Genomic DNA, 121,896 nt, shown 5'->3' with positions numbered 1-121,896 from the left:
ATTTTTCTTAACGTTAAACGTATTCTTGGTGTTAAAATGTCCTTTCTTTTACAAAATAACCATAATAAGGTTTGTTAAAGTCTTTATTTGGCAAAACACTGACCCCTTTATGTAAATCACCATTTTCATGTGTGTGTGCGTGTGTGTGTGTGTGTGTGTGTGCGCGCACGCGCACGTGCATTGGTGATGAGCATTATTGTAAAAAATAAACAAAGCCAGATACTAGTTAAAGCAGTGAAAACATATTTTATTCGGTAACTACTGACCAGAGAGGAAAGAACTGAGCTCCATTTCGACTTGTGCAGAAGTGATTGGGCACGTTAAAGGAAGAATGTAGGATGAAGAAACATATATTGTATAATTCAATTTAGATCGAATGTTTAGAAAAAGCAAATCTATAGATAGAAAGTAGAGTAGTGTCTGCGTCGGGGTAGGGGTGGCAAGACAGGACATAGGCACTTGGGTTGATGGAATGTTCTAAAACGGAATGCTCGAAATGGCTGCACAACTTGGTAAATTTACTGAAAGTCGCTTAATTGTACATTTAAGAATGGGTGGATTTTATAGCATATACTTTACCCATAAAGCTGTTTTTTTTTTTTTTTAAACACAAAACTAAGTGGCAGCGGCAGGGGCAAGGCAAACGTGCAAAATTACAAAGGGTTCAGTTCAGTTCAGTCGCTCAGTCGTGTCTGACTCTTTGAGACCCCATGGACTGCAGCACGCCAGGCCTCCCTGTCCATCACCAACTCCCAGAGTCCACTCAAACCCATGTCCATCGAGTCGATGATGCCATCCAACCATCTCATCCTCTGTCGTCCCCTTCTCCTCCTGCCCTCAATCTTTCCCAGCATCAGGGGCTTTTCAAATAAGTCAGTTCTTTGTATCAGGTGGCCAAAGTTTTGGAGTTTCAGCTTTAGCATCAGTCCTTCCAATGAGCACCCAGGACTGATCTCCTTTAGGACGGACTGGTTGGACCTCTTTGCAGTCCAAGAGACTGTCAAGAGTCTTCTCCAACACCACAGTTCAAAAGCATCAATTCTTCGGCACTCAGCTTTCTTTATAGTCCAACTCTCACATCCATACATGACCATTGGAAAAACCATAGCCTTGACTAGACGGACCTTTGTTGGCAAAGTAATGTCTCTGCTTTTTAATATGCTGTCTAGGTTGGTCATAACTTTCCTTCCAAGGAGTAAGCGTGTTTTAATTTCATGGCTGCAGTCATCATCTGCAGTGATTGGGTTGGGCAATTCTTTTCATTAATTCTTTTAATTGTAAATTCTTTTAACCCAGCTGGATCTGCCTGCTGGCCATGACGGAAGTTAGACCCCTCTTCCTACAGAGACTCAGCAGCAGAGGCTTATTTTTCTGATGATTACATTTCAAATGAATGGCTTTTAGGTCCCTGAGAAAGACACTCTGGTATTGTGGGAGAACCAAAGGAACACGGGTCAGAAAGAAGCTCCCACTCACCAAAACTAGAGAAAAGCCTGTGCAGCAATGAAGACCCAGCACAGCCATAAATAATTAAAAAAAAAAAAAAAAAGAAAGAAAGAAAGCTGGGTTTGGTTTAGTCTTCACCTTAAATGTTTTATCTGACATCTCTGAGCATGTCTAGATTCCAAACACATAGCTTAAAGGAGCATGCCTCCTGCCCTGCCTACCACCCACATGGTCACTCCCATTAGCTACAGTAAGATCTAAGATGGTAAAGAACTCACCTGCAATGCAGGAGACCTGGGTTCCATCCCTGGGTCAGGAAGATCCCCTGGAGGAGGGCATGGCAACCCACTCCAGTATTCTTGCTTGGAGGATTCCATGGACAGAGGAGCCTGGTGGGCTACAGTCCATGGGGTCACAAAAGAGTCAGACAGGACTGAGGGACTGAGCATTCAAATTCTAATGTAACTCCAAAATGCTAATTATTGTTACTCCAGACAAAATGTATCTGCTTTTGAAAGATTTCTAGAAATGTATCACATCCAAAAGTGGGGCATGCCTGCAGAATAATCCACCAGTGTACAACTCCTGTCCATGGCTTCATTCAACTTAGAAAAAAAGAAATGTGATTTATTTTTCAATATGTATATCCACATTTCAAATTTTAAAATCTAATTGCAATTGCTTCTAAATGCACTGTTGTAGCCATGAGTTCCGGGAAACAAACTCATTCAGGACAATGCAGATAGTGGAGTGCAGTTTATTACACCAGCGGGCCCAAGGCAGAGTCTACTCTTAGCCAAGGACCCTGACCAGTTTTTATGAAAACCTTATATACCCTAAGTGTACGTGGCCAAACCCACCTCCCCAAATTCCCTGAAACTAGTCTGAACAAAGGAAGACAAAGATATTTTCAAAGTTAACCCGTGATTCATATGTCTTAAGCCTAGGTAGTTAACCGTGGACAATTATCAATAGGCCTGTGGTCATACCCCAATCAGCATAACAGAATTTATGATTCTATTTGGTTACACAGATAATTAGGGTATTCTTTTAGACAATGGAGAGTCTAGGTGTGAGCCCTGGGGTTCTTCCATTCACGAGGCCTGGTTTTCTAGTTGGTATGTTGTTTCCATAGATACTGGGCATATAGCTCAAAGTCCACAGTCCGGCCCAAGATGGAGTCCTGCTTTCAAGATGGAGCCTGTTCTGTTTCCTCCTACAACACTACAAAACACATTTAACCCACAGGAAGTCAGATATCTGAGAGGACCAATCAATCCATCATGGTAGTGAAAAAAACAAGGACATTTCTTCAAAACTAAGTAGCACACTAGGCCAAAATGGTCATTTAAAAATTTCTTTTCTAAAGACGGGGGCTTCCCTGATGGCTTAGTTGGTAAAGAATCCGCCTACAATTCAGAAGACTCCAGTTGGATTTCTGGGTCGGGAAGATTCCCTGGAGAAGGGAAAGGCTGAGCACTCCAGTATTCTGGCCTAGAGAATTTCATGAACTCTCCGTCCAGAAGTATAAAGAAATATGATAGCTGTTTTATTTATAAACTATTCATATGTGTTTTGCATATAGAATAGTGATTGTTTTGATTCTTTTAGCGAGTGTTCTGTCATTATTAACCAGAGAGGTAAATTTAGGATTAAATATCAGAAAAGGCTACATGCCAAGCTATTTTTCTCAAAAAATGATTATTATTTTTTTTTAAATGTCGTCTTTCCTTTTGATTCTGCATGTTAAACGTTGTTGTGTTTTGTGTTGTGGTTGGTCGCACAGTAGTGTCAGACTCTTTTCCCGCCAGGCTCCTCTGCCCATGGGGTTCTCCAGGCAAGAACACTGGAGTGGCTGCCATGCCCTTCTCCAGGGGATCTTCCCGACCCAGGAATCGTTGTTGTACAAGAAGAGATATTCATTACAACCTTGAAGGAGAAAGTACATTTTTCCATTACTTAAGCAACGAAGGTTTTTTCTTTTTTTAAATGACGACTCGGCAGCCGCGTGCGGATAATGGCTTTATGGGGCCCGTTCGGTAGGGCACGTCTGTAACTCCCTATCTTCTGGAGGCGAAGTCTCGCAGAGAAAACCGCGAATCGCCGCGGACCGGGCCGGGAGGCGCGGAAGGACAGCGGATCCCCCGGGACGCCTCCCCCACGCTGACTACTCCAGGCGCCGCCCGGCCCCGCCATAAGAGACTGCCTCCTCCGCCACTTCGCAGGGGAAGCGGGAGAGTTCGCTCTCGAAGGTGATTGACGGGCCGCGTCCTCCAATGGCCGGCGCGCTCGGCCCCGGCGGGCTGGGCAAGGGCCGCGGCACGCGGAGGAATCTCTCCTGCCCTTTAGTCCCGGGCTAGGTGTTGCGGCAGGCGCCATTTTATCGAGCCGCCTGTCTCGGGTGCCGCCATGTTGGTGAGGAGAAATCACCGTTACGGCCACTGTCCAAATCCCCGCGTCGCTGCGCGCCGCCCGCCCGCTCCCAAGCCTCAGCCACCGGCGGCGAATAGAGACTAAAGCGGCAGCGCCGGCAGCGCGGGGCCGTGGCCCAGTGTTTGCAGTTAGAGCCCCACCTCTCTGGCGTGGTTGTTAATAGACTGGAAAGTCTGTGTCTGTGTCGCTCACTAGTAACCGTGAGTTTTTACCACTTCGTCACCTCCCGGCGGCGGCCGGGAACAGGTACCCGCAGGCGGCGCAGGGATTCTCCCCGCGCCCCGCCGCCGCCGGCCTCGCAGACCTGCCCTCCAGCCCCGCCCCGTTCTTGACCAAACATGACAGACTCTGAACATGCAGGGCACGACAGGTCGGGAACCCTTCTTGTCTGTCTTTCTGTCGGCGGAGAGGAGGGGTCTGGGGCGGCGGGAGCGGGCCGGGGCCGCGCGCCTCCTGCATGACTTAGACGTCTCTGTGTGGCTCCATCCGTTCCCGTGACGTGCGCCCGGACGGAAAGCCCGGGCCCGCGGCCGCGGGGAGGCCAGCCCGGCCGCGCCCGCCTTCCCGCGCGGGGGCCTTCCCGGCCGGCCCCGCCCCCGGTCGCACGTGCGAGCCCCCCGCCCCCGGGCGGGCTCGGCGGCGGCGCCGGGCGGCTGCTGCGCGCGGCTCGGGGCTGAGGTCCAGCCCGCGCTCGGAGGAGGCGGCACCCGGTGCGGGCTCCGGCCTCCCTGCACAACGAGGACCCGCCAAGAATTGTCAGTAACTGGTGATTTCTTTTGACTTCGACCCTAGCTCCTGAAAATAAACATGCGTGTTTTTTTTTTTTTTTTTTTTGATCTCTTTTTAGGAAAAAATTTAAGCAATCCCAAAAGCCGTGTATCTGTTACAGGCTTACCTCTCGCAATTGGAAATGGCAAGTTTCAGATGTTGAATACAAAATAGTTAAGATTTTGCAAGCCTGCTCAGTGTAGCACAGTTTTCTCCTACTGTGCGGACTCCATGGATCGTCCAGTCTAGCCCGATTTTCTAAATACTATGTATCATTTAAACATTTATCTAAGATTTGGGGGGTTTTTTTAGTTTTTACTGTGACTTAAGAGGCCCATTCTTGGTTCCAAGGAACGGTTTGGGGGTGTTTACATATTTTAAATAGTGCACTTAACTTTTGGTTAGTTTTTTAATTTCTGTTGCTATCCAACTTAATAAAAAAGAAAGGGTGTGCTTTCATTCATTAAAACTGCTGGAACAAAATCCATTGCATCTGATTCTTGTTTAGAATATTTAAAAGATCCAGAACCTCGCAAATTACTCCTTTGCAAATGAATTAATCAAAAGTGTACATTGTACTCTAGGTTGTATACAGATTGCTGAAATTTTACTTGTGGAGTAATGTGACCTGCTTTTGGTAAAGTATACCAAACACTTTTAAATCTAAAAGCAGAAATCACAAACATTCCAGGAATTTGAAATATCAAAACATCTGACAACCTTGAGAGGAATAAAAATGTTATTTTAACAGTTTTGGTACTGTAATAATCAATGTAGGTCACCAGAAAGCAAGTCAAGTAAACATGTAATTTTTAGAAAGTCAAAATGCTCTTAGAAAAATTACGGGCAGGTAAGCTTGCACTTGACACATTTTTCATAATTATTTTCCATTATCCTGTTACTAAAATGAGAAAATTCTTGAAAGGGGTTAATCAATACTTTGACAAGTTTCGCACTCTGAGGATCTGTGGACAAACCAATGATGGAAGTTTTGCTAATGCAGCCTAAAATTCATTTGTGTGGAAGAAGGAACTCTGTTAGTTCACAGAGCAACTTCAGTATGAAGAATTATGTATTCTACATAAGGAAGAAGCCATGTTGCCAAATTTACAGATCTTGATTTAATTTGCTAGTAAGGACCAGTGATGCCAGACTTCAAAAATAATTTGTTTTAAAATACGAATCAAAAAAAAATTACTGAGTCAGAAGTTAAAAATTAAATTTTAAACAGTTCTTTGTAAGATATATATAACCAGATTAGTAGTAGGAACTAAAGATTAAGCAGTACTGTATTTAGTATTTTTTTTTTATTGTTTTGTATTAGGATTAAGAAAACTTTTCTGGTGATTTCTGAAGCAGTAAGATTAGCTCAGTTTTAATTTATCCATTTGTTAAATGACAGTATTTTTCTGAGGCAAGAATATAGATTTTTCTTTTTCACACCTGTTTTGGTCAACCTGTACGAAAAATAACTATTTAAAAACAAAGTGAACTAGGAGTTGGGAGAAATGGTTCTAACTCCCAACTTTGCCATCTTCAGCTTTGTGAACTTGAGCAAGCTTAGTTTCTTAATGTGCAGAGGAGGTTCTCATCCTTCTCTGCGGACCTTTTTAAAAAGTATTGAAGTCATTTCCATTGGTCTGAGCTGAAGATTTCTTAAAGCTCCTCAGGAAGGTCTGAAAGGTGAAAAGTGAAGTTACTCAGTTGTGTCCGACTCTTTGCGACCCCATGGACTGTAGCCTACCAGGCTCCTCCGTCCATGGAATTTTCCAGGCAAGAGTACTGGAGTGGGTTACCGTTTCCTTCTCCAGGGGATCTTCCCGACCCAGGGATGGAACCCCGGTCTCCTACCTTGCAGGCAGACACTTTACCATCTGAGCCACCAGGCTCCCCCGTCCCTGGAATTCTCCAGGCAAGAACATTGGAGTGGGTTGCCATTTCCTTCTCCAATGCATGAAAGTGAAAAGTGAAAGTCAAGTCGCTCAGTAGGTCTAGTATGTACCAAATTGAAAACCATTCTATGAGATCAATATTAATCTTAGCTAACCATCAGAATCACTTTGAGGAATAAAGATTTTTGTCCTGCCCAGAGCAACTGAATCAGAATCTCTAGGGAAGGATTGTAATCTGTAGTTTTTATAAGGTCCCTTGGTAGTACTTAAGAAATTTGTGGGAAAAAATGGACTAATCTGTGGAATCCCCAAATATTCTGTTTCCATGTTATAGTTACTTTATACTGTAGTAAAAATTTCCGTGAATTAGGTGGGAAAGATATATGACTTCTGGTATTTGGAGCTTGGCATTTGTCTCAATTCTGATATTTTGAAAATTAAGGTATATTGTGTGAGTGCAGGAAAAAAGTTAAATCTGATTTTTATTTTCAATTGCTATAATCATACAAATTAAAATATTACTATGATAGTTTACATGAAATTCTACGTGTAAGTGGAAATTCACAGAATGCACAATTTTTTTCTTTTAAAAAATTGTTTTATATGGTGAACATTTTGCATAAAATTTGTTTGCCCAAAGAGTAAACTTATTAAAAAATGCCCATTTGTACTTTCCTTTAAATAGTTTCATTCCTGGAGTGAAAACATTGTATTTTTATAAAGTGTTATGAATATAAAAATACCTATAAATAAACTTGTGGCTCTGTAGACTTTTAGTAGAGGACTTCTGCTTAGAATTAAATCATTGAAGGGAGAAGGAGTTGGGCAAGACAAAGGGAGATAAAGTTCTTGTCTCTCTTTGCATTCAGGTCTTCCCTTTCATCCAGTTCTTTTAAGCACAACTCCAGGTGCCTACCTTTATATTTCAGCTGAAATGTTGACCTAATAAAAACAACTCAGAAATAACTCTTAAAGGCTTGATACTGTGAGTCCCTGCTGAACACATCTGCAGTTGAGAAGGAAAGATAAAATATACACCCAAGTAACTGTTACATAATTTTTAGAAATATGCTAAAGGTAAAAAGTTTTATAGGCCCTACACTAGGAAAAAAGATAATTTTAACATGAATTGTATGAAAGTTTGTGAGTCTCAGAGTCTAGTTGATAGGAGGTGTGGTTAGTACTTTGCTTTGTGCTCGTCCTGGGTTGTGTCTGACTCTGCGACCCCATGAACTGTAGGCCGGCAGGCTCCTCTGTCCACGGGTTCTCCAGGCAAGAAGCCTGGAGTGGGTTGCCATTTCCTACTCCAGGGGATCTTCCTGACTCAGGGATCCAACCTGTGTCTCCTGCATTGCAGGCAGATTTCTTCACTGCTGAGCCACCAGGGATTCCCAGTACCTTCCTTTGGAAGGAGGGTATTCTTTGCCCATTAGGAACAACCTTCCCACCTTCCCATTCTCTCCCTGCTTTCCTTTCTTCCTCATGTAAACCCAGAATAGCAAAACTCCAGCTAGTCAGAACTGTACTAGTTTATATGAACTGTTCCTTTCCCTCCCTCACATAGTGATTGAAACCTGACACCAGAGTGTGAAGGGATGAGGATGAAGATGGTTACACTTTTCTTTTGTAACTGGGCTTTCCTTTGATTCTCACATTAATCCCATGAGGTAATACAGTATTGCAATGCTCAGTGATTTGTCTGAGGTCCCACAAATAGAGCCCTGGTGAGAATTCAGGAGTACAAACTCCTACCTAAAATGTTATTTTTAACTCTTCATTAGTTAAGCATGGGGAATTAATTCAATAAATTCTAGCCTTTAGTTCTTGAATTGTTTGGGATTGTAATGTGGTATATTTAAGACAGCCCTGTATTCTGAATAAAACCTTGGTTCTGATCCTAGTTTTTCCTCTAGGTTGGTTAATGCTCTTTTCTTTTCCATGACTATTTTTCTTGTTTGTGAAATAAGGTGGTTGAACTGAATTACTTCCAAACTCTTCTACTTTAAGAAGTCAGTAATTTTAATTAAAAAAAAATTGCAGATGGCTTTTCTTACATTGGAATTCACTTTGATGCCCTACACATCATCTGGTTTGCAAATATGTTTACTGGAGTAAGTGTCTCCCCTCACTAGGCAATTAATTAATTTATATATTCTTCCAGTTTTATTGAGTGTGATTGACATACAACACTATAAGGTTAAGCAGTACAGCATAATGATTTGATTGTATATACATGATGAAATTATTATGGCAGTAAGTTCAGTGACCATCCATCATATAAATACAAAATTAAAGAAATAGAAAACAATATTCTTTTCCTTCTGATGAGAACTCTTAGAGTTTACTCTTACCTTTCATATATAACATCCACCAGTGTTAATTACATTTATCTTATTGTACATTACATCTCTGTGCGTGTTCATGGATGCTCAGTCATTCAGTCGTATCTGACTCTATGACCCCATGGACTGTGCTCCTCTGGGGTTTCCCAGGCAGGAATACTGTAGTGAGTTGCCATTTCCTACATAACAGCCTTAGTACTTATTTATCTTATACCTGCCTTCATCCGATTCCTCCTCCTGCTTCTGTTTATTTTTAATAAACCCATTTTTAAGTGTACTGTTCAGTAGTGTTAAGTATATTCACATTGTGGTGCAGCCAATCTCCAGAACTCATCTTGCAAAACGGAAACACTATTATTATTTTTGATTCCTGAATCTACTAATTTACTATCAAAACTGTCAAAATGAGTTTTTCTTTAGCAAATGTAAAGCACTCAAGGTATACCTCATGTTCAGGTTTGATGTGGAAAGCACTTTGACTTTTATGAAGACGTTTTTCTTCTAGCCCCTCATGAATTGTTTAATTCACTTTTAAATTTTGTTCATTAAATTTTCATTGAAAAGACTTCTATGCCAAATATAGTGTTAAGCATTGGTGGAAAAAAATCTGAATATAATATCACTGATCTTGCTCTCCAGGATCTTATGATCTAGTAGGAGAAACAGATTGATAAATACATAGTTATTTTTAACACCAGAATGGAGGTAGAGACTTCGAGCAGTGGTGGCATAAATGGGGCCTCAGGGAGGTATGAAATAACTGGGTCTGGAGGATGAGTAAAATTTGGCTAAGCGGAGGCAGAAATATAAGAGAAGCTTGAAGAAATGAAATGGCATGGTAGGGTCGGGGATGATAAAAGTGTTAGTATGTGAAATGTGTACAACAGACTTTGGGGAATGAGGAAAAGGATGAAATGAATTAGGAGTCAGATCAAGGATGTAAAGATCTCATCAAAGCTTTGTAAGCAGGAAAATGATCAGATGATACGATACCTGGGGGAAAGAAGAAAGTATGGAAGGGGAGATCAGTAAAAGAAGTTAGGTAGCTTTCAGTCATTCTTATTAAATATCAAGCACCCTGTATTTAATATGTATTATTCTGGACAGCAGCAGTAAAGAAAAAATTCTTTACCTAGTGGAGCTTACATTTTCTTTGGAGACAGAGAAAGACACTAAACATTAAAAACAAATGTGTTAGATAAGCAGAAAGGGAGATGGGGCGTCCTTTGCATTTAGGAAGGATGTTTCTATTTTAAATAGAGTTATTTAGGGAAGCACTTAATGAAAAAGAAGCATTTGAGCCAAGCCCTCAAATGAAAGCAATCCAAGTGTAGTACATCTGGGGGAAGAACACTCCAGATAAAGGGAACAGAGACTGGAGCCAGGAATGAGCTTCATGTAATTAAGAAAAAATCAAGGGAGCAGTGTGGCTACGGAGAAGGCAAGGGCACCCCGCTCCAGTACTCCTGCCTGGAAAAAACTATGGACGGAGGAGCCTGGTAGGCTGCAGTCCATGGGGTCTCTAAAAGTTGGATACGACTGAGCGACTTCACTTTCACTTTTCACTTTCATGCGTTGGAGAAGGAAATGGCAACCCACTCCAGTGTTCTTGCCTGGAGAATCCCAGGAACGGGGGAGCCTGGTGGGCTGCCATCTATGCGGTCGCACAGAGTCGGACACGACTGAAGTGACTTAGCAGCAGTGTGGCTAGAGAAATTTTGAGCAAGGGTTGTCGTGCATGCGTGCTGAATTGGTCGTGTCAGCTCTTTGCAACCGCTGGGACTGTAGCCTACCAGGCTCCTCTGTCCATGGGATTCTCCAGGCAAGAATACTGGAGTGAGTTGCCATGCCCTCCTCCGGGGGATCTTCCTGACCCAGGGATCGAACCTGGGTCTCCTGCCTTGCAGGCAGATTCTTTACCACTGAGCCACTAGGGAAGTCCTTGAACATGCTAATAAGAGACAAAGCTAGATGGGCAAAAGGGCAGTTGTGTGGGGCCTTGTAAGCCATTGTAAGAAACTTAGACGTCCCTCTAAATAGTTTGGGGACCACTAGAGGATTTGAGGAGCCTGGTAGGCTGCAGTCCATGGGGTCACTAAGAGTTGGACAGGACTGAGCGACTTCACGTTCACTTTTCACTTTCATGCATTGGAGAAGGAAATGGCAACCCACTCCAGTGTTCTTGCCTGGAGAATCCCAGGGACGGGGGAGCCTGGTGGGCTGCCGTCTGTGGGGTTGCATAAGTTGGACACGACTGAAGCGACTTAGCAGCAGCAGCAGCAGAGGATTTGAGCAGAGAGGGGCAATAGTGTGGTAAAGAGTGGTTAAAAAAAAAAAAAGGTGCTGCAGTGACGCCAGGGAGGTGAAAATGGTTGGATTTTGGTATGGTTTGGAGGTAGAACCAATAGGATTTGCTGATGGATGGATGTGTAGCATGAAAGAAGAAAGAAGGCAAAGCTACTGTGAAAATGTGGAAATGCAGAAATTGGGCAATGAAGACCTGATCAAAATAATTGGCAATGAGAAAGCAGACAAAAGGCAACATTCATGAGATTATTTCTTAGAGTTGACAGGACTGGAGATAAATTCCACTAGGCTTGACTCTTGTTCTCCACCCTGCATAGTCCTGTCACTCATACTTGGCACACGAGGTCTGCTTTCCTCATTAGGTAAGCTGCCTGGCCACTTAAGAGATTTGAGTTTGCGACCTCTTGTTATGCAGCGAAGTGTTCACCAGAAAAGACTGGCAATCTAACTACCACAAAACTTAAGAGGTGGGTGCCTTTGAATTTGCCAGGTCAGTCCTTCAGTCTGGGGCTGCCAGAATATTCTTTTGTGCATAGATGCCCCTGGAGGTGTATAACACCGTGGCCCAGGTTTAGGTTTTCAGATTCAGAAATTGATCAGTCTCAGAGCAGATTAGACATGGGGATGTTAATTCATGCTCAAAAATATTAACAGTGGCTAGCATTTATTTTGGAGAAGGCAATGGCACCCCACTCCAGTACTCTTGCCTGGAAAATCCCATGGATGGAGGAGCCTGGAAGGCTGCAGTCCATGGGGTCGCTGAGGGTCGGACACGACTGAGCGACTTCACTTCCACTTTTCACTTTCATGCATTGGAGAAGGAAATGGCAACCCGCTCCAGTGTTCTTGCCTGGAGAATCCCAGGGACGGGGGAGCCTGGTGGGCTGCCGTCTCTGGGGTCACACAGAGTCGGACACGACTGAAGCGACTTAGCAGCAGCAGCATTTATTTGGTGCTTACTGTGTGACAGGTTCTGTTCTCTGTGCTTTTCATGAATTTAATCTTCACAACAACCTTGGGGAGTAGTCCCTCTTTTTACAAATGAGGAAACAGATAATAAGAGATTAGTAAATATCCAAAATAAGCAGAGTAGATCACTGGGAGTGCAAATAATCTGACTCCAGAGTCTACACTTTTTGTGGTTGAGTAGACATCTTCATCACAAGAAAACATGTATATATATAGAAGAATTCCAGTTAGCTATTAGATAAAAGGAGTCCCAAGTTAATCATTAAAATTACAAAACTACATAAAAATAACAATCTGTTTATGAAAGTGTTACAAAAGTAAAAAGCCTAGATTTAGGACTCATGATACTCAATATTATATATATATTGCTGTTCATAATGAACTCTCATTTGGACCGTATAGACAGAACAGATATTAATGTCTTCATTTTATAATTTAGGAGACAGATTTAGAGGATACAGAACTTGGCCATGGTGACTGAGCAGCTGCATGAGAAACACAGCCTGTGTCTCATAGCTTTCAGTTCACTACTCTGTGTTGCCTCCATTTTCTTATAAAGTTAGGAAATCTGGTATCAGATGCTGGGTTGGGTTTGGGACAACTAAAAGGGTTTTGTTTTGAAGTATTACTTGATCATGGATAATTTTCATCTGAGTTCATTATAAATTTATCTTACATGACTAAGGGTTTTTCTATGTTTTAAAAATGAAATTTATAAAGAATACTGTTTTTTCACATTATTTTTAAAGAGATTATGAAATGAGTTAAATGAACTAACTTAAATCTACACATTTTTAACTATAGAAAACACAAGTTTCAAACTGTTACGGGCATTCATTGAAGATTCGGGAATTAATTGAAGATTCATAAGAGGTCAGAAGAACCAACACCTCTTTGCTTGAATACTGGCAGCTGACAGTAAAATGTTAGATTGCTGGTGCTTGTGTCTGGGGTTAAGTTCTTTATAACCTCTGTGCCCTATAAAGGAGGTTGCGGGTTGATTTCTGTACTCTTGGAGTACTTGGGAATCTGTTTTAAAATTATGTTTTGTGCAAGCAAATGAAAAGTAAAATAATGCATGTAAGTTAGAAATACCTACATATTTGACAGTATAAATGCAGATACACACATTTTTTTTTTTCTGTTGCTAAATGTCCAAGTGTGAAAACCAGTATTTGACTAAAGCTAGGGCTGAAGCCATAGATTAAACTTTTGGAATATGTGGATAAATCTGAAATATTGTCCCTTAAATTATTATAATTTGTTATTAGACATTTTGCTGATCTCTCTTTTAAAATAGGACATGGGAGTACAGTAACAATCATTTTAAGCACTGCCTGTTGTTAGGTTGCTCCTGTGACTGCTATTGTAATGCACACGATAGTGAATAGAGGATCATTTTCCACTGAGATTAGTGTAATACAATATAGTTGAGGGAACTTTTTTTTCCTCTAACATTTTCATATATATATATATATATATATATATATATATATTTAATTATCTGGGGCAAACATGATTGATTATGCTGAATATAACTGGAGTTTTTTCTCCTCATGAAATTCAGTTCAGTTCAGTCACTCAGCTGTGTCCAACTCTTTGCGAGCCCATGAATCACAGCACACCAGGCCTCCCTGTCCATCACCAACTCCCAGAGTTCACTCAAACTCATGTCCATCGAGTTGGTGATGCCATCCAGCCATCTCATCCTCTGTTGTCCCCTTCACCTCCCGCCTTCAATTTTTCCCAGCATCAGGGTCTTTTCAAATGAGTCACTTCTTCACATCAGGTGGCCATTGGAGTTTCAGCTTCAGCATCAGTCCTTCCAATGAATATTCAGGACTGATTTCCTTTAGGATGGACTGCTTGGATCTCCTTGCAGTCCAAGGGACTCTCCAGTCTTCTCCAATACCACAGTTTAAAAACATCAATTCTTTGGCATTCAGCTTTCTTTATAGTCCAACTCTCACATCCATACATGATTACTGGAAAAACCACAGCTTTGACTAGATGGAAATTTGTTGGCAAAGTAATGCCTTTGCTTTTTAATAAGCTGTCTAGGTTGGTCATAACTTTTCTTTCAAGGAGCAAGCATCTTTTAATTTCATGGCTGCAGTCACTCACCATCTGCAGTGATTTTGGAGCCCCAAAACATAAAGTCTGTCACTATTACCATTGTTTTCCCACCTGTTTGCCACGAAGTGATGGGACCAGATGCCATGATCTTAGTTTTCTGAATATTGAGTTTTAGCCAACATTTTACTCTCCTCTTTCACTTTCATCAAGAGGCTCTTTAGTTCTTCTTTGCTTTCTGCCATAAGGGTGGTGTCATCTGCATATTTGAGGTTACTGATATTTCTCCCAGCCATCTTGATTCCAGCTTGTGCTTCATCCAGCCCAGCATTTCTCATAATGTACTCTGCATATAAGTTAAATAAGCAGGGTGACAATATACAGCCTTGATGTACTCCTTTCCCAATTTGGAACCTGTCTGTTCCATGTCCAGTTCTAACTGTTGCTTCTTGACCTGCATGCAGATTTCTCAGAAGGCGGGTCAGGTGGTCTGGTATTCCCATCTCTTTAAGAATTTTCCACAGTTTGTTGTGATCCACATAGTCAAAGGCTTTGGTGTAGTCAATAAAGCAGAAGTAAATGTTTTTCTGGAACTCTAGCTTTTTCGATGATCCAGCGAATGTTGGCAATTTGATCTCTGGTTCCTTTGCCTTTTCTAAATCTAGCTTAAACGTTTGGAAGTTCACAGTTCACGTACTGCTGAAGCCTGGCTTGGACAATTTTGAGCATTACTTTGCTAGCGTATGAGATGAGTGCAATTGTGTGGTAGTTTGAGCATTCTTTGGCATTGCCTTTCTTTGGGATTGGAATGAAAACTGACCTTTCCAGTCCTGTGGCCACTGCTGAGTTTTCCAAATGTGCTGGCATATTGAGTGCAGCACTTTCACAGCATTATCTTTTAGGATTTGAAAAAGCTCAATTGGAATTCCATCACCTCCACTAGCTTTGTTCATTGTGATGCTTCTTAAGGCCCATTTGATTTCACACTCCAGGATGTCTGGCTCTAGGTGAGTGATCACACAATTGTGATTATCTGGGTCATGAAGATTTTTTTTTTTTGTATAATTCTTCTCTGTATTCTTGCCACCTCTTCTTAATATCTTCTGTTAGGTCTGTACAATTTGTGTCCTTTATTGTGCCCATCTTTGCATGAAAAGTTTCCTTGGTATCTGATTTTCTTGAAGAGATCTCTAGTCTTTCCCATTCTATTGTTTTCCTCTATTTCTTTGCATTGATCACTGAGGAAGGCTTTCCTCATTGAGCACTGGAAAAGATCTATACAGTCAGCAAAAACAAGACTGGGAGCGGACTGTGGCTCAGATTATGAACTCCTTATTGCCAAATTCAGACTTAAATTGAAGAAAGTAGGGAAAACCACTACACCATTCAGGTGTGACCTAAATCAAATCCCTTATGATTATACAGTGGAAGTGACAAATAGATTCAAGGGATTAGATCTGACAGACAGAGTGGCTGAAGAACTATGGATTGAGGTTCGTGACACTGTACAGGAGGCAGGGATCAAGACCATCCCCAAGAAAAAGAAATGCAAAAAGGCAAAATGGTTGTCTGAGGAGGCCTTACAAACAGCTATGAAAAGAAGAGAAGCGAAAAGCAAAGGAGAAAAAGAAAGATATACCCATATGAATGCAGAGTTCCAAAGAATAGCAAGGAGAGATAAGGAAAATTTCGTCAGGCAAAGCCTAATTTTGGATCTAAGAAAAGTCTGATCCTACCACACTCACCAAATCCCAGAGCCCTGGTACCTCATACTGTAGTTAATCTGGTTATCAATCAATTTGGGATATTGGACAATTACATAGCAGATATCCTTTTTGGATATTATTGGGTCATAGGCAGTTTTACCTGGCTCATCTTACAGATTCATCCAAAAAGATTTCTTCAATTTTTTGTTTTGACATGATGCTGAGAAAATTGTTTTCTGGCTTTCAGATTCTAAGAGTATTTTATTTGCTGAGATTTGTTTCTGTTGAATCTCTAGCTTCTCCGATCTACATCAGAGAAAGGATAAACTGAAAGGGAATGAAAGTAAGTGAATTTTAGCTTAGTGAAGTAGCTGAGATAGGAAATGACATATAAAAAAATTTTAGGGAGAGGCCTAGTGGTTAGGATTCTAGGTTTTCTAGGTTAGGAACCCAGGCCACGGGCCTGGGTTCAATCCCTGGTTGGGGAACTGAGATACTGGAAGTTGCGAGACAGAGCCAAAAAAACAAACAAACAAAAAAAAGGGAATTTAAAAAGTGCAGTCTCAAAAAGAAATATGGCAAGCTAATTCAGTTTTAATGATGTAATAGTCTCTGCTCATGGCATAAAGGATGTTTGAGGAGTGGTGTGTTTTTCTCTCAGGATATTAGGTAAACAAGTTTAAGGATGGATTAAAAATCCTAATTTCATAAGTTAATACACTGCAGTACCTCTTCTGGCGGGCCTTGGATGTGAGCAGGGAATTAAGGGTTGAGAAAGATTTTATAGAAAACCAAATTTGTGAATTTTTTTGAAGGAACCTTTTTTTTTTTTTTTTTTTGACGAAACTCTTAAAAAAATGCATGGCATGCCTTCCTGTCTTACTCGATAGACTGTTACTGATTTAACCTTTTTTTGGTTGCTTAACATGAACATGTGTTGTTGTCATTATCTCTTGAAATACTAGGTATTCTACTCCATCTTGTATCTTGCTGAATTCAGGAGACTTTGGAAATTCGGAAGCTTTCACACAGACTGTTGTTGCTGCCTGTTGCTTAATGATAGGATAAGTATTATAGAAATACCCTCAGGAACAGACTTCAAACTTGGTCTAGCTTAGATTCCTTTCCCCTTTTACTTGTTTTGGATAGTGTTTCATTGTTATTCTCTGAAGGAAAATAAAAGAAATTTCCCCTTAGAATCCATGCTCCAGGGATTTATAAGCCTTCCCAATTTGTGTGGAAGTGCCTCTAGTCTTGTTGTAGCCACGCGTTCCGGGAAACGAACTCACTCAGAAGGACAGTGCAGATAGTGGAGTGCAGTTTATTACACCGGCGGGCCCAAGGCGGTCTCCTCTTAGCCAAGGACCCCGACCAGTTTCTGTGAAAACCTTATATACCCTAAGTGTACATGCCGAAACCCACCTCCCCAAATTCCCTGAAACTAGTCTGAACAAAGGAAGAGAAAGATACAATCAAAGTCAACCGGTGATTCTTATGCCTTAAACCTGGGTAGTTAACAGTGGACAATTATCAATAGGTTTGTGGTCCTTCCCCAATAAGCATTATAGACCCAATAAGCATAATAGAAAGTATGATTCTATTCGGTCACACAGATAATTAGGGTATTCTTTTAGGTGATGGAGAGCCCTGGGGCTCTTCCTTGCAGGGGCCTGGTTTTCCAGTTGGTATGTCGTTTCCATAGATAGTGGACATACAGCGCAAAGTCCACAGATTGCCCCAAGATGGAGTCCTGCTTTCAACATAGAGCCTATTCTGTTTCCTCCTTCAGTCTAGCATACCCATTTTATTCACATGCCAGTATTTCAGGTAGATCACAGAAGAAATGGAACTTTTGTTGAGGGCTGTCTAGTAGGTACAATGCTAAGTTATCCAGTTCAGTTCAGTCGCTCAGTTGTGTCTGACTCCTTGCGATCCCATGAGTCGCAGCACTCCAGGCCCCCCTGCCCATCACCATCTCCCGGAGTCTACTCAAACCCATGTCCATCGAGTCGGTGATGCCATCCAGCCATCTCATCCTCTATCGTCCCCTTCTCCTCCTGCCCCCAATCCCTTCCAGCATCAGGGTCTTTTCCAATGAGTCAACTCTTCGCATGAGGTGGCCAAAGTACTGGAGTTTCAGCTTTAGCATCAGTCCTTCCAATGAACACCCAGGGCTGATCTCCTTTAGGATGGATTGGTTGGACCTCCTTGCAGTCCAAGGGACTCTCAAGAGTCTTCTCCAACACCACAGTTCAAAAGCATCAATTCTTTGGCCCTCAGCTTTCTTCACAGTCCAGCTCTCACATCCATACATGACCACTGGAAAAACCACAGCCTTGACTAGACAGACCTTTGTTGGCAAAGTAATGTCTCTGCTTTTGGATATGCTATCTAGGCTGGTCATAACTTTCCTTGCAAGGAGTAAGCATCTTTTAATTTCATGGCTGCAATCACCATCTGCAGTGATTTTGGAGCCCCCCAAAATAAAGCCTGACACTGTTTCCACTGTTTCCCCATCTATTTGCCATGAAGTGATGGCACCAGATGCCATGATCTTCGTTTTCTGAATGTTGAGCTTTAAGCCAACTTTTTCACTCTCCTCTTTCACTTTCATCAAGAGGCTCTTTAGTTCTTCTTTGCTTTCTGCCATAAGGGTGGTGTCATCTGCATATCTGAGGTTATTGATATTTCTCCTGGCAATCTTGATTCCAGCTAGTGCTTCTTCCAGCCCAGCGCTTCTCATGATGTACTCTGCATATAAGTTAAATAAGCAGGGTGACAGTATACAGCCTTGACGTACTCTTTTTCCTATTTGGAACCAGTCCATTGCTCCATGTCCAGTTCTAGCTGTTGCTTCCTGACCTGCATATAGGTTTCTCAAGAGGCAGGTCGGGAGGTCTGGTATTCCCATCTCTTTCACAATTTCCACAGTTTATTGTGATCCACACAGTCAAAGGCTTTGGCATAGTCAATAAGGCAGAAATAGATGTTATTCTGGAACTTTTGCTTTTTCGATGGTCCAGCGGATGTTGGCAATTTGATCTCTGGTTCCTCTGCCTTTTCTAAAACCAGCTTGAACATCTGGAAGTTCACAGTTCACATACTGCTGAAGTCTGGCTTGGAGAATTTTGAGCATTACTTTACTAGCGTGTGAGATGAGTGCAGTTGTGCCGTAGTTTGAGCATTCTTTGGCATTGCCTTTCTTTGGGATTGGAATGAAAACTGACCTTTTCCAGTCCTGTGGCCACTGCTGAATTTTCCAAATTTGCTGGCATATTGAGGGCAGCACTTTCACAACATCATCTTTCAGGATTTGAAATAGCTCAACTGGAATTCCATCACCTCCACTAGCTAACTTTATTTCACTTAATCCGTAACTCTGGTGGTAAATTGATTAACCCCTTTTTGTAGATGATGTTCAAGTCACTCAGTGGTGTCTAATTCTTTGTGACCCCATGGATTGCAGCATGCTAGGCTTCCCTGTCCTTCACTATCTCTCGGAGTTTGCTCAAACTCAGGTCCTTTGAGTCAATGATGAGGAAATGAATATTAGGGGTTGAGATAATTTGTTCAAATTCATATACCTAGTGTATAACTGAGAAGCAGAACTTGAACCCACATCCTTCTGGCTCTAGAGCTTTTCTTCTACACTACTATGATTTTTTGTTTGTTTGTTTAAGTATTTGGTTGTAAAATGCCACAAATTTAAAGCATTAAATTGTCCTTTTAAGAAGTCTGTTGTTGGTTATTTTTCTTGTTTAACACTCCTAATTTAATTTCCAGGTTCAGGTGATCTCACTTTGCCAGAGTCCTGGGTTCTCGTTAAATAAGAAAGGTTTTTGTTTGTTTGATTTTGGTTTGGGTCAAAGCCAACTACCTTAAGTATTTCATGTTCATTTCTGGATGTTTGTGTTGGGCCCCTTCTTGTTTTAATTGAATGTGGAACCTTGGTAATAACATAGCAATTTTCATTTTTTCCAGCATTCCTCTCTTTTCTTCCCCTCTTCTGACTTTGATGTAGAGAATTTCACTTAGTAGGCTGTTACCTGAACTGCACCACTTTTAACAACTTGCTGAGGACCCTGAAATGAAATAGGGAGACCATTTTCCAGTGCTCATGATTTGATCAAGTCTTTTTACCTCTTTTTAAAAATCTTTTCAATAAATTTGCTTTTTTACTCTTACCTTTAGAGCACTTGAAAACATAGTATTCAATAAAAAGAAAACCCTATAGCATTTCATAACTCCAAGCTCTGTTCTGTTACTCCAACTGGTATAACATGGTGGCTCTGTTTCCTGACAAATGTTAAAATAATGCCTGTGGAATTGAAGTAACTCATGTTTACTGGTTTTTTAGTTAATTTTTATTGGAATATAACACATTTACTTTTACATGTCAGAAATGCAACTTCTGGACCTCAGTAGTTTCTCTGTATCATATCTTAAAACACCACCTAAATCATGAAGTTTCTTTTTCCTAAAATTTAGTATGAAAAATTTCAAACTTACAAATATGTTGAAAGAATTTTACAGTAAACACCTTCATATGCTATGTACCATTTGTAGCTATTAGAGCAACAAAGTTAAGAAAGATATTAACTGGGGTATTATCTGGGAATCAGATGGCTTAGACTGGATTCTAGCTGTGTCATCTGTTGGGCTGGCCAAAAAGCTCCTTCAGTTTTTAAGTAAAATAAAAGACACATTTTTCATTTTCACCAAGAACTTTATTGTACAACGTATTCACCGTTTTGTTCCACTGTGCCGTGCAGTGCTTAGTCACTCAGTCATGTCCAACTCTTTGCAACCTGGTGGACCATAGCCCACGGCTCTTCTGTCCATGGGATTTTCCAGGTAAGAATACTGACGTGGGTTGTCACTTGCACCTCCAGAGAATCTTCCCAACCCAGGGATCAAACCAACGCCTCTTGCATCTTGTGGGTTGGCAGGCATATTCTTTACACTGTGCCACTTGGGAGTCCTTGTCATTTTCCAGGCGACTTCATAATTGCATCTTCCCAAAAGTTTTTAATTTTTTGAGCAAAGAACTGTTCCAGGTGCCTTTTATAGTCAGGGTATTGAAATTTTTTCCATTAAGAGAATTTTGTAAAGACAAATGGAAATTTGAAGGTGCAAAGTCTGGTAAATGTGGCTGATGAATCAGAACTTCCCAGCCAAGCTGTAACAGTTTTTGCCTGGTCATCAAAGAAACATGGTCTTGCGGTATCCTGATGGAAGATTATGCATTTTCTGTTGACTAGTTCTGGATACTTCATGCCGAATGCTGCTTTCAGTTGGTCAAATTGGAAGCAGTACTTTTTGGAATGAATCATTTGTTTTCCGGAAGGAGCTCATAATAGAGGGCTCCCAATCCTACCATATATACACTATCATCGTCTTTGAATGAAGGCTGGCCTTTGATGTGGTTGGTAGTAGTTTATTTTGCTTGCCCCATGATCTCTTGTGTTCCATATTGTTGTACAGTATCCACTTGTCATTGCCCATCACAATTTGTTTTAAAAATGGAATGTTTTCATTATGTTTAAGTAGAGAATCACAAATAGAAATACAGTCAAAAAGGTGTTGTTTGTTTAACTTATGTGAAACTCAGATATCAAAGTGATTAGCATAACTTAGCTGATACAAATGATTTTCGATACTTGATTTGGATATTTTCAGTATGTAAATTTATCTTCTGCGTGGTATAACGTTGGTTGTTCTCGATTAATATCTTGATTTGATCACCATCAACTTCAACTGGTCTACTTGACCATGAAACATTGTCCAGCAAGAAATCTCTAGCACGAAACTTAGTAAACCACTTTTGGATGTGTTCACTCAGTCACAGCACCTTCTCCATCCACTGCACAAATCTTTTTTTGTGTGTTTCACTTGCATTTTTACTTTTCTTAGAATAATAAAGCATAGTATGCCAAAAATGCTGCTTTTTTTCTTCCGTATTGAAATGGCTACACAAAAATTCACCGGTGTTGATTTTTTTTTTTTTTTTAGTGCATGCTGATATGTCACCTGTCACAATGCAGTCTAGGGGAATTGTTTCTAATGAAGTTAATGACAACTCAGCATTACTAGAGCCATCATACCGAAAAAACCGAGCAAACCTTTTGGTCAACTTAATACTAACAGAGTTAGTTAAGCTCTTTGTCTCCCTTCTTCACTAGTTATATGGGGATAATAATAGTTATATTTGGACCTTGAACAAACCTGGTTTGAACTGTGTGGGTACATTTTTACTTTTTTTTTTTTCAATAATAAAGACTACGTACTATGCAAACTTAGGTTGGTTGAATCTGCAGTTATGAACCTTGAGGTTTCAAAGAACCTCTGATATAGAGGGCCAACTGTAAATTATGTGCAGAGGGGTCACATCACACATTGTTAAGGGTCCACTTTATTTCATAGAGTTAACATGAAGGTGAAGTGAACTGATCCAGCATGCCTGGCAGCCTTGTAAGTGCTCAGTAATCGTTAAATATCATATTATATATGATGATATAAATTTTTTATTTTTTCCTACAAATTTGGATTAAGATATTACTTTACTTCAGAATTAATACTAGTTTGTTATGAACACAGCTGGAATTGAAGATAGGCAAATAGTGAAATAATTAGATGATAGAAAGTATAGATTAAAAATTGCTGAGAGATATTTTTATCTGTTAAAGTCATGTATCCATAATACTCTGATAGCCCCAAGCTTTTTAAAGGTTCTGGTTCAAAGCAATATTTTGGCCTTTATGGGGAAACAGAGTTAACTTATTACAGCTAAAATGGAATCATTTACATTTTCTGTTTGTTCATATCTAAATTTGAATGATTGCAGGACTAAAACCAACTGGTACTGTAGTAATGCTTCTTTAAAAGGTAGCCTTTTAAAGAAGGCTTTATTTGTATTTTCTATTGTTTTTGTTCTCTATTTTGATTTCTGTCCTCACATTTATTATTTTCACTCTTCTTATTATTTTCAGTTTTCCCCTTTTTTAGTTCTTTAGTTGAATGTAGAGTCCATTTGTTTTTGATCTTTATTATTTCCTGAAAACGTATTTAAATAAAAGCATAAGTCTCCCTCTGCTGCTGCTGTTGTCATTGGCTTCTCCGAAGTCTCCCTCTAAGGACTCTTTTTCTTTGCTCAGGTTTTTTAATTTAATGACTTGGTGGTATGCTCTGTAAAATGGTAGTATGCACAGTATAAATTTATACTGGGAAGTTCACTGGTATGTTACATTGTTTGAATTTAGATGTTTCTTTATTATGTTACTGATATATTAATTACTGCATCAGATAATTATGTCTTCTTTGAATACTTTAAGGCTTAACTGATCGGGATTATGTGCTGCTGTGATAGAGAAGATTAGCATATTATTTATTCATATCCTTTACTATATTTAAGGGAAATCTTGATCCTGTTCAAAGGAATGGGCTCAGCAATAATGAGATGACATTTTAAAGGTATAATTCATGGGAATGTTTGTAGTATTCACAGAGGGTTGCCTGAAGGATAATCTATTCATTTCTCTATATGAGTAGTTTTCAGCATTTTTGTTTGTTTGTTTGTTTTGTTTTGTTTTTGTTTTTTGCCTCAAGACTGTTGGAGAAAAAACATTTCCATTAGTAATAGTGTGTATACTCGAGTGTAGTGCTCTAGTGTCAGAATTCCCATATATGTTCCATTCTTCTTTTGGACTCATGCTGGATTGTCACAGTGGCATCCTGCTTTTCCTGCACCTGTTTTGTCTCTCCTCTAGATCTGTTTTTCACTCTCAATTAAATGTATATTTCAGAATAGAAATCTAGTTGTGAAGTTGCTCAGTTGTGTCCGACTCTTTGCGACCCCATGGACTGTAGGCTTCTCTGTCCATGGGATTTTCTCAGCAAGTGTACTGGAGTGGATTGCCATTTCCTTCTCCAGAAATCTAGTTACATAGCCTCCTTTCCTAGAAATACTTCCAAATGTGTTTTCATTTCTCTAGGATACCCTCCAAACATGGTAAAAGTAGTGCATGACCTAGTGCTACCCCATCACTCCAGTGTGATGAGCCAGCTTCTGCCCTTTTCTCTGTGACCCAGGGACACTGGCCTTGTCTCCCTTCCTATCTCAGTTCTACAAGGAAATGTTGTTTATCCTGTTTTCTTTGTCTGCCAGAGACCCTCCCCTACCCCTTACCTCCTAGGCTGACTCTTCCTCTCAATTCATTCATGGCTCCCTCAGGGAAAGCCTTCCAGACTTCCCTGACAGATGATTTCCTCCTATTGTGTCTACTGGTAGCACTTTTATCTCCTTCATGTTAATATATGGCTATTATATTTATTTGTATGATTCTTTGATTGATGTTTGGCTCCCCCATCACTAGATTGAAAACTTCATGAGAGAAGAAAAGCGTATCTTTTTTGTTTACCATTGTATCCCCAATTAGCAGTGAATAAATATGTTGAATGAATGAATGGCGCTTTTTTTTTTTTTTTTTTTTGCTAGGAGGACAAAAGATTCTTATATAGTTTTTGAGAATTGTTGCTCTAGCTAGATGTTGTGGTTCTCATCCCTGGCTTAAATCAAAACATCAGATGGTTGTGGTTGAACACTTGGACACTATTACTTTATTTCCTCATATAATTGCTTTTTCTCAGTTGAAGTTTGGCAGTATGACCTTGGTTCAAATTGGGGTATACTGTAAATGATAAAAGGTTGTATTGGTTGTATGGACACTATTGAGGATACTGTCCATTACATCAAGTACTGCCTATTGTATCCAATGTTATTGTCTTTATAAGGGCTCAGAGGAGAATTTCTCTTTTTTCCCCCAAGTGTTTAAAATTCTTTTTTTATTTTTTAAAATTTATATTTTAATTAGAACTTTATTAAAAAAGAAAAATTAATCTGTTAATCTGCTTGCTGGGTAGGAAACAATTTCAGTGTGTCTCCATGCTGAAAGTGGAAGGGATAAAGAGGGATATAAAATGTTTATTACATGTTGGGAGGAATTCTGGGTATTAAGTTCTAATTGGTTAATTTGGGAAATGGAAGTTCTTTTGATTTTTTTTCTGCTTATGTCACAAAGCACAGGCATTACTTTATGAGGCTGTCTTAGGAGGGTTATGAAAGTATCTGTTAGGCTCAGGGGCATACAGTTTAGCTCTTCTGTATATACATGCTGGGAGCTTGGCAAAGTTTTAACAAAACTCTCCCCTTGCTCCTACTCAGGTAAACCGCACGTCACATGTTCACTGCTGTGTAGCTTGTGGTCTGTGTGGGAACTCTGCCTTGGTTTACCTGAATTCCTTTGTCTTCTGCCATAAAAATTGATTTTTGTATCATCTGATGAAATAACAGCGGTGCAGTGGCACATCTGTCTTTGGAGACAAGGCACTGAAGGAAAAGTAAGAGTAGCCATGACTGTTAGAAGGAGAAACTGAAAGGCACTTTAGAATGATGACCAGAGACGCCTTTCCTGGCCAGCGGGTCAGATGATAAAACTCCCTTCTGAGTTCACTTTTGACAGCCAAGTTGTCTTTGAGTTTGAGTATAGATTGATCAGCTTCCACTACGGAATTATTCCATGAGAAGCAGGAAGTGCTAGCTATATATTATATATTTTTCTTGGCTTGCCAGGAAGAAATCCAGGGCTATGCAGTTATCTACAACCACTTGGATCAGTGACTTTAGTTTGTTGTTCTTTTAGGACTTTACGATATTATCTTCTCAGTCAATGTAAATAACACACTTTTTATTAATTTTTCTAATTATATGACCCCCTTAGTTGAAGACAGAGCCCTAATGATTCCGACTATAAGGGAGTAACTTTTTTTTTCCCTGTAGGGTGGTTAGTACCCCTTCAGATCAATGTCCATTCGTCCCAGAGAAGAATGGTCTCCTGAAGGAGATGGGAAGAAAATATCTAATGATTTCATTGCTATATATATATATATATATTACCTATATATGCAAGTTAGGTTACTTCTTCCTTTCTCTTTTTTTGGCCCCTCTGGCATGCAAGATCTTGGTTCCCCAGCCAGGAATCTATCCAGTGCTCCCTGCAGGAAGTGCAGTCGAACCACTGGACCACCAGGGAAGTCCTGCAAGTGAGGTTTTGATGAAGTAAATATGATAAAGAGTGTTGTTGATACAGGAAATAAAGATTAGAAGGACCACATATAGTTTTAAAAACAAAAGAACAGTTACTTATAACAAAAGTAGGGAAGGAATTCTGTTATCTCTGGAGTACAGATAACATATATAGAACTAAACAAAATTTGCAAAGGTTGTCATATGACTATGAATGATATTAGGCTAATTAAATATGTAATTTTGCCCATATTTTTGTATAAAGTCCCATTCCTGAAAGAATTTGTATTTTGTTAGAGACAGACTAAGTGCTGAGACTGACTTGGAGAAAAAAACAAGCCAAGTGAAAATTGTCATGGCTGTAGATAGTCTTTTAAAGGAATAAGCTAGTTTCTGTAAGCCAAATACATTCTAGAGGGTGTAAGAATGTATTGGGTGAAGGATAAGCATAGAAGTGATCTGAAGGCTTGTAGATATACAGATTTTACCACTGGTAATTTGTAAGGAGAAACCTTTTTCTGGAACACATAAGATAAACCATCTAGTTTTTTAAGTGTTTAAAACATTTTTTAAATGTTCAAGGTCCAGTTTGGGACCTTAACCGTTTCTAAACAAACAAACAAACAAAAAATCACAAAAACTCAGGTCAGGGAGCTCTTCCATGACACCAGTATAGCCAACCAGTATTTTCTTTAAGGGAAAATACCTAGTTTTGGAGGTTAAGGTAGGGATTTAGGTTAAAGCTTAATCATTAGAGGATCATACGTAAGCCATACAGGTTGAAGGAAACAGAGTAGGCACAGGCAAATGCCAAACTCAAGCAAGCTTTTTGTGACACCTGCTACAGCTTCAGCAAGTAAGATTCAGACAGCTTATTTCATACGCAGATGACACATGCCCAATCAGCATGGGGTCAGCTCCTCACCTCCCTTGTCTGACAGGTAACACTGAGACCAAAGAGGACAGAGAGGCGTGGGCAAGGTGGGTGACAGGGCACTGTGTCACTGAGGAGCAGTTTCTGTAGTGCAACTTTGCAGTTTCTTAGTTTACAGCTATATGGTAAGAGGTGGGCAAAGTGGAAAATCTAAGGCCTCACTGAAACCAGGGAAGGTGGATGAGAAATTGCCTTACAGCAGCCTCCCTCCACATAAGGAGGCAGGTGAGAAATAGCCTTGCAGCAGCACTTTCCTTTTCATAATTGGGAGGATCACAGGGCGTCTGCTCAGGCTTACATCAGCCTGTGATTAAGCCTTGCCTGTGTGGCCTGTGTGGAGACATGTATGGTGGTCAGGGGGCTGCTGGCGCAGAGCAGTTTCCCAGCATTATCATCTATGCTGAGGGAGGAAGTGACAGAATGAATTAGAACAAAGCAGGAAAAGTGCTACAGGCAATAGTTTTCAAGTATCTAGAATTTGTGTTCTCTGGGTTTTAGGATAAGCAGTCTACTTCTGTCAAGTTGTCTACTCTGAAAAATGTCTTTTTTTTTGTTGTGAACAGCTTATCCCAAAGAGCTGTGTTCATGAGTTGCTGCTGCTGCTGCTAAGTCGCTTCAGTCGTGTCCGACTCTGTGCGACCCCAGAGACGGCAGCCCACCAGGCTCCCCCGTCCCTGGGATTCTCCAGGCAAGAACACTGGATTGGGTTGCCATTTCCTTCTCCAATGCATGAAAATGAAAAGTGAAAGTGAAGTCGCTCAGTCGTGCCCGACTCTTAGCAACCTCATGGACTGCAGCCTACCAGGTCCTCTGTCCATGGGATTTTCCAGGCAAGAGTACTGGAGTGGGGTGCCATTGCCTTCTCCGTGTCCATGAGTAATATCTTTGTAATATCATCCCTCCAGAGTACTTGTATACTCTTTTATTGAGGTTTTGTGTTTCTTCCAGAAGACTCAGCAGGATCCTTTGTGTCTGTCTGCTTAGTCGCAGGAGCCTTTCAGTTCAGTTCAGTTCAGTTCAGTTGCTCAGGTGTGTCAGGACTCTTCCCAACCCCATCGACTGCAGCACACCAGGCCTCCCTGTCCATCACCGGCTCCCGGAGATTACTCAAACTCATGTCCATTGAGTCGGTGATGCCATCCAACCATCTCATCCTCTGTCATCCCCTTCTCCTCCTGCCTTCAATCTTTCCCAAGCATCAGGGTCTTTTCAAATGAGTCACTTGTTCACATGCCAAAATATTGGAGTTTCAGCTTCAACATCAGTCCTTCCAATGAATATTCAGGATTGATTTCCTTTAGGATGGACTGATCTCCTTGCTATCCAAGGGACTTTCAAGAGTCTTCTCTGACACCAGAGTTCAAAAGCATCAATTCTCCGGTGCTCAGCTTTCTTTATAGTCCAACTCTCACATCCATACATGACTACTGGAAAAACTACAGCTTTGACTAAATGGATCTTTGTTGGCAAAGTAATGCCTTTGCTTTTTAATATGCTGTCTAGGTTGGTCATAACTTTTCTTCTAAGGAGCAAGCATCTTTTAATTTCATGGCTGCAGTCACCATCTGCAGTGATTTTGGAGCCCCCCCAAATAAAGTCTGTCACTGTTTGCACTGTTTCCCCATCTATTTGCCATGAAGTGATGGGACCAGATGCCATGATCTTAGTTTTCTGAACGTTGAGTTTTAAGCCAACTTTTTCACTCTCCTCCTTCACTTTCATCAAGAGGCTCTTTAATTCTTTTTCACTTTCTGCAATAAGGGTGGTGTCATCTGCATATGTGAGGTTACTGATAATTTCTCCCAGCAATCTTGATTCCAGCTTGTGCTTCATCCAGTCCAGCATTTCTCATGATGTACTCTGCATATAAGTTAAATAAGCAGAGTGACAATATATAGCCTTGACATACTCCTTTCCCAATTTGGAACCAGTCTGTTCCATGTCCAGTTCTAACTGTTGCTTCCTGACCTGCATACAGGTTTCTCAGGAGGCGGGTCAGGTGGTCTGGTATTCCCATCTCTTTAAGAATTTTCCACAGTTTGTTGTGATCCACACAGCCAAAGGCTTTGGCATAGTCAATAAAGCAGAAGTAGATGTTTTTCTGGAACTCTAGCTTTTTTGATAATCCAACGGATGTTGGCAATTTGATCTCTGGTGCCTTTGCGTTTTCTAAATCCAGCTTGAACATCTGGAAGTTCATGGTTCATGTACTGTTGAAGCCTGGCTTGGACAGAAATTTTGAGCATTTCTTTGCTAGCGTATAAGATGAGTGTAATTGTGTGGAGGTCTGAACATTTTTGGCATTGCCCTTCTTTGGGATTGGAATGAAAACTGACCTTTCCAGTCCTGTGGCCACTGCTGAGTTTTCCAAATTCGCTGGCATATTGAGGGCAGCACTTTCACAGCATCATCTCTTAGGATTTGAAATAGTTCAACTGGGATTCCATCACCTCCACTAGCTTTGTTCATAGTGATGCTTCCTAAGGCCTACTTAACTTCGCACTCCAGGATGTCTGGTCTAGGTGAGTGATCACACTATCATGGTTATCTGGGTCATGAAGATCTTTTTTGTATAGTTCTGTGTATTCTTGCCATCTCTTCATCGTATCTTATGCTTTGTTAGGTCCATACCGTTTCTCACCTTTATTATGCTCATCTTTGCATGAAATGTTCCCTTGGTATCTCTAATTTTCTTGAAGAGATCTCTAGTCTTTCCCATTCTATTATTTTCCTCTATTTCTTTGCATTGATCACTGAGGAAGGCCTTACCACTCCTTGCTATTCTTTGGAACTCTGCATTCAGATGGGTATATCTCTCCTTTTCTCCTTTGCCTTTAGCTTCTCTTCTTTTCTCAGGTATTTGTGAGACCTCCTCAGACAACCATTTTGCCTTTTTGCATTTCTTTTTCTTGGGAATGGTCTTGATCACTGCCTCCTGTACAATGCCACTAACCTCTGTCCATAGTTCTTCAGGCACTCTATCAGATCTAAGTCCTTGAAGCTAGTGTTCACTTCCACTGTATAATCATAAGGGATTTGATTTAGGTCATACCTGAATGGTCTAGTGGTTTTCCCTACTTTCTTCCCTGCTTTCTTTAATATTTTCAGTATCTCTAGTCAGAATTCTAAATATGAATGAGTGGTTTTAAGATATAAAAGGTCTTAACACTTTTAGGAGCTTAAGCTGGTCGAGACTGGTGGTAAAAGAAAGGATGCACACCTCTAGGTTTTATTATTTGCATTTAGAATTTTACATACAGACAGTAAAATACACACTTCTTAATTGAATTTTTCAGACTTGATGAATTTTTACATGTGTGTATGTAGTAATCACCATTCCCATCTATAGAGAATATTTTAATGTACTATACAGGCTCCTTAGTAGTCTTTTTTTGTTAGTTATAAACCTCCAAGAGGTAATTACTATTCTAACTTACGTCACCATCGATTAGTTTCTTGAAGTGCATATAAATGGAATCACACAGTAGTCTCTTATGTCTAGCTTCTTTTGCTTATGTCTGCAGATTCATCATATTGTGTTTAGTGGTACAATATTTAATTTTTTCTTTGCTTTATGGATTCCATTATATAAATAAAGCACTGTTTATCCATTCACTTGTTGATGGATATTTGGGTTTAAAATTTTCTACCATTATGACTAAAAGTGTTAAAAACTTTCTTATGCTTGTCCTTCGGTGAATATATGCACTCATTTGTCTTAAGCTGTAAGATACTATAGTATTATAAAAGCTCAAAACTTTTTAAATTAAAATAGCCAGTATGCTGAACCTGTCTCACATGAAATTTTCACATCAACCTAAATTAGACATATACCTCTGATTTTATGATAGAAACTGGGGAAGAATAACACGGACTTCACAATCATCTTAGGGTGATATTGTGTGCCTATTCTAAACTGCAAGGGTTATGGATATTTTCCATTCAGTCATTCAGTAAACATCAAGGCACTGTGCCAGAGCCTAGAGATACAGCTATGAAAGACACAGTCACATACTCTGCTTCACCAAACAATAAGCGAGTCATTCATATATAATATATATAGAGTGCAGATATAAACAACTGAGAATTGTTAGGCGAGTACTTAAGATGGAGGACTTCCTGGTGTCTCAGCGGTAAAGAATCTGCATGCAAGCAGGAGCCACAGAGAGGTGAGTTCGATTCCTAGGTTAGGAAGATCCCCTGGAGAAGGAAACCGCAATCTCCAGTATTCTTGCCTGGAGAATTCCATTGACAGAGGAGCCTGGCAGGCTACAGTCCCTGGGGTTGCCAAGAGTCAGACATGACTGAGCAAGTAACACACACACACCTTCTATGTACATCAGTTGATTAATTTGCATTTTAAAATGTTGTTATTGAACATTTGGGTTTCTATAAGTATAAAAATGTCATAATATAAAAATTTGTAGATTTTTGCTTTTGCTGTGAATATTTTTTACAGATTTAAGTTGAGGTATTCTGCTTTTGTGGTTCATGTTTTATTACTTATCTACTATTAAAATTTGTTTTCTTATTCAAGTTTACTCTTATGATGAGAACTAATATACATAGCTGTCTGTGGGCCAATAAATTAAAAATTCCTTCCAGTAGTTAGAATGTTTGCTTCCTAAAATATTTTAGTTTCTCCCTTCTGTCCTTCCTTCTTTTCTTTTTTATGGTAGCTTAGTAGATGGTATTTGGTTGATGCAAATGTAATTGCAGTTTTGGACTGTGAATTTTAAATCATTATAAGTAGACTCCACACATCTTTATTAAAAAGCGAACCATTACAATCAACACTTTTTTGCCAATGAGAAATGAGTTTGTTTATTCCTTTAGTATAGAAATCCACGCTTAAGCATTCGATGAACTCTTAGAAAACATTTTATGCATCCTGCTGTTTGTGGGTGTTTTCCCTGCAAAAAGTTGTCTAAGTGCTTGAAAAAGTGGTAGTCAGTTGGTGAGAGGTGAGGTGAATATGGCAGATGAGGCAGAACTTCATAGCCCAATTCATTTAACTTCAGAAGTGCTGGTTGTGGGACATGCAGTCAGGTTGGGCGTTGTCACTGAGAAGAACTGGGCCCATTCTGTTGACCAAGGCTGTCTGCAGGTGTTGTGGTTTTCAGTGCATCTCATTGATTCGCTGAGCATACTTCTCAGATATAATGGTTTCGTCCTGATTCATAGTGGACCACCAAACAGTGACCATCACATTTTTTTGGATGTAAGTTTGCCTTTGGGAAGTGCTTTGGAGTTTCTTCTCAGTCCAGCCATGAAACTAGTTGCTGACTGTAGTATAAAATACACTTAAATGGTTTGTTGTTGCATACAATAAGAGAAGATGATACTTCAAAACGATAATTTTTTTTGGGGGGGGTCACCCACTTATCAAGCCTTTTCACTTTTCCAACTTACTTCAAATGCCAAATGACCATACAATGGTCTATGTTGAGTTCTTCGGCAGCTTCTTGATTAGTTGTAAGAGAATCAGCTTCGATGATTGCTCTTGGTTGTTCATTGTCAACTTCCAGTGGCCATGCTGTTCATCTTTGAGAGTCTCGTCTTTGCAAAACTTCTTGAACCACCACTTCATGTACATTCATTAGCAGTTCATGGTCCAAATGCATTGTTGATGTTGCGAGTTGTCTCTGCTGCTTTATGACCCATTTTAAACTAAAATAAGAAAATCACTCAAATTTGCTTTTTGTCTAACATCATTTCCATAGTCTGAAATAAATATAAAATAAGCAGCAATAAGTCATTAGCAAAGAAACATAAAGTGAGAAATGCACATTAAAATTATGTATAACATAGCCACATTTACTTAAGAATGTATTCCAGTATCAAATGGCAAATTTCAACAATGCAAAACCACAATTGCTTTTGCAGCAACCTAACAATTATTGCAGTGTTACTTTTGGACAGTATTGCATTATACATTCATTCATTTGTTTGGTGAGAGTCAATGCTTTTAATGTAAATCAAAGTTTGGCAAACTATAGCTGCTTAAATTGCTGCTTACATTCTTGAAGGGTGTTTAAAATTTAAACAAATTTAAAATATTTACTATCTAACCCTTTATAGCCCACTCCAGTACTCTTGCCTGGAAAATCCCATGGACGGAAGAGCCTGGTGGGCTGCAGTCCATGGGGTCGCGAAGAGTCAGACACGACTGAGTGACTTCACTTTCACTTTTCACTTTCATGCATTGGAGAAGGAAATGGCAACCCACTCCTGTGTTCTTGCCTGGAGAATCCCAGGGATGGAGGAGCCTGGTGGGCTGCCGTCTATGGGGTCGCACAGAGTCGGACACGACTGAAGCGCCTTAGCAATAGCAACCCTTTATAGAAAATTGGCCAATCCCTAATCTTACTGAGTATAAATTAAAATCTTGACTCCTTTTTCTTTTCTTTTGGAAATGTTTCTATAATATTCCCTTTAGAGTTGACATTTAAAAATTGACACTTTCATTGCCTTTTACAGAGAAGATGGTGAATTAGAAGATGGTGAAATAGATGATGCAGGATTTGAAGAAACACAGGAACAGGAAGCAAAAGAGGATGAAAAGCAGAAAAATCAGAAAGCCTACCGAAAATCAAGGAAAAAACACAAGAAAGAAAAAGAGAAGAAAAAGTCCAAAAGGAGAAAACGTGAGAAGCATAAGGTTAGTTAGAATCTATTTTTTGTTTCTTTGGTAAATTTTTATGAAATGTAAAACACTACACTGAAAATTAGTGAGTATAAATCATTGCCTATTTTCTTATATATGGATTAGATCTTTTGATTTATGTGCTTAATAGATTTTCTTAATATAAAGATTATGTGAAATATCTTAAAGATTTAAAAATAGTCAAAGTAAATTTTTAATACAAATTAGAATAAACCTTTTAGATTGATAGAAAATTGTGTGCAAGAATACTGAAAGCTTAAGGAGAGAAAATTTCATTCTCCACAGATGTAGATTGTCAGCACTGGCCTTGTTTGCCCATTCATTTATTTATTCATTCATAAGTATTACTACATGCTTGCTGTGGACATCTCTGTGCTGTATGCTGGGGGTTACAGTCATGAATGAAACAGTCTCTGCTCTTACAGAGGTTACACTGAAACGAGAAGGAGAGAGGCATGAAACAGCTGAAAGCCAAATGCTATCAAGAGAATAGTTGAGTGCTGGGTACAGAATGATGTGGATTAGGGTTGAGCAGAGAGAACTTACATTGACAGAGAACTAATGTTGGCAGTAGTAGTGGGGTAGTTTTTTTAAACTCCCCGAATTTCCCCCATAAAAACAGCAGTTAGGATGGCAAAACCAAAAATGCATTGGCAACATCTACCGAAAAATGAAGTAACAAGTTACCTCCACAAACCTCAAAAGTACAAAAGGATAAAGCTAAACCACAGACTCAAGACTAGAGTAGGATCAGCAGCTGTGTGAAATGAAGCAGAGAAAAGGTAAAGAAATTTCCAGAAAACAGATTACCAACAGGTATTCATCTCAAATGAAAGAGTCCCCAGTGAATGTGGAGAGCCTGTTGGCCAAACTGAGACACCTCACTGGAAACCGAGAGGGGCCTGTACTAGTTTCCAATTCCTGTGTGCGTATAAGGTGACCGGGTAAAACTGGATGGGGCTGGGATGGTCTGGGTCTCATGAACTCATAATGCTGATCAAGTAGATTTCTTCTAGAACAGAGTCCCACCCTGAAGAGACAGCTGCTGGGAGTAGAATCTAGACTGAGAGGATAAGAATAATAGGGCTAAGGAAGGAAAAATGGGTTAGCGAGCAGGGCTGGCTTATCTCAGAACATATACAGCCATATTTTTTCGTGCTTCATGTTAACAACATGAGAGTGAAGCTGGGGCAGTTTCCTGGTCCATTCTTACTTTGATACGTGAGCAGCAAGATTGGACCATGATCACATTCCACACAAGTTACTGTTATTAAAAAGAAGGAGGAAAATGGAGAGAATGACATTCTTCCAGAAAAGAAAGAGTGCCCACAAAGCACGAAAAACTTAACCTAATATTTCAAAATGATTTTTAAAAATTACGAAAGTAATACAAACTATGATCAGACAGCATCAGTAGAATTTGCAGGGGGATCCTTTGATCATTTAGGCAAAAAGACCAAGTCACTGATTAAGAAAGGGAAATCAGATTTATAAAAAAAAATTTTTGATGTCACCATTTTGTGCCAGAAGATCATGGAATAACATATTTGAATAAAATGTGAGCCAAGCATTTTATATCCAGGTACATACCAAATTTCAAATATAATGTCCTCAGAAAAACTGTATATAAAAGAAATCAGGAAACAATGTCATAAGCCTTCTCATAAACTCTACTAGAGAACAAGTTCAGATATCCAAAATGACTGAGTGATAAAGCAAGAGTGATCTATATACACTGCATATTTGTCTATAAAACTAAAAGTAAATACTGAACATAAGCAGGGCAGAATATTATGTATCGAAACATTATGGCTATAGAAGGTGTCAGGAAAAGCAGAAGAATATATCGTAAGCAAGATAACTTTATTGGTAGCTTTATAGTTTTTAACTGAGAATTTTAAAATATACCTCAAATTATTATCCTGAGAATGAAAGAGAGGAAAGAAAAGAAGAGGTTACTACCTAATGTCAACATTAGTTCTTCTAGTAAACAAATAATATGCAAAGAAGGGACAGGGACTCAGGTTATTGGAAAAAAGCAGTCTGAAAGAAGTAATTGAAACAAAAATACCAATACCTAATACCAAATACCTTCCTAATACCAAAAGATACACTCCCCAACAATGCAAAATCTAATTCTAAGCTATGTAAAAGAGAAAGATTTAAAAAATGGGTAAAGAAATACCAGGCAAACGCAAAGAAAGAGAAGGCAGAAGTCACAGTGTTGATATATGAAAAAGTCAAGGAACTTCCCTGGCGGTCCAGTGGTTAAGACTCCATGCTTCCAATACAGGGAGCATGGGTTCGATCCCTGGTCTGAAAACTAAGATCCTGCCTGCTGTAGGGGTGTGGCAGAAGAAGAGTCAAATTTAGGTCAAAAAGGTATTGAACAGAGTGCCGTGTTGAGGTGGGTAGGGGAGGGGATTCAAGAGGGAGGAGACATATGTATACTTACGACTGATTCACATTGTATGGCAGAAGAGAACAGAATATTGTAAAGCAGTTATTCTCCAACTAAAAACAATTTTTTTAAAAAAGGCATTGCAAGAAGCAAAGAGGGTACTTTATAATGTTAAGGATTATAATTCATGAAGCTATGTTGCTAATATTTTATATTCCCTTAAATATCAATTTTAATAAAGTAGGAACTGTAGGAACTGTGAGAAGAAATAGGAATAGTAATATAAAGGAGATACACTAGTAACCTGTCTTATCCCAAAGACATCAATCAAATGGATGAAGAGTTGATAAGGATATTACAGAAATACTATAAACATATAGTAAGCTCTGAATCCTGAGAATATATCTTCCTCTCAAGTGTACTTGGAATATTCACAAAAACAGACCATGTCATAGGCAACAAACTCCAGTTAATTCAGTAGAGTATAAATAATATAAAGAGCAATCTCAAACCACAGTGCAATAAAATAAGACATTAATAACAAAGTCAGAAACCAGAAATGCCTTTGAACACAGATTAAAACTGCAGAATTTCAGGAATATAATGATAAAACTTTGACATATGGAGGATAACTAAAAAATTATCAGAAGAAAAATTATTATGGTATTAAAATCTAGAAAACAGAAAAGAGAGAAACAAAAAGGAAGAACTTAAAATTACAAGCAGAATTTAACAAATTAAAATGTAAAGTCAGTTTTATAAAAGAATCAGCAAGATATATAAATTATTGACCAAACTAGTCAAGAAAAAGGGGAAGCAAAAACAAAGTTAGATATTTTGAGGCTGCTGCTGCTGCTGCTGCGAAGTCACTTCAGTCGTGTCCAACTCTGTGCGACCCCATAGACGGCAGCCCACCAGGCTTCCCCGTCCCTGGGATTCTCCAGGCAAGAACGCTGGAGTGGGTTGCCATTTCCTTCTCCAATGCATGAAAATGAAAAGTGAAAGTGAAGTCGCTCAGTCGTGTCCCGACTCTTCGCGACCCCATGGACCGCAGCCTACCAGGCCTCCTCCATGGAAAATCCTCCATGGGATTTTCCAGGCAAGAGTACTGGAGTGGTGTGCCATTGCCTAAGAACTTTTGAAACCATCATGCCCTGGTTCATTTTTAACAGTTCTTCCTTTAAGTTATCTATCTTCGCTCATAGAGAGGTACTTTCAACATTTTGCTTGAAAATCTTGAAAAAACTTGAAAAACTTGAAAAAGTTCATTAGGCTTATTTCCTACTTTCCGTTTTACTGAATGTAACAGTGTTGCCAGGTTTCTGCACTATAGAACGGAGATCTTCCTTTGCCACTCCTTTATTTACTTTTGACTGTGCTGGGTCTGTCGGAGAAGGCAATGGCACCCCACTCCAGTACTCTTGCCTGGAAAATCCCATGGATGGAGGAGCCTGGTGGGCTGCAGTCCATGGGGTAGCTAAGAGTTGGACAAGACTGACGACTTCACTTTCACTTTTCACTTTCATGTGTTGGAGAAGGAAATGGCAACCCACTCCAGTGTTCTTGCCTGGAGAATCCCAGGGACAGGGGAGCCTGGTGGGCTACCGTCCATGGGGTCGCACAGAGTCGGACACGACTGAAGCAACTTAGCAGCAGCAGTGCTGGGTCTGTGGCTGCATGGGCTTTCTGTAGTTCCGGCAAGTGGCGGCTGGGGCTGCAGTAAACGGGCTTCTCATTGCTGTGCCTTCTCTTGCAGAGCCCAGGCTCCAGAGTGCGTGGTCTCAGTAGGCGTGGCCCCCGAGCTCTAGAGCACAGGCTTAGTACTTGTAACACTCCGGTTTAGTTGCCCTATAGCATACGGAATCTTCCCAGACCGGGGATCAAACCACTGTGCCACCAGGGAAACCCCTCCACTTTTAATAAGATATCTCTCTTTCCTTTAAGTTACCCCAAATTTCAAAATTTTACTTATGATCATTAAGGGTGATCTAGGCTTTCACTAGTGCTCCTTTAAGGTCATTCCAGTATCTATTCCTTGCCTGATTCCAAAACCAGTCCTGCCTTTTAGATGTTTGTACTGGCAGCACCACATTTCCAGAATCTGTATTAGCTAACTATTGCAGAGATTGCTACTCCAAACTTAGAAGCTTAAAACAATGAAAGTTTGCCTCTCTGTTTCTGTGGGTCAGAAACGTGGGTATGGCTTAACTTTGTGATTCTGGCTCAGCACTTCTTGTGAGGTTGCAGTCATTTCCTCGTCCAAGTTCAGTCACGAGGCTCTTGGCAGCCTCAGCTCCTCAGCATGTGAGCCTCTTTACATGTCACAGCAGCGTCCTCATGGTTTGGCTCACTTCCTCCAAAGCAAGTGAGCCAACAGTGAGAGCAAGCGAGAGCACCCACGATGACAGCTACAGTCTTCTTCTTAACCTAAGCACTTTGGACAAAATCTATTTACTAGAAACAAGCTTCTAAATTTAGGCCTCACTCAAGGGGAGAAGAATTAATCTTTACCTCTTGAGGACAGGAGTAATAATTTGTGGACTTTACCTTCAACCCCCAAAGGAGGAATATATGGGGTGACCCTAACATATTAAAGCACATTAATGCTCTGTCATTAAAGCAGTGTGATACTGGTACATGGAAAAATAGACAGTGAAACAGAAAACTGTTTTCCTCATTTGTGGTAGATTTTTGAAGGACAGGTAGGAATTAGTTGGTTGACTGAAGAGACACAAAGAATACAAAAGCAAAACGGTGTGAAAAGGCTGCCATGTTCAGGGAAGTCACTGAAGTCTCTAAAGTCTTTCTGGCACTGAATATTTGAAGGGTTCACTAAGTGGCTGTCCTGTTAATTAGCTTTCTACTATCCGTCTTTTGCCCTCTTTACTCACCAGGATGTGGTATCATGCTGTTAAAGAGTCCCACAGAAAACATAATCGTTGAGACTTGAACTTTAGTACTTAGCAACCAAGTGGATTGAAAGAAATAATCCACCAGTGTATTATAAGTAAAAAACAAAATTAAAGGAACACTTTCAAACACTAAACAGATACTAAACGATACCCCCAAAAAAAGAAACACAAAAATTCTGAAATAAAAAGTATACTATCCTTTTCACTTAAAAATGTAATAATTTTAATTACTCTCTTCTATTTCTAGCTATTTTTAATGTAGTCCAGTTGCTAATTTCAGGTTAATAATTACTCTTATTTATTACTATATATGAACCACATAGTGTATTTTTTTTTTTATAATAGCCTACCTAATGGCTTCTTAAATCTGTATTCTAGACTCATTTTGCGGGGGGATAGCCTGAAGAATGAGAAGGCAATGGCAAGCCACTCCAGTAGTCTTGCCTAGAAAATCCCATGGATGGAGGAGCCTGGTAGGCTGCAGTCCATGGGGTCGCTAGAGTCGGACACGACTGAGCAACTTCACTTTCACTCTTCACTTTCATGCATTGGAGAAGGAAATGGCAACCCACTCCAGTGTTCTTGCCTGGAGAATCCCAGGGACGGCAGAGCCTGGTGGGCTGCTGTCTATGGGGTCGCACAGAGTCGGACACGACTGAATCGACTTAGCAGCAGCAGCCTGAAGAATCTTCTTTCAGCAGAATCTTCTCTTCTCTGATGGCTCTTCCTGAAGCAAGGCCCTTGTTTGAACTTCTTCTTAGGCGAGTCTTCTAAGTGTTTTTCAAATGAGAAGTGTTGTCTTGAGCCAGAGCTGACTTCTGCTAGTAACACAGCAAATTTGGCCTTTAAATCAATAATATTTATTTCAAATCCTAACCAAAAAGATTAGATACTTAAGCTTAAAGTGTTTCATAGCATAATTATAAAAAGATCTTCATATCACCTATGATATCAACAGAAACAGAGCAGCACCACAAAACTAAACCCTGGAACGTTTAAGAACAATGTAGAGGAAAACAGTTAGTCATCTTAAGTGAGCATGTAAGAACGGAATAGAGGAAAACAGATCCTTCCATCAAAAGTATCAAGAGCTCAATTTAGTTTGGCACATTTTTACTGAGTTTGTTCTAGACCTTCATGCTGGAAATGCAAGGACGATAAAATATAGAGCCAGTGTCTTTGTTGATAAGAACTTTAAAAAAATTTTTTAAAGAGGATGCTCAACCTGGGAAGGTAATTATTTTGACTAGATGGAGGAGATTTGGTGATCTGAATGAATGAAATTGCATTCATACTTGAAAAAACTTATTCATGATATTTGTCAATCACTATCAATTACTTGTGGTTTGCATTTCATCTTTGTTCAATTTTGTGGATTGGATTTATTTTATATCTCTAATTTGGAATGTTTTGGTATCTTTTAGATTTAGAGTACTTATACAATAGATTAAGAACTCTAAAGCCGTTTTAGGTAAAAAAAATAATAATTCATACTCAATTCATGTTCTAGGACCTTTTTGGTGATGAGGAACCAATTTTATTTCCTTTAAGATTAACTTAAATTTAAGATACCTTTAGAGCATATTTTCTGTTTGAAGTCCTTGGGCCAAAGGGATGATGGAGAAAATGCTGCCATAAAATCTCTGAGAAAAGAGGAATATGTACTTTCCTTCAGAAAATTGTAAAGAAGCTGGGGTGGAGGTGGTCTTTGGAGCAAGAATTTTTCAGTTAGTACTTCAGAACCTACTAGGATAATATAATCTATTGGTTGGCCCCTCTGGTTGAAATAAGCTTATTCAGTTACTAGTTAAATTTTCTTCCTTTTGTAAATGTAACAGTTTTGGTTTTTCCTTCTTTTAGCATAATTCTCCATCCAGTGATGATAGTTCAGACTATAGCCTTGATTCAGAGGTCGAACATACAGAAACTTCCCACAGAAAAAGATCTGGTTTCTACAGAGATTATGACATTCCATTTTCTCAGGTATTTCTTTATTTTTATTGTAAAATATATGTATATAATATGTATATAAAATATACATAGCATAGAATTTACAGTTTTAACTATTTTTCTTTCTCTAAAAATTGAAGTAGAATTGACCTACAACACTATGTTAGTTCCAGGTACACAATGTATTATAATAATAGCATTCATTATTTCTGTACATTACAAAATGATACCATCACAAGTCTGGTTACCAGACTTTCACTTATTTCACTTAACATGATGCCCTCTAGGATTTCATTCTTTTTTATGGTCAAGTAATATTCCATTGTATATGTGCTACATACCTTTATCCATTCATCTCTGCTGTCACCTACAGAGATATTACATTATGTTTTCCCTGTGCTGTACATTTCATCCCTGTGACTCACGTGTTTTACAACTGGAAGGCTCTACCTCTTAATCTCCCTGGCCTATTTCTTTTATCCGCATTCCCCTCTGGCAACCACCTGTTTGTTCGAAGCTGTTTCTCTTCTGTTGTTTGCTCATTTGTTTGGTTTTTAGATTCCACATATAAGAGAAATAACACGGCATTTATCTTTCTCTGTCTGGGTCATTTCACTTAGCGTGATGCCCTGTAGGTCCATCCACATTGTTGCACGTGGCAAGGTTTCATTCTTCCTTATGGTCGAGTAATATTCCATTGTATATGTGCCACATATCTTTATCCGGTCATCCATTAATGAGCACTTAGGTCGTTTTTGTATCTTGGCCACTGTAAATAATGCAGCAGTGAACACAGGGGTGCATATATCTTTTCAAATTAATGTTTTTATTTTCTCTGGGAAAATATCCAGAAGTGGAACACTGGATCATATGATAGTTCTATTTTTTTAATATTTTGAGAAACCTTCGTACTGTTTTCTGTGGTGGCTGCACCAATTTACATTCCCACCAACAGTGTACAAGTGTTCCCTTTCCTCTGCATTTTCACCAATACATGTTATTTCTTAGCTTTTTGATGATGGCCATTCTGCCAGGTGTGAGGTGATATATCCTTGTGGTTTTGATTTGCATTTCCCTGATGATTAGTGATAGTGATATTGAGCATCTTTTCATGTGTCTGTTGACCACTCATATATCTTCTTTGGAAAAACTCACTATTTTCACCATTTTAAAATAACAGTTGCTCAGTGACATTAAGTGTATTTACCGTGTTTTGCAACGATCACTTCTATCCGTTTCCAGAACATTTTTGTCATCCTAAAGAGAAGCAGTATCTGCCAAACAGTAATGCCTCATTTCTCCCCTCCCCCCTCCTGGTATCCACTATTCTTTCCATCTCTGTGAATTTGTCTGCTCTGGGCACGTCACACACTGTCCTTTTGTGTCTGCCTTTTTTCACTTAACATAATTTTTTCATCTTTGTTGAAAAAAATTTTTCCATCTATGTTGTATAGTATGTATCAGAATTTCCTTATGTTTTGAAGCTCGATAATATTCCATTATAGGTATATACCACATTTTGTTTATTTATTCCTTTATTGATAGTTATTTGGATTGCTTCCACCTTTTGCCTATTGTCTATGAATACGGGTGTATAGACATCTCTTTGAGACTCTGCTGTCAATTCTTTGGGGGTGTAGACCTAGGAGTGAAATTGCTTGATTATATGTTATTTCTGCATTTAACTTTCTGAGGAACTACCAACTGTTTCCCACAAAGGCTGCACCATTTTACATTTCTGCCAACAATGCTTGAGACTTTTCTAATTGTTCCACATCCTTGTCAAACTTGTTATTTTCTGTTTTTTGTTTGTTTTGTTTCGGATAAGAGCTTTCTTGTGCATATGTGTGCAGTCGCTAAGTTGTGTTTGACTTTTTGCAACCCCATGAACTATAGCCCACCAGGCTCCTCTGTCCATGGGATTTTTCTGGCAGGAATACTGGAGCAGGTTGCCATTTCCTCCTCCAGGGGACCTTCTCGACCCAGAGACTGAATCCTCATCTCCTGGATTTCAGGTGGATTCTTTACCACTGAGCCGCCTGGAAAGCCCAAGAGCCTTCTTAATGGGTGTGAAATGATATCTTTTGAATTGCTGCCTTTTAAAGAGAAAAATTAAGCTTTCAATTTCATTCTTTGCTTTCTGATATTAAAAAAAATATTCTATAAAACATGCTACAAATTTCAAATCTTTGAACATAAAGAATACATCATGTATTTGTTTGCTAGGGCTTCCATAACAACATACCACAGACTAGTGGCTTAAACAGCAGAAATTTACTTTTCTCACAGTCCAGAGGCTAGATCTGAGTTCAAGATTGAGGGGCTGGCAGGATTGGTTTTCTCTGAGGGCCACAAAGAAAGGATCTGTTTGGCTTTTCTTCTTGGCTTGTAGACTTGTAGACCTACTCACTGCTTTGTCCTTGTATGGTCATCCCTCTGTGCACGTGGACCCTTGGTTCCTCTGTGTGTTCAAATTTCCTCTTAGACAGAGAGCAGTCAAATTGGATCAGGACTCACCCTAATATCTTCATTGTGACTTAATCACCACTTTAAAGTCCCTTTCTCCAAACACTCACATGTTGAGGTATTGAGGGTTAGGGCTTCAATATACAAATTTTGTGCCATCTACCTTTTCAAGTGCAAATGTTATTTGATGTGTTTTAAACAGAAAAAAAAAGTAAAACATGATATACTTTATATCTTCCTTAAGTATATTGCATTGTATGAGCAAAACTTCAATATAAATAATTACTTTGTGCTGGAAAAATCCTGGCGCTCTCAGGAGTACTGAGGAGTATTCACGTCAGTGTGCATAAACCTCAAAATCCACAGACTTACTGGGGATTTCTAAGGTTTCCACTTTTTCCAGACTCTGGACTTCTCCTTTTGTTCCCAAAGGTTAAAAGGATAGTCAAAAGTATTGTTGAACCTGTCAGATGATTTTTCATGATGGGCCAATGCTTTCAGAGCAAAAACAGCTCCAAGTACTGCTCACTTCTGGGGATTTTCAGCTACTCCATGAATAATGGTCCAGAAATCCTTCGCTAATTTGTTAGCTCTGTGATGTCTATAGTAGTTTGAAAAAAAATTTTTTTTCTGCATTTTTTTTAGGAGAAGGGCTGATCTGAATTAAATTACCTAATCTGGCATTAGAAAAGAAAGTTCAGGATCATTTCCTTCACATACGCTTTAGGGTTGACTCACTGATATTAGAAAGTATATCCTAAAAATCTCATTTAATGAGATAAAAAGTAGGTACTATATGTAAGTTTTACTCTAAAAGGCAATAATAGAATATAGTATTAGCATCTAACTATGAAATTGAAATGCTTAATATGTTTTCCTTTTTCCTCATCCTTGTTCAGGGTCTCCTGTACTCTTATTTCATGTTTATAATGATAGCCTGTATTACAGAAACCAAATCTGCCCCCACAGACATTCTAGCAGGTATATAGCCTAATAATCAATAAGCAAAATGATTGGAGAAATTATATCTTTTGGTAGAATTTATAGTCTTTTTCGTTTCTTTTATCTTTAGGAGGGCTTTTAAAAATACTTGCTAGATCCTTGCTGCTGAGTACATTTTGTTCATTCCAGATGATGAACTTGTGAAGCACGAGGAGCTCTTCTTCTCTGGGGCTGCTCTGTAACCCCTCAGTCCATTTAGCACTTCCAGGAGAGCTTGGGTGGTGCCCTGATGTAAACACTAAGCACTGCAGCAGGCATGTTAGAGTCTGTCACTGCAGAAGGAGCCCTGAGATGGGAGATTTGCATCATTAGAGGGATAGGATTATTTGCAGTTGGGAAATCAAGGGAGGGATGAATTGAAAGTTTAGGGGTAATTCTGCTTGAAAAACTAGGAATTATGGAGATTATTTTTGTAAAGGCTGTGAAAAAATCAAGAGAACTGGATTATTATTAATGCTTAAAAGCTTTTGTGGAAAGCATCTAATTTCTAGAGAAAAATTCAAAGTTGCCCATTAACAGTAATCTTTAGTAATTAAGCATTGAAATATATCATTGAAAAATTAATATAATCACATTTTTAATAAAAGGAAATGTAAGTACCATTCAATGAATTAATCTTCAGCTTAATCAAAACAATTCTTTTTTTGTTTTAATAGTGGCTTTTTAAAAAATGTAAGAAACACTGCCTTTTGGCTATGATCCTAAATCCACTTCTGAATTTCTGAAGTGCTAGACTGAGAACAGTTGATAAACTTTAAAAACGTTGCTTTAAGAATGTTGGAAGTCACGGGAGGCCGGAAAGCCGGCACCTGGCACCATGTGTACTAGGGGTCCACTGGAAGGTGAAGGCCGGGGCTGACTGGGCCGGGCGTGTGTAGTGCGGGGCTGGCCGGGGCTTTGTTGCCATGGAGCGGGATGAGAATCAGCTGTCCGTGCAGCCCACTCTCAAGACCGAGGGGCTGTGTTTCCTTCATGTAAGAGAAATTAAGGAAACAATTCCATTCACCATTGCAACGAAAAGAATAAAATACTTAGGAATATATCTACCTAAAGAAACAAAGAACCTATATATATAAAACTATAAAACACTGGTGAAAGATATCAAAGAGGGCGCTAATAGATGGAGAAATATACCGTGTTCATGGATCGGAAGAATCAATATAGTGAAAGTGAGTATACTACCCAAAGCAATCTATAGATTCAATGCAATCCCTATCAAGCTACCAATGGTATTTTTCACAGAGCTAGAACAAATAATTTCACAATTTGTATGGAAATACGAAAAACCTCGAATAGCCAAAGCAATCTTGAGAAAGAAGAATGGAACTGGAGGAATCAACCTGCCTGACCTCAGGGTCTACTACAAACCCACAGTAAAGACAGTATGGTACTGGCACAAAGACAGAAATATAGATCAACGGAACAAAATAGAAAGCCCAGAGATAAATCCACACACCTACGGACACCTTATCTTTGACAAAGGAGACAAGAACATACAATGGAGAAAGTGAAGTGAAGTTGCTCAGTCGTGTCCAACTCTTTGTGACCCCATGGACTGTAGCTTATCAGGCTTCTCTGTCCATGGGATTTTCCAGGCAAGAGTACTAGAGTGGGTTGCCATTTCCTTCTCTAGAGGATCTTCTCGACCCAGGGATCAAACCCGGGTCTCCCACATTGCAGGCAGCTGCTTTACCCTTTGAGCCACCAGGGAAGCCCAATGAAGAAAGGACAATCTCTTTAACAAGTGGTGCTGGGAAAACTGGTCAACCACTTGTAAAAGAATGAAACTAGAACACTTTATAACACCAAACACAAAAATAAACTCAAAATGGATTAAAGATCTAAATGTAAGACCAGAAACTATAAAACTCCTAGAGGACAACATAGGCAAAACACTCTCCGACATACATCACAGCAGGATCCTCTATGACCCACCTCCCAGAATGTTGGAAATAAAAGCAAAAATAAACAAATGGGACCTAATTAAACTTAAAAGCTTCTGCACAACAAAGGAAACTATAAGCAATGTGAAAAGACAGCCTTCAGAATGGGAGAAAATTATAGCAAATGAAGCAACTGACAAAGAATTAATCTCAAAAATATACAAGCAACTCCTGCAGCTCAATTCCAGAAAAATAAATGACCCAATCAAAAAACGGGCCAAAGAACTAAACAGATATTTCTCCAAAGAAGGCATACAGATGGCTAACAAACACATGAAAAGATGCTCAACATCACTCATTATGAGAGAAATGCAAATCAAAACCACAATGAGGTACCATTTCACACCAGTCAGGATGGCTGCTATCCAAAAGTCTACAAGCAATAAATGCTGGAGAGGGTGTAGAGAAAAGGCAACCCTCTTACACTGTTGGTGGGAATGCAAACTAGTACAGCCACTATGGAGAACAGTGTGGAGATTCCTTCAGTTCAGTTCAGTTCAGTTCAGTTGCTCAGTCGTGTCTGACTCTTTGTGACCCTGTGAATTGTGGCACGCCAGGCCTCCCTGTTCATCACCATCTCCCGGAGTTCACTCAAAATCATGTCCACTGAGTCAGTGATGCCATCCTTCCATCTCATCCTCTGTTGTCCCCTTTTCCTCCTGCCGCTAATCCCTCCCAGCGTCAGAGTCTTTTCCAATGAGTCAACTCTTTGCATGAGGTGGCCAAAATACTGGAATTTCAGCTTTAGCATCATTCCTTCCAAAGAACACCCAGGACTGATCTCCTTTAGAATGGACTGGTTGGATCTCCTTGCAGTCCAAGGGACTCTCAAGAGTCTTATCCAACTCCACAGCTCAAAAGTGTTAATTCTTCGGCACTCAGCTTTCTTCACAGTCCAACTCTCGAATCCATACATGACCACTGGAAAAACCATAGCCTTGACTAGATGGACCTTTGTTGGCAAAGTAATGTCTCTGCTTTTCAATATGTTAACTGAAAATAGAACTGCCATACGACCCAGCAATCCACTGCTGGGCATACACACCAAGGAAACCAGAATTGAAAGAGACACGTGTACCCCAATGTTCATCGCCGCACTGTTTATAATAGCCAGGACATGGAAGCAACCTAGATGTCCATCAGCAGAGGAATGGATAAGAAAGCTGTGGTACATATGCACAATGGAGTATTACTCAGCCATTAAAAAGATATTTGAATCAGTTCTAATAAGATGGATGAAACTGGAGCCTATTATACAGAGTGAATTAAGCCAGAAAGAAAAACACCAATACAGTATGCTGCTAAGTTGCGTCAGTTGTGTCCGACTCTGTGCGACCCCATAGACGGCAGCCCACCAGGCTCTGCCGTCCCTGGGATTCTCCAAGCAAGAACACTGGAGTGGGTTGCCATTTCCTTCTCCAATGCATGAAAATGAAAAGTGAAAGTGAAGTCGCTCAGTCGTGTCTGACTCTTCGTGACCCCATGGACTGTAGCCCACCAGGCTCCTCTGTCCATGGGATTTTCCAGGCAAGAGTACTGGAGTATACTAACACATATACATGGAATTTAGAAAGATGGTAACGATAACCCTGTATGCGAGACAGCAAAAGAGACACAGATATATAGAACAGTCTTATGGACTCTGTGGGAGAGGGTGAGGGTGGGATGATTTGGGAGAATGGCATTGAAACATATATAATATCATATGTGAGACGAATCGCCAGTCTAGGTTTGATGCATGATACAGGATGCTTGGGGCTGGTGCACTGGGATAACCCAGAGGGATGGGATGGGGAGGGAGGAGGGAAGGGGGTTCAGGATGGGGAGCATGTGTACACCTGTGGCGGATTCATGTTGATGTATGGCAAAACCAATACAATATTGTAAAGTAATTAGCCTCCAATTAAAATAAATTAAAAAATAAATTTATATTAAAAAAAAGAATGTTGGAAGTCTAATACAATGTCTTCAAAATTCAAAATCGATGTTAATTGATTTTCTTGATTGTTTCAGTTAGTATTTACTTTTTCTCTATTTTATAATTACTAGAAAGGACTTAATATTTCTCTGTATTTTATTAAAAATGCAGTCTCGTGTTGGTATTCTGCCAGGGTAGTATTTTATATCACATTTAAAATGTACTAAACTGAAAATGAGTCATGGTCTGACTTTTTCTAGATCCTCAAGTTGTAATTATGTGCAATTTTTTTCTTGCTTTCTTATAAAAAAATTGACAAGATATGATAGAAGTAATGAAAATATTTCGGTGAATAGAGAAGTACTTGCATACTATCACTAAATAAACTTCTAGGACTACAATGTGTTTTTTATTTTTACATGCTTTAGTAAAAAGCAATAAAATTCATAATGGATAAATGCAATTAATAGTTTCTAATGAGCAATTTATTCATTAGATATTTTTCATTATTAGGGACATCTGTATTTTTTTCCTATTAAATCTCATATACAAGCGTTTTCTTTTTACAAATTTGACCTTACATAATTTTTATTAAATATGCTTAAACATGTCATTTGGGAATTTTTCAATCTTAAGGAGACTCTGCATATTTTCTACCCTTTCTCCAAGCTATTTTACTATTTTTTTTTTTCTATTTTCAAAAAGACCTCTTTGGGTTTTTGGAGAAGGAATTCGTGTATGTTGATATGGATTTTAAAGTACTCTTGTGGATACAAATATTGAGGTATGGAGCATGAGAAATGTAAGACATGGGCATGGAAAACAAAGTGAACAAGACACACTCACCAGCAAGGTTTTATGAACATTACAGTGTTTAATAACATCAGAGTAGCATTTAGCTTTTTAAACTTAGTTTTAAATAGTTCCATAGATAAATTCTAACCACAAGACAGAACAACTCTTTTCCCTTTTTTCTCCCAGCTTTCTGGGGATGGAGGGGTGGGGGAAGATGTCCTGTGTTACGATCAACTCCTCTATATGTAACTGAAAAATCCTGACAATGGTTATTCATTTTCACTTAGCATGGACATATATCAGGAAGCTACATGGCATCAAAGAAGAGTCAACATAACAGAAAATTTAAAAGTAAAGACTATGATGAGTACAGTACCTACAGTGATGACAACTTTGGTAGCTACAGTCAGGAAACAGAGGAAGATTTTGCCAGTCAGCTGAAACAATACAGGCAAGCTAAAGAAACCTCAAATACTTCTTTAGGATCATCTTTTTCTAAAGAACCAGGGAAAAAACAAAGATTGAAAGGAATTCAGCAAGGTAAGTTTGAAATTGTCTGGTTTTGACTATGAAAACTTTATTAAGATAAACAGGTAGCTATGAAATAAAAACTTAAATTTCTTAGCCCTTTGTAATGGTCAGTTTATTCCTGTGGTTCCTGAATTTGTTTTTCTTTATTTAGTAGACCTTGAGGACCAAAATCTATAGATATTTCAATCTGCATGATATCTTAAAATTTGCATTTAATAGATTTCCTAATATTTTTAAAGTATATAAAATGTAGAACAACTTTCCTGTTATGTCTTTTCCCCTCTCTTCTATATGGTATCAGTATACTGAAAAAAAAATTACCTACACTTTTCAACAGTTACCTTGTGTTACTTTATATTTTAGACCCTATAAAGACAGAATCCTAGAAAGCTATTCTTTTATTAGAGTTTAAAATATAGTGATCCTCTTTGCTGTTTAAATATACTCAAGACTATAGACTTTTTAAAGAATATATGTATTTTATTGAAATATAGTTGACTTAAAATGTTGCAGGTACACAGCAAGATAATTCAGTTATACAAATACACAAATACTATTTTTGAAATTATTTTTCATCATAGGTTATTACAAGATACTGATTATAGTTTCCTATGCTATACAGTAAACCTAAATAAATGCTAGAAATCTAGCATTCTACTCATACTAAGCCAAACAAGTGAAATCAAAATGTCATAATTTTTTTGTTATGTAAAAATTCATAATTTTCTAAACTATATGTTTATACATATGTATGAAAAAGCTTTTCTACTATACTTGATAAAGGCTTGAGAAAGAACATCAAAAAATAAAAATAAAAAAGAAGAGCTCAAGAAATTGGAAAACATAAACTAAATGAAATGGGGGCACTGAATATGAAATACAAAAAGTGAAACAAACTAGATAAAAATAAAAGATCATCATATAGTCCAGTTTAGTCAGTTCTGTTACTCAGTTGTGTCCAACTCTTTGCGACCCCAAAGAGGAGGACTGCAGCATGCCAGGCCTCCCTGTCCATCACCAACTCCCAGAACCTACTCAAACTCATGGGTGATGCCATCCAGCCATCTCATCTTCTGTCATCCCCTTCTCCTCCCACCTTCAATCTTTCTGATCATCATGGTCTTTTCCAATGAGTTGGTTCTTCGCATCAGGTGGCCAAAGTATTGGAGTTTCAGCTTCACCATCAGTCCTTCCAATGAGTATTCAGGACTGACTTCCTTTAGGATTGACTGGTTGGATCGCCTTGTAGTCCAAGGGACTCTCAAGAGTCTTCTCCAACACCACAGTTCAGAAGCATCATTTTTAAACACAACTGCTCATTAGAAACTTACCTGGAGCTCTGGAGAAAAAAAGCAATACCTGAGCATTTGTATTTTTCAAAAAGTTTCAAGATAACTCTGATATGCATCTGGAATTTAAAAAGTGATTACGGGTCTTTTTGTTAGATCCTAGTTTGGGTGATATGGAGTTCTATTATTTTTCTGTTGACCAATCATGATATAATGGTATTAAGTGAGTAACAGTTACATAATCACAAGAGTAAAAGATGTTTATCAGTTTTCACAATCAATAGCCATACAAAAAATAAAAGAATTACAATTGCAAGCCATAATGGGAACAATGGAAACATAATGGATTAACTTAACAATGTAAAATAACTACAATTTGCCGGGGGGCGGGGGGGGGGTGCGGAGTCAAGCAGAGTGGTGTAGTAAATGGAAGTGCATACATGCATATGTTTTCATCCACCCAACCAAGGACTATACACATTTTTCTGGATCAGAAATAAGAACAAAACCTAAAGAAATTTTTGGAATGATAACCTATTCATCTGTTATATTGAGGTACATCATCCCTGGGAAAACCAGGACAAGTTTCCATAGAAATTATGGATCACATAAGGGTCAAATTAGCCTTAAAAATTGTCTAGTTAGCATGTCTGCTTCAAGAAAACTGGTGCAAGATGAGGCTGAGGTGAAGTGGTGAAACCCAAACCCTACATAACTTTTTTTTTTTAATTTTTTTAAAAATTTTAAAATGTAAATTTAAAATTTTATTTATTTTTATTTTATTTTTTTAAACTATAAATTTATTTATTTTAATTGGAGGCTAATTACTTTACAATATTGTATTGGATTTGCCATACATCAACATGAATCCGCCACGGGTGCACACGTGTTCCCCATCCTGAACCCCCCTCCCACCTCTCTCCCCATCCCATCCCTCTGGGTCATCCCAGTGCACCAGCCCTGAGCATCCTGTATCATGCATCGAACCTGGACTGGTGATTCATTTCACATCTTTTAGTTAGCACTGAAAAAAAGAATCCATTATGAGTAAATTTGGTTATTTTTATGGCTTTATTTTTTCTTGATTTCCTAGCAAAATTCCTTTGAAAAATGTGAACCAAGGCTTTGTTGAACTAAAGAGAAAGGAATTTGTCTATACATGTGCTATTGTAATTAGCACGTTTGTTCTGGAGTCAGACATAGTGGTGTTGGGGATCATTCCACTTGGGGAATAAAGGGAATGTGGAGTCCTTGTTCATCCCTTCCTACCTGGGGTTTTTCCTTTCAGACTCTTTCTTTTTGTTCTGTTAATGAATTGACTATTGTGATTTATTCTGAATTTCATTTTTTCCCCCAGAATTATGAAAGTAATATATGGACAAATGCAGAAAACTTTTTCTATGTGTAAAAAATGATAACACATAAAGCAAAGACCAAAGATAAAAACAGTTTGAATCTCTACACTCAGGGACAATTACTATTAATATTTTTGGCAAACATTCTTCTAGAATTTTTGAGAATTATTTTTAACAAAAAACTATACACTGTTAAAACTCATTTTTTTTTCCTCTCTAACTGTGAATTGTATTTCTGTCATTCTTACATTAATGAGTAGATTCTAATGCCTACATTCTAATAGATGCACCAGAATTTATCTATTAAATTGCTAAATTTGTTAGTAATTATTTGAGATTTAAGTTGCATCCATTTTTTAAAAATTCTGTGATTAACCCTGCATATTTATACATATCTCATCTTGGCAAACTTTCTTCCTAATAATAAATGCTGAAATGTAGAATTGAGTCAAAAGGCATAGGCACATTTGAAGATTTTTGACCCATATACCAAGCTGATATTCAAAAAAGTATTATAGCAATTTATAACACTTCTGCCAGTGTGCAAAAATGCCAGTTTCTCCAAATCCCTACTACCGTTATTCTTTGAGGTGAAAATTGGTATGTTAATTTTTAATTTCTTTTAATGAAGTGAAACTTTTTTTCATGCATTTATTGGCTGTTTTGTAGATTTAAGATCATTGCAAAACTTAATAGTTCAATATGACTTTGGTAAGATGAGAAATCACTTTGTATTCTAACTTACTACCCTAATATATAATTTTTATAATTTAAGTATTTTTATAATTTAAGTATAATTTAAGATACTTTTAAACATCAAGTTTTTCAAAAGTAAAAGACAAGTATGAATTTTGCTTGGCAATATATGTGATATCCAGAATTATCAATAGAAACAATTTGCTACAAATTAATCACTAATAATATTTCATTGTCTTCCTTAGAGAGGAATGCAATATTTAATTCTCTTAAAAAACAGAAACCCTCCTTAATTGTGCAATGAGAAGGATAAAACTAGATTTGACTTCTCCAGCCATGTGTATCCTTGTTCCTTGCCTTCCTTATGTTGCTAACATCACTTGAGAAACAAAACAATAAGGAGCAGTACCTTAAAGTAAAATGTAAAGATGGAATTAGTTTTTTCATTGAATCTAGAGGGAAAAAAGAATGCACTGTACATTGTAGACTATTTAAAATATGCTGTTCTCTGTAAACTAGTAGGTTGGTGTGCTGTTTTATTTATAATGTCTAGAGTACATTTTAACTTTTGTAGGTACTGAGCAGAGGGTTAAAAGTTTTAATGTTGCTCGTGGACGAGGTTTGCTGAAAAAAATCAAACGCAAAGACCGTGGCGGAAGGGTCAACAAAGGGCCAAATGTGTTTTCAGGAACTGATGACTATCATGAGGTAATGAGAATTTATATATATTGAGGATTCTACCTTTTAACTTACTTGGCTGCAAATAAAGCATTGTGATTTTAATGCTACTTTCCTAGTAAGTGAAAAATTTCTAGTGCAGATCAAATGAATATAGATGAATTTCCAAATAAAAGTTTTGTTTTATTTAGTTACGATGCTAGTATACAGGTGCACGTTTAGGTGGCATTGAAATAAAACTGCTAAACTCGAGAGCACTTCAAAATAAAATTGATACGTCTGAAAGCAAACATTTTTGTTCTGTAGGTTCTCTGTTGCACTTTTCCTTCCTAGGGGTCATCTTCCCTAGATGGAAATGGCAGTAAAATGCTTGGTAGCTCAATACGTGGCAGGACCAAGAAGGGAGACAGTGGTAAATTCACTTACTTACTAGGATTGAAATCCTTGAAAGAGAAGAAAGGAGGTATTAATGTTTGGAAGGGTCAATTTATGAACCATGTGTATAGTAGAGACTGAATAAATGTATGTTGAATTGAACTGAACTCTGAACAAATACATTTCAACCTTGTAGTGACTTTCTAGATTAGAGTGATCCAGTTTCTGTATTCTGCCATTGTTCCAGTAAGATTTGATTGAATTATGCAGAGCAAGGGTGGGTTATCAATAGCTGTAACCCTGATTGATAGAAAAGGGATAGTAACATTGTAATTGGAAAATGCTCAGTTTTCTAATCTCTGGGTTTAAAGATAACAGGCAAAGATTTTTTAATATACTCCTTAGTATACTGTTTAGGGAGTTGCTAGCAAGTATGACCTTAAAACAAAGTTTAGGACCAAATAAATGTGTGAAACCCAGCACATACTACTCTACTCTGGGTGATTCTTAGTCAACATGAACTTTAAAGATCTGAGCAGGTTAGGCAGAAAGAAGTCTGTATGACTTTGTTCAACCCATCATTTCTAAAATTTACTTCACCATGAACTTTTTTTTCCCCACACACCTACAAACATTCACTCTTAACTCACTATTCTGTGGAATAACAGCTTTGCAAATAAGCTTAGAATTTCTGGGAAACTAACCTGCCTCCCCATCTTTCTAGGCAGCTGTGGTTGTCTAGGATGTGCTGCTTTCTCTAGACCAAATCCATGTGAATACTTTCTGAGTAAACCGTCTCCTACATTCAGTACTTATACCCCATACATGAAAAAATGTTAGCTTCCAAGAAAGTATGGTTTTGAGGGAGTTACTGCCTATCTCTGAGCTTCAGTTTGCTTAACCTGTTGTATTAGAGTACAGTATTAAATTAACTCTAATGGCCCCTTCAAGCACTAACATTTTAGATGTTTCCAGATCTAGCTCGCAACTAAAAAATTTCTTAATCTTGTAATAGAAAATCAGAATAAATTCTTTCTTGTGCATTTATCAGATTTAGGACATTTTTCCTTTCCTGAAGAATCTGCCTGTCAAGTAGGAGATGCGGGTACTGTCCCTGGGTTGGGAAGATCCCTGTAGAAGGAAATGGCAACCCACTCCAGTATTCTTGCCTGGAATATCCCATGGACAGGGGAGCCTAGCTCACTATAATCCATAGGTCACAAAGAGTCAAACATGATTGAGCGACTAAAGGGGTTCCCAGTTGCTGCTACTGGTAAAGAACCCACCTGCCAGTGCAGGTAGACATAAGAGACATGGGTTTGACCCCTGGGTTGGGAAGATCCCCTGAAGGAGGGTGCAGCAACCCACTCCAGGATACTTGCCTGGAGAATCCCATGGACAGAGGAGCCTGATGGGCTACATAGTACACCTTGGTGCATTTTTTAGTGGGTTTTACTGGGGGGGGTCATTACCTAATATTTTTACTTTTTGATTTCAGAGTTATATTCCTCAAGTTGGCTTTTTGACTTCTCATGGTGCACTCTTTGGCTGCCTATTTATTACAGCCACAATCCTTGTGGAGAAGGCATATATGAACTGGTCATTTATATCTACTTGTTCTAAGTGAGCCTAGAAATAGAAAATGTTTCTAAAAAAAGTTTTAGTTCAGTTCAGTAGCTCAGTCACGTTCGACTCTTTGCGACCCCACTGCAGCACGCCAGGATTCCCTGTCCATCATCAACTCCTGGAGCTTGCTCAAACTCATGTCCATCAGTTGGTGATGGCATCCAACCATCTCCTCCTCTGTCATCCCCTTTTCCTCCTACCTTCAATCTTTCCCAGCATCAGTGTCTTTTCAAATGAGTCAGTTCTTCACATCAGGTGGCCAAAATATTGGGACTTTAAGCTTCAGCATCTGTCCTTCCAATGATTATTCAGGACTACTTTCCTTGAGGATTGACTGGTTGGATCTCCTTTCTGTTCATGGGACTCTAAAGAGTCTTCTCTAACACCACAGTTCAAAAGCATCAATTCTTCGGCACTCAGCTTTCTTTATGGTCCAAATCTTTCTTTATGGTCCAAATCTCTCTTTATGGTCCACATCCATACATGACTACTGGAAAAACCATAGCTTTGGCTAGACAGACCTTTGTCGGCAAAGCAAGGTCTCTGCTTTTTAATATGCTGTCTAGGTTGGTCATCGGAGAAGGCAATGGCACCCCATTCCAGTACTCTTGCCTGGCAAATCCCATGGACTGAGGAGCCTGGTGGGCTGCAGTCCATGGGGTCGCTAAGAGTCAGACACAACTGAGCGACTTGACTTTCACTTTTCACTTTCATGTATTGGAGAAGGAAGTGGCAACTCACTCCAGTGTTCTTGCCTGGAGAATCCCAGGGACAGGGGAGCCTGGTGGGCTGCCGTCTATGGGGTCACACAGAGTCGGACACTACTGAAGTGACTTAGCAGCAGCAGCAGCAGGTTGGTCATAGCTTTCTTCAAGGAGCAAGCGTCCTTTAATTTCATGGCTGCAGTCACCATCTGCAGTGATTTTGGGCACCCCCCAAAAATAAAGTCTGTCACTATTTCCATTGTTTCCCCATCTGTTTGCCATGAAGTGATGGGACCGGATGCCGTGATCTTCGTTTTTTGAATGTTGAGTTTTAAGCCAACTTTTCACTCTCCTCTTTCACTTTCATCAAGAGACTCTTTAGTTCCTTTTCTCTTTCTGCCATAAGGGTGGTGTCATCTGCATACCTGAGGTTATTGATATTCCAGGTTATTGATATTCCTCCTGACAATCTTGATTCCAGCTTGTGCTTCATCCAGCCCAGTGTTTCGAATGATGTACTCTACATAGAAGTTAAATAAGCAAGGTGACAATATACAGCCTTGACATACTCCTTTGCCAATTTGGAACCAGTCTATTGTTCCATGTCTGGTTCAAACTGTTGCTTCTTGACCTGTATACAGATTTCTCAGGAGGCAGGTAAGGTGGTCCAGTATCCCCATCTCTTTAAGAATTTTCCAGTTTGTTGTGATCCACATAGTCAAAGGTTTTGGCATAGTCAGTAAAACAGAGGTAGATGTTTTCCTGGAACGCTCTAGTTTTTTTGATGATCCAACTGATGTTGACAATTTGATCTCTGGTTTCTTTGTCTTTTCTAAATGCAGGTTAAACATGTGGAAGTTCATGGTTCACATACTGTTGAAGCATGGCTTGTAGAATTTTGAGCATTACTTTGCTAGTGTATGAGATGAGTGTAATTGTGTGGTAGTTTGAACATTTTTGGCATTACCCTTCTTTGGGATTGGAATGAAAACTGACCTTTCCAGTCCTGTGGCCACTGCTGAGTTTTCCAAATTTGCTGGCATATTGAGTGCAGCGCTTTCACAGCTTCATCTTTTAGGATTTGAAATAGCTCAACTGGAATTCCATCACCTCCACTACCTTTGTTCGTAGTGATGCTTCTTTAGGCCCACTTGACTTCACATACCAGGATGTCCAGCTCTAGGTGAGTGATCACACCATCATGGTTATCTGGGTCATAAAGATCTTTTTGTATAGTTCTTCTGTGTATTCTTGCCACCTCTTCTTCATATCTTCTGCTTCTGTTAGGTCCATACTGTTTCTCACCTTTATTGTGCTCATCTTTACATGAAATGTTCCCTTGGTATCTCTAATTTTCTTGAAGAGATCTCTAGTCTTTCCCATTCCATTATTTTCCTCTATTTCTTTGCATTGATCACTGAGGAAGGCCTTACCACTCCTTGCTATTCTTTGGAACTCCGCATTCAGATGGGTATATCTCTTCTTTTCTCCTTTGCCTTTAGCTTCTCTTCTTTTCCCAGGTATTTGTAAGACCTCCTCAGACAACCATTTTGCCTTTTTGATTTCTTTTTCTTGGGGATGGTCTTGATCACTGCCTCCTGTACAGTGTCACGAACCTCTGTCCATAGTTCTTCAGGCACTCTGTCTATCAGATCTAATACCTTGAATCTATTTTTCACTTCCACTGTATAATCATAAGGGATTTGATTTAGGTCATATCTGAATGGTATAGTGGTTTTCCTTACTTTCTTCAATTAAAGTCTGAATTTGACAATAAGGAGTTCATGATCTGAGCCACAGTCAGCTCCTGGTCTTGTTTTTGCTGACTGTATAGAGTTTCTCCATCTTTGGCTGCAGAGAATATAATCAGTCTGATTTCAGTATTGACCATCTGGTGATGTCCGTGTATAGCGTCTTCTCTTATTTGTTGGAAGAGGGTGTTTGCTATGACCACTGTGTTGTCTTGGCAAAACTGTTTGCCTTTGCCCTGCTTCATTTTGTACTCTAAGGCCAAACTTGCCTGTTACTCCAGGTATCTCTTAACTTCCTGCTTTTGCATTCCAGTCCCCTATGATGAAAAGGACAGCTTTTTTTTTTGGTGTAAGTTCTAGAAGGTCTTGTAGGTCTTCATAGAACCATTCAACTTCAGCTTCTTCAGCATTAGTGGTTGGGGCATAGGCTTGGATTACTGTGAGACTGAATGGTTTACCTTGGAAACGAACAGAGATAATTCTGTCATTTTTGAGATTGCATCCAAGTACTGCATTTCAGACTCTTTCGTTGACTACAAGGGCTACTCCATTTCTTCTAAGGGATCTTTGGCCACAGTTGTAGTTATAATGGTCATCTCAATTAAATTCACCCATTCCAGTTCATTTTAGTTCACTGATTCCTAAAATGTCAATGTTCACCCTTGCCATCTCCTGTTTAACCACTTCCAATTTGCCTTGATTCATGGACCTAACATTCCAGGTTCCTATGCAATGTTGTTCTTTACAGAATCAGTCACATCCACAAATGGCCATTGTTTTGCTTTGGCTCTGTTGCCTCATTTTTTCTGAAGTTATTTCTCCACTTTTCTCCAGGAGCATGTTGGGCACCTACTTACCTGGTGAGTTCATCTTTCAGTGTCATATCTTTTTGTCTTTTCATACTGTTCATGGGGTTCTCAAGCAAGAATTCTGAAATAGTTTGCCATTCCCTCCTCCAGTGGACCACGTTTTGACAGAACTCTCCACCATGACCCATCCATCTTGGGAGGCCCTACACGGCATGGCTTATAGTTTCATTGAGTTAGACAAGGCTGTGGTCCATGTGATCAGTTTGATTAGTTTCTGTGATTGTGATTTTCATTCTATCTGCCCCCTGGTGGATAAGGATAAGAGGCTTATGGAAGCTTCCCATGGAAATAGAAAATGTTTGTAAATAAAATTTATGTGGGTTTAAGACATTTATTTCTGCTTTATTGACTATGCCAAAGCCTTTGACTGTGTGGATCACAATAAACTGTGGAAAATTCTGAAAGAGATGGAATACCAGACCACCTGACCTGCCTCTTAAGAAACCTATATGCAGGTCAGGAAGCAACAGCTAGAACTGGACATGGAGCAATGGACTGGTTCCACATAGGAAAAGGAGTACGTCAAGGCTGTATATTGTCACCCTGCTTATTTAATGTATATGCAGAGTACATCCTGAGAAATGCTGGGCTGGAAGAAGCACAAGCTGGAGTCAAGATTGCTGGAAGAAATATCAATAACCTCAGATATGCAGATGACACCACCCTTATGGCAGAAAACAAAGAACTAAAGAGCCTCTTAATGAAAGTGAAAGAGGAGAGTGAAAAAGTTGGCCTAAAGCTCAACATTCAGAAACCTAAGATCATGGCATCTGGTTCCATCACTTCATAGCAAATAGATGGGGAAACAGTGGTTGACTTCATGTTTTTGGGCTCCAAAATCACTGCAGATGGTGATTGCAGCCATGAAATTAAAAGACACTTACTCCTTGGAAAGAAAGTTATGACCAACCTAGACAGCATATTAAAAAGCAGAGACATTACTTTGTCAACAAAGGTCAGTCTAGCCAAGGCTATGGTTTTTCCAGTAGTCATGTGTGGATGTGAGAGTTGGACTATAAAGAAGCTGAGTGCTGAAGAATCAATGCTTTAGATTGTGGTGTTGGAGAAGACTCTTGAGAGTCCTTTGGACTGCAAGGAGATCCAACCAATCCATCCTAACGGAGATCAATCCTGGGTGTTCATTGAAAGGACTGAAACTCCAATATTTTGGCCACCTGATGTGGAGAGCTGACTCATTTGAAAAGACCCTGAGGCTGGGAAAGACTGAAGGCAGGAAGAGAAGGGGACGACAGAGGATGAGATGGTTGGATGGCATTACCGACTCAATGGATATGGGTTTGGATGGACTCCGGGAGTTGGTGATGGACAGGGAGGCCTGGCGTGCTGTGGTTCATGGGGTCACAAAGAGTCAGACATGGCTGAGCGACTGAATTGAACTGAAGACATTTAAAATAATCCTATTGGAGTAGAGTATAATCAGTTTCTTTGCGTTTTCATGGGATACACACGTGTGTGTATATGTGTATATATATGTATATGTGTGTATCTATATATACTTTTTAAAAAGAAACTCAAAGGTTATGTTTTCCTGGTATTCTGATACTTTTTTTTTTCCCCAGACATCTGGTGAATTATATCATTCATCAGTTGTGAGCTCTGAGGATCAGATTTAACTTTACCTATCTATTGCCTCAGGCATTTGCTATGAGAGATTTCAGTAGATTGTGCTTTGTTCTCCATAGTCTAGCAAATTGAGGAAAAAGGGAAAACTGATATCAATTCAGAAAAGTAAATAGTTATGAACCTCCTACAGTGTGCAAGGCACTGTGCCTGCTAGGAGCTTGAAAAGCAGTGCTCTTTTATAGAGCTCATAATTTGTTGTTAGTCAGCCTTCTTGTACTTGCAGCAAAAGTTGAATAGGGGCCTGAGGAGAACTAAGGAAAGCAAGTAGGGCTGTGAGATTTCCTATCATATACTGCTGCTGCTGCTAAGTCACTTCAGTCGTGTCCGACTCTGTGTGACCCCATGGACGGTAGCCCACCAGGCTCCCCTGTCCCTGGGATTCTCCAGGCAAGAACACTGGAGTGGGTTGCCATTTCCTTCTCCAACGCATGAAAGTGAAAAGTGAAAGTGAAGTCGCTCAGTCGTGTCCGACTCCTAGCTACCCCATGGACTGCAGCCTGCCAGGCTCTTCCTTCCGTGGGATTTGCCAGGCAAGAGTACTGGAGTGGGTTGCCATTGCCTTCTCTGTATCATATACTAGTTTTTCTTAATTTTCTTAAATTTAAAAGTTAAAGGTAATATATCCTCAATTTTTTTCCCTAAAGAAAATACAAAATAACCACACGCACAAGCAATCTATAACTCTGTAGAAATTCATCTAGAGGTACACAGTCTTAAAGGTAGGGGTATATTCTTTTAGTTGTTTTTTTCTTTGTCTTTATTATTATAAACTCGGATCACTTTTTCACTTGGTAAGGTATTGTGAACATTTTGTGTCCCCAGATCGTCTTTCCATCTCATGATTTTTTAAATGACTTTATAATATTCTAAATGTACCATAATGTGTTTTATTTGTGTTCTAGTTTTAGATGTGTAGAGTATTTCCTGCTTTTGTTTGTTTTACTTGTAAATAATTCTGCAATGGTTATTTTTGTGGATAAATCTTCATGTGCCTTCCTGGTAATTCCTTCAGAATTTCATGCTGAAAAGTACAAATTTTGTGTCAAACAATATCGGTATTTTAAGTTTTCAACCAACTATACATGAAAGTGCATATTTTATTGTGTCTTTGCCAAAACTGAGTATTATTATTAAGTTTAAAGTTCTCACAATTTTATTTTGAAAAATGTAGTTAGATGTCTTCATTAAATTAGAGACAGGGTTGTTTGCAACTACCAGTACCAGTAAGCAGTTTTCCAAAAGCATGCTTTCATGCATCGCCTCTCTCCAGATAAATAAATAGCATCATAATGTTCAGTGTTCACCACTTTTAATGATCAGTGTGTACTGCTTTCTAGATCCATTTCAGTATGAATTTTAATGTCTTTTTAAATACTTCATATGTTTTATTTAAGTAAATTTTTTTCTTGCAGTATAGTAAACCAGGGAAAAAATGGAAGATTATGACTCAGGAATTTATTAATCAACATACAGTGGAACATAAAGGAAAACAAATCTGCAAATACTTTCTGGAAGGGAGATGTATTAAGGTAAATTTATAGGGGTATCATAAATCACTTTAACTTCTGAAACAATCTTTAAAACTTAAGGTCATTTTAGGGGGTAGTGAGTGTTTTCTCATATAGTTGGAATAAAACTAGTTCTTCAAAATGGATCTTGTATTGAATACTGTATAATTCATATAATTATATTCTGGGACAATAATATAGCTTGTTGAAATCAGATTTTATTTTACTGACACATGATGCTATGTGGCACGTACTGCTCAAATTGGCTTACTAATATTAAATGTTGTCATGTTTACAATGATGCAGTAAAGTTCAGTTACTGTTATTATTCTCATTTTAATCATGGTCAAACCAAGAGGTTAAATGAGTCCCCAGGGTAGCTCAGCCAGACATGGTGAGTGCTGGAGCCAAGCAGTGTCCTCTGAGGTCATGTTCACTGTTCTGCCTCTCCGCCCAAAGCCACCTCCACTATCCTGGGCAAGAATTCTAAGGGATTGTTTGAATTACTGAGCTCATTATTTAAAGATTGGAGATATGACCATGGTTCTACCATGAAACACCACAGAGAAAATTCAACTCAATGGTTTCTTTTTTTTTCTCTTTTTTTGTGAACAGGGAGATCAATGTAAATTTGATCATGATGCAGAGTTGGAGAAGAGGAAAGAGATCTGCAAATTTTATTTACAAGGATATTGTACCAAAGGAGAGAACTGCATTTATATGCATAATATCCTTTATTAAAAATGTTAACCAAAATATTGCAGTTTTCTAGTGTCATTGAGGCTTTAAAAATCTTAAGTACAATCTGGAAAGCCTAGTTTGGTTTTATTTATTTATTTCTTTCTTTTATTTTTTAACTTTACAATATTGTATTGGTTTTGCCATATATCAACATGAATCTGCCACAGGTATACATGTGTTCCCCATCCTGAACCCTCCTCCCTCCTCCCTCCCCGTACCATCCCTCTGGGTCATCCCAGTGCACCAGCCCCAAGCATCCAGTATCGTGCATCGAACCTGGACTGGCGACTCATTTCATATATGATATTATACATGTTTCAATGCCATTCTCCCAAATCATCCCACCTCTCCTCTCCCACAGAGTCCAAAAGGCTGTTCTATACATCTGTGTCTCTTGCTGTCTTGTATACAGGGTTATTGTTACCATCTTTCTAAATTCCATATATATGCGTTAGTATACTGTATTGGTGTTTTTCTTTCTGGCTTACTTCACTCTGTATAATAGGCTCCAGTTTCATCCACCTCATTAGAACTGATTCAAATGTATTCTTTTTAATGGCTGAGTAATACTCCATTGTGTATATGTACCACAGCTTTCTTATCCATTCATCTGCCGATGGACATCTAGGTTGCTTCCATGTCCTGGCTGTTATAAACAGTGCTGCGATGAACATTGGGGTACACGTGTCTCTTTCAATTCTGGTTTCCTCAGTGTGTATGCCCAGCAGTGGAATTGCTGGGTCATAAGGCAGTTCTATTTCCATTTTTTTAAGGAATCTCCACACCGTTCTCCATAGTGGCTGTACTAGTTTGCATTCCTACCAACAGTGTAAGAGGGTTCCCTTTTCTCCACAGTCTCTCCAGCATTTATTGCTTGTAGACTTTGGATCATAGCCATTCTGACTGGCGTGAAAGGGTACCTCATAGTGGTTTTGATTTGCATTTCTCTGATAATGAGTGATGTTGAGCATCTTTTCATGTGTTTGTTAGCTATCTGTATGTCTTCTTTGGAGAAATGTCTATTTAGTTCTTTGACCCATTTTTTGATTGAGTCATTTATTTTTCTGAAATTGAGCTGTAGGAGTTGCTTGTATATTTTTGAGATTAGTTGTTTGTCAGTTGCTTCATTTGCTATTATTTTCTTCCATTCTGAAGGCTGTCTTTTCACCTTGCTTATAGTTTCCTTTGTTGTGCAGAAGCTTTTAAGTTTAATTAGGTCCCATTTGTTTATTTTTGCTTTTATTTCCAGTATTCTGGGAGGTGGGTCATAGAGGATCCTGCTGTGATATATGTTGGAGAGTGTTTTACCTATGTTGTCCTCTAGGAGTTTTATAGTTTCTGGTCTTACATTTAGATCTTTAATCCATTTTGAGTTTATTTTTGTGTATGGTGTTAGACCTAGTTTGGTTTTAAATTTAAAATAACACATTATGTAAACCAGATCTCTTCAGCCTTTGCACTTCAGAAGGTCAACTGAGTTTTTTTCTTTAGGGAAATGAAATAACTTCCCTTTGGAAAAAAAAATCTGAAATAAACATACTTTAAATAATATTTATAAGTTTTTCAAGAGGCTGTGCTTTCTGAAGGAGTTGGCAACATATTTATTCTGTGAATTATTATTTAGTTGCGTTCATAAGTAATAAATTATCATTATTGGAAATTATGAAATTCAAGTATTGTCAAATCTTACCACCTAATGATAAGCACTACCCTGTATATTCTTCCCTACTTCTGATACATTTAAATTGTATTCCTGCCTCTACCCATGTGGCATTTCACTGTATATGGTCCATATATATATATATATGATTCGTGTTGATGTATGAAAACCAATTTGTAAAGCAGTTATCCTTCAGTTAAAAATAATTTATATATATATATATATATATGAAACATTTCCTTCGGTAAAGACCTTATTATTTCCCAAATGGTTAGTTCATTGTCTCCTCTTCACAGATTTAAAAGGTCACCTGCCCATATTCTAAGTTTTCAGCGAACATGGTTCTGTTTCTCTACTATACCATTATACCTGGTGCTATCTGACCATTCTGCTCTGTAATAGTATGTTTGATACTTACTAAGGGCAAATACTCCTTTTGTATCAAAATGTTATAATAAATTTTTCTTATTCAAACAATTTATTTTTTAAGATTTGATGTATTTCTTTAGAAACCAGACACCTTATTGAACTGTTTCTGAAATCTTTCCATGTATTCTTATATTTTTCTCCATAGTCATGCCATCTGTGGCATGACAATTTTAATAGTATTGGCTACACTTCCAAAAAATGTTAAATACTAGGTATTGTGAAGCATAAAACATGTTTCAAAGGTAATGCCCTTTTGCTTTGGCTTGTGGCTACAATTTTAAGATTGATTTTTTAAAAAATAGAGTTAAGTATGTAAATCCTTCGGCTTCCTAGGTGTCTCAGTAGTAAAGAATATGCCTGCCAAGCAGGAGATTCGGGTTCGATCCCTGGGTCAGGAAGATCTCCTGGGGAAGGAAATGGCAACCCACTCCAGTATTCTTGCCTGGGAAATTCCATGGACAGAGGAGTCTAGCAGGCTACAGTCCATGGGGTTGCAAAGAGTCAAACATGACTTAGAGACTAAACAACAACATCTAATATATATCCTTATTTTACTAAGAGGTTTTAATATTAAAAAAACTTGAATTTTATCAGTTGTCTTTTGTATCTGCTAAGATAATCACATGATTTTTCTTTCTTGACCTTATCATTGTGATGATTTCAGTAATAAATTTCCAGAAACTACTCAGAAATTCCCAGAACATATACCAGCTGAAATGGTATATTTTTCCCTATACTTCTAGATTTAATATTTTCTTTAGATCTTTGTCTCCAAAATGTTAAGATTAGCCTGTGGTTTTGATTGTTTGGATATTTAACTTTAACATTACATATCAGACCCCTTTATTTTCTTCATAGATATAAACATTTGCTGAAAATTTATTTGTTCAGTATTTTGTTTTATTGTGGAAAGTAACAGAGTTTACATAATTAAATTATACCATAGCCATTATAAATAGCTATAGCCATTTTTACTTAAAAAATTGTTTTCTTGAAAGAGAGTAGATATATATATATATATACATATGTATAACTGAATCACTTTGCTGTATACCTGAAACTTACACGACATTGTAAATTAACTATACTTCAATTTTTAAAAAATGGTTATTGAAGAAACCTCAGTGTCCATTGCAGCTCTACTTACAATAGCTAGGGCATGAAGGCAACCTAGATATCCACTGACAGATGAATGGATAAAGAAGTTGTGGTACTTATACACAGTGGAGATTACTCAGCCATGAAAAGGAACTCATTTGAGTCAGTTCTAATGAGGTGGGTGAATACAGAGTAAAGTAAATCAGAAAGAGAAAAACAAATATACGTGGAATCTAGAAAGATGGTACCGATGAACCTATTTACAGGCAATGGAGACACAGACACGGAGAACGGACTTGTAAACACAGCAGGGGAAGGAGAGGGAGGGACAGATTGAAAGAGTAACGCAGAAACATATACATTATGATATGTAAAATAGATAGCTGGGGGAATTTGCTGTGTGACACAGGGAGCTCAAACCTGGTGCTCTGTGACAACCAAGAGGGGTGGGATGGGGAGGGAGGTGGGAGAGAGGTTCAAGAGGGAGCGGACATAATGTATACCTATGGCTGATTCATGTTCATGTACGGCAGAAACTAACACAATTCTGTAAACCAATTATCCTCCAATTAAAAAAATAAAATTGGTGTAACTAACAAAAAAGAATCCACCAGCCAAGGCAGGGGACACAGGTTCAATCCCTGGTCCAGGAAGAGTCCACATGCTGCGGGGCAGCTAAGCCAGCATGCCAAAACCACTGCGCCCCGTGCTTTGCTACTGCCTAAGCCTGCACACCCTAGAGCCCGTGCTCAGCAACAGGAGAAGCCAGCGCAGTGGGAAGCCGGTGCCCCACAGCTAGAGGGCAGCCCCCAGTCACAGCTAGAGAGAGCCTGCACACGGCAGTAAAGGCCGAGTGCAGCGAAACATGAGTGTAAGTAAATGAGTGACATTTTAGAGGAAGTACTAGTGGAGTTAGCTAACTATCCAAGCTCTATTTATATGTAACATTTTCCTAGCATGGTACTCTCAACAAACTATTGAAACCCTAACATGACTCTCTTGATGAGTGGTGAAAACAGCTAGAATTTGCACTAAATTTTAGACATAATTTATTTACAATGGTAATTTGGGAGATGATTTGTAAATCTTGATCCAGAGCTCTTTTTAAGGAAGTCTGTGTTAATTACCCACATTACTAACTCTACTATTATAGAAGACATATATATCTATCACTGACAGAAAAAATAATACAGTTTGTACAGTCAAGATTTTTAAAACAAAAAAATTAAGCTCTTAAAAAATTGTTTTCTAGTTCTAATAGAGTAGAAGAGACTTAAAATTTCTGAATGTTCTGCGACAGCATACTTAAAATATTTAATCTTAAAATTAAAAATTAAATAATCTGTGCCTGTTGAAAATTTAGTACAATATATGGTAATAAAGTTATATTGATTTCACAGTTGTATTTTTTGTTTTAAAATATGAGAGTTTGATTTTACTTGGTCTGTTCCTTAATATTTTTATTTACATGAATTTCCATGTAAGTTTTATCATAGTGGAGCAAAATGTTACCAAGGAGACAACTGTAAATTTTCACATGATGATCTGACTAAAGAAACAAAGAAACTTTTGGACAAAGTGAGTAATATTTTTGCACCTTGATTACAGATTCATTAGACTTTAATCATGTTTTATAAGTCATATTTTATGCCTGGAGAATCCCATGGACAGAGGAGTCTGGCAGGGTACAATCCATGGGGTCGCACAGAGTCAGACACGACTGAGCAACTTCACTTTCTTGCTGAGAAAGCAAGGACTTATTATTTTATGTTTTATTTTGTTAATGTAGTGTGTTAGAAAAGCAGGAATATTGGACTAAGAATTAAGAATATTTTGTTCTTATAAGATTCAACTGTGATGTACATGAAACACTTTGTACCACTCCTAGTAAAGAGTAAAACCTCAGTTAGTGGCACCTATTACAGTTCTTTACTTATTAATGATAGCAAATAATATAATTGCCTTAACCTTAAAAAAAAAAAAAAACTTTTGTTCTTATCATTGTTCTGCCATTAAAAAACAGTCCATCACAAATTTTTTCAACCAGTCCATCATAAATTTTATTTTTCTTGGTTGAGCTCTTGTTCAAATGTCATTTACTTTCCAATTTTATTTAGATATAATTGGTATACAACACTGTATAAATTTAAGGTGTACAACATAATGATTCAACTTACATACATCATGAAATTATTGCAAGCTTAGCAAACATCCATTATCTCAAAGAAATATGAAATTAAAGAAACAGAAAAGATTTTTTTCCGTGTTGAGAAGGGTGTTAGGACTTAACACCCTCAACAGATTTCGTGTATAACGGTCCAGCGCTGTTAATTATACTCACCGTGTTGTGCCTCACATCCCTAGTACTTACTTACCTTATAACTCGAAGTTTGTACCTTTTTAGTGCCTTCATCCAGTTCCTCTGCTTTTGGTAACCACAAAATGTGATCTCTAAAAAAGCTAATTTACTTTGAGAACTATCCTTTACCTCTTTGAACCTCATATTCTTTATAAAAAAGTAGTTCACTATCTCCGATCTATTTCAACTTTAATACTATATTTTTCTGTTAACAAAACTAGTTTATTCAAGTCTTCTCAGTTTTAAATGTGAGGAAGAAAGCTTGTTTGGAAATAGTAAATCTTGGCCAATTATCTTTAGGTGTTGAATACTGAAGAAGCTGCAAATGAAGACGAAAGAGAATTAGAAGAACTTAGAAAGCATGGCATAACTCCTCTTCCCAAACCACCTCCAGGAGTTGGACTTCTGCCAACCCCACTGGAGCATTTTCCCTTTTCTGATCCTGAAGATGGTTTTCAGACAGATCTCTCTGATGATTTCAAGAAAATTCCATCTCTTTTTGAAATAGTTGTAAAACCTACTGTGGATTTAGCACATAAAATTGGAAAGAAGTAAGTTAAATTTGCATTCCTTCCAATGAATATTCAGGGTTGATCGCCTTTAGGATTGATTGGTTTGATCTCCTTGCTGTTCAAGGGACTCTCAAGAGTCTTCTCCAACACCACAGTTCGAAAAAATCAGTTCTTCAGCACTCAGCTTGCTTTATGGTCCAACTCTCACATCCATACATGACCACTGGAAAAACCATAGCCTTGACTAGGCAGACCTTTGTCAGCAAAGGTCCAATATCCATTTAGAGATGTAATGCTCTTATTTGCCTCTTTTCTTTGAACTAAGAAATATTCTTTTGTCCACAGGCCACCAGCATTTTATAACAGTGCCTCACCACCAGGACCACAATTTCAGGAAAGCAGCCCACATCCTCAACATGTCTATAGTTCTGGGTCCAGTCCAGGTCCTGGCCCTAACATGTCTCAGGGACACAACAGTCCTGTGATCCACCCAGGCTCCCCCGGACACTGTCCTGGCCTACCAGTGCCACAGAGCCCACCTTTGCTGCCTGGCCCCCCAGGAACTGTGGGCCCTCACGGTCAAGCCGGAGTACTTGGTCAACCGGATACGCCTTTGACACCACCAAATATGAGTGGTGCTTACCACTGCCCGGGCTTTCCAGAACACGTGATGAAAGTACCTAGAGAGAATCACTGCTCTCCAGGCTCATCGCACCCACCTGGTGAAAGGCAACTCAGTACCAGCTATGAGTCCTTACAAAATCCCACTGAGTTTTATGATCATTACTATTCACAGCATGCTGTCCATAATTTTCAGCCACCCAGTCACTCTGGTGGTAAGTTTACCTTTCTAAATAATTCATTTCTAACTTAAAATATCTGGAGTCCTATGTTTCTTTAGCAACAAGAAAGGCATGTGTGTTTTAAATAAAGGAGAATATGATGAAATTGAAATATTAAAATGTGTTTTCAATTTAACCAAATATTTGTAACAGTAGACCTTGAGATAACTTTAAACAGTGCTTACTGTTACATGATAATCTGATAATCAAATGTGATATTGTTGTAACTCAGTTTCTTACAAGGCTCAGCAGTATTTGCCTCCTGGAGTTTTGCACTCAATCAGTGTCTTGTGTCTTTTTGTGCTGTGTATATAGACGGGGTGTGGCACGGTGACTTTGCCCAGCACCAGGCTCCAGTTGTTCCAGACTCACCTAACCGCGGGAGTGGGTCTGACAGCAGCAGTAAGGTGGCAGGCCATGGTGCCCTGCCTGCGCTGGGTCTCCTCCCTGCTGTCCAGAGAGCTCTTTTTGTCAGACTTACTCAGAAATACCAAGAAGATGAAGAGCCAAGCAGCACCCAGCCTCAGAGGGCACCGAGCAAGGAAGAAGGTGCGTCAGGTGTCACGATAGTGTCATATCTATTTGGATCTACATATTCTATTTCCAGCTACCGCTACTGTCTTCTTGGGATTGATTGTCATTTCCAGTGCCATTGATGCATTAGTAATTAATTGCAATAGGTTTGATTTGAAGCAATAAATCAGACTGGAGTGTGAGGCCTTGGAAGCACACTTGTTATTAAGCTTTGCTTTTGAAGAGAAATAGAACAGAAACAAGATAGCCTTGAGTTTAAGAATTTTAACTTGTAACTCAAGTTCAAAATTATTTGGTGATTAGATTTTTATGGGCAGAGGCTGTTTCCTTCAGGTTCTGCTATACTATTAAAGGATATTATTTTTAATATAAAATATTATATTTTAAGTTTCCCTTAGTATTTTTGATACTGATAAGTCTACAGCAATTAGTTAATTCAGTTAAGGGGAGAAAACTTGAAATCAACCAGTTGTTATTATGAGTTAAAAAATTGATATGTTTGGCCACTCTTAAACATGAAATTAAGGGCTTCCCTCGTTCCAGTGGTTAAGAATCTATGCTTCTGCTGCAGGGATCAGGGAAGTTCACATGCTGTGAGGCATGGCCAAAGATGAGCAAAACATGAAATCTATGAATGACTATGTAAAACTGGATAACGCTAGTAGTCACAAGTTATATAAACATTGTTACATTTGGAAACATAGTATTAAACCTTCATTTATTTACCATGACAGGGAAATGAGGAATTTCTAATAAGTTAATTTCCTGTATAATTTATATTTACTCCTTTAGGTGCTAATTTTAAGAAATAATCATTTTAATGTGAATCTTTCTTTAAAGTGTAACAAAGTCTTATATTTTCATAAAGAAAAAAATTAAAACTTTTCTAAATGACATAACATTTTATATATAATACTATAAAATTGGTAATGTTTTATAAGGCTTGTTTTCTCGGAATCAGAAAAGATCTTAAACAGATTTTTTTGTGTTTGTGTTCATTCTTGCAAATTTTATTGCCTTTGTGAATTTATTTGTCCTTTGATAAAAAGCTGATAGGAACCTTTTAATCATTTTCTAATACCTGCTTTCCACTGACTTCTCTGCTGTTCTACTTTCTTTCTGCTCCATCTTCATTCTTATTCCAAAAAGAATTTAAGACTGTTTATAAAATATGTTTATATGAAAGTGAAAATTAAATAGCATCTTACCTATTTGGATCGGATTTGGATTAAGTACCAAATTCTATGAGGAGTGAAACTCCTACACAGAAATGTTTAAAATAACTACAGTTATTTTAAATAACAACAGTTGAAAGTGAACCACAGGTCTAGCTCTAGACTTCCTGGAGGTCAGAGAAAAAAAAGAGAGATCCAGTGTCTAGAAGTAGTTTTTTTCAGACACTGAGGTATGAATTAAAGTTTTTGCCATTGTGATATAGTGTATACTATTTTAAAGGCACATCCTCCCCTAAATGAGTGCTTGTTCTGTAGCATTCTTCTGTTCAAACTAACTGTGTAATGCTAAATTTCCATATGACAGAAATGCATTGGTGAGCAGTGAGATAAAAGTGAGAATATATGTGCTACTCTATTGATTCAAGATGTTCTATGATATACATAAGTGTGTGTGTGTACATATATATATGTACATGGCTAATTCAGAGATAATCTATGTATGTTTTAATGGAGAGGAAGGAGACCCACCCTCTTGAGGCATCAGTTTTTATTTCCTTTTCTACTAGAGGGAAGACCTCTGATGGTTAAGCTTCTTAACATTATGGCTCACGCTGAAGTTACATAGGCTTTAAGAGTAAGGCCCAAAGTTCTTATAAAGTTAAAGTATGTAAATTTTATGGTGTTAGTTGCATTTTTTGCTTTTAATTTAGTGTTTAAGTAATATATTCACAAGGTCAAACATTTAAAAATATATGAGAGAAAAGCCTGGGGCCCATATATGCTCAGTTCCCTTTGCTTTCCTAACCATCATTGTTAGTGTTTTGTTTTCTTTCCAGGTTTTTTTTTTTTTTTAAATAGCTCTCCCTTGTTATCCGATAAATCCAGAGGTATGAAATTTAAGGGGTTGCTTGAATTAAAGAGGGCTTCCCTGGTGGCTCAGATGGTAAGGCGTCTGCCTGCAATGCAGGAGACCCGGGTTTGATCCCTGGGTCGGGAAGATCCCCTGGAGAAGGAAATGGCAACCCACTCCAGTATTCTTGCCTGGAAAATTCCATGGATGGAGGAGCCTGGTAGGCTACAGTCCATGGGGTATTAAAGAGTCGGACACGACTGAGCGACTTCACTTTCACTTTCACTTTGAATTAAAGAGAGCCATTATCTGGAGAAGGCAATGGCACCCCACTCCAGTACTCTTGCCTGGAAAATCCCATGGACGGAGGAGCCTGGTAGGCTGCAGTCCATGGGGTCGCTAAGAGTCGGATACGACTGAGCGTCTTCACTTTCACTTTTCACTTTCCTGCATTGGAGAAGGAAATGGCAACCCACTCCAGTGTTCTTGCCTGGAGAATCCCAGGGACGGGGGAGCCTGGTGGGCTGCCGTTTATGGGGTTGCACAGAGTCGGACACGACTGAAGCGACTAAGCAGCAGCAGCAGCAGCAACACATTTTGGTATTTCTCTTTTAGAGTGTTTTCCCTTCTCCCTCACCCCTGTCTTCCCACACCTTTCGGAGTTCCCTTTGGCCAGCTGGAATGAAAGGTCCAGAGTTTTCTCTGACTGGAAGGACATTTTACATGTTCTGATGCCACACTTCTTTCTTTATCGAGTGCAGTGACTGAATTGTTAGTTGTTATATCACATCTTATCTTGTTCCGGTGTTGAAACTGTCATTTCTATGATGCATTGTCTTGAAGTTAGACTACCCTTATTTCAGAAATAGTCTATGTGTTTTTTAATCTTAATTAAAGCCAAATATGAATGCTTCACTCTTTACAATAGTTTTTGTCTGCATTTAGATGAAACTGTTAACTGGTACTCCAGTAGTGAAGAGGAAGAAGGGAGCAGCGTCAAGTCAATACTGAGAACGTTACAGAAACAAACAGAGACTTTGAGGAGTCAGCAGCAGCCTTCCACAGAGCTTGGCACTCCTACTGACCCGAGACTTGCTAGAGAGAAGAATAAAGGAAACCAAGTCGTCGACCCTAGACTCAGGACTATCTCAAGGCAAGACATTAGAAAATCTTCTGAGTCTGCCCCACTGGATCTCAGACTTGCATGGGATCCCAGGAAATTAAGAGGGAATGGAAGCGGTCATGGCAGTTCTTCTGCTGGTGGAGCCAAGTTTGATTCACATCATGGCAACACTGGCCCTAACATCAGACACAAAAGAGGAGATGATGATGATGAAGATACAGAAAGAGAACTGAGAGAAAAGGCTTTCTTAATACCTCTGGATTCTTCCCCTGGTGTGATGCTGCAGGACCCAAGGTCACAACTGAGACAGTTTAGTCACATTAAAATGGATATTACCCTAACCAAACCCAACTTTGCCAAACACATCGTGTGGGCTCCAGAAGACTTACTACCAGTTCCTTTACCTAAACCTGATCCAGTCTCTTCAATCAATTTACCTCTGCCCCCTCTTATAGCTGACCAGAGGCTCAGTAGGTTGTGGAATACAAAAAGTGATCTTCGTCAAGACACCGTGCCCACTGATAGAAAACTAGCAGCCAAAGCCAAAATGAACACAGCAAACAGAGAAGGCTACCCAGACCAATTTGGAGACTCACATAGTTCAGGAAGTAAATTAGGAGATCCTAGGCTGCAAAAAAATTTTGATCCTAGACTTCACAGACTGCACAATACAGAGCCTCATCAAGCAGTTATGAAGGACCCCCATATGTCTAAGACTGCCCCTCCTTTAGGGACCAGGTCAAACCTGGGGTCATCACAGCCCTCAGGGGCAGTACCTAGCAGTTCTGGTCCTGGGGCTTTACCTCCATATGCCCCCAAACTCTCATCTTCAACTGGCCTTCCCCTGGGAACTCCGGGTTCAGTCCTTAGCGGTATTAGTTTGTATGACCCCAGGGAGCAAGGTTCATCCTCTACATCAGAGCTAGCAGCAGAAAATGTAGAGAACCAGAAAAAAAGCAGGAGTTTAAAATGTAGCGACAAAAATGAGCCTCCTCCTGGAGAATCAATCCTACCACAGAAAATGGCTCCAAATGTGGACGTCCCTGTTGACCGCCCAGCTGACCCACAGACGGATGTTCGCCGGAGTTCCGGTACCGTTCAAGTCCCAGCAGTGCACAGCCTTCCAATCCAGGCATTAACAGGCTTAATCAGACCCCAGTACAGCGATCCCAGGCAGTCAAAACATCTGGGACAGGTGAGCCCCACCCCCGGTGATGATCCCAGCAAAGAAACAGATGACAAATCTCTGAAGGAGGTTTTTAAAACTTTTGACCCAACAGCTTCACCATTTTGTTAGCTGTTGTATAAACAAGCAGTTCTTTTCTCTCTCCTGACTGTTGGCAGTCCCCTGCTGTTTTGTAACTGTTTTACCTCTATAGTTTATTTATTTTTAAATTATAAACACTTTTCAGCTGCTAGTATCAGAACCACACGAAGCTATATCCTCCAAAGCCTGTGGTATTTTATATAGTATTTTTATAATTTTAAGAGACTGTAGTCATTGACATAGAAACCTATATATCATGTTAGTTTCAGCAAAAGTACTTTTATTGTAAATAAACCATCATGAACTCAACACTTTGCCTGAATATATGCCACTTGTCTTTCATAATCAGTGTTTAGATAAATGATCACCACTTTTATATGGTTGTTAGTTTCAAGCAATATAATGTACATTACTTTTCAGAAACAGTATTTTGACTAGGATCCTCTCAAATTTGTCAACACAGAACTGACTAATATGTAATGCTAACTGCTAGCTAAAATGTAAAGTGAAGTAAAGAAAACATTTTTTTAATCTAATATTAGCAGAGCAGTTCATGTTTAAGGGCATCACTTTTATTATTACTGGCAATATTATTTGTGTAAATGAAGCATTTGAATGTCATATCTTTTAAATGTATTTTATGGTATACTGTATCATAGAAGTTGGAGATATATAAATAGAATGTTTTGCTAAAGTAAAAAATTTCCAAATTCTCTAACATAACTTTTTAAATTTAATTTTTCATAATAATAGTTATGAGTTATTGCTGTTAATGTTATGATGTTTATGCATTTTGATGTCTTTGTCTTTAGCAGCATAATTTATATTACTTTTTCAAATTGTGTAGCTGCAATAATTGTATTCATCATGACTTTGGCAGTTTTAAACAAAATTTTCAAAGATCCAATGTGTCTGTAGTGATTTATTGCACTGATAATGTTTTAAGTGTGCAGGTTCTATATTTTTTCTTAAATAGCGAGAAAACACAGAGATGGTATAGTCAACTGTATATGGCTATCAATAAAGACTCTCTTTCGGATCTTACCTGGCTGGCATTCTATAACAGAGGAGACTGCTTGGTGTTTTAATGTATTTAATGTCCTCATAGTTTGGAAACCACCTCAGTGGATTCGAAATTGTACTTTTATGAAAAATAATTTGTATTCATTCTTGTATATTTATTGCAGTATATAAATAATGGCAACCCTACTTACTTTATACATATATTATTTATAACTAAAACTAAGAATTACACTTAAGTCTCAGGCTAAGTGTATATATTAATATCTTCAACTAGAGGTATTGGACAGTGTTTGCTAGTAACAACTCCAGTAAGTAATTTAAAAGGAGCATTTCATTGTAAAAGGTAATGGAAGTAGAGGAAATCAGCTCTTGAGAAGTGATTTTTAAAATATACAGCCAAATTTTTGTGTGGGAACCTAAGGCTCAGCACATGGCTTAATACTAATGTATATCTTTCCTATTCCCGTCTTCACTTTTTGCTTTTTTTGCTCTGATTCCACGCTGAAATGAGGTTGCAGTTAAGTGAACAAGAACAATGCCTGTCTACCTCAGAAGTTCATTGTGTTCTAAGTGGAAGGACAGTTGTTCAAGGGAATGTGAGTTCCTACTATTTTTACTTTGGTTACGTTGTTGCCTAAAATGATTCTGGATAACATTTTATAGTTAAAAAATGAAATTTACAGCTATTATAGAAAGTATTTTCTGACTTTCTGTCCTTTGGAAGCAAGTCGAAGGATAATTGATTAGTAAAAAAATCCTTTATGAATGTTCATATAAGCTACTTGCTGAATTAATTAGAAGAGAGAGAGGGAGGAAAGAACTTATGAGGGTTAGAGGTTTATGACAGGGAATTCATATGCTTTTTCTGAACTGATTTATAGGTGTTTTATCTCAGTGTCTAGTTTGTTATCTGTGAAATGGGTATGATTATGACTTCACAGATTTGATGTAAGGAGTGAATGAATTATTATTTTAAAGTATTTGTAAATATAAAATTGATTTATGACTTTCATACACATAATCATTACATTCCCACTGGGTTTGCATTAAGTTGTACAGATTCAAAAATAATATAATGCGGTTTGTGTGGTTCATCAATTCTGTGAAGTTTCAGATGATAGTAAGACACAGTAGAATTGCCTGAGAAGTTGTTTCAGGGAGTATTAACCCATCAAGTTAGTAATTTCCTTGAACATTTTGTGTATCAGTAAGTCACAGGACTTTTTCTACTTTAGAGCTCTATGGGCTTGCAGTGTCTATTCAGGGTCTGACATCCATGTTCACTTTAGACAGGTTGGATGTTGACAGAAGGTGAAAATCCTGTGATGGTCTGTGTTGTGTTTTCCTCACTTACGTGTTATGACTTCGTGTTCTGTGACTCACGTGTTTGCTTCAATCGTAGCATGTGTGGTGTGGGTGAAGTGGCCACCTCAGTCAGTGGGGGGCTGTTGGCTTTTAGAAACAATGAGGATATTTACTCCCACCTCTTAATATGTATTTCTGCACGCATGCGACATTGAGATCTTTCTTAGTGATCACTTGTTGGAAAAAGGTGCATTTTTCTTTGGTTAATGGCATCTTGAAGTTTGGAAATTCCCAGAGACCTGGAGGTTAGGGCTTGTCAATGTATTTCCATTTGCACAGCACAGAGTCTTGTGATAGAGACGCTCTCCCTGAGTTCACTCTTCTGGGCTGAGGACTGCACCTCGCAGAGGCTGTCTGGGTGAAAGGCTGTACCGTGGAGGGCTGATCTGCAGTCAAGCAGTCTACTGATAGTGCCCCTGCCTCCTTCAGTATTGGGCATTCTGGGAATTTCTAGGATGAAGAGTTATAATCATCTCTTCAGAAATGGTTTGGGAGCACTTGATAATATTATGTTCAAAGTTTAGTAATCATTAGTAAATTTGCTTAGTTTAAATAAGGCTTAGTTTAGGAAGTGTAAGCCTTGACAAAATGTAACCGAAGAGTGTCTGAGTGTTTGAAGTTGTTTCCTCACTAATGTCTTATGACTTCGTGTTTGTGTAATGCCTTCTCCCCCAAGGAACTTCATGTGATTTGCAGAACCAGCGTCAGTAGTTACCAATTGCTGTACTGCTGGGGTTATGTTTCTGAGTATGTTATTTATCAGCAGGACCTACCAGTTGTAACAAAACCCAAATTTAACCTGGCTTTCTTGAAAAGGATACAGACCTAAGAAAGGACTTTAAGTTAATGACAACATAACATTTAGAATTTCTGATTTTAAAATAAGAAATGAAAAGTATGTCTTAAAATTTATGCTTTTGGAGGCTGAACCCATATGTGTCTGCTTGTTCTTCTGTTTCCGCACGGCAACAAGCCTAGTTCTGTGCACGCAGTAGGTGTTTTGTTAAGTGCTTCTTGATTGCTTCCCAACGTCCATCTGAGTTTAGATTTTGCAGGTGCCTCCATCTGTCAGAATAGATGTGGTAGAGCCACTCCAGGATTGTATTAGAAAGAGTGTGGTCATTAATTATGCCTCTTTGATTAGACATAGGGCACCAGCCTTCTCTTTTCTTGTCTCTTCTCCCCACCACCCACCCAAACAATGTGAGCGTAGGGTTAAGGCAGCTTTTATTTAAGAGTTAACATGTTTCTACAATAATTCATGATTCTAAGAGTCCTCCAAGCTTTACAAGATGATTTTACTACTTCATTGTGGAAGTTTGACTAGATCAATAATTTATTCCCATAGATCTATGAAGGATTCTTTCTGTACTTTGAAAGAATTGCATACGAAAGTCTCATGTTTTCATTTTAAACTTTGTTTCTCTAATTTTCCCCTTCCGATTCTCCTCAAAATTCAACCAGAATTATGAAGATATTTCTAACCTAGTGAATTTCCAATAGCATTTTATTCTAACACCATGAATAAATTTGAGTCTTGTGTTTTGTCCTTAAACACACTTCATTACCCTTTGGAATACAACAGTCAGTTGTTACAGTTGGGAAAATCACTGTGGGCATAAAGAAAATCTGTTTGTCCCAATGACTGTGAGTTCTTGGAATAATATATTACAGCTTGGTTTATCATTGAATCGCTTGTTTTTTAAACTTAGAATTTATGAGAAAAAGGTTATTATAGAGCTAGTTATAGCATTTTAGAAAAAAAATCAACCTTGTAAATTATCAAGCTCCTTGTTCCTTGGCTTAGTGAAAGTGAAAGTGAAGTCGCTCAGTCGTGTCCGACTCTTTGCGACCCCATGGACTGTAGCCTACCAGGCTCCTCCGTCCATGGGATTTTCCAGGCAAGAATACTGGAGTGGGTTGCCATTTCCTTTTCCAGGGGATCTTCCCTACCCAGGGATTGAAACCAGGTCTCCTGCATTGTAGGCAGACGCTTTACTGTCTGAGCCACCAGGGTAGTCAGGACTCTATTAATTTTAACACCTCTGTGAGGGTGTTAAGGTTGAGAGGAGTGATGAAATTTGCATTAGGTAGTATTATTTTGTCAGGAGTCTGATATATAGATTATTGTAAAGGAATTAAATACATAGAGGCCCAGTTTTTAAAAAATTAATTACGTTTCCAAACTTCCATTACAAGCAAGGTCTTGGGGATTTGTCATTAATGATAGACTCTACATTTTATATGCTTTTTAAATAGAGAACACATGTATACCTGTGGTGGATTCATTTTGATATATGGCAAAACCAATACAATATTGTAAAGTTAAAAAATAAAATAAAAAATAAATAGAGAAGGTGGCAAATAATTAATTATTACCGATAAGAGGTTTTAGTCCACCTCTATTTTATAGGAATTTGCCCTCCAAATATTTGAGAGAGAAGTCAAATAAGATAGGAGAAAATCTTTTCCTGAGGTAGAATATTTCCTTTAAAAGTGACAATCGAGAAATAGTCATTTCTATACTTACTTGCCAAAGTTTAAAAAATTTTTTATGTTTCTTATCTTAAACCCACTGCTCCCCCACCAAGGATTCAGAAAGGGCTCAGTGTCGATCCAGGGTCCCAGTGCCCAGTCATTTCACTTTTGTCACTTCTAGGCTGCTGTGCTTGCCCATGGTGAGGGCACTGATGCACTTGTGTCCTAGGGTGGAGTGTGTGTTTGGTAAGGGGTGGTGCCATGTCCAGATTTCTGGTCACCCTTTTTCTATGAGATTTATAAGCACCATCTGTAAGCTGAAATCCAGATTAGACCTATTCAGTATGAAGTAGTGTTTTTTAATAAAAAAAAAACTTCCTACAGTTATTATTTCAATTCCCCATGTATCTCAAATGTTGGGGAAATGCTTTCTTGACTGTTTGACTTTGGAGGATTTCAGTAGCTATTAATTTAGTAGATTAACTAAATCATTAATCTATTGTCTGTTCAAAAGATACCAGCAAAGGGTATACTTTGCTGAACTGATAAATTATTCTACACCAGGACTAACAAATTCCTTGGTAACATCAGGAATATCTTTTTTCCCCCTTCTCATTTACTAGTAACTTTTCCAAGTTGCATTCTGTTGTTGCAAGTTTCTGTAGTTTTCTTCTGTGACATCTTTTCTATTGTCTGACTTTAAATAAAAATATTTCTAATAATATCTGTCTCACAGTGCATTGCTTTGCTTTAATATTAATAAATATTCAGTAGTTAAAGCTGGACTGTCAGGGATCCATGTCCTCATGAGAGTTTGTAGATGGAAAACCTCTAGGCCTTCCTGAAAAAACATAGCAGTAAGCCATCCTTCAGTTTATTCTTAGTGCACAGAGATTGTACTTTACTTAATCACACAGATAAACAGCATTTAAGGTCCTTTTCTATGTAAGGAAGTGTATCTTACATTAGCTTATTAATTTTCTGTTAAAAAGATCTGAATCTGAGAGATTGCTAGCAAGTGTAATGCTCAGAGTAGAAAAAGAACTCTTTAGGGTCAAAATAGCTGTGAAAAGAAGAGAAGCGAAAAGCGAAGGAGAAAAGGAAAGATATACCCATTTGAATGCAGAGTTCCAAAGAATAACACGGGGAGATAAGAAAGCCTTCCTCAGTGATCAGCGCAAAGAAATAGAGGAAAGCAATAGAATGGGAAAGACTAGCGATCTCTTCAAGAAAATTAGAGATACCAAGGAAACATTTCATGCAAATATGGGCACAATAAAAGACAGAAACGGCATGGACCTAACAGAAGCAGAAGGTATTAAGAAGAGGTGGCAAGAATACACAGAAGAACTGTACAAAAAAGATCTTCACGGCCCAGATAATCACAATGGTGTGATCACTCACCTAGAGCCAGACATCCTGGAATGAGAAGTCAAGTGGGCATCACTATGAACAAAGCTAGTGGGGGTGATGGAATTCCAGTTGAGCTATTTCAAATCCTAAAAGATGATGTTGTGAAAGTGCTGCACTCAATATGCCAGCAAATTTGGAAAACTCAGCAGTGGCCACAGGACTGGAAAAGGTCAGTTTTCATTCCAATCCCAAAGAAAGGCAATTCCAAAGAATGCTCAAACTACCGCACAATTGCACTCATCTCACACACTAGTAAAGTAATTCTCAAAATTCTCCAAGCCAGGCTTCAGCAATACGTGAACTGTGAACTTCCTGATGTTCAAGCTGGTTTTAGAAAAGGCAGAGGAACCAGAGATCAAATTGAAGCCTGAAGGACAAACTGGAATCAAGATTCCTGGGAGAAATATCAATAACTTCAGATACACAGATGACACCATCCTTATCGCCGAAAGTGAGGAGGAACTAAAGAGCCTCTTGATGAAAGAGGACAGTGAAAAATGTGGCTTAAAATTCAACATTCAAAAAACGAAGGTCATGGCATCTGGTCCCATCACTTCATGACAAATAGATGGGGAAACAATGGAAATAGTGACAGACTTAATTTTCTTGGGCTCTAAAATTACTGCAGATGATGACTGTAGCCATGAAATTAAAAGATGCTTGCTCTTTGGAAAGCTATGACAAACCTAGACAGTATATTGAAAAGCAGAGACATTACTGACAAAGGTCTGTCTAGTCAAAGTTCTGTTTTTTCCAGTAGTCATGTGTGAATGTGAGAGCTGGACCATAAAGAAAGCTGCATGCCAAAGAACTGATGCTTTTGAACTGTGGTGTTAAGACTCTTGAGAGTCCCTTGGACAGCAAGGAGATGAAACCAATCAATCCTAAAGGAAAGTAGTCCTGAATATTCATTGGAAGGACTGATACTGAAGCTGAAACTCCAATACTTTGGCCACGTGATGCGAAGAACTGACTCACTGGAAAAGACCCTGATGCTGGGCAAGATTGAAGGCAGGAGAAGGGGATAACAGAGGATGAGATGGTTGAATGGCATCACTGACTTGATGGATATGAATTTGAGCAAACTCCGAGAATTGGTGATGGACAGGGAAGCCTGGGGTGCTGCAGTCCACGGGGTCCCAAAGAGACACGACTGAGTGACTGAACTGAACTGAACTGAACTGGTGGTCCATTGGTTAAGAATCCATCTTCCAATGCAGGGAACGTGGGTTTGATCCCTGGTTGGGTAATTAAGATCCCACATGGTGTGGGGCAGCTAAGCCCATGCACTACAACTGCTGAGCCCATACACTCTGGGGGTCATGCAGTACAACTAGATAAAAGCCCATCAGGATCAACAGAAGATCCTGCATGCTACAGCTGACACCAAGACAGCCAAATAAATACATTATATATACATATTTAAGGTGATTTTTAAACTGAAATCTGATGTCTGAGTGGGCCGGAAAGAGATACATTCTTTTTTTTTTTTTTTTTATACTAGCTTTATTTTCAGAAGTCAAATTCTAGAAACAAGTCAAATACCCATAAAGAGAATGGATAAACTAACCGTGGCATATTGAAAAATGTCATATCTTTGTCAGTCAAAAAACAAAAAGCACTATATATCACTGATGAATCTCAACGTAATTATGATATATAAAGGAAAGAAAAATATGGTAAATAGCATATGATTCCAATAATATCAATTCAAGAAAATGCAAGTTATATATTTTAAGGAAAGTAAATCAGTGGTTACTTGGAAAGGTGGGAAAGGCAAGGAGACTATAGAACAAATGAGGTAAATACACCATGACAGATACGGTGACTATCAGGACTATGTGATAGTCTCAGAGGTTCACACCTGTGTCAAAACTTGTCAAGTTGTACTTTAAATACACTCGGTTTAGCAAATGTAAATTATACATTGTGTGTGTGTGTGTTTGTAGCTCAGTCGTATCTGACCCTTTGTGACCCAGACCGTGGCCTGCGGGGTTCCTCTGTCCATGGAATTTTCCAGGCAAGAATACTCTAGTGGGTTGCCATTTCCTCTTCCAGGGGATCTTCCCAACCCAGGGATTGAACCCTGGCCTCCTGTATCTCCTGCATCTCCTGCACTGCATGCAGATTCTTTACCGCTGAGCCATCAGGAAAGCCAGGGATACTATACCTTAGTAAAGCTTTAAAAAATAGCTCAACTTAAAGATCTCTATGCCCCAGTCTTTTTGACAGAGAGGTATGGCAACCATACACTCCATCTCTCTTTATGCCCTGGGGGGCGGGGGTGGTTGTCAAACTTGCATCAGTGCCAACAAATATGGTGAGTAATAGAGAACATTTCCACTGAGAGTCAACGGGAATGCTGTCTGGGTCACAAGAGCCACAGCCAGGGACTGCTGCTGCTGCTGCTGCTAAGTCGCTTCAGTCGTGCCCGACTCTGTGCGACCCCATAGATGGAAGCCCACCAGGCTCCCCTGTCCCTGTCCAGACAAGAACACTGGAGTGGGCTGCCATTTCCTGCTCCAATGCATGAAAAGTGAAAGTGAAGTCGCTCAGTCGTGTCCGACTCTTAGCGACCCCATGGACTGCAGCCCACCAGGCTCCTCCATCCATGGGATTTTCCAGGCAAGAAGACTGGAGTGGGTTGCCATTGCCTTCTCCTGGAAAGAGATACATTCTAAGGAATGGTAACAGTTTGTGCAAAGACCCTGAGGCAGGACTTCTGTATCTGAGGAAGTGAAGTGAGGGTAGTGTGGTTGGATCAGAATAAGAGAGAACAGGGTGTGAAAGGCTGAAGGTGGAGAAGGAGGCCAGAATGAGGTCAAACATGTCTTCTCACAGATTTTGTTGAGAATTGGGAGGAATTGGTGAAAGAAAAGGAAGCATACAGGAGGGGCTTGTTGCTTCGAGTACAGTTGTTAATGTGTGTCTGGGTTAGAGAAATGCCTCCTACATTTAGTGGGTGCCCAGTTGGCACTTGGCAAAGGCAGCCATCATCAAAAAAGAAACTGGTAGCTACAGTGGCCACCTAGTCTTGTAAATAAAGTTTTTTGGGACAAGGGCCAGCATCGGAGTGATGCAAGCAGTCAGGGCTATGCAAGGGTGGAATCTGATCCTGTCTTTATTAAAAATGTTGATGTCTGTTTCATTATACATTTATGAGTTCATTTTGATTCTTAACACTACTGTATTAAAATGTTTAAGTGAAGTGAAGTGGAAATCGCTCAGTCATGTCCGACTCTTTGTGACCCCAGGGACTATACAGTCCATGGAATTCTCCAGGCCAGAATACTGGAGTGGGTAGCCTTTCCCTTCTCTAGGGGATCTTCCAACCCAGGGATCGAGCCCAGGTTTCCTGCATTGCATGCGGATTCTTTACCAGCTGAGACACCAGGGAAGCCCATTAAAATGTTGTGTATCTTCAAAAAAACATGCCTAATAGAAAAGGATACAGTTAATCTGATTTCTTTAAAATAAATATGTTTGTTAGATGGATTGGAGCAGGGATTTATGAAGAGGAAAGGGTGAGAGCAAAAACATGGAAGTATGAAATAGAAATATCTATTCAGATGTCTACAAGTGACTTTTTCTTACTGGTCTCATAAGGCTAGAGCACATATGGAAATTAAGTGGAATGGTGTGTCTGTCTGTCTGGGAGGCATGGAGAGTAGATAACATAGTTATTTCATGGCGAGTCTGGGAAGTCCTGCAAAGGATTTTGGGCTGTATCTCATATGCAGTTAAGGTCACTGAAGGATTTGAAGCCAAAAGGAGGCATGAATAAAGTTGCCAATCAGAGTGGTTAAAATGGCAGCAGTGTGGAAGAGATAAGCAGTGCAGGTGGAATGAAGCAAAAGGGCGTCAAAGGTCATAGACAGCAAAGATGAAAACTGCAGAAAGGAGGCCAGTGGAGAACAGTGTCAAGAAGGGAGTAATCATTAGGGTTGCATGGGTCAAGAACTCTTAAGAGACTGAATTCTGAGATCACATTTCATCTGACAAGTTGGAAAAAGATGAAAAACTAAGCCAGATTCTTGAAGACTTTATGGATGGTAATAAAAACTGCAAAGATAGATTAAGTCTACTTATAGAAACGTAGTTGTAACTGGAAGGAGAAAGTCCAGTGAATGTTACCCAAGAAAAGAGAATTGAACATAAACCAAAGGGAAGGTAGTCCAAAAAGAGAGAGTAAGTACTTCTGCTGGCCAAGACTGAGCAAAATATACAAAACATTGGTCTTCAGATATTGGACATCAGGCAGCATAAGACAATGATTCTTCTTCTTTTTTAATTGGAGGATAATAACTTTATGGGCTCAGACGGTAAAGAATCCGCCTGCAATGCAGGAGACCTGGGTTCGATTCTTGGGTTTTAGAAAGATCCCCTGGAGAAGAGAATGGCAACCCACTCCAGTATTCTTGCCTGGGGAATCCCCATGGACAGAGGAGCCTGGCAGGCTATAGTCCATGGGGTCACAAAGAGTCGGACATGAGTGAGCAACTAAGCATAGCACAATCACTTTACAATATTGTGTTAATTTCTGCTGAACAACAACATGAATCAGCCATAAATATACATATATCCCCTCCCTCTTGAGCCTCTGACCCACCCCCAACCCCATCCCATCCCTCTAGGTTGTCACAGAACACCAGGCTGAGCTACCTGTGTTATACAGCAGCTTCCCACTAGCTATCTATTTTACACAACAAAGGTCCGTCTTGTCAAGGCTTTGGTTTTTCCTGTGGTCATGTATGGATGTGAGAGTTGGACTGTGAAGAAAGCTGAGTGCTGAAGAATTGATGCTTTTGAACTGTGGTGCTGGAGAAGACTCTTGAGAGTCCCTTGGACTGCAAGGAGATCCAACCAGTCCGTTTGAAGGGAGATCGGTCCTGGGAGTTCATTGGAAGGACTGATGCTAAAGCTGAAACTCCAATACTTTGGCCACCTCATGCAAAGAGTTGACTCATTGGAAAAGACCCTGATGCTGGGAGGGATTGGGGGCAGGAGGAGAAGGAGACGACAGAGGATGAGATGGCTGGATGGCATCTCCGACTCGATGGATGTGAGTTTGAGTGAACTCCGGGAGTTGGTGATGGACAGGGAGGCCTGGCGTGCTGGGATTCATGGGGTCGCAAAGAGTCGGACACAACTGAGCAACTGAACTGAACTGAACTGAACTGAAGTGTATATATGTCAATGCTACTTTCTCAATTTGTCCCACTCTAGGGCAACAATTCTTAACAGAAAAAAAAAGATGAGCCCTTGACTAAGCCAGCTTAATTCCTGGAAAGTTTCCAAGCTGTGGTAAGCTGAGGGGGAATCCAGGGAGAAGCCAGCAGTCTCAGCATGAGAAGACCTAGTTGGGAGTCCAGGGAACACAAGGGAGCTCTAGTCTGTAGGGTGGAGAGTGAGAAGATGAGAGATACACAGAGAGAAAGCTCAGAAAGCCACACGTCTTCAGCTATGTACTCATCAACACATGTGTATGAGAAAACTTTCCTGGGGTCATGAAAAGGATTAGAGGAGACATTCCCCAGAGCTTACAACAGAGGTTTCTTGCCATCATCCAGAATGGATAAATCATGTAAGCAAAGTGATATTGGAAAAGGCATTCAGAAAAACACTGCTTCAGTAGTGAGGCAAATAAGTTCTAGAAGAAACACAGCATTGATCCTATCCAAAAAAAAAAAAAAAAAAGGCTTAAAATTAAGACTTGAAAGGACCAGACTGTTTATAGATAAATTAACTGCATCCCAGACTTCAAGAATACTTACAGGGATATTAAACCCCCCAGCACATATTCAAGTTAAAGGTCACAATGACTGGCATCCAATCACAATTACTGGACATGCAAAGAAACAGGAAGTGCCCAGGAAGAGTCTGGAAGTTTCCTTAAATGAGACAAAGCTGAAAGACCTGGGAAACCAAAGGATTTTGCAGAATAGAGTACCAGAGAGGAGAAAGCTGCACAAAACTTTGGGGGATCTGCAGCGGTTTCAGGGAGTACTGATGAGTGTATATCTGTGAGGAAACTATCAGGAGCTGAAAAGATTGGAGATAATTGTGCCTCGGGCTAGTACAGGGCCAAGAAAAGCACCTGTTCTCACCAGACAGAATGGAAAACCGCATGATTCACAAAGTGTTGGACAGAGTACACAGAAGAGTCTTGCCTCAGAAGCAACTATTTCACCTTAGACTGAACCGTACTCTCATCCCACTTAACAAATCTTAAAAGCAAGACAGAAAATAGGAAACTGTTTCCAAGTAACTGTCTCCCAGAACCAATTCAAGAATATTTATAGGAACACAGAAATAGCCAGCAACCCAACAAGACAAGTGTCTGGCACACGGTAAAAAGTCACCAGGCATGCAAAGAGTCAGGAAATATTGCTCACAGTCAGGAGGCAAATGAATCTATTGAAAGCAATCGAGAACTGACACAGATATAAGAATTTGTAGAGACAAAGATATTTTAAAAAATTATCAAAATTGTATCCCACAAGTTCATAAGTAAAGGCTTAGGAAATATTTTAAAAACCAAAGTAAATTTTAGAGCAAATAATATTGCCAGGAATGAAGAGATTGCTTTATTAATGATGAAAGATTTAATTCATCAAAGTGATATAAATGTTTACACACCTTTAAAAATAAATGAAGCAACTCTGATAGAACTGTAACATAGAAAATTCACAAATACAGTTGCAAATTTCAATATCCTATTTTAAAAATTGATAGAATAAGTAGAAGGAAAATCTAAGGACATCAAAGACTTGAGCAACAGTGTCAGTCAACTTGACCTAACTGGTTTTTATAGAACACTCCAACTAACAATAGCATAATGTACTTCCTTTTCTAGTGTACATAGAACATTTGTCATGATAGGCTGTAATCCAGACCACAACACAAGGCTCAATAAATTTAAAAGGATTATGAACTACAAAGTATGCTTCTTGACTGCAAAGGAATTAAATCAGAAATCAAAACAGAAAATCTTTGGAAATTCCACCCCCCACACACACAAATATTTTGAAACTAAGTAAGTACAGTTCCAAATAACCCATGAGTCAGCAAATAATTGTAAAAGAAAATTAGATTGTATAATGAGAAAGGAAAAAATAAAAATTGGTGGGAAGAAGCAAAAACAGAGCTTAGAAATCTACAGCAGTAAAAGCCTATATTAGAAAAGAATGCCACAAAATAATGACCTTACCATTGACATTCATAAACTTGAAAAAGAAGAGAAAATTGAAACAGAAGAAATATCAAAAAGAAGGAATTCATGAAATAGAGAAAAAATCTTAGACAAAGCTAAATAAAAAGATAAAATTGATAAATCTCTATATAGACTTATCAGGGAAAGAAGAGTGAAGACAAATGACCAGTATCAGGAAAGAGAGAAGTGACCTACATAAACTTCTGCAGTTTCCGTAAAAGTTAAACGTTCACTTACGCTACTATTCAACCATTCCACTATTTAAAATTTTCCTGAAGGAATGAAAGCATAGAAGGTTTATCTGTTACAGCTCCAAACTGTAAGCAATACAAATGTCCATCAACAGGTGAGTGGATAAAAAGATTGTCCTACGTCCATATAATGAAATACTACTGCTGCTGCTAAGTCGCTTCAGTCGTGTCCGACTCTGTGCGACCCCAGAGACGGCAGCCCACCAGGCTCCCCCGTCCCTGGGATTCTCCAGGCAAGAACACTGGAGTGGGTTGCCATTTCCTTCTCCAACGCATGAAAGTGAAAAGTGAAAGTGAAGTCGCTCAGTGGTGTCCAACCCTCAGCGACCCCATGGACTGCAGCCCACCAGGCTCCTCTGTCCATGGGATTTTCTAGGCAAAAGTACTGGGGTGGGGTGCCATTGCCTTCTCCATGAAATACTACTAGGCAATGAAAAAGAATGAATCATGATATACATAGTATTATGGATATCAAAATAGTTACACTGAATGAAAGAATCCTGAGGGGGGAACAGAACACCTATTGTATGAATCTATTTTTACACAAGTCCTATATACTGCAAACTAATCTTTTTAATTGAAGTATAATTGATTTACAATATTGTATTAGTTTCAGATGTACAATGTAGTGACTCGACTTCTTTCTACATTACAAAATGATTACCACAGTAAGGCTAGTGTCCACCTGCCACCATACAAAGTCATCACAATATTACTGACTATATCCCTTATCATGCACATTAAGTCTCTGTGGTTTATTTATTTTGCAATTGAAATTTATACTCTTGATCCCCTCACCTGGTGTACTTATCTCCTCACCCCTTCCCTCCCGTTCTCACCCATCTGTTCTCCGTAGCTATGAGAGTCTGTTCTCATTTTGTTTGGTTTATTTGTCTTGTTTTGTTTTTTTAGACCCCATGTATAAATGAAATTGTATGTGTTTGTCTTTATCTGACTTATATCCCTTAGCATAATACCCTCTGTGTTGCAAATGGTAAGATTTCATTCTTTATTATGACTGAGTAATACTCCATTGTGTATGTATATTTATCCATTCTTCTGTTAATAGACACTTAGGTTGCTTCCATATCTTGCCTATTGTAAGTAGTACTGCAGTGAACATAGGGCTGCATATAGCTTTTCAAATTAGTGTTTTCGTTTTCTTTGGAAAAATACCCAGAAGTGTAATTGCTGGACATTTGCTAGTGCTATTTTTAATGTTTTGAAGAACCTCTATATTGTTTTCCATAGTGGCTGTACCAGCTTTCCTTCCTACCGACAGTGCATGAATGTTCCCTTTTCACCACATCCTCACCAACACTTATTTGGTTTTTTTTGTTTTGTTTTTTTATAATAGCCATTTGACAGGTGTGAGGTGATATATATCCTTGTGGTTTTGAGTTGAATTTGCCTGACAATTAGTGATATTGAGCATCTTTTCATGTGCTTGTTGGCCATCTATATGTCTTTGGAAAAATGTCTGTTCAGGTCCTCTGTCCATTTTAATTTTTTTTTATACTAAGTTGTTTAAGTTCTTTGTAGATTTTGGATATTAGCTCTTTATCAGATATATTGTTGTTAGTGTATGAAAATGCAACATATTTGTGTTATATTAATTTTGTATTCTGCAAATTACTGAATTCATGTGTCAGTTCTGATAGTTTTTTGGTGGTGTCTTTGGGATTTTCCGGGACTTCTCTGGTGGCTCAGATGGTAAAGAGTCTGCCTGCACTGCAGGAAACACAGGTTCAATCCCTGGGTCGGGAATGTCCCCTAGAAAAGGGAATGGTTACCCACTCCAGTATTCTTGCCTGGAGAATTTCATGGACAGAGGAGCCTGGCGGGCTACAGTCCATGGAGTCGTGGGGTCAGCCACAACTGAAGTGATTTAGCACAGCGCAGCACAATCAAACTCATCTTTAAGTGACAAGGCAGATCCATCGTTGTAGGACACTGGAGGAAGAAACCGAGGGGTAGGAGAGAATAAGGACATTTCTGGGGTTATGGATATATTCATTAGAGCTTCCCTGGTGGTTCAGCGGTAAAGAATCCGCCTGCCAATGCAGGAGCCATGTGTTCGATCCCTGGGTTGGGAAGATCCCCTGGAGAAGGAAATGGCACCCCACTCCAGTATTCTTGCCTGGAGAATCCCATGGACAGAGGAGCCTGGTGGGGTATAGACTATGGTGTTGCAAAAGAGTCAGACGTGACTGAGCAAACAACAAATACATTCATTATCCCAACTGTGGTGATGGTTGAATGGGTGTATATAAGGCAAAACTCAACATATTGTATTTTTTTTAATGGAAAGAAATCCCTTTATAAACTGTAAATCTGAGCCATGATCCCACTGGATTATGGGAAATTCAGCCTCATCTAGTGTCAGCCCTCCTCCCTGTGGGCGGCACCAGAATCTAAGAGGCTGGCACGGTGTCCCCCAAACAAGCGGGACCTCAGCCCCCAGGGCACCCCTGCTTCCACGCCCACAGTCCCTGTCTGTGGCCCCCTCCTCCAGACTCAGTTCTCCACTCTTGGCCCATGCAGTTCAACCCCCGAGGTGAAGGTCACTGCTCGCCTCACTCTCCTTTTCCTCATTCCTTTACCAAATAGGTTTTGTGAAAGATACTGAGAATTGGAAAATACCCACTGACTGTCCAAAACCTTAACACCCAGCTCTTCCTCTCTGTCCCAAATGCTAAACCCAGATTCACCAAATCACAGCTCAGGGCCTTCAGATTCGCAGATTCTTGCCCTCTGTCCTAAACGAACACATCTTCAGTTTTCCCACACCTTGAGTATCTGAACACTGCCAAGTTACTCAAGCTGGGTGTGCTCTGACTGCCTGCCAAGCTCATCCATACATCTTTTAGTTCCTGGCTCCCTAAAGAACGTACTGGGGCTGTTCTCACATTGAAGTATCTTAATAAAGGCTTCAGATAATGGGGCCTGGATGTTTTTTCCTGCATCCTTTCACAATCTACATTTGAGGTTCCTTTTGAAGCCAGAAAGCTAAATATCCTTCCAGGAGGACAGCAGTCTCACCAGGGACCCAGAGCTGTCCCCTTAACTGAGAATGCTGTCTGGACGGCTCTGCTCAAGGCCTGGCCCTGGCCACCCTGCACCCACGCAACCCCCCACTCACCCTATGTCCCTACAGGCTGCTTTGGCCTAAGAGGCACTTCCCAGGGGCTCCCAGAGTCCTGGGCCCAGTGCACACAAGCTGGAGAATATCACTCGGCTTTTACAGTGCTTTTTAAAGCAGGGCTATGAGTGTCGAGGGCCCTTTGGTGCTGGTCTTTCGCAGGCCCAGCTCATCACAGACCAGGTTTGAGGTTTCTTGAAGTCTGTGCCTTAGCAGTTTTCTTCTCCACTGCATGCAAAAGGCAGCAACTTCCGGTTCCTCTGGGTCTGGGGAAGTTTGTCTGAAACCCTGGAGGAGAGAAAGATGATTAAGTGCTAGGAAACGCTTGTACTCTTTCCTGGTGTCAGCCGATCGGAGTGCCTAGGCCATTCTTCTGAGTGATATTGGGGCTGGTTTTCTGATGGCACCCCACTCCAGTACTCTTGCCTGGAAAATCCCATGGACGGAGGAGCCTGGTGGGCTGCAGTCCATGGGGTCGCTGCGAGCCAGCCACGACTGAGCGACTTCACTTTCACTTTTCACTTTTATGCATTGGAGAAGGAAATGGCAACCCGCTCCAGTGTTCTTGCCTGGAGAATCCCAGGGATGGGGGAGCCTGGTGGGCTGCCATCTTTGGGGTCGCACAGAGTCGGACACGACTGAAGCGACTTAGCAGCAGACCTAATTTAATGGAGAGCAAGGAATCACGACTGGAGAGGTCCTCTGAATCGCAGCCCACTCATTCTTAAAGGAGAAGCACAACAGAGCAAAGGATCTTGTCTATCAGAATGTTGTGGGACAGTAGTCAATTAAAAAACATTCTCTCTATGACCGAAATTCTGTCTCATTCCGGATCTTGTTTTATTCATTTTGCTTTATGCAAACAATCCGTGGGTCTTTGGCCAGCAGCCTAAGCAGAGTCAGGACGCAGGTGTACACTCCAAGCATTCAGCCTCACTCTCAGGTTCTCCTGCACTCGGATGGTCTGGGCACTGGAACTTGGGGTCTGGCCCTGCCCTGGGTGATGCCGCTGGATCAGTGGGAGTCTGTGGCTGTGGCCGTGCCGGCATGCTGGCAGGACAGACATGGATCCATAGGACCAGTCCTGAGCTTTTCTGCCAGCCTTCTTTATAGTTGAGAAATTCTGGAACTTGTAGTTCAAACACATTTTTCAAATGCTTTTCACTGTCTATTTTATGTACTCTTTAATTTTAATTGGTACGAAAAGAGAGACAAAGCGATAAAAAAAAATGAGATTCAGATATAAGCCACATGTTAAAACCATCAGATAGGAAATTAAAAATAACTATGATTAATGTATTAATGACTTTATTGGAACAAGTTGGAAGTCCTTTTCACATGATTGATATATTAATGACTTAGAAAAAGTAGACAAAATGCATAAACAGATGGAGAATTTTAGCAGAGACACAAAACTACTAGAAATAATTGAATGGAAATGCTAAAATGAAAAAAATAGATGGCAACAAACGGAACAACGCTTTGATAACTCATCAGTAGACTGGACACAACTGAAGAAAAAGTGCAGCTGAAGGTAGGTTGATAGAAATTAGCCAATCTAAAGCACACAGGAAGTCAGGTCACAGGTCTGGGTTAGAAGTGAGGTTGAATTTAGTAGCTAGGAAGCTGGTAGAGTTTCCTCAGGAATGCTGCAGTTTCCCGTGTTCCTCTCAGCCTGTGACCTGAGTCATGGTCCTGTGAGTGTGTACTCTATGCCAGCGTCCACCCACCTGAAGACGTGCGGCTTCTGTCGCCCTCACAGTCTTAGAGACAGCACGGAGGAGCTGCTGTGCATTTTCCACCAGGAGCTCTTCAGAGGACTTGCTTCTTGTCAGGGAGGCTTTTACACTTGGGAGTTGGCAGGAAGAAAGCCGTTAACATGATACCAGGTAAAGGCATAATCTCAAATAAACACCAGAATTTACAATGGAAGCCTCTGCCAGGAAAGTAGGATGCCTTTGTGGGGACCATTCAGAGAAAGTTCTAAAGGTATATTTTAACATCGCATTTTAATTTTGATACTAAAAAAAGTATGAGTCATCTTGAAATTAACAAGAAGTATTTTTTTTGTTTTTGTTCAAGTATAGTTGATGCACAATATTATGTTACAGGTGTACGATAGAGTGATTTATAATTTTTAAAGGTTATACTCCATTTATAGTTATTATAAAACATTGGCTATAGTCCCCCTGTTGTACAGTATATCCTTGTAGTTTATTTTATACATAATAGTTACTCCCTTACCCTTATATTGCCCTTACCCCCTTCCCTCTCCCCATTGGTGACCGTTAGTTTATTTTCTATATCTGTGTGTCTAAGAAGTATTTTTAATGAAAATAGCTGAAGAGAACATGAAGGATAAATGCTGACATCCATATGTAATGGAAGGGGACAAAAAATTTTGTTAGAATTGCAGGCAGGACTTAAAGTAAAAGTTGTAATCAAAGATAAGACTGGTGGTTCTTTTTTTTTTTTTTTTTAAATTTATTTGGCTGTGCCAGATCTTAGTTGATGCGGTGAGCTCTGAGTTGTAGCATGCAGGGTCTAACTTGCCAGCCAGGGATGGAACCCGGGCTCCCTGCATTGAGAGCACGGACTCTTAACCGTTGGACCACCAGGGAAGTCCCAGACTGTTATTTCTTAATTGAATTACACATTTCAGTGATATTTGCTTTAAACTGAGTGTAACTGAATTTAGTGAGACAAGTTATTTTTCAGCAATGAAAATGAAGATGCTGTCTATAAAATATGTAAACAACAAGGACCTACTATGTAACAGGGAACTGTACTCAATATCTTGTGATAACCAATGGTGGAAAAAATATGACAAAGATAGATAAATGGATGTAACTGAGTCACTTTGCTGTACACCTGAAACTAACAGAAAATTGTAAATCAACTATATTTCAGTAAAAACAATTAAAAAGAAAATGAAGATGCTGTGAAATGTAAGTGACTAACTTTGGTAAAAATCTCAGGACTTCTGGATCCTTTAGAGTACTGAAAGCTTGATAAATATACCTGTGTTAATCACACCTTTTCATTTTCTATATTTCTGATGTTGTACATTAGGGACATCTGATGTTGGAAAGACTGCACATTCCCAGGGTTAGCCAAGGTGGCTCAGACAGTAAAGAATCTGCCTGCAATGTGGGAGACCCAGTCAGGAAGATCCCCTGGAGAAGGGAATAGCTACCCACTCCACCCCACTCCAGTACTCTTGCCTGGAAAATCCCATGGATGGAGGAGCCTGGTAGGCTGCAGTCCACGGGGTCGCTAAGAGTCAGACACAACTGAGTGACTTTACTTTCACTTTTCACTTTCATGCCATTGCATTTTATGCAAATGGCAACCCACTCCAGTGTTCTTGCCTGGAGAATCCCAGGGACGGGGGAGCCTGGCGGGCTGCCATCTATGGGGTGGCACAGAGTCAGACACGACTGAAGCGACTTAGCAGCAGCAGCAGCCAGTGTTCTTGCCTGGAGAATCCCATGGACAGAGGAGCCTGGCGGGCTACAGTCCATGGGGTCGCAAAGAGTCAGGCATGACTGAGCAACTAACACTTTCAGAAGTAGTAAACCACTTGGCTACAAGTACACTTACACATGCAAACCAATTGATCCCAAGCTCACACCCTCAACCATCTTCCTTATGGACTCTTATACTCCCCAGGGCCACTATTCCCTTACCCTAATCAGCCTGGGCAGTTTTTCCCCAGAGCCATTTTCTACCTGGAGAAGATGTGGAGCTGGCTGCTCATTGTCTCAGTCTGCTGTACCACACACAAGGGCTCCTGGGGACATCTGTGGTCTACACAGTTCTTAGCAATGATATGGATAAGTTTGGCGAAGGTCTGCCCAAAAGTTGCAATTTTTCTAGCAGAGGCAATGAGCTGATCTTTGGTCTGTACCAAAAGAAGCGAAAGAATTAGAAGTAGGCAGAGGTTCGGGTTTGATCCCTGGGTGGGGAAGATCCCCCGGAGGAGGCTGTGGCAACTCACTCCAGTATTCTTACCTGGAGAATCCCATAGACAGGGGAGCCTGGTGGGCTACAGTGCATGGAATCACACAGAGTTAGACAGGATTGAAGTGACTTAGCACTCACACACATGCAGAGATAAGAGACCACCAAATGCTATCTTCCTACATGAGTTTCAACGTGTCTAGGAGGACAGTATGGGCAGAGAGTTCTGACTGCCAGTCCCCCACCTATCTGTATCATACATTTTTTTTTTTAAATTGAGGTATATTCTCCATAAATGGAGAAGGAAATGACAACCCATTTCCAGTATTCTTGCCTGAAAAAACCCACGGAGAGAGGAGGCTGGCGGGTTACAGTCCATGGGGTTGCAAAGAATCGGACCCAACTGAAGCAACTTAGCACGCATGCAGGTCAACAACACCCTCACAGGTTTTCCCTAGGAAATCGGTGACAAATTGTAAACATCCCAAACTCACTTGGCACAACTGGTTTCAGCCCCAGAATGAACATACTGGGCTGTTCATTGATGAACATCCATGGGATGTTATGGGAAAACCTGAACGAACTTTTTGGCCAATCCAATATTGCATTTGGTCTAAAACCATGATCCTGAACTTGTGCCACAGGCTTTAAGTCCAGCCACTCTGGGTTAATAAGAAGCTTATTCTCCTGAAAACCACAGAACGAGGCGGTTCAGGCCCATCTGTCCGTGGGGGGCTGCTGAAGGGAGCCTGGCCGGGCCCCCTGGTCTTGATCTAGACTTTCTCCACAGGAGCTGTGGCCTGCATGAGCTCAGAGACAGTTCTCACCAGGCCCAGGGCAGAAGCGAGGCCCCTGAGAAAGGCCAGGTGTGGGGAAAATGCAGCTCGAAGATCTTGGCTTGACCAGAGGGGCAAAGGATAGCAGTGATGCGTAGAGCTGGGAATTGATGAATAATGTGCAGCAGCAGCAGCAGCGTTGGTGACAGAAGCCACCTCTTACCTGATTCGAAATTTTGATCATTTTGGACCTTATTTTTCTTCACTTGAAAATAGAAATTTGGACAATATCAGCAGTTTCCTTTCTTCATCTTAAAAAACAAAACAACAGAACACTTTATTCAAAGAAAATCTTAGGGACTTCCCTGGTGGTCCAGGGATTAAGAATCTGCTTTGTAATGCAGGGGACGAAGGTCTGAACCCTGGTGGGGGAAGCAAGATCCCACATGCCTCAGGGCAGCTAAGCCCATGCCCTGCAGCAATGACTGAGTCCTTGCACTCCAGAGCCCACGGCCCGGCCCACAGCTACAGAGTCCCTGCTCTGGCAACGAAAGATCCCACATAAAATAAGTAAATAAATACTTTTTAAAAGATTTTAACAAAGATCTTAAACATAACGGTAAATGTTGAGGCAACTAATACAGATAAAAGATGGGCTATTCCAGCAAACGTGAAACTCAAACCAAAACTTCAGCTGCTTGTCTGGGATGAGCAGATAATTGGCCAGAGGAAAGTAGATGTAGCTTGGAAAAGCAAAACCCAGGAAATGTCACAGGTCCTGCTGTTTTAGCCACTCTGCCAAGACAAGGATGGACCCTTCCTCTGAGAATTTGGTTTGGATGATGCCAAACTTGAAGCATGAAGGTATAAAAAAGCCTTGTTACACAGACGCTGAAGGTTTCAGGGGAGAGTGAGGAGGGCGGGCTCCTAACCATCTGAAGAGGCTTGAGAGAACAAGGAAAGGAGACTGGCCTGGCTTTGTTGTGGGCAGGGGATGGGGCCAGGGTGAGGGTCTCCACTCACAGGGCTCGTGTGGTCTGAACTTCTGGCTGGCACCAAAGGAGACCATGCCTGGGCTTTTTTGTTGACTTCCCTTTTGGAGCTCAAGGAGAAGGAGGCATGGGTGGGGCTTGGAAGCTGTCAGCTGTCACTTCTGACCTAATGCCTTCAGGATAAGTGTCCCATGAGAAACTAGCTGAGGTGGACGGGAGTTGGGAGAAAGATGAGGGCAGTGTCTGTGGTGCTGAGGCTGGGATGGGAGCTGCTGGGTTTCCCTTTGCACTCACCTAGTCTGGAGGTGCCCCCTCCTGTACCCCTTGGGCCCAGCCGTGGGTTTGGGGAACAGTAGTTAACCTGGCAGACCTGTGCCGGAAGGCATTTTCTAAATGGCTCTTGATGGCATCCTATCTCGTCCCTTCTAGTGCTCACATTCAGTAAATGGACTTTTTTCAGTGTTGGTGGGTTGATGGTAAACGATGCTTACACTGAATCAAGAGAAGGGCTAAAGACGTTTGCAGCAACATGGGTGAACCTAGAGACTGTCACACTGAAGTAAGTCAGCCTGAGAAGGAGAAGTATCACGACACCCCCTACATGTGGAATTTAAAAAGAAAAGATACAAATGAACTGACTTACAAAACAGCAAGAGGCTCACAGACTTACAGAACGAACTTACGGCTGCAGGCGGTGGGAAAGGATGGAGAGAAGGGATAGTTAGGGAGTTTGGGATGGACAGTTACACACTGCCATATTTAAAATGGATAAACAACAAGGACCTACTGTACAGCACAGGGAGCTCTGCTCAAAGTGATGTGGCAGTCTGGAGGGGAGGGGAGTTTGGGGGAGAATGTGTGTGCATGCTAAGCCGCTTCAGTCGTGTCTAACTCTTTGTGATCCCACGGACTGTAGCCCACCAGGCTCTTCTTTCCATGGGAGTGGGGTGCCATGCCCTCCTCCAGAGGGTCTTCCTGACCCAGAGATGGAACCTGCATCTTTCGTGTCTCTGCATCGGCAGTTGGGTTCTTTACCACTAATGCCACCTGAGAAGCCCTTTTTTGGGGAAATGAATACATGTATATGTATGACTGAGTCCCTTTGCTGTCCACCTGAAACTATCACAACATTGTTAACATTATCCAGAGAATGACAATAGCTGACTTGTGGTTGAAGTTGGAATGCAGCCCCTGACCTCCAGGATGTGCTGGGCTGAATGGCCATCCTTCAGATGCAGGCCATCCTGCAGCCCTGTTACTGCTATGTTGGGGGAATTTTTATAGACGTAAATGGTCCCTTCAGTTCATCCTCTGGGATATGAAAGAGTCCTTGACTTTACTAAGTTGCAACTTCCAGCAAATCATCTTCCCTGATGGACCAAGAAAATGTCTTAGTAACAAGCCCACAGGAGGAGGGAAGAGAGAAATGAGGTGAGCTCTATGATACCCCCAGATAGAGAAGACAGCATCTAACAATGCTATGTGCCCCACAGCCCCGAGCATGGCTGGGAGCTGCCTGGCTGGCCTGGCTCCTGTGGGGCAGCAGCTGGGACTCCTGTTTCCCCAGGAGTGTCCCATCCTCCCATCGCCCGTTGAAGGTCAAGTACTAAGATGCATTCTTTCCTCCTCAGACTCTGAGCCATCAGGAACACCTCCTTGGCCATCTCCTGGGTAATCTGGGTGATTCTGTTTCCACTGTTGGTTGGAGCCGTCCTCTGGGAGAGGTGGGTCCATTTCTGCCTGCAACCAGGCTGGGCAGCTGGGGGTGGCTGCCAGGGGTGCCACTCTGCTGCTGCTGTAGGAAGAAGACAGGGTGAGACTGATGACATTCCAGGTGCTCAGACCTTTGGACTGCAGTGGGGGTGTTAATGGCCTTTTTGTCATTTTAAAAAATAACTATTTTTTGGCTGTGCTGGGTCTTTGTTGCTGTGCTTAGGCTTTCTCTATTTGTGAAGAGCAGGGGCTACTCTCTAGTCACTGTGTGGGGCTTCTCATTGTGGTGGTCTCTCTTGGTGCAGAGCCCAAGGCTCTAGGGCTCTAAGGCTCAGTAGTTGTGGGGCACTGACTTAATTGCCCCTTGGCATGTGGGATCTTCCCAGACCAGGGGTGGAACCCTTGACCCCTGCATTGGTAGGTGGATTCTTAACCACTTGACCACCAGGGAAGTCTGGTTCTCCACCATTTTTAAGAGTGGGAATCAAGAAGGTATCCTGATCCCCACATGCCAGCGGCTCTTGGCAGTCTCCTCCAAATACTTAGGAAAATACTGAGAAGAGGAAACAGTGAATCCCTATTAATTCTGTGCTCCATGCATCTGGAATCTGCATAAACTGCCACCCAGCAGACTGAATCCCAGTATAGTTAAAACATCACGTTTTCTTTCCCTTGGTGAATTTTCAGGCCTTACCTGGGAGAAAGGAGAATCTCTACCTTCTTGAAGAAATTCAGGAATCCTTGAATGTCCCAACTTTGGGATAGTTTCATATCAATTATTCTATGTCATAGGATTTTACAGTTCTGATATGAATAATTATTTTTCCCCATTAACTTGCTTGTTATTTTCTAGTGAGAAAAACTTCCACCATTGTGGAAGAGGCTGTGTTATTCTTTTTTGGATGCTGGGTGGGGCCTCCCCTAAGCCTTTTCCAGACTCTGGAATTGAGATGAGATGTTCTGCACTTGAAGGTAAAATGTTAGTCCCTCAGTTGTGTCCAACTCTTTGGGACCCCATGGACTGTAGCCCACCAGGCTCCTCTGTCCATGGGATTCTCCAGATAAGAATACTGGAGTGGGTTGCCATGCCCTCCTCCAGGGGATCTTCCCAATCCAGGGATTGAACCTGCATCTCCTGCATTGGCATGTGGATTCTTTACCGCTGAGGCACCAGGGAAGGTAAATTCAAAAGCAAGAATATCTTTGATCATCCCTCGGCCTCACCCACCAGATCCTGAGCTCCTGGATGCAGATGGAAAGGAGAATAGGGGTGGAAAAAACTTCTGGGCCTTCCTGTACCCCAGCTTCTCCTGCAAGACCCCATCGTAGCACACTAATACCTCAGAAGGGCCACAATATAATTGTTGGAGAAGTGCTAGTGTGATAGCAAATTCTACTTACATTGGGAGATACACATTCATGATTCCATTTGATCTGAGGCTGTATATGTAGCAAATATTTCACCAGAAGGAGAAAGGAAATCAAAGGGTAATTGCTCCAGGCACATGTCCTCTTCACCCCCACCCTGTTGGCTACTCTGTTCAGTCTTTGTCATGCTCTTCTCACTGCCAAGCATGCAGGAAGGTCACTGGGCTAACAATGCAGAATCAGGAGACCAATGACCCAAGGAAGGGTTGGGTGAATTGCATCCATTGGCTGTAGCTGTAGAGCTCAGGTGGGTGTTTATGTGAGCATTTGCCATATGACAGATGAGGGGACATGTGTGAGTCTGGGGCCAGGAGACCATGGAGGCTGGGATCTAGGTGACCTGCCTGGGACATGGGTCCCCAAGCTTGGCCCTGGAGCAAGCAGAGGCAACAGCTGCCAAGCATGGGGGAAGAGTCCTGATCACTCAGGTTCAACTCAGAAGTTGTCCAGAGGCTGAGAACAGCAACCAGCCAGGTGGATGGATGGCTAGAGGTGGTGCAAGGTATCCATAATGACGGATTAACTATAGATTGTTTTCCTCTCCAACCATTAAGTATTAACTTCTACATTGGGAGCAAAGATGAGCACAGGTATGCACGCCGCTGCCCCTGCCACTCCCCCCCACCCCCCACCCAGACTCATAGGCACTTGTAAACCGGAGCTATTCGGAGCTATTATTGCCTAGAATGTCCTTCCCATCCTTCCTGGAAAATGCAAATCCCAACTTTCTTTGAAGCTCAACTCAAGACCACACTCCTTTCAGGACATATCTAGCATATTTGCTCCATCCTTCCCATGACCATTTTGCCCCAAATTTGAATGTTGTCTGCACTTCTCAGCTTTTCTAGCATCTTAACAAGCAATCTAAATCACTCACTGTGCACCTGTGCTTGTCCTGAAGGATCTAAAGATGAGTAAGATGACATCCTGGAACTTGAGCAGCTAAGAGTTTAGACTTTCTGTGCTAGTGTGTACTGGGGAGTCACCTGGCTTTTTTTGTGTTTCATCTTCAATGATTCCCCACCCTCTGAAAACTGTTGACCTTGCTTTAGACAGATTGGAGTGCCCCTGAATGCTGGGAGGGGCAAGCCAGAGCCCTTCCTGGAGACAGACCTATACACTGAGGGCCAGTAGGCTGCCCAGATAGGGTCCCAGAGTAGGTGACACAAAGAGAAAGGAGAGAACGCAACTAAGACTCAACCGCAGTGATTAAGAGCAAGGGCAAAAATGGCAAATACGCGATTTGGTGGGCCTTGAACTAAGGGATAGGAAACGAAATATTCAACTCATGTCTTATATTCAACTCTCAGGGACCCTAAGCATCCAAAATAAGAAGTGTCTCTAGGCTCTTTAATAGTGAAGGAGGCTAGGACTCTGTTGGAGAGCCCACAGCTGGAATAAAGAATTTCCAGGTTAGGAACTTCCCCGGCAGTCCAGTGGTTAAGTCTCTGCACTTCCAATGCAGGGGGCCTAGGTTCAATACCTGGTCAAGGAACTGTGATTCCACATACTGCCATTAAAGATCTTATATGCTGCAACTAAGACCTGGCACAGCCAAATAAATCAAAAAGGAAAAAAATAATTTCCGGGTTGTGACAAGTGTCTAGAAGATGCATGAGCTCATTTCCAAAGCCTCAGGGGCTCACTGTTTGAAGTTATATTCTGGGCCATGTGGAGGGCGTCTCTGACCCCTGCTAGGGAGTGGCCAGTGGAGCAGAAATTTATGGATGGTGACTCTCCCTTCTCCAGGTGCCATCCCACCAGGACCACCATCCCCCTGTCTCCAATGCACTGAGCTTGTGTGTGTGTGTGTGAAGGAGAGTGCTTCCCTGTGGTAGGAACCGTGAAGTGTGAGGCCTTGCTCTTCATCCTGGGGAAAGCAGCCTGCAACAGGAGAGTGGACAGTCCTCCATGGACAGGAGCAGTAACAGGGGCTGAGTGAGCCTGCTCTTCTCCCTGTCTGAACGCTGGCCAACCTGGGAAGTCAGTTCTGGGAAATGCTTGTGTCAGAAGGCTTTGATGAGAAGGGGACTGTGTCAGGTGAACTCAGAGAAACAGAATGTGTTATCAGTGAAGTTAGTGACAACAGAGGAATGGGTAAAGAAGATGTGGTTTATGTATGTAATGGAATACTGGTGGTGGTGGTTTAGTCGCTAAGTCGTGTCCGATTCTTGCGACCCCAAGGATTGTAGCCCGCCAGGCTCCTCTGTCCATGGGATTCTCCAGGCAAGAATACTGGAGTGGGTTGCCATTTCCTTCTCCAGGGGATCTTCCCGACCCAGGAATCAAACCCCAGTCTCCTGCATTGCAGGCAGATTCTAAAAAGGAACTAAGTTGGGTCACTTGCAGAGATGTGGATGGAGTTAGAGACTATCATACAGAGTGAAGTAAGCCAGAAAGAGAAAAACAGATATTGAATATTAACCATACATGTGGGGTCTAGAAAAATGGAACAGATGATGTTAGTCACAAAGTAGAAATAGAGACACAGACATAGAGAACAAACATATGGATATCAAGGAGGAAGGCAGGACTGGGAGGAGCTGGGAGATTTGGATTGACATATATACTATTGATACTGTATATAAAATTCATGGGCTTCCCAGGTGGTTCAGTGGTAAAGAATCTGCCTGCCAATGCAGATGTCAGTTTGATCTCTGGGTGAGGAAGATCCCCTGGAGAAGGAGATGGCACCCCACTCCAGTATTCTTGCCTGGAGAATCCCATGGACAGAGGAACCTGGTGGCCTACAGTTCGCTGGGTCACAAAGAGTCGGACACAACTGAAGCTACTTAGTACACGAGCACATAAATATCCAAGGGGAATTAGGACATCTAAGTTGATGGAGGAGTAGGTACTAGACCGATGGAATCTAAGACATTTAAAAAATTTCCCAACACAAATAATACTAACTGATTTTTGACAAAGGTTCAAAATCATTCAATATATTTAAGAAAAAATATATTGTCTTTAAAAAGTTATTAAAGCATTGCACATGCAAATCCAAAGAAACAAACAACAACAACAACAACAACAAAACCCCTGAACTTCTATATAAACCATAAAACCTTATTTAAAAATTAACTCAAAATTGATCGAATGAGGGAGAGAAATGGTGATGCCATCCACCCATCTCATCCTCTGTTGCTCCCTTTCCCTCTTGCCCTCAGTCTTTTGCAAACATGCACACACACACACACACACAGATGCGTTTCCAGAAACTGGATGTATGATTCCAGGGGCTGTGTGTGCACGTGTGTGTGCTCAGTTGCTTCAGTCCTGTCTGATTCTTTGTGATCTTCAGGCTGCCCCAATTGGTTTGCTGTAGTTTCTCATTAAATTTAACAATTGAATATTTTAAAATTAATATATATTAACAGATACAGAAGACTCTTGAGAGTCCCTTGGACTGCAAGGAGATCCAAACAGTCCATTCTAAAGGAGATCAGTCCTGGGTGTTCTTTGGAAGGAATGATGCTAAAGCTGAAACTTCAGTACTTTGGCCACCTCATGCAAAGAATTGACTCATTGGAAAAGACTCTGATGCTGGGAGGGATTGGGGGGCAGGAGGAGAAGGGGATGACAGAGGATGAGATGGCTGGATGGCATCACCGACTCGATGGACGTGAGTTTGAGTCAACTCTGGGAGTTGGTGATGGACAGGCGCTGCGATTCATGGGGTCCCAAAGAGTCGGACACGACTGAGCGACTGAACTGAACTGAACTGAACATACACAGACATAAGTTAGATATCTAGATACAGATACAGATAGAAATATTCTGTGGCTTCCCAGGTGGCGCTAGTGGTAAAGAATCCATCTGCCAGTACAGGAGACCTAAAAGATGCAGGTCCAATCCCTGGGTCGGAAAGATCCCGATAGTCTGTGAGCTTTGAGGAATCAGTCCATTTCATCTTATTGACAATTTTATACACACAGAGTTATTAAAAGCATCTTTATTAACCCTTTAATAATATCTATAGATTTCAATGTGCCAACTCTCATTCTTTGTGTTTAATACATGTGATATGTCTTTTTTCATTGTCTATTTTAAAAAAAATCATATCTACTTTATAAAATTTACAAAGTATCAGCTTTTTACTCGATTGCCCTTCTCTATTTTTTTTTTTTTTAGTTTTGGTGACTTCTACTCTTTTTGTTTTTCTTCCTTCTGTTTGATTTGGATTTATTTTACTATGACTTTTAGAATTTATTGTGGTGAAAATTTAATTTATTGACTTAAGATGTTATTTTAATGTTCTAAGTGTTCAGTACTATAATATTTTATTTAAGTACTGCTTTGGCTGCATCTCATAGATTGTGATGTTACATTTATATTAAGTAAAAATGTAGATCAATAAGAGGAAGACCTCCAGATACTTGAAAAGTTACATAACATATAACCATTCAATAGTGATTGCTTTCAATGCATGGACAAAATATTTCTAAAATGTATTGTTCTAACCCTCTTTCCATTATTCCTTATACAAGTCTGTTTATTCCTGCTTACGTGTGTGCATGCTTAGTCGTCTCTGGGACACTTTGGACTGTAGCCCACCAGGCTCCTGCTTTCAGCTCGTACACCTGAAAAGGAATAAGTGTGTGTTCCCCTTCCCCTCACTCCCCTTTCTATAGTCTAGGAGACGGTGAGGTCTACCTGGTTAGTGTGAATGTGGAGATGGAAAATTCATGTTGAACATGATCTAACTGTCCCAAATCTTCTAGATTTCTTACTTTTGAATTGTTAATGACAAAGACAATTCTCTTCAAGACATTGTTCATTTACATCTTTTTTAGAACATCTTTATTTTATAGCATCAGTAATATGCAATCATAAATTTCTGATTTTACAATGCTCCCATTTCTTAATAATCACAAAATATAAGCAGAGAGGTAGAAAATTTTAAGGAATACAATGGACAGATATGATTTTGCTTGTCGTACCAAACTCCTCCAGTGGCAGACAGAAAGGTTTAGTTTAATTAAGAAGTGACATGGGGAATAAGCTGATCCAACCCACTCCAGTGTTCTTGCCTGGAGAATCCCAGGGACAGGGGAGCCCGATAGGCTGCTGTCTATGGGGTCACACAAAGCTGGACACGACTGAAGTGACTTAGCAGCAGCAGCAGCAGCAAGGGTAAAGAATATTTTCTATTTAAAGAGCACTATTTTTTATGACAAGGAATATATTATAGACTGTGGTTAGCCTCTGTTCCAAATAAATGTAAATTGCCTAATTGCCAAAACAAAAAAGGTCTCACTTTTTTCTGTCTTTTAACTCTATCTGTAAAGGTAAGCATTGCATTTAGCTTCAATTCGAAAAGGTAAGCATGAATCATTTTTTCCAATAGCAAATTTAGCTTTACAAATATCTATGTATATTTAGCATCAGCAAAAAAGGCATTCATTTCAGAAGAATTAAAAATAGATCCTTTCTCCTTACTGTTAATTAATTTAGAAAACCCTGATTCAGATAATCTTTTTACTTTTCTCGTTCTCATCATTATATTATCAAGTGTGAAATTACAGAGTACTGTGTAATACACATGTGCGCTCAGTCGCTTCAGTCTTCTGAGTCTCTGGGAACCTATGCACTGTAGCCTACCAGGCTCCTCTGTCCATGGCATTCTCCAGGCAAGAGTACTGGAGTGGGCTGCCATGCCCTGCTCCAGGAGATCTTTCTGTCCCAGGGATCGAACCCACCTCTCTCATCTCTTACATTCCAGGCAGATTCTTTACCACTGAGCCACCAGGAAATGTCTTGTAATATATCTGGCCAATATATCAAAGATTACAACCTCATTATCATTATCATCAGTCATCTTAAGTATTAAGATTTATTAAGTAATTACTACAGAGTAAGCATATATTTAAGTAGTTTGCATGTAGCATTAAATCAGGATATATCACAAAAAATTTTTTTAAATTATTTAACTAAGTTGTATGATAGTAAAAGAAGTTATTAAAATGTGTTCTCATCCAATACCAAGGGAATCATTTGTTTGTTAAAATTAAATTCTATGGCAAATGAATGAGAAAACATTAAAGTAATATTGGCATGTTTTCCTTTTTATCCAAAAGGAAGCAGGCTCTGAACTGCATTCACCAATTTTAGGTTTCCATTTCCTATTTCAAATTGATTTCATAAACTTGCTCTAAACAGTATTAAATGCATTGTGATATAGCTGATTTACAGGATATCATAATCTCTACATTAAAGAAAATTGTCATTTCAGTGGAAATACCAGAACAATAAACATGAATTATTTGAGGGAAAAAAAAGTGGCTCTATTTAGCTGAATTGACTATGCCAAAGCCTTTGACTGTGTGGATCACAATAAACTGTGGGAAATCCTGAAAGAGATGGGAATACCAGACCACCTGACCTGCCTCTTGAGAAATTTGTATGCAGGTCAGGAAGCAACAGTTAGAACTGGACATGGAACAACAGACTGGTTCCAAATAGGAAAAGGAGTACGTCAAGGCTGTATATTGTCACCCTGTTTATTTAACTTATATGCAGAGTACATCATGAGAAACACTGGACTGGAAGAAACACAAGCTGGAATCAAGATTGCCGGGAGAAGTACCAATAACCTCAGATATGCAGATGACACCACCCTTATGGCAGAAAGTGAAGAGGAACTCAAAAGCCTCTCGATGAAAGTGAAAGTGGAGAGTGAAAAAGCTGGCTTAAAGCTCAACATTCAGAAAACGAAGATCATGGCCTCCAGTCCCACCACTTCAGGGGAAATAGATGGGGAAACAGTGGAAACAATGTCAGACTTTATTTTTGGGGGCTCCAAAATCACTGCAGATGGTGACTGCAGCCATGAAATTAAAAGACACTTACTCCTTGGAAGGAAAGTTATGACCAACCTAGATAGCATATTCAAAAGCAGAGACATTACTTTGCCAACAAAGGTCCATCTAGTCAAGGTTATGGTTTTTCCTGTGGTCACGTATGGATGTGAGAGTTGGACTGTGAAGAAGGCTGAGCGCCGAAGAATTGATGCTTTTGAACTGTGGTGCTGGAGAAGACTCTTGAGAGTCCCTTGGATTGCAAAGAGATCCCACCAGTGCATTCTGAAGGAGATCAGCCCTGGGATTTCTTTGGAAGGAATGATGCTAAAGCTGAAACTCCAGTACTTTGGCCACCTTATGCAAAGAGTTGACTCATTGGAAAAGACTCTGATGCTGGGAGGGATTGGGGGCAGGAGGAGAAGGGGATGACAGAGGATGAGATGGCTGGATGGCATCACTGACTCGATGGACGTGAGTCTGAGTGAACTCTGGGAGTTGGTGCTGGACAGGGAGGCCTGGCGTGCTGCGATTCATGGGGTCACAGAGTTGGACAGGACTGAGCGACTGATCTGATCTGATCTGATATAGTGATTTTCTCTTTGAGTTGTATAAAGAGAAGCATTGACAGTTTTTAGAAGTCAGAGAAACCAACAAATATGTCACAAGATTTGAGGAAATCTTTGAACCTGAGATTGAGTTTAGAATATAAGTACAGTTTGTATAGAATTTGAATAATTATAGTATTTTTTACTTTAGAAATGGTTTTATACTGACAATTCCATTTACTGTTCATAAAAAGTTTCCATTTGACAAATAAAAAGTTGAAACAAAAAATATTTCAGTAAATGTGGAACACTCCATTCTTGATATTAAGTTTTGCTTTCTTACTTTTTCGGGCTTTTCCTTGACATCTTAGTTTCAGTATGCTTTTCAAATGTACTATTCTACCTGAACAGCAAGGAATAATTTACAAAGGGGATTAAAAAATGAGAGAAAACCTTACATACATAAACAGCAGATACAATAAAAAGAATAAAGCAGATGACAGTTTCTGCGGGAAATGGGTGGCTCATCAAATGTAGGTGCATGCTGCTTGCTGAAAAGATTGATGATTCATTCAATAAGCAGTTTTAATCAGTATCCAAGTACTAGACTCTCCATTGATTTAAGTATGTGAATAAAATTTGGTAAAGGTGTTGGGACAAGGTATTGAAAAAAGGAGGCATGATTGCATAGACTCATGTATAATGCATCTGTCAGCCACTAGCTTCTGACCATTTAAAAGACTCATTCCTAGCAGTTTTGCATTTCTAACAGTCACATTTTTATTGAGAGAATTGTATAATAATGGAAAAGTTTGAATATCTTTAGTACTGTAATGTGTAGTTTAGGATATTGTAGATGGTACATATATAAATATTATATGGCTTCCCTGATGGCTCGGACAATTAAGAATCTGCCTCCCACGCAGAAGACCTGGATTTGACCCCTGGGTGGGAAAAATCCCCTGGAGAAGGGAATGGCAACCCACTCCAGTATTCTTGCTTTTGCATGGACTATTGGTTTTACCCCATGTTTGTCTACATTTTTGCAGCAGAAATCTTGACTTTTGTCCTCACTTAATACCCTTAGAATATGTAGTTAGTTGTGTATCTTATTTTCAGTGATTTATTTTCTATTGGCTTTCAAATAAGTTAACATATAATATGAAAATACATGTATAACATGCTGAAAACAATGAAGCAATTTGCTACTTCTGCAAGAATGAGTAAAAAGAGTATAATTTCTAAATATACATACACACATGCATGCCCCATGAAAAGTATGTTTGATCTCTAACAGGAAAGAGAGGAAGGAGAGATTTACATTTTCACTGGGAATCCATGTTTATACTTTGGAAGTGAAGTGAAAATCTCTCAGTGTGTCTGGCTCTTTGTGACCCCATGGACTATACAGTCCATGGAATTCTCCAGGCCAGAATACTGGAGTGGGTAGCCTTTCCCTTCTCCAGGGGATCTTCCCCACCTAGGCATCAAACCCAGGTCTCCTGCATTGTGGGCAGATTCTTTACCAGCTAAGTCACAAGGGAAGCCCAAGAATACTGGAGTGGGTAGCGTATACCTTCTCCAGCGGATCTTCCCAACCCAGGGATCAAACCACGGTCTCCTGCATTGCAGGCAGATTCTTTACCAGCTGAGCTATCAGGGAAGCCCAAAATAACCTCCGCCTGAACAGGGACTTGAGCCCTGGACCCTCAGACTAAAAGCCTGATGCTCTACTGACTGAGCTATTTGGACTCTTATACCTTGGGGGAAATTCCAAAGAAGCAGTCAAATTGATTCATTTTTATGTATTCTAGAAGTTACTGAATCACACTTAGTGGAAGAAATGTACCAAGTATTGCCCAAAAAGATCTACAGGAAAAACAAAAGAAGCTAGTAATATAGTTAAAATAATAAGAAAAATGCAAAAAAGATGGAAAATCTCAACCTATTGCATTCACATGCGTGACTAACACAAACACATCCAAAAAAGAAAGAATGAATAAGTTGAATGGGATCATCAGTAAAACAGCAATATTGAGGATGTGGGTAATTTAGGAAGATCTCACAGATGAGTTGTGGGTGGTGTCTCTTTCATGCAGTAAATGAGTGAGAGGTGAACATTCTGGCTAGAACTGCTTTCGTGAACGTAAACCTGGATGTACTTGCCTCTTACGTCTAGAGTGTTCCTGGGCCAAAAGAACAGCTTAAAATTCCTTTTCTCTCAACTGAGAAATCTGAATAGAACTTATCACTACTAATTTATGGACTTTACACTGAAATACACATGTTTGAAAACTAGTAACATCCCATTATATTATATAGTCAGCTCATCAATTTTATTTATAAGAAAAAAATGAAATATGTAGAATGTCAGTGCCAAACAAGACTTTGGAAATACCACAGGGAAACCAACACTTTAAAAATTAAATATATTCATCCCTAAAACTATCTTAAGTCACTTACAATATATTTCACCATGCAATCAAATTAACTTTCAATTGATAATAATTAAACACAGAATTGAGAGGTGAAGAGAAAAACACAGGCTGTAAGAGCAAAATCACTAATATAAATGAATTTAACTCAAATTTTTGCGTTTTTGAGCATTCAGGTGAAGAGCAAAATTATAATCACCTATCTTCAGAAAAAGTGATAATTCACGGCAGAAAATAAAGATTAAATGGATAACTTTTCTTACAAATTGATTTAATAATAATGAAAAATGTAATCCACAACCTGTTAGACACCTAGCAGTTATAGGTTTGTTTTCTAATGGAATTGGAAAAAATGAATGGTGTACCATCGTTTATATATATAAGGAAACAAAAGCCAAAGAAAGTGAAATAACAGTACCTTTGATTGAATCATTCCCACAGATGAAATATGAAGAGATGGAAGCAGAAGACAACATGTCCACAGTGATGCAATTTGTACTCCTGGGGTTTTCTGACCTTCCAAACCTTCAAGGGCCATTATTTGGGGTGTTCTCCATCATTTACATCATTATCTTAACTGGAAATAGTCTCATAATAATACTAACTAGGCTTGACCCTGTGAAGAAGGCAATGGCACCCCACTCAAGTACTCTTGCCTGGAAAATCCCATGGACGGAGGAGCCTGGTGGGCTGCAGTCCATGAGGTCGCTAAGAGTCAGACACGACTGAGCAACTTCACTTTCACTTTTCACTTTCATGCATTGGAGAAGGAAATGGCAACCCACTCCAGTGTTCTTGCCTGGAGAATCCCAGGGACCGGGGAGCCTGGTGGGTTGCTGTCTATGGGGTCGCACAGAGTCAGACACGACTAAGCAACTTAGCACACTTAGCAGCAGGCTTGACCCTGCACTGCACAAACCCATGTATTTCTTCCTGGCAAATCTTTCCTTCTTGGAAATCTGTTACGTGTCCATCACTCTCCCTAGGATTCTGGTGAACCTTTGGACTCAGAACAGAAGCATTTCTGTGCTGGACTGTGCTGCCCAAATGTGCTTCTTCCTTATCCTCGGAGCCACTGAGTGCTTCCTCCTGGCGGTGATGGCCTATGACCGCTGTGTGGCCATCTGTAGCCCTCTGCACTATCCCCGGTCATGACCCCAAAGGTGTGCCTCCAGCTGGCTGTGGGCTCCTGGGTCAGTGGAATCCCAGTGCAGATAGGGCAAATGTGCCGGATCTTCTCTCTGCATTTCTGTCATTTGAACGAGATTAGCCACTTCTTCTGTGACATCCTCCCATTCTGAAGCTGGCCTGTGGAGACACTTTTGCACATGAGCTCTCAGTCTATGCAGTAGCTCTGTTATTTGCTGCCATCCCTTTTTTATTGATCCTTGCCTCCTATAGCCAAATCATTTCCACTACTCTGAGGTCACCAACAGCCAGAGGACAGGCTAAAGCCTTCTCTACGTGCTCTTCTCACCTGTTGGTTGTGGTGTTATTCTTTGGATCTGCTGCCATTACCTACTCAAGACCAAAATCCAGTCATTCTGCAGGAACTGACAGAGTCCTCTCTCTGTTCCACACCATAGTGACTCCGATGTTCAATCCCATGATATACAGCCTTCAGAACAAGGATGTGGTTACAACGCTGAGAAAATTATTACTTAAAAAATAATGTGATGATTTTAATTATAAATGTTTTAACTGTTTGCTAAACAGTTAACAGAGAAACGTTTTCAGCTTCTATCTTCCCTCTTTAAGGAGTTAGGCACTTCTATTCTCAGCTGCACTTATGAATACTTTAGAAAACTAACCCACAATTTACTGGGCTTGGATATATACCAGATAAATGAGTCGTCAATCCTCCATGCCTAAAGAATAATCCTGCCTCATGAATTACATAGTAATTTACATATTAAAAAGCTAAAACAAAATTGAATCAGTTAGGGTTTTTGGCTTAACTATACTGGGAAGTATATGTTTCTTTATCTAAATAATTATTTCTATCTCCACATTTGCATTTGTTGGCATTCTTTGATTCTATAGCACAGAAAATGACTACTGGCAGTTGAAAATTGGATGTTTGAAGGAGGGATCGAATGAGTGAATGGGTAAATGAACATTGCTGGTGCCAACATCAGACTGCTAGCAAAAAATCTAGATTTTTCAGAGGACCAGTAATATTGGGAGCATATTTGCTTATCCACTATAAACTCACGTGAAATTACTCCAATCATAAAACCCAAAGAATAGCATTCATAGACTTTGTTCTCTTCCTAAGTGCATGATAAAAGAGTACCTTCCTACTCATCTTAACTGGTTTACTTTGCACATATTTGCATGTTCTGCTTAGCAAATTTGATCCAAAATAATTTGCTTTGCCTTGTTTCATCTGTTACATAACTGCATTCTGACAGCTAAATCTATGTCAATTTGAATTTTTAAAAGAAAATATATATAGATATAAAAGTGAAGAAAAGTTTTAGAAGTTATTTTCAGAATTACCCACAGTCCATACAATTGCATCACATTAGTGTGTCTGGACTAACCTCCCATGTCTTTATCTCTTTTAAATCATTGACTGATATAATGAAGGAAAGTGAGCTTATCTCACTAGGATTATTAACGCCCATCTTCCCAATTCTATCCTCATATCAGCAACATTAAGAGATGATTTGTTGTAGCTGTCCCTGAGAACTTCTGCTACAGTTCTTTTGACAATTATTTCATTCTCTAGTTTTAGTTTTAATTATAACCTAACTGTCTTTCCTAAAGGAGATCAGTCCTGGGTGTTCATTGGAAGAACTGACGCTAAAGCTGAAACTCCAATACTTTGGCAACCTCATGAAAAGAGTTGACTCATTGGAAAAGACCCTGATGCTGGGAGGGATTGCGGGCAGGAGGAGAAGGGGACGACAGAGGATGAGATGGTTGGATGGCATCACCAACTCAATGGACATGAGTCTGAGTGAACTCCGGGAGTTGGTGATGGACAGGGAGGCCTGGTGTGCTGCGATTTATGGGGTCACAAAGAGCCGAACACGACTGAGCGACTGAACTGAACTGAACTGAACTGTCTTTATCCTGGGATGTACTATCATATGGTGTATCAGAGAGTAATTTATGGAAGTTAATGGTTCAATCAAATGAAGACCACATAAGCCAGTCATGCTATTTCATTGGGAGATTGTGATAGATATCTCTCCAGGTGAGATGAACTAGAATCCCTGGAAACAAGTACACTACATTACTTGACAAAATGGACTTTATAGATATGATTAATATCATGAATCATTGAGATGGGGGAGATTATTCAGGTAGAACCAATCTGATCACATAAGCCTTGAAAACAAGAAGAGAAATAAAAGCAGTATTCAAAAGATAGGTTATCACAGATGGAGCAGAGAAAAGGAGGGCTCATTTTGTCATTGTTGGCTCCAACGTCTGTTGGGGCAAAGAGTAAGGACTGTCCTGATCTCTAGAGAGTGAGCATGGCATTTGGTGGTCTGCCAGCAAAGAATAATTTAATTGAACAAGAAAGATGGAATACTCACTAGAGCATAAAAAAAGAATGTGACCCTCCCAACACTTTTGACCTATCATCTACAGAACTCTAAAATAATAAATTTTAAGGCACTTAGTTTGTGGTAATTTACTAAAACTGCAAGAGACAACTAATACACAGAAAATAATATAAGAGATGGTGTAGACCTGCTCAGGATATACAAATTCAAAACTTCAATCTCATAACCAATTTAGCTGTACTATGTGGATTTGAAATATTCAATTTCTCAGCCTCTATTCCAGCTGAGTATGAAGCAATGACTCAATTTTGGCTAATAACATGAAGATAGGTGCCAGCAAGTGTTCAGTCTTTTGTTTCCACTACTTTCATCCTTAGTGTTAGTCACTCAGTCATGCCTAACTCTTTGTGACCCATGGACTGCAGCCCACCAGGCTCCTCTGTCCATGGGATTTTCTAGGCAAGGATACTGGAGTAGGTTGCCATTTCCTTCTCCGTCTTTCATCCTTGGAATGGTGCAGAAGTCATATCTTAGAATGGGAAAGCAGGAAAGCACAAGTAACCTGACACTCCAATGTCTTTATTTTTAAAGTATAAGACTAGTCAGACCACCCCACCAGAAGTGCTCTGTGAAGTAATCTCACAGACTTAAATAAAATTCTAAAGGAGAATATATCTGCATACATATTAATGTTTCACAATGGTAGGTGGTAGTAGGTAGTACCTCTTTTGTGTCTGTTCATCTGGTGAAAAGCTGTACTGAGGCAGGAAATGTTTCTCAGGAATGTAGATTTTGGTGCTTTTTTATTTTTATTTTTTTAATTGGAGGATTATTGCTTTACAATGTTGTATTGATTTCTGCCACACAACAAGGTGGATCAACCCTAAGGATACATATGTCCCCTTTGTCTTGAACCTCCCTCCTATTCTCCACCCCATCTCACTTCTCTAGGTTGTCATAGAGTACTGGGCTGAGCTGTGTTATACAGCGACTTCCCATTAGATCTGCTTTGCACATGGTAATGTAAATGATTCAGTGCTACTCTCAATTTTCCCCACTCTCTCCTTCCCCTGCTGTGTTCACAAGTCTCTTCTCCATGTCTGCCTCTCCAATCCTGCCCTGCAAATAGATTCACCAGTACAAATTTTCTAGAGTCCATTTTATTTGCATTAATATACAATAGTTGTTTTTCTCTTTCTTACTTACTTCACTCTATATAGCATGCTTTAGATTCATCCACCTAATTAGAACTGACACAAATTCATTACTTTCTATGACTGAGTAATATTCCATTATATATAGGTACCACTACTTCTTTATCCATTCAGCTGTCAGTGTACATCTAGGTTGCTCCAATGTCCTGGCTATTGTCAATAGTGCTGCATATTTCTTTGAATTATGGTTTTCTCAGGGAATATACCCAGGAGTAGGATTGCTGGGTCTTATGGAAGTTTTCATGGGGATGGTTTTGATTCACCACCTCCTTTACAACATTACAGACCTCCATTTATAGTTCTTCAGGCACTCTGTCAGATCTAATCCCTTGAATTGATTTGTCACTTCCACTGTACAATCATAAAGGATTTGATTTAGGTCATACCTGAATGGCCTTGTGGTTTCCCCTACTTTCTTCAGTTTAAGTCTGAATTTTGCAATAAAGAGTTCATGATCTGAGCCACAATCAGCTCCCAATCTTGTTTCTGCTGACTATATACAGCATCTCCACCTTTGGCTGCAAAGAATATAATCAATCTGATTTTGGTATTGACCATCTGGTTATGTCCATGTGTAGCATCATCTCTTGTGTTGTTGGAAGAGGGTGTTTGCTATGACCGTTGCATTCTCTTGGCAAAACTCTGTTAGACTCAGCCCTGCTTCATTTTGTACTCAAAGGCCAAACTTACCTGTTACTCCAGGTATCTCTTGACTTCCTACTTTTGCATTCCAGTCCCCTATGATGAAAAGGACATATATTGGGTGTGTTAGTTCTAGAAAGTCTTGGAGGTCATAATAGAACCATTCAATTTCAGCTTCTTTGGCATTAGTGGTTGGACCATAGCCTTGGATTACTGTGATATTGAATGGTTTGCCTTGGAAACAAACAGAGATCTGTCATTTTTGAGAGTGCACCTAAGTACTGCATTTCAGACTCTTTTGTTGACTATGAGGGCTACTCCATTTCTTCTAAGGGATTCTTGTCCACAGTAATAGATATAATGATCATCTGAATTAAATTTACCCATTCTCATCCATTTTAGTTCACTGACTCCTAAAATGTCAATGTTCACTCTTGCCATCTCCTGTTTGACCACTTCTAATTTACCTTGGTTCATGGACCTAACATTCCAGGTTCCTATGCAGTGTTGTTCTTTACAGCATCGGACTTTACTTTTACCACCAGACACATCCACAGCTGTGTGTTGTCTCCACTTTGGCTCAGCCTCTTCATTCCTTCTGGAGCTATTTCTTCACTCTTTGGTAGCATGTTGGGCACCTACCAACCTGGAAAATTCATCAAAAAGTGTCATATCTTTTTTCCTTTCCATACTGTTCATGGGGTTCTCAAGGCAAGAATGCTGAAGTGGTTTCCATTCCCTTCTCCAGTGGACCACACTTTGTCAGAACTCTCCACCATTACCTGTCCATTTTAGGTGGCCCTACAGGGCATGGATCATAGTTTCATTAAGTGAGAAAAGGCTGTGGTCCATGTAATAAGTTTGGTTAGTTTTCTGTGATTGTGGTTTTCATTCTGTCTTCCCTCTGATGGATAAGGGTAAGAGGCTTGTGGAAACTTCTTGCTGGGAGGTACTGGCAGTGGGGAAATCTGGATCTTGCTCTGATGGGTGGGGCCGTGCTTAGTTCAGTTCAGTTCAGTCGCTTAGTCATGTCCAACTCTTTGCGACCCCATGAATCCCAGCACGCCAGGCCTCCCTGTCCATCACCAACTTCTGGAGTTCACTGAGACTCACATCCATCAAGTCAGTGATGCCATCCAGCCATCTCATCCTCTGTCGTCCCCTTCTCCTCCTGCCCCCAATCCCTCCCAGCATCAGAGTCTTTTCCAATGAGTCAACTCCTCGCATGAGGTGGCCAAACTACTGGAGTTTCAGCTTTAGCATCATTCCTTCCAAAGAAATCCCAGGGCTGATCTCCTTCAGAATGGACTGGTTGGATCCCCTTGCAGCCCAAGGGACTCTCAAGAGTCTTCTCCAACACCACAGTTCAAAAGCATCAATTCTTTGGCGCTCAGCCTTCTTCACAGTCCAACTCTCACATCCATACATGACCACACGAAAAACTATAGCTTTGACTAGACGGACGTTTGTTGGCAAAGTAATGTCTCTGCTTTTGAATATGCTATCTAGGTTGGTCATAACTTTCCTTCCAAGGAGTAAGCGTCTTTTAATTTCATGGCTGCAGTCACCATCTGCAGTGATTTTAGAGCCCCGCCCCCCCCCCCCCCCCAAAAAAAAAAGTCTGACACTGGGCCATGCTCAGTAAATCTTTAATCCATGTTTCTACTGATGGGTGGGGCTGTGTTCCAAGCCTCCCTGTAGTTTGGCCTATGGTAGGGGTAATGACGGTAATGGCGACCTTCAAAAGGACTTAGGCCAGTATTCCACAGCTCCCAATGATTGTTGTATTCAATATTCATTGGAGGGATGGAAACTGAAGCTGAAGTTCCAATACTTTAGCCACCTGATGTGAAGATCTGACTCATTAGAAAAGACCCTGTTGCTGGGAAAGATTGAAGTCAGGAGGAGGGATGACAGAAGACAAGATGGTTGGATGGCATCACTGACTCAATGGACATGAGCTTGAGCAAGCTCCATGAGATGGTGAAGGATAGAGTAGCCTGGCGTGCTGCAGTCCATGGGGTCTCAAAGAGTTGGACGTGACTGAGTGACTGAACAACAGCATTGTAGTTTTATTACTAGTTTTTTTTTTTTTTTTTTTAATTCTCCGTACTGTTCTCCATAGTGGCTATATCAACGTGCATTCCTACCAACTGTGCAACAGTGTTCCCTTTTCTCCACATCCTCTCCAGCATTTATTGTTTGTAGACTTTAATGATGATCATGTGTGTATTGTGGCTGAGTACTTCGGGTGTTTCAAGGATGCTTTGCTTTGGTATGCATGTACTCAACACACTTTCATCTGATATATGAACTTCTTGGGATATGGACTGCTGAGGATACAGACACATTTCACTATTATTTTGTAATATTTTCATATGCTCCCAGTGTCAATGGGAGATTAGCAAGAAAGGTCTAACTTTAGAAAGATCTATCAATCTATTGATATTTTAAAGAAAAGTGTTGCATGTTCCTGTTACTTTGTTTTTCATAAATATAACTTTTTACAGACATTTGATGATCTAAAAGCATTTTATTTTTTGGGCAAATACCATATTTTTAAAATAATATTTAACTTTGTCATCAACATTGTTCTGCTGTTACATGATCTTTGATATTAAAATCATTGTTAAATCTGTAGGCTTTGCAGATTCCTTAAAACTTGGCTCACAGCAAGTATGACACTTTGACAATTATTTGAAATAGGATCCCAAAGTAGGGAAAACTAGTTCAAGAGCTTGTGATTAATAGTAGCTACATCAGTACTGATACGTGATTATTTCAATGTCTTTCCTTTGAACAATCAATGACTCATAATAAGTTCCTATAACTAAAATTGTGTTATTAAGATTAAGTCTGCTAAATATGTAAAAAGGGACTCATAAGGAGAAAATAAGTTGTCTTCTTGTCTCAACAAAACATGAATGTAAAACTGAGGTGTGGAAGTATTTGTGAATCACATATTCAAAAAAGTGAAATATATATAGATAATACAAAAACTCCCAAAGACCAGTAGCAAAAGCAGAAGCAACCTAATCAACAAATGTACAAAACTCTTTGATAGATACTTTACTAAAAGGATACACAGAATTAAATAATAACATAAAACTTGCTCACCATCTTCAGCATTAGCATTTGCATTTTGAAATGCAAATTAAAATTAAAGTAAAATTATGATACACATGTACTTTAATGGCTAGAATTAAAATAAAATAAAAAAAATCACAAAATAATATAACAAAATTTGTAGGTAAATATATAAACCTTGAACAGTGATATCATTCCATGTATGGACATAATGTTTCTAAAATACATTTTTCATCTTTCTAATCATTAATCTTTATAAAGTATAGCAGCAATCTGAATAAAAATTATGAATGCTGAATTTGCAGACACTATATTGAAATACAATCATAAGGGATTTGATTTAGGTCATACCTGAATGGTCTGGTGGTTTTCCCTACTTTCTTCAATTTAAGTCTGAATTTGGCAATAAGGAGTTCATGGTCTGAGCCACAGTCAGCTCCTGGTCTTGTTTTTGCTGACTGTATAGAGCTTCTCCATCTTTGGCTGCAAAGAATATAATCAATCTGATTTTGGTGTTGACAATCTGGTGATGTCCATGTATAGAGTCTTCTCTTGTGTTGTTGGAAGAGGGTGTTTGTTATGACCAGTGCGTTTTCTTGGCAAAACTCTATTAGTCTTTGCCCTGCTTCATTGCGTATTCCAAGGCCAATTTTGCCTGTTACTCCAGGTGTTTCTTGACTTCCTACTTTTGCCTTCCAGTCGCCTATAATGCAAAGGACATCTTTTTTGGGTGTTAGTTCTAAAAGGTCTTGTAGGTCTTCATAGAACCATTCAACTTCAGCTTCTTCAGCATTACTGGTTGGGGCATAGACTTGGATTACTGTAATATTGAATGGTTTGCCTTGGAAATGAACAGAGATCATTCTGTCGTTTTTGAGATTGCATCCAAGTACTGCATTTCAGACTCTTTTGTTGACCATGATGGATACTCCATTTCTTCTGAGGGATTCATGCTCGCAGTAGTAGATAATAATGGTCATCTGAGTTAAATTCACCCATTCCAGACCATTTCAGTTCACTGATTCCTAGAATGTCGACATTCACTCTTGCCATCTCTTGTTTGACCACTTCCCAATTTACCTTGATTCATGGACCTAACATTCCAGGTTCCTATGCAATATTGCTCTTTACAGCATCGGACCTTACTTCTATCACCAGTCACATCCACAGCTGGGTATTGTTTTTGCTTTGGCTCCATCCCTTCATTCTTTCTGGAGTTATTTCTCCACTGATCTCCAGGAGCATATTGGGCACCTACGGACCTGGGGAGTTCCTCTTTCAATATCCTATCATTTTGCCTTTTCATACTGTTCATGGGTTCTCAAGGCAAGAATACTGAAGTGGTTTGCCATCCCCTTCTCCAGTGGACCACATTCTTTCAGATCTCTCCACCATGACCTGCCCATCTTGGGTTGCCCCTCAGGCATGGCTTAGTTTCATTGAGTTAGACAAGACTGTGGTCCTAGTGTGATTAGATTGACTAGTTTTCTGTGAGTATGGTTTCAGTGTGTTTGCACTCTGATGCTCTCTTGCAACATCTACCATTTTACTTGGGTTTTTCTTACCTTGGGCGTGGGGTATCTCTTCACAGCTGCTCCAGCAAAGCACAGCCATTGCTCCTTACCTTGGACGACGGGTATCTCCTCACCACCACCCTTCCTGAAGGGCCTAGATCTGATAGATAGAGTGCCTGATGAACTATGGAATGAGGTTTGTGACATTGTACAGGAGACAGGGATCAAGACCGTTCCCATAGAAAAGAAATGCAAAAAAGCAAAATGGCTGTCTGGGGAGGCCTTACAAATAGCTGTGAAAAGAAGAGAAGCGAAAAGCAAAGGAGAAAAGGAAAGATATAAACATCTGAATGCAGAGTTCCAAAGAATAGCAAGAAGAGATAAGAAAGCCTTCTTCAGCGATCAATGCAAAGAAATAGAGGAAAACAGAATGGGAAAGACTAGAGACGTCTTCAAGAAAAGCTGGGATATCAAAGGAACATTTCATGCAAAGGTGGGCTTGATAAAGAACAGAAACGGTATGGACCTACAGAAGCAGAAGATATTAAGAAGAGATGGCAAGAATACACAGAAGAACTGTACAAAAAAGATCTTCACAATCAAGATAATCACGATGGTGTGATCACTGACCTAGAGTCAGACATCCTGGAATGTGAAGTCAAGTGGGCCTTAGAAAGCATCACTACGAACAAAGCTAGTGGAGGTGATAAAATTCCAGTTGAGCTATTTCAAATCCTGAAAGATGATGCTGTGAAAGTGCTGCACTCAATATGCCAGCACATTTGGAAAACTCAGCAGTGGCCACAGGACTGGAAAAGGACAGTTTTCATTCCAATCCCAAAGAAAGGCAATGCCAAAGAATGCTCAAACTACCACACAATTGTACTCATCTCACACGCTAGTAAAGTAATGCTAGTAAAGTAATTGCTGAAGCCAGGCTTCAGCAATATGTGAACTGTGAACTTCCTGATGTTCAAGCTGGTTTTAGAAAAGGCAGAGGAACCAGAGATCAAATTGCCAACATCTGCTGGTTCATGGAAAAAGCAAGAGAGTTCCAGAAAAACATCTATTTCTGCTTTATTGACTATGCCAAAGCCTTTGACTGTGTGGATCACAATAATCTGTGGAAAATTCAGAAAGAGATGGGACTACCAGACCACCTGACCTGCCTCTTGAGAAATTTGTATGCAGGTCAGGAAACAACAGTTAGAATTGGACATGGAACAACAGACTGGTTCCAAATAGGAAAAGGAGTACGTCAAGGCTGTATATTGTCACCCTGTTTATTTAACTTATATGCAGAGTACATCATGAGAAACGCTGGACTGGAAGAAACACAAGCTGAAATCAAGATGGCTGGGAGAAATATCAATAACCTCAGGTATAGTTGACACCACCCTTATGGCAGAAAGTGAAGAGGAACTCAAAAGCCTCTTGATGAAAGTGAAAGTGGAGAGTGAAAAGTTGACAAAGCTCAACATTCAGAAAACGAAGATCATGGCATCCAGTCCCATCACTTCATGGGAAATAGATGGGGAAACAGTGGAAACAGTGTCAGACTTTATTTTTCTGGGCTCCAAAATCACTACAGATGGTGACTGCAGCCATGAAATTAAAAGACGCTTACTCCTTGGAAGGAAAGTTATGACCAACCTAGATAGCATATTCAAAAGCAGAGACATTAGTTTGCCAACAAAGGTTCGTCTAGTCAAGGCTATGGCTTTTCCCGTGGTCATGTATGGATGTGAGAGTTGGAC

General features: G+C 39.8%; 1 protein-coding gene and 1 pseudogene across 2 annotated transcripts; both read left to right on the top strand.

Moving 5' to 3' along the window:
- Nucleotides 1–3,793: 3,793 nt before the first annotated feature.
- On the top strand, nt 3,794–80,209 carry ZC3H6 (zinc finger CCCH-type containing 6). 2 transcript variants are annotated; one of them, XM_059891614.1, is made up of 12 exons: nt 3,794–4,249; nt 33,432–33,612; nt 40,792–40,914; nt 49,293–49,545; nt 53,451–53,584; nt 61,936–62,052; nt 62,647–62,760; nt 67,430–67,537; nt 68,619–68,869; nt 69,176–69,666; nt 69,988–70,221; nt 73,177–80,209. In XM_059891614.1, the coding sequence occupies exons 1-12, from the start codon at nt 4,218–4,220 to the stop codon at nt 74,649–74,651; spliced, it is 3,513 nt and encodes a 1,170-aa protein (XP_059747597.1). In that variant the 5' UTR covers nt 3,794–4,217; the 3' UTR covers nt 74,652–80,209. The 2 variants fall into 2 exon arrangements, with proteins under 2 accessions (XP_059747597.1, XP_059747598.1); XM_059891615.1 differs by lacking the exons at nt 49,293–49,545; nt 53,451–53,584.
- Nucleotides 111,083–111,833, top strand: OR10AG74P (olfactory receptor family 10 subfamily AG member 74, pseudogene; annotated as a pseudogene).

Source organism: Bos taurus, chromosome 11 (assembly GCF_002263795.3).
Source record: "Bos taurus isolate L1 Dominette 01449 registration number 42190680 breed Hereford chromosome 11, ARS-UCD2.0, whole genome shotgun sequence".
In the NCBI taxonomy this organism is placed as follows: domain Eukaryota; kingdom Metazoa; phylum Chordata; class Mammalia; order Artiodactyla; family Bovidae; genus Bos; species Bos taurus.
This window is presented reverse-complemented; position numbering and strand designations above follow the sequence as displayed.

Bases quoted from the DNA above. Each gene is read 5' to 3' on its own strand.
- ZC3H6 (XM_059891614.1), top strand. From the start codon at position 4,218: ATGACAGACTCTGAACATGCAGGGCACGACAG. The intron at 62,053-62,646 runs GTAAATTTATAG...TTTTGTGAACAG, and splicing joins TGGAAGGGAGATGTATTAAG to GGAGATCAATGTAAATTTGA. The intron at 70,222-73,176 runs GTGCGTCAGGTG...GTCTGCATTTAG, and splicing joins GGCACCGAGCAAGGAAGAAG to ATGAAACTGTTAACTGGTAC.